The 140,927-nt window shown below is 30.0% G+C and overlaps 16 protein-coding genes and 6 long non-coding RNA genes across 57 annotated transcripts in view; 10 read left to right on the top strand and 12 right to left on the bottom strand.

Annotated features, from left to right (window-relative positions):
* The window catches only part of LOC124957985 (nucleolar complex protein 3 homolog), a 3,615-nt gene extending 2,637 nt beyond the window's left edge, over positions 1-978 (top strand). For both annotated transcript variants that reach the window (XM_047515635.1, XM_047515644.1), the window contains 3 exons: positions 1-344; positions 421-518; positions 610-978. The exon at positions 1-344 is cut by the window's left edge and continues 14 nt beyond it. In XM_047515635.1, the coding sequence (XP_047371591.1) occupies positions 1-344; positions 421-518; positions 610-835 (668 nt within the window). In that variant the 3' untranslated portion in view covers positions 836-978. The remainder of the gene's footprint in view (positions 345-420; positions 519-609) is intronic.
* Positions 979-1,761: 783 nt separating this feature from the next.
* LOC124957943 (exportin-7) lies at positions 1,762-11,023 on the bottom strand. 11 transcript variants are annotated; one of them, XM_047515536.1, is made up of 15 exons: positions 10,897-11,023; positions 8,985-9,225; positions 8,707-8,873; positions 8,368-8,592; positions 7,402-8,272; positions 7,038-7,323; positions 6,816-6,960; positions 6,585-6,732; positions 6,340-6,499; positions 5,837-6,239; positions 5,588-5,750; positions 4,189-4,266; positions 3,929-4,122; positions 3,738-3,865; positions 1,762-3,604 (listed from the first exon to the last, which is right to left on the bottom strand). In XM_047515536.1, exons 1-15 carry the CDS (start codon positions 10,909-10,911, stop codon positions 3,505-3,507), a joined length of 3,324 nt encoding a protein of 1,107 aa, XP_047371492.1. In that variant the 5' UTR covers positions 10,912-11,023; the 3' UTR covers positions 1,762-3,504. The 11 variants fall into 11 exon arrangements, with proteins under 11 accessions (XP_047371492.1, XP_047371502.1, XP_047371483.1 ...); XM_047515546.1 differs by having other exon boundaries at positions 8,985-9,401; positions 10,897-10,994; XM_047515527.1 differs by having other exon boundaries at positions 8,985-9,401; positions 10,083-10,975.
* An 18,671-nt stretch (positions 11,024-29,694) lies between these two features.
* On the bottom strand, positions 29,695-41,899 carry LOC124953161 (beta-TrCP). 4 transcript variants are annotated; one of them, XM_047504132.1, is made up of 9 exons: positions 40,899-41,825; positions 35,121-35,355; positions 34,802-34,988; positions 34,215-34,671; positions 33,755-34,128; positions 33,551-33,629; positions 33,284-33,467; positions 33,146-33,193; positions 29,695-32,902 (listed from the first exon to the last, which is right to left on the bottom strand). In XM_047504132.1, the coding sequence occupies exons 1-8, from the start codon at positions 40,941-40,943 to the stop codon at positions 33,183-33,185; spliced, it is 1,572 nt and encodes a 523-aa protein (XP_047360088.1). In that variant the 5' UTR covers positions 40,944-41,825; the 3' UTR covers positions 29,695-32,902; positions 33,146-33,182. The 4 variants fall into 4 exon arrangements, with proteins under 4 accessions (XP_047360088.1, XP_047360097.1, XP_047360105.1 ...); XM_047504141.1 differs by having other exon boundaries at positions 40,822-41,040; XM_047504149.1 differs by having other exon boundaries at positions 40,826-41,040.
* On the bottom strand, positions 37,574-40,815 carry LOC124953184. The gene is made up of 2 exons (XR_007102142.1): positions 40,539-40,815; positions 37,574-38,185 (listed from the first exon to the last, which is right to left on the bottom strand). It is a non-coding gene; the product is annotated as an uncharacterized LOC124953184 (long non-coding RNA).
* LOC124953140 (KAT8 regulatory NSL complex subunit 3) lies at positions 40,835-51,107 on the top strand. 4 transcript variants are annotated; one of them, XM_047504120.1, is made up of 8 exons: positions 40,835-41,993; positions 44,661-44,913; positions 44,993-45,566; positions 45,801-46,082; positions 46,181-46,870; positions 46,948-47,305; positions 47,424-47,612; positions 48,859-51,107. In XM_047504120.1, exons 2-8 carry the CDS (start codon positions 44,666-44,668, stop codon positions 49,959-49,961), a joined length of 3,444 nt encoding a protein of 1,147 aa, XP_047360076.1. In that variant the 5' UTR covers positions 40,835-41,993; positions 44,661-44,665; the 3' UTR covers positions 49,962-51,107. The 4 variants fall into 4 exon arrangements, with proteins under 4 accessions (XP_047360076.1, XP_047360058.1, XP_047360067.1 ...); XM_047504102.1 differs by having other exon boundaries at positions 44,547-44,913; XM_047504111.1 differs by lacking the exon at positions 40,835-41,993 and adding an exon at positions 43,996-44,208 and having other exon boundaries at positions 44,547-44,913.
* LOC124953177 (phospholipid phosphatase 5) lies at positions 42,031-43,770 on the bottom strand. The gene is made up of 6 exons (XM_047504171.1): positions 43,460-43,770; positions 43,129-43,234; positions 42,903-43,050; positions 42,661-42,789; positions 42,417-42,587; positions 42,031-42,361 (listed from the first exon to the last, which is right to left on the bottom strand). The coding sequence occupies exons 1-6, from the start codon at positions 43,546-43,548 to the stop codon at positions 42,192-42,194; spliced, it is 813 nt and encodes a 270-aa protein (XP_047360127.1). The 5' UTR covers positions 43,549-43,770; the 3' UTR covers positions 42,031-42,191.
* A 58-nt stretch (positions 51,108-51,165) lies between the features above and the next one.
* On the bottom strand, positions 51,166-56,933 carry LOC124953086 (crossover junction endonuclease EME1). Of its 2 annotated transcripts, XM_047503981.1 has the most exons (5): positions 53,719-56,933; positions 53,319-53,490; positions 51,725-53,148; positions 51,598-51,651; positions 51,166-51,481 (listed from the first exon to the last, which is right to left on the bottom strand). In XM_047503981.1, exons 3-5 carry the CDS (start codon positions 53,006-53,008, stop codon positions 51,365-51,367), a joined length of 1,455 nt encoding a protein of 484 aa, XP_047359937.1. In that variant the 5' UTR covers positions 53,009-53,148; positions 53,319-53,490; positions 53,719-56,933; the 3' UTR covers positions 51,166-51,364. The 2 variants fall into 2 exon arrangements, with proteins under 2 accessions (XP_047359937.1, XP_047359947.1); XM_047503991.1 differs by having other exon boundaries at positions 51,725-52,918; positions 53,319-56,933.
* Positions 56,934-57,078: 145 nt separating this feature from the next.
* On the bottom strand, positions 57,079-77,133 carry LOC124953093 (BCL2/adenovirus E1B 19 kDa protein-interacting protein 3). The gene is made up of 6 exons (XM_047504006.1): positions 76,866-77,133; positions 67,542-67,710; positions 66,446-66,533; positions 58,604-58,677; positions 58,121-58,276; positions 57,079-58,032 (listed from the first exon to the last, which is right to left on the bottom strand). Exons 1-6 carry the CDS (start codon positions 76,906-76,908, stop codon positions 57,981-57,983), a joined length of 582 nt encoding a protein of 193 aa, XP_047359962.1. The 5' UTR covers positions 76,909-77,133; the 3' UTR covers positions 57,079-57,980.
* LOC124953130 lies at positions 60,648-61,332 on the bottom strand. The gene is made up of 3 exons (XR_007102126.1): positions 61,156-61,332; positions 60,953-61,074; positions 60,648-60,814 (listed from the first exon to the last, which is right to left on the bottom strand). It is a non-coding gene; the product is annotated as an uncharacterized LOC124953130 (long non-coding RNA).
* LOC124953135 lies at positions 74,368-75,467 on the top strand. Its single transcript, XR_007102127.1, has 3 exons — positions 74,368-74,495; positions 74,573-74,655; positions 75,296-75,467. It is a non-coding gene; the product is annotated as an uncharacterized LOC124953135 (long non-coding RNA).
* Positions 76,445-77,072, top strand: LOC124953125. The gene is made up of 2 exons (XR_007102125.1): positions 76,445-76,584; positions 76,727-77,072. It is a non-coding gene; the product is annotated as an uncharacterized LOC124953125 (long non-coding RNA).
* Positions 77,134-77,735: 602 nt separating the features above from the next.
* Positions 77,736-82,671, top strand: LOC124953102 (polyadenylate-binding protein-interacting protein 2). Of its 6 annotated transcripts, none has more exons than XM_047504058.1 (5): positions 77,736-77,890; positions 78,668-78,877; positions 78,983-79,174; positions 79,272-79,331; positions 81,514-82,671. In XM_047504058.1, exons 2-5 carry the CDS (start codon positions 78,704-78,706, stop codon positions 81,529-81,531), a joined length of 444 nt encoding a protein of 147 aa, XP_047360014.1. In that variant the 5' UTR covers positions 77,736-77,890; positions 78,668-78,703; the 3' UTR covers positions 81,532-82,671. The 6 variants fall into 6 exon arrangements, with proteins under 6 accessions (XP_047360014.1, XP_047359971.1, XP_047359979.1 ...); XM_047504023.1 differs by adding an exon at positions 78,247-78,450 and having other exon boundaries at positions 77,749-77,890; positions 79,272-81,835; XM_047504041.1 differs by lacking the exon at positions 77,736-77,890 and adding exons at positions 77,950-78,135; positions 78,247-78,450 and having other exon boundaries at positions 79,272-81,835.
* Positions 82,672-85,165: 2,494 nt separating this feature from the next.
* LOC124949231 (catenin alpha) lies at positions 85,166-90,314 on the bottom strand. 3 transcript variants are annotated; one of them, XM_047494002.1, is made up of 8 exons: positions 90,126-90,314; positions 89,306-89,643; positions 88,503-89,175; positions 88,289-88,315; positions 87,096-87,329; positions 86,404-87,006; positions 85,655-86,332; positions 85,166-85,567 (listed from the first exon to the last, which is right to left on the bottom strand). In XM_047494002.1, exons 1-8 carry the CDS (start codon positions 90,129-90,131, stop codon positions 85,403-85,405), a joined length of 2,724 nt encoding a protein of 907 aa, XP_047349958.1. In that variant the 5' UTR covers positions 90,132-90,314; the 3' UTR covers positions 85,166-85,402. The 3 variants fall into 3 exon arrangements, with proteins under 3 accessions (XP_047349958.1, XP_047349941.1, XP_047349950.1); XM_047493985.1 differs by having other exon boundaries at positions 88,503-89,235; positions 90,126-90,313; XM_047493994.1 differs by lacking the exon at positions 88,289-88,315 and having other exon boundaries at positions 88,503-89,235; positions 90,126-90,312.
* Positions 90,315-90,840: 526 nt separating this feature from the next.
* On the top strand, positions 90,841-93,982 carry LOC124947402 (kinesin-like protein KIN-14G). Of its 2 annotated transcripts, none has more exons than XM_047489480.1 (10): positions 90,841-91,177; positions 91,341-91,831; positions 91,970-92,155; positions 92,250-92,464; positions 92,606-92,959; positions 93,041-93,131; positions 93,210-93,339; positions 93,426-93,502; positions 93,608-93,730; positions 93,811-93,982. In XM_047489480.1, exons 2-10 carry the CDS (start codon positions 91,667-91,669, stop codon positions 93,862-93,864), a joined length of 1,395 nt encoding a protein of 464 aa, XP_047345436.1. In that variant the 5' UTR covers positions 90,841-91,177; positions 91,341-91,666; the 3' UTR covers positions 93,865-93,982. The 2 variants fall into 2 exon arrangements, with proteins under 2 accessions (XP_047345436.1, XP_047345431.1); XM_047489475.1 differs by having other exon boundaries at positions 91,259-91,831.
* Positions 93,983-101,085: 7,103 nt separating this feature from the next.
* Positions 101,086-103,427, top strand: LOC124946631 (basic helix-loop-helix transcription factor amos). 3 transcript variants are annotated; one of them, XM_047487596.1, is made up of 5 exons: positions 101,086-101,546; positions 101,724-101,881; positions 102,039-102,150; positions 102,657-102,865; positions 103,049-103,427. In XM_047487596.1, exons 1-5 carry the CDS (start codon positions 101,443-101,445, stop codon positions 103,153-103,155), a joined length of 690 nt encoding a protein of 229 aa, XP_047343552.1. In that variant the 5' UTR covers positions 101,086-101,442; the 3' UTR covers positions 103,156-103,427. The 3 variants fall into 3 exon arrangements, with proteins under 3 accessions (XP_047343552.1, XP_047343542.1, XP_047343534.1); XM_047487586.1 differs by having other exon boundaries at positions 102,654-102,865; XM_047487578.1 differs by having other exon boundaries at positions 102,636-102,865.
* A 958-nt stretch (positions 103,428-104,385) lies between these two features.
* LOC124950553 lies at positions 104,386-107,832 on the top strand. The gene is made up of 4 exons (XM_047497458.1): positions 104,386-104,666; positions 105,669-105,972; positions 106,101-106,253; positions 106,324-107,832. Exons 1-4 carry the CDS (start codon positions 104,386-104,388, stop codon positions 107,830-107,832), a joined length of 2,247 nt encoding a protein of 748 aa, XP_047353414.1.
* A 307-nt stretch (positions 107,833-108,139) lies between these two features.
* On the bottom strand, positions 108,140-112,313 carry LOC124953765 (transmembrane protein 26). Its single transcript, XM_047505640.1, has 6 exons — positions 111,166-112,313; positions 110,449-110,626; positions 109,867-110,274; positions 109,107-109,477; positions 108,662-109,012; positions 108,140-108,581 (listed from the first exon to the last, which is right to left on the bottom strand). The coding sequence occupies exons 1-6, from the start codon at positions 111,357-111,359 to the stop codon at positions 108,539-108,541; spliced, it is 1,545 nt and encodes a 514-aa protein (XP_047361596.1). The 5' UTR covers positions 111,360-112,313; the 3' UTR covers positions 108,140-108,538.
* Positions 112,314-112,456: 143 nt separating this feature from the next.
* On the bottom strand, positions 112,457-114,988 carry LOC124953800 (peroxisomal membrane protein PEX13). Of its 4 annotated transcripts, none has more exons than XM_047505730.1 (6): positions 114,970-114,988; positions 114,086-114,237; positions 113,651-113,914; positions 113,309-113,556; positions 113,016-113,195; positions 112,457-112,936 (listed from the first exon to the last, which is right to left on the bottom strand). In XM_047505730.1, exons 2-6 carry the CDS (start codon positions 114,151-114,153, stop codon positions 112,482-112,484), a joined length of 1,215 nt encoding a protein of 404 aa, XP_047361686.1. In that variant the 5' UTR covers positions 114,154-114,237; positions 114,970-114,988; the 3' UTR covers positions 112,457-112,481. The 4 variants fall into 4 exon arrangements, with proteins under 4 accessions (XP_047361686.1, XP_047361695.1, XP_047361675.1 ...); XM_047505739.1 differs by lacking the exon at positions 114,970-114,988 and adding an exon at positions 114,709-114,727; XM_047505719.1 differs by lacking the exon at positions 114,970-114,988 and having other exon boundaries at positions 114,086-114,523.
* A 2-nt stretch (positions 114,989-114,990) lies between these two features.
* Positions 114,991-117,980, top strand: LOC124953786 (CAAX prenyl protease 1 homolog). The gene is made up of 6 exons (XM_047505684.1): positions 114,991-115,269; positions 115,371-115,517; positions 115,599-115,802; positions 115,882-116,397; positions 116,475-116,618; positions 116,746-117,980. Exons 1-6 carry the CDS (start codon positions 115,168-115,170, stop codon positions 116,962-116,964), a joined length of 1,332 nt encoding a protein of 443 aa, XP_047361640.1. The 5' UTR covers positions 114,991-115,167; the 3' UTR covers positions 116,965-117,980.
* Positions 117,981-118,420: 440 nt separating this feature from the next.
* LOC124953872 lies at positions 118,421-120,410 on the bottom strand. 3 transcript variants are annotated; one of them, XR_007102356.1, is made up of 4 exons: positions 120,059-120,410; positions 118,937-119,217; positions 118,762-118,872; positions 118,421-118,519 (listed from the first exon to the last, which is right to left on the bottom strand). It is a non-coding gene; the product is annotated as an uncharacterized LOC124953872 (long non-coding RNA). The 3 variants fall into 3 exon arrangements; XR_007102355.1 differs by lacking the exon at positions 120,059-120,410 and adding an exon at positions 119,317-119,577 and having other exon boundaries at positions 118,937-119,237; XR_007102354.1 differs by lacking the exon at positions 120,059-120,410 and having other exon boundaries at positions 118,937-119,562.
* Positions 120,411-121,839: 1,429 nt separating this feature from the next.
* LOC124953713 (cell division cycle protein 16 homolog) lies at positions 121,840-125,091 on the bottom strand. 3 transcript variants are annotated; one of them, XM_047505523.1, is made up of 11 exons: positions 124,685-125,091; positions 124,462-124,614; positions 124,210-124,374; positions 123,904-124,063; positions 123,567-123,819; positions 123,409-123,488; positions 123,231-123,320; positions 122,832-123,141; positions 122,591-122,753; positions 122,283-122,475; positions 121,840-122,207 (listed from the first exon to the last, which is right to left on the bottom strand). In XM_047505523.1, exons 1-11 carry the CDS (start codon positions 124,796-124,798, stop codon positions 121,918-121,920), a joined length of 1,971 nt encoding a protein of 656 aa, XP_047361479.1. In that variant the 5' UTR covers positions 124,799-125,091; the 3' UTR covers positions 121,840-121,917. The 3 variants fall into 3 exon arrangements, with proteins under 3 accessions (XP_047361479.1, XP_047361493.1, XP_047361488.1); XM_047505537.1 differs by having other exon boundaries at positions 124,210-124,391; positions 124,893-125,090; XM_047505532.1 differs by having other exon boundaries at positions 124,893-125,090.
* Positions 125,092-140,903: 15,812 nt separating this feature from the next.
* The window catches only part of LOC124953896, a 15,534-nt gene continuing 15,510 nt past the window's right edge, over positions 140,904-140,927 (top strand). The window contains exon 1 of the long non-coding RNA XR_007102364.1: positions 140,904-140,927. This exon is cut by the window's right edge and continues 36 nt beyond it. This is a non-coding gene — a long non-coding RNA (uncharacterized LOC124953896).

Below are 140,927 nucleotides of genomic sequence, written 5' to 3'. Positions count from 1 at the left end.
TATATAAAAATCTTTTAAATATTCATTGTGGTAAAACACAAACTGAAATAGAAATTATTTTGAGAACTTTAATACAAGTACTTATTAATAGAAGAAAAAGAATTTCTTCTAAACGTTTAGTAGCTTTTGTAAAAAGAATGATTACTTTAACTTTACAATTACAACATAATGGGGCGCTTGGTTTACTAAGTATTATCAAGCAAATAATGCAACTTGGTAGAGCAGTAGATGTTTTATTAGATACAGATTATACCAGTGGAGATGGATTTTATCAACCTGAAATTGAAGATCCAGAATATTGTAATGCACATTGTTCTGCATTATGGGAGCTTGTTGTCCTTCAGGTATGTAATTCTAAAAATTTAATCTAAAAAATAAATCATGTTTATTCTACATTAACATTTATTTTTTATTACGCAGCGTCATTATCATATTATAGTGCGGAAAGTAGCAAAAAATATAGCATGGAATGTACCTGTAAATGGTGAAGGTAGTTTAAGTTCAGATATTGCTAAACTGTAAGTATATACATACAAATGATATTTAAAAATTTAATAAAATTTGTAATTTTTAACTTATTTTAAAGTTACTTATTTCTGAAATTTTTAGAACACCAGAACAGTTTTATACAGAATTTGATCCAACTGGTGTTGCATTTAAACCTCCTGTGCCTGCACCTAAGAAAATAATTAATAAAGCAAATTCGACAGATAATTACTATAAAAGTAATGAATTTGAAGAATACATTAACACTATCAAGAATCAAGAATTATTTACAGATGGATATGTAGATTTTTATAAAGTATTAAAAAAAGATTTGTCATGTAACATATAATAAAACATATAATAAATTTTTGTATAATAAATGTGTATATTTCATACAATTGGATATGTTTCAATACATTTTGATAAGTTTTTATTTTATATTCTTCATACTTTATTGTGATAATGTTTATTAAAATTTTATATTGAAATCGACGTTTTTCTGTGTTCTTGTTTTTTATTCTTTTTTTTATTTTTTCATTGCAACAATACATTTGTGGCAAAAATACTTTAATTTATTTTCATTACGAATAAAATAAAAGCATTATTACAGCAAATATAATGTTTCTTCTTTGTTCTAAAAATAAACTACAGAAATAATAACGAATATGATTCCGTTTATTCGCTCTACACTTTTTAAATAGTAAATTATTATTTCGGATACTTATATATTCATATATCTAGAATTTATATTGAAAATATATGAGCAAGATCTTTAATATTTCTTTTAATAAGTCTTAGCTAGTAGAACATGAAATAAAAAATCAAAGGAACTAGACTATCTAATTGACTGTATTGTAGGAGAAAAGAACATAAATCCCTAATTTTTCCAATTATCTCTCATATAACTCTTTCATGACTTTACAATGACACAATTTCATCACTTTGTACATCAGTGGATATAAGAAATTGTAATTAATAAGCTTATTGTATTATATGCAATTTTATTCTTAATCCATTATATTAATAAAATGGATATTCTCACATATATATATATATTATATATATATATGCTATCATTCATCCAAATGCTAAAGCTGTACAAAATATGTGTAATGAAAAATGTGATACCATACCAAATGCTATATATGTACAAAAAATTCCTTTTTATACTATACAGTAAAATATGAAATTTGAAAATGAAACATGACATTTAATTTTGTTATCAAAAATGTGTTATAAAATAAAATATTTTATATAAAAAGAAACTCATCAAGCTTAGAGAAATATATATTTTTATTTGTTCTTTTATTTATCCTGTAAACACTCGTAGAACAAGCCCTAAATAAAGATATTATTTAATCAGTTTTTGACCTAGAAAATCCTAGTAACCAATAAGATTTGTAAATTCATTTAAAAAAGTGCATAGCTTTTGCTATCAAATTAGTTAAAAAAAAAAAGAATTATAATGAAAGCATTATATAATTAGATATAATAAACGTCATATACAGGTGTTTATTATAGATATAATTCTAGTTTAGAATATTCACTTTATAATATAATAATCACATTCAATATAAAACAACACATACATATTATTAGATCAACAACTTGAGTATTATCAAAAATGTTGCAAGAAATTAAGTAATGCGTACTTATTACTATAAAAGGGCTCATCCTAACAAAGTTTACAGTTATTTTTTTCTTTTTTATTCTTGAGTACTTCTCAAAATATTTATTGTATTAACAAAGAGTAAGTTCGAATAAATGTAATATTATGTACTATTGTACGATTGTACCATAGACAAATACATCTTGACACTATGAAATTCCAGTCTATACCATTGTTGTACATTCATAGAATATTTTAAAATGTGATGTTTTTTTACGAATTTTCATTAATATATATAATCATTCATTAATGAAAAAAAAATTATTAAAGTGAATATCGATTGTAATGGAATATCCTCAAATGAAATTGTATTGTAAAATTAAATTGTGTCTTTATCTACATAATCAATATTATCTGCTATTAATAATTTGATGAATTTACATTAGAAGTTTATATTAATGACCAATTGATTATCAAGTAATATTGTGCCAATACATTTAACAAGATTATTGCAGCCTTGTATACTGTAATATATATTTAAGAACTGATTATATGGTATTTGAAAATTTTAATTACTTTATATGTTAAAGTAACCGAAATATATACTGTGCATAAAAATAATAAGTAACAACTTGTACCATGTATTTTATAAATAACATCACTTTTGGCTTCCTATTTTAACTAGTACACATAATTGGAAATTAAACTATGTTGTGTGTAATGTAATTTATGAATTGATCAATTAAAAATCAATAATCTTTTATGTATGAAAATAATAGCTTTTCTAATAAAATAAAGAATGTTCATCTTATGTTAATGGAAAGAAATCAGTATTGAATTGAAAGATATCTGTAGTAAGTTTCGCTAAATTCTCAATATTTTGTGTATAGTCATGAACACAAACAGTCTGGAACGATTGTTTCAGCAATATTTTACAAACAAATTCCATGAGTAAAAATAAGAATAAAGTGTTATGCAAGAACGTGCTTAATAATGCTTCTTAAAAAGTTACAGCAAGAATAAGAGATTTTCAATTTAAAGTTTTAGTAATAATAGTAGAGTATAAAGGTAATAAAACAAAGTATATATTAACTTTTATTGGAATGAAGAATAGGATAAGCTAGGTTAAATAACTAAATAAAAAATTTATGAATAATATAAAATTTTTGTAATTATTGTTACAATATTTGGTGCTTGTTCATCTAAGTTACTAGAAATGTAATAATTGAGAATAGGAAGCCAAACAGCAATACAGCAGTAAAATGATATTACTTAATTTATTATCTTTATACTCGTCTAAAATCATAATTGTAATTGCATCATAATTTATAGTTTCACTCGCACACACATTCAAGCATTTGGCAGGCAAGAACCTAATAGACAAATCTAATTAGAAGAGAGCAATATCACTACGATGTCATCATATCACTGACAGAATTTGTAGACATATTAGGTCCTTTTAAAGCATCATTTATATCTCTTCTAAACATTGATAAATTTTGTGTAAACCTAAAATAAAAACAATAATAATCATTATATTTTACAGTTCTTAGATTATTATAATGAATAGAGGAACTAACTTTGGGGAAAAAATATTCTCTATTTAATTATAAATAGAATAATAATATATGTCATTATTTACCTATCTCTATTCTTTGTAAGTAAATTTCTTTCAATGCCATCCATCAAATTTTCAAACCATTGTGCCATCGCAGCTTGTTTATCAACTGGTTGGCTTCTAATAATATTTTCTCGTAACTGATTAAAATACTAAAATATAGGAAATTGTTAATAAAAAATGTATAATGTGTTTTAAGACCATACTTTACTTACCTCTTCATTTAAAAGTATCAGGCCTAATAGAGGACGAGACATGCTCCATTGATTTCTACAATCTTCAAACATTATCACATTTAACACAGTACTTAATATTTGTTGAAGTATTTCAGGATGTTGTTTCAAAACTTCTAAAAATAACTCTCCACCACCAGGAACTACAGCATTTTTTCTTCCTGGATAACCACCCGCTAAGGAAATGTAGTAATCAGATACAATTTAAACAATATTGTTAATATTAAAGATTTGAAACATACCTTTTTGATACAATTGTTTGAATAAATATGTCACTATATGATCAAGGGTTGCACAACAACCGGTACATACCATAGTATCTGAAATAATATTATGTAATCTTAATGTAAATGAAATAAAATATAAAAAGACAAAAAAGTTGTCTTGTTAATAAACAATTATACACTGCAATATTTTTTAAATGCAGTGCTTTATCGCTTATTAAATAACTGTTACATAATATAACACAAATACAAAAAGCAAAAAAACAAAAGACATGAACATGAAAAAAGGGCACATGCATGTAATAATATAATGAATTATATTGCATAACAATCTAAAATTAAAAAATATGGGTTGTATATATAACTAATAAATAACATCATTATTCTATGATATGCTGCACCAATTAATTGCAATGTATTATTATAAAGGCAGAAATAAAAAAAAAAAGCATTGCAATGTAATATACTTTCAATGATAACAATTATTAATTTAATATATCTTAAAAATCTATCTACAAATGTTAATGTACTTAGTAATTATGTCAGCTGTGCGGCTGACTGTTCTAGACCCATTGTTTTGCATTATTCTAATAAAAATATTAAATGCATAAATGTGGGTAGCAAAAAAGGAGGCTTTAAAGATAGTCAATTATACAGAATTATGTATCAAAAATTCTGTTTGTAACATCTAGGGTCTAGATTCTACACACTCCAATCCTCTTATTGCCTCTGTTATTACATAAATATTCTGCGTAATTATTTTTTTCTCATAATTACAGAAGTATTTCATGTGTGTATATCTTTATATTACTCCAAATCTAATATGTGTATAAGGTAGATTTTCATTCCAAGCAATAATGCAAAAAAGCATATAACATAGATCTCAGCAAAAGAACTTCATAATTATGAAGAACTACTATTTAAACTAGAAGCTTGAATAATATTAATAATTTTAAACAATCTGAAATATATGTTACAAAATATGTATTATGAATTCAATTGTGAATATCATATTCAAAGAATATTATCATATATCGCATAATTAACAAAGTTGATAATAAAAAATATTTCAATATACACTATGGCTGCACATAGTTATATTCATTTTTAAAAATATTTATCTTTCATTTTATGATATTAATTTGTACAAAGGCATAAAGAGTATGCAAAGAATTTAGTTATCATAAACTTATTCTCTTTGCCTGTAAAAAAAGCAATCAAAAATAATTATAATAAACAGTATAGAATTTTGTATCATTGAAGAAATATATAAACAAATTTAGAAGAACTAAAAAGACTGAATTAAAAAAAGTAATGTATGTAAGTTTTGATAACCTGAAGTAATTAATATAATAGTTTTAAGACATGGCATAGAGGATATAGAGGGTAGTTGTAGGATAGAATCAGCCGCACAGACCTGTATAGGAGTCTTTTTGCGCACCTAGTGCTGTAAGGCCTTCACTGATACTTGAAAGAATATATAAAAAAACTCTTGGTTCCAATGTTGAAAGGAAGACCATATGGTCCTGTGCCAAATATTCAAGCAATACATAATATGTTGCCGATAGTTTTGGATAATCCTATTAAAAATCAATATAGAAATATAAATGTATTTGGCGTATTTTTAAATATTTTATATTAAGATATAAACACACATAATACATACCAAAAGATCACTTTGTGGTATACTGAGAAGTAATTTCACAAATGTATTAAGTGCATTATCTAATGCTTCATCTCCATATAGCCTAAAGACCCCAAAATTTACATAACTACCACAAAGAGCTGCTTTTAACATACTGAAACATATACTAATCCCCTTGAGCTTCAAAGGATAAATCTGATCCTTGGGAACTTCAATATTCAATATATGATTGCCATAGCTACATATCACTTTACTAGCTTCACGAAATAATAAAATTCCATTTGGAGAAGATGCATCAAATTGCAATCGTTGACTTCTATTTAATACTAATTCAGCAAATAATTTCAGGACGGGTGTAGTTACTTGTGGTTCATGATGCCACAATTCCACAGCATGTAATAAGATGGGTGTATAATTCGGATATCTAAATTAAATTCAGGAACAATATTTTTATATAATATATAATACACGCGCGCGCGAACTCACGCACACACTCACTCTCTAATTAATAGCTATAAGGATACATCCAATCAAAAAGCATCATGTAAGATGTTTTAGTTGTGAATGCATATGCCAAACCCCTGAGATCTCTTGCTACACCAATCAATGCCTTTTTTGCTTCTTCTGCTGCAAACAGTGGAGTATCAGCAGCTCCCATTAGTTGGCCAAGACTTTCTAATGCAGCTATATTTATGGAAATAAATATTACCTCACGTGCAATCTAAATTAATTGTATTACATATTTCATGAAATATAAGTAACTGTATACCTGTGAGGGGTAACATAAATGTATGAAATCTTTCTTCATCTTCGCCTAAATCCACCATTAATAATCTACCCAAAGATGTATAAAACATTGATCTGCAGCGCATTTCTGTTACAGCAACATTATTTCCCAAAAATGGAAAGTGTTCTCTCTATATGTCAATAAAAATGATGAAATTATATTTTTCTAATATAATATCATTTCTTTTTTAATCTTATATAATTCAATACTTACTGTATGATTATTAAGCATAAATTGAACTTCTTCTAATTTAACAAGTTTTCGAACACAACTATATCCAACAGAAAGATCATTCAAAAGTTGTAAAGTTTTTGAAATAATTTGTTCACTTCTTCCCCAATATTTCAAATTTGTTATTCTGCGAATTTTTATACAAATTATAAGTAATATGCTCGAACATGATCAAACTAAAGTATAATATGTATAATGACTCACATTTTACGAATAAATATACTGAGTACCATGGCTTCATCATTGAGGCCTAAAACATCCGACAGTCTTCTGTATACTTTGGAATTTTTCTGTACCTGATCACCTACGTATATTTTACGGAATTGTTCAAAAAAACTTAACATTGCTAACTCCAATTTTTCGCAACCACCTTGTGCAAGTCTAGAATCTGTAAGGTTCATTAATTGAAGAACTCTACAAACAAGTTCACCATCCATTGCATCATATTCCTCATTACTGTTAAATGTAACTCTTCCACCAATAACACCACCTAATGTTACAAAACAACCAAGAAAATATAAATAATTAATTATAGATTTCATATAATATTGATATAAGTGCTCATTACCTATAATATAAACAAGCCATGTTAATTGTCCTTCTTGAATAGTTATATCAATTTGTTGGGTTGGGGATGCAGTTTGGGTCATTAATTCTTGATACGTTGTAGCAGCCTGATCGAACAATTGAACTAATACAGTACATGTTTTTTGATATTCGCATCTTCCTATCACTGAAACTTGTTCTAATTGTTGATGAAGTACACCTAAATCATCAAGTGGATCTTCCAAACGTTCTCTAACAACCACTGCTACAGATTCAAGTCTTGATGTAATATATGCATTTGCAATTTCAGGAGTATATGTGTTCAATAAATGCGGATCCCCTGCTTTTACATAGGGCATGGATGATACCATTCTTTGCCAAAGAGTTAAAAGATAATGTAAACTATTTGGTGCAAACTGCCACATTTGTAAACTTTGAACTGTAAACTTTGCGATTAACTGTATTGCTTCTGGATAACCTTCTACCAAAACTAATTCTCCAAGTTGAAAATTACTTTTCAATCGAGATAATAATCTACAAAATTCATGATAATTTCCAGGATCACTGAGACCTTGTGGATTTTGTAATATATGCTTCACTCCATTAACTAAATGCCTTAAAAACTTTGCTCTTTCGGTATTAGAAAACAAACTTCGTCTAACTGATGCTATCTGAACTAGACAAGACAAAGCTAAAGATGATAATGAGCTTGGCAGACTGTGGTATAAATCAAAGAATAACTTTAATGATGTAAAATCCAAAAATGCAGGTCTCCAACTTGTTGGTATCTGTACTGTACTTAAATCATCAGTGCTTTCATCTGTAGATGTTCCAATAAAGTCAAATGTCAAACAATTTTGTGCAAGCTTTAAGAGTTGTCTAATCAGACCATGCTAGATAAAAGAACATATGAAAATATATAAGCATTAGAAATTGAATTGTGATTTAACTAATTTATATTTCAATTAATAATTACTATTTAACCTACCTGTGCTTCGTCATTAAAATTTAAATTTTTACAATTTTCTCGTGCTGTACTTAATAAAGTACAAGACAGCCTAAATATTTCAAAAAGCTGTGTATCCCTGAAACTACTAGCAATTTTTCTATGCTTTGTAAGTGACCTATTTGCATCAGCTTCTGATATTTGATTCATTTCACATGTTAATTGTGAGAGCAACTGTACACCTATCATGCAGTGCTCTACTGATCCCTGAATTATATAAAAAAAATTATTAAATTTTATTTTACAATACAATGCCAAATACATATACATTTGAATTATTATATTATACATAAAATTCGTTTTATACAAATTTTTTCAAACCTGAAGAAATTTTGCTACATCACCAACAACATTTCTGAAAACATATTCCTCTTTGTCTGAATCAAACCAGCCAAGTTTTGATATCCTAGCAAACAATGCAACCAAAGCTTGTATAACAAAATTTGGAAGTTTTGGTTGTGTTGCTAAATAATTAAGGACGTAATTCCCTATGTGTCAAATATTATATAAAAATATTAGTTTGTAATTCATATATAAAAGTTTTTAATATAAAAAATGTTTTCACAACAAATAATACCGTATAAATATAAAATTCTTACGTATATCCAGCCTTTGTTGTAAACTAAGTCCTTGTGCTGACCGAGAGACCAATTTTGTTAAGGTAGTAGCAGCCAATAATTGAGCATAAGCTGAATCTCCACGATCCAGAAGGAGCTGGCACTTAGTAAGCGTATCTGGTGCATTTTGAAATGCTACAAGAGCTTTTTCAGCCTCAGCACGATGTGCAGAATCTTGTGACTCATATAATTGCTTGCATAGCAATTCCAGCTGCCGTACTTCCTGTATGTGATCCATTCTTAATGTCACTATTTATACTTGTATTTTAATATTTCCATTTAGATATGTCAACTCTCTAAATTGCAAGGTCATTGTATTCACTTTTGAAGAATTTCTGCACTATGTTTACAGTCAATGTTCAAATTTGAAGATTTATTTTAAGAATGTAACTGTTGAATCTGTTTAAAAATTATAATTTCCACTTTACATAGAAAATTAAACTATTTTTTTGTTGTCTTATAAACAAATTTTACAAAGAATTGTCTACAAATATACAAATTAAATATTTCTTTTTCTTTCAGAAATAAACATTTCTTATTAGTATGATCGAAAGAGATTTAAATTTGTTTTTATTCCTGCAATATAAAATTTTGTTTTAAGACTTAATATTTTTTTTCCTTAATGTAATATGTATATAGTATTTCTATCTTATAGATCTCACAGTGATTACAAATCATAAGATTTCATTAATGGAAAAAAAGAAATGACTGAAAAAATATATAATAAATTATTATCATTATCAATATATAATAATATATATGATTATTATTATATTCCTTAAAAATAATAATTATTGATAATTTACTAGACCTAACCCCAATTTATTGTCCAAACATTTATAGCTGAAAATTATTTACTTTATTAGATAAAAACCTGATGCAAACATTATTTTTTCAAGTTAAATTTATATACATTGAGATATTGAGAATTGTAAAATATTTATAAAACATCAAAAATCTTAAATACTTTCAAAATTGGCGTCAACTTTAAAATGTGTACACACAATATTATAGGTTATACCGAAGTTGTAAATAACAAAATTGAAATCGTTGATAAAACTTATGTTTATATCTACTTACTATAAAATTATGTTTTATACAAGTATAATGAAATTATCTTGGATCAGTTTAAAAAGAAATATATCGTATAATTTACGATAAATTCATAATTACAATAAAATATAAAACAAATAAACAACCACCGAACGTAGGAAATTTATAAACTGATCTTACACCTCTCTTTATCTCTCACACTGACATTCTCTCACACACATTCTCTCTCTCTCTCTCTCTCTTTCTCTAGCATACACACATACACACACCAACTAAAATCCGGCATTAAAGAGGTTATGACGATTTTAATGAAGATTACAGGATATTTGTATAAAATAGATGAAAAATAATGAGACGCTTTAAACCTCTTAACAATAATCAAATGTGAATACCATAGAGGAAACAATATATCTTATTCCATTGATTATCTTTGTACATGCGAGTGTTTTTTTCGCACAGAAAATAATATTTATTCACGAACTTGCAACAAAAGAGTTCAACACATCCCTGACAGTTAATCGTTTATTTACGAGATATGCAATGTTAAAACAACACACGAAAGATGAAAAAAATTCAATCGTCCGCCGCAGTGGGTTTTTATTAATAGTGGAGTTATTAATTCGTTAAACACTTTTGATTTCGGTAACAAACGTTGTATAGTTCGAAAGATCGTCTTTTAATTTCACCGCGTTTCAGACACGTTCTGTTTATGCACATTGATAACCGCACAGGTTGCATCGGGTTTACCATTGACTGCTTACCACACGACTTAGGAGCCGCCTTGTCGTAGATAACTTCCTCGCATTTCGAGGTTCGCACGTTATTTTGATCGGCAACTCACCTGTTCATCCGCCATTTTCGTAGCTTCGCATTATCTACAATGAAGGCAGGATCACATGCACGGAGAGTCCTCTACGGCGCAATACGTTATGGGATTATCAGAACTGTGTATCTCGGAGAGAACTCTTCTGCCATCTTTGACTCGATTAGAGAAATAATTTTTATCGAAATAGCTTCATACTTTACTTTCATTTTGTTTTCATCTTTATATCATTATATTATGATCCTCATTTTATTGGTATATATTTATACCTAGGTTACCAATAAAATTTTATACTTTTTTTCATAAACAGATAGAAATCAAAGACTCAATTACTTAGAATATTCTTCACTACAAATTCAATTAAAAAATAACATCTTATAACCAATGACGATGAAGATATAAACACTGACCAATAAAAATATAGTAGAGTATAATTATTATATTAAGACGATATTTGCTTGATTGACACTACTTTAATATTATTTTAAATAAATATTTATATGATTATTGAAATAGACTAATAAATATTATCATAATATTACAGCCTATACTTTACGTACACTTTATATTATATAAATTATTAAAAAATAGTAATATATATAGTAATACATCGTTATATATGAAATTAACAATTGTATGCAAATATAATATAACTAATATATTAACGTCCAAATAAACGTTACTTAAAGTTATTCATCACCTCTCGCTCAAAGTATGTGTAACTGCAGCGACAGCCATGGACAAAATACGAACTACAAGAAGAAACTTCAAATAAGCAAGAAACCTTATAAATTTATAACTTGAAATTTCAATATTTCAGAATGTTTCTACGGGATATGTTGAACTTGTATAATAAAAACATAAACGCGCTTTTTTTTAACATTGTCAATTGCTGAGTTAGATTTCTTTTATACTCCGAACTTTAAACATTATAAATAAAGAAACATGCGAGAAACTTAAAATAATTTTGATATAAGATTCCAGTACTTCAAAATATTAATCTCGCGGTTGGTAAACTTCTGCAATATAAACATAAACGGTCCTTCGATTAACTTTGACGATTCAGGAATTAGTTCTCCTTTGCACTCGGACGTGTGCACACCGATACTATCCATTTCTGATATCGAAAATTTATAAATTAATAATTTCGTTAATTTCTAAAATAATTAAACAATCTTTAACGTACACGGAGTATAATAAAGTAATATTTAAACAATAGTAGATTCGTTTCAATATTATAAATAAAGAAGCGCTCGAGAAATTCAAAATAATGTTAATATAAAACAATAATACCACAAAATTTTAATCTCGAGGTTGGTAACCTTCTGCAATATAAACATAAACGGTTCTTCGGTTAACTTTGACGATTCACGAGTTACTTCTCTTTTGCATTCCGAGCAGTGCACATCGATTCTCTCTATTTCTAATCGGGACAACTTATAAATTAATAATTTCGGTGATATTATAATTATTTAACAATATAAATATACACGGAGTATAGTAAAGCAATATTTAAACAATAGTAGATTCGTTTAAACATTATAAATAATGAAACGCGCGAGAAACTTAAAATAATTTTGATATAAGATTTCAGTACTTCAAAATTTTAATCTCGGGTTTGTTGGCCTTCTGCAATATAAACATAAACGGTCCTTCGATTAACTTTGACGATTCAGGAGTTAGTTCTCCTTTGCACTCGGACATGTGCACACCGATACTATCTATTTCTGATATCGAAAATTTATAAATTAATAATTTCGTTAATTTCTAAAATAATTAAACAATCTTTAACGTACACAGAGTATAATAAAGCAATATTTAAACAATAGTAGATTCGTTTCGATATTTTAAATAAAAAAGCGCTCGAGAAACTCAAAATAATGTTAATATAAAACAATAATACTACAAAATTTTAATCTCGTGTTTGTTGGCCTTCTGCAATATAAACATAAACGGTCCTTCGATTAACTTTGACGATTCGGCAGTTAGTTTTCCTTTGCACTCCGACATGTGCACACCGATACTATCTATTTCTGGTTGCGAAAATTTATAGATTAATAATTTCGTTGATTTCTAAAATAATTAAACAATCTTTAACGTACACGGAGTATAATAAAGCAATATTTAAACAATAGTAGATTCATTTCAATATTATTTATAAAGAAGCGCTCGAGAAACTCAAAATAATGTTAATATATAACAATAATACTACAAAATTTTAATCTCGGGTTTGTTGGCCTTCTGCAATATAAACATAAACGGTCCTTCGATTAACTTTGACGATCCGGCAGTTAGTTCTCCTTTGCACTCCGACATGTGCACACCGATACTATCCATTTCTGATATCGAAAATTTATAAATTAATAATTTCGTTAATTTCTAAAATAATTAAACAATCTTTTTATCGTACACGGAGTATAATAAAGTAATATTTAAACAATAGTAGATTCGTTTAAACATTATAAATAAAGAAACGCGCGAGAAACTTAAAATAATTTTGATATAAGATTCCAGTACTTCAAAATATTAATCTGGCGGTTGGTAACCTTCTGCTATATAAACATAAACGGTCCTTCGATTAACTTTGACGATTCAGGAGTTAGTTCTCCTTTGCACTCGGACATGTGCACACCGATACTATCTATTTCTGATATCGAAAATTTATAAATTAATAATTTCGTTAATTTCTAAAATAATTAAACAATCTTTAACGTACACAGAGTATAATAAAGCAATATTTAAACAATAGTAGATTCGTTTCGATATTATAAATAAAAAAGCGCTCGAGAAACTCAAAATAATGTTAATATAAAACAATAATACTACAAAATTTTAATCTCGTGTTTGTTGGCCTTCTGCAATATAAACATAAACGGTCCTTCGATTAACTTTGACGATTCGGCAGTTAGTTCTCCTTTGCACTCCGACATGTGCACACCGATACTATCTATTTCTGGTTGCGAAAATTTATAGATTAATAATTTCGTTGATTTCTAAAATAATTAAACAATCTTTAACGTACACGGAGTATAATAAAGCAATATTTAAACAATAGTAGATTCGTTTAAACATTATAAATAAAGAAACGCGCGAGAAACTTAAAATAATTTTGATATAAGATTCCAGTACTTCAAAATATTAATCTCGCGGTTGGTAACCTTCTGCTATATAAACATAAACGGTCCTTCGATTAACTTTGACGATTTGGGAGTTAGTTCTCCTTTGCACTCCGATATGTGCACACCGATACTATCAATTTCTGATATCGAAAATTTATAAATTAATAATTTCGTTAATTTCTAAAATAATTAAACAATCTTTAACGTACACGGAGTATAATAAAGCAATATTTAAACAATAGTAGATTCGTTTCAATATTATTTATAAAGAAGCTCTCGAGAAACTCAAAATAATGTTAATATATAACAATAATACTACAAAATTTTAATCTCGGGTTTGTTGGCCTTCTGCAATATAAACATAAACGGTCCTTCGATTAACTTTGACGATTCGGCAGTTAGTTCTCCTTTGCACTCCGACATGTGCACACCGATACTATCTATTTCTGGTTGTGAAAATTTATAGATTAATAATTTCGTTGATTTCTAAAATAATTAAACAATCTTTAACGTACACGGAGTATAATAAAGCAATATTTAAACAATAGTAGATTCGTTTCAATATTATAAATAATGAAACGCGCGAGAAACTTAAAATAATTTTGATATAAGATTCCAGTACTTCAAAATATTAATCTCGCAGTTGGTAACCTTCTGCTATATAAACATAAACGGTCCTTTGATTAACTTTGACGATTCAGGAGGTAGTTCTCCTTTGCACTCCGACATGTGCACATCGATACTATCTATTTCTGGTTGCGAAAATTTATAAATTAATAATTTCGTTGATTTCTAAAATAATTAAACAATCTTTAATGTACACGGAGTATAATAAAGCAATATTTAAACAATAGTATATTCGTTTAAGCATTATAAAGACAATAACGCGCGTGGTTCTTAGAATAATTTTAATTTAAAATTTCGATATTTTTTAATTTTCATCCCGTGATTGTCGGACTTTTTTTTTATTAACATATACGGTTTCTTTATTGACTTGGACGATTACTGGATCAATTCTCCTTTATCCTTTGATGAATAAACATGGAAAGTCTCTCAGGATGTTTTTGCTACAAGTATCAACGCATAGTTAAGGTAAATATATTTTTATATCGCACGTTTCTTCAATAATTTATATAGTTTCTTATTGAAACAGTGATAATAATAATTTTGTTTTTAATTTTTTATTTCAGAATAGCATTGCAGTCGCGCGCAAATCTAAGATGTAATCGATTATTTGCATCGCAGAAATAAGAATATCGCGAAGTAGAAGCGGTGTTTATTCGTTCGGGCTTCGCTATTTAAACAGGAAGTGTATTTGTATCGATTGTGTGCAATGCAATCGTTAGAGTCAGTGCTTGTTTGCAAACCGTTTTGGTTTTTTGACAGTCGCACAGACTGTCATGTTAAAAAAATAACTATCGCGCAATAGAATCAGTGCATCATTGAAGAGATTCTTGATCAACTTCGATGTCGTCCTACCTAATTTTCAACCACATACGAATCGTCCACTCTCAATTTCGATCTGAACGAGTGTTTTGGAGCCATCGCAGAACTTCTTAAGTAGTGAGTGAATTTTGAAGTCCCTCCAATCACTCAATCATGTCGAGGACGAAAGGTCCGAATCGGCACGGGTGATTGGTTGTAATTAATTAGTAGAAGAGCATTGAGTGACCAGGAGTAAATTTCTTCGGAGATTTACTCGTGAATGGTTTTTTATTTTTTCATTTATTTATTAGATCAGGATAGGGTCTACTTGCTCAAACGCGTTTATAATGATTTGAGATTTTGAATATTTTAATACATTTTTAAATATTTTACTCGCGCGGAAATAAGTAAAGAATCGATATTCATAAGTTCTAATAAATAATGAGCAAATAAATAAATAAATAATGAGCAAGAAGACACTCGCGATGGATAGTCTCTTGATTACAAACGAAACTGTGGATGATTTTATTAAAATAATTAAAATATTCGTTTGTAAGAAGGAACGTCCAAGGGTTTGCTTTATATTTTTAAATAATTATTAATTAAATATTTAATCAATTTAAATTGATACAAGAAAAGTCTCGATCGAGTAGAATGATTGCTAAAAAACAAAGAGATGTAATCCGTAAGCCTAGATAATAAATTAATTAATTTTTAGCTCAGGATTTTCAGTAATTAATATACTATTATCTAATTTCTAATTTTTTTTTATAATTAATATCTAATTTCTCCCACGCTGCGAAAAAGTACCTTTCGAAAGGACAATAATAAGTTTTCAGATTCGTTAGGATTGTATTTTAGGGTTTTCTTTCATATCTTAGAATTTGGAATCAAATTTTGTCGTTACAGTTTTAGAGTGATAATCGATTAGGTTGAGGCACGAAGCAAAGAAGAGGCTATATAACGAAGACAACATGTGGCTCAAGAGGACAACTGCTATTGAGTTATTTTCGAAGGTTCACTAGGAACTTTCGAGAATGGCTCTTAGTTTCACTACGTTAGTATTTTAATTTTACCATGTTGTCACTCAAAATGTTCTTATGGTGATGGGTGTAGGGGTGTAAATTTAAAAAACTGAGACGAAGTAACTTTCCGTAAATAATATTCCCACATTGCCACGCGTACGCGAATAGGATTATTTCATATTTTATGCCTTTTTAATATTAAACTTTTTTTAAAACTTAATTGAATTTATGATTCTAGTTTAATAAAATCAAATTTTACGTTAAAGTCGATTGATAAATTTTGCACATTTTTCTTTTCTAAAGTTCAATTCAATTCATAATTTTATTTTAATAAAATCGAGTTCTATATTAAAATCATATATCTATGAAATGTAAAAGTAATATAATATTTCTTTAGATCAGTATTCAGAATTTTTCATTCTTTTTTAATTAATATTTTTTTTCTTAGCTTTTAAGTTTAATTAAATTAAATTCAGAATTTTATCGTTCATATAATTAATATAAATATATACATATTCTTTGGTTTTCCTTATTTCTTTTCAGCTAGCTCTAAGTTGTGAGATCGCGAACATGGGAAGGAATAATTAATAAACAGGATTATTTTAACATTTAAACAATGTACGATAAACGTAAAGTATAATTAATTAATATTTAAACAATAAGATATTCTTAGCAACGTTATAGAGAACGTGTACATATATTATCATATATTATCGATTAATAAATATAATATTTCTTTCAGAGAGAATAATATTTATTTATATCTGTGTTCAGAATATTAAATTTATTTTTAATTAATCTTTTATTTTTCTTAAGTTTAATCAAATTAAATTCAGCATTTTATCATTCGTATAATTACTGTCGTTTCTATTTTTTCTTATTTACTGTCATTAATTATCCTCTATATATATCTCGGGTGGAACCCACGGGAGGGGCTTATGGGTGTGGGCCTCTGTGCGGGTTGCTGTCTCAGCATCTTATAGAGCTGCTTTTCTTTTCTTCTCTTTCTGGGGCTCTCTTTTCTATTTCATATTTTTCATTCTTATTTACTATTATTAATTATGATTTATAAATCTCGGGTGGGCCCCATGGGAGGGGCCCATGGGTGTGGGCCTCTGTGCGGGTTGTTTTCTCAGCATCATGTAGAACTGCTTCTCTTTTCTTCTCTTTTTGGGGCTCTCTTTTCTATTTCATATGTTTCATTCTTATTTATTATTATTAATAATGATTTATTAGTCTCGGGTGGGACCTATGGGATGGGGACATGGGTGTGGGCCTCTGTGCGGGTTGCTGTCTCTGCTTCTATTTTCTTATCTTTCTGCAGCTTTCTTTTCTATCTAATATTCTTTTTCTTTAATTATGTTTTTAATTAAGTTATTAATATGTTATTTCTCTTCATTATGTCTTTTCAGATTTTTATTATGTTATTTCTTTTTAATTATGTTTTTATGTTTTTAGGTTTGTTATTAATATATTTTTATTAATTTTAATTTTTAAGCATTAGGTAGGACCCATGAGATGAAGCGGACTGTTGTTTCAGCAGCGTGCACAGCTATTTCTATTTTCTTATCTTTCAGGAGCTCTCTTTTATTACTCATATTTTTCTTCTTTAATTATGTTTTTAATTAAGTTTTTAATTACGTTATTAATATGTTATTTCTTTTTATTATGTGTTTTCAGAATTTAATTATGTTATTTCCTTTTAATTATGTTTTTTTAATATTTATGTATGTTATTTCTTTTTAATTATGTTTTTATGTTTTTAGTTTTGTTATTAATATATTCTTATTAATTTTAATTTTTAAGCAGTAGGTAGGACCCATGAGATGAAGCGGACTGTTGTTTCAGCAGCGTGCAGAGCTACTTCTATTTTCTTATCTTTCAGCAGCACTCTTTTATTACTCATATTTTTCTTGTTTAATAATGTTTTTAATTATGTTTTTTATTATGGTTTTAATTATGTTTTTTATTATGTTTTTAATTATGTTATTAATATATTTTTATTAATTATGAGTTATGTTTTAGGTAGGAGCCATGTGATGATGCGGGCTGCTGTTTTAACATCGTGCAGAGTTGCTTCTATTTTCTCATCTTTCTGCAACTCTCTTATCTATTTATATATATATACTTTCTATTTTATTTATTTTTTATTTATATTCTATGTACATATTATCTTCTATTTTCATCCTTTTTTCTTTCTCTTGCTTTCTCCTTATCATTTTCTTTTCCAGGATAGATCATCAAGGGATAGGGTCCACCTACGGCCGGATGATACATCGCATAACAGGATCCATCATCGATTTTTACGCGTGAATACGGGAAGGATAGAAAGAACACTGGCGTGCGTGTCGGCGTGCACAAGCGTGGGTGTTCTCGGGCGCGATTAAACTTCGTTTGATTGTTCGAATCGAAAACGCGAATTTAGAGTAGAGTCACCGTTTTTCTAATACTCACGTGAATGTACGCGGGCGCGACTTAAAAGTCCTACCGGGGACTTCGTTTCATTTGCTCGAATATTCGATTAGATTACCCCGCGAACGCGTTTTTTTAGAGTAGAGTCACCGTTTTCCGAACACTTGCGTGGGTGTCCGGGCGCGATTAAAGTCCTATCATGGACTTCCGTTTAGTGTTGAAATTCGGGGTGCGCGAACGGCTTGCCTTGTAGTGCTGTACATGTAGCTAGCCGATGTTACGATGATTCTCTTATTTGTAAGCGGGGGAAAATCCCTCGCCCAAATAACATCGAAAGTCTTAATACCGGTTAACTTATGTCACTTTGGATTTCAACTTAGAGTCACCGTTATTCTAACACTCACGTGAGTGTTCGCGTGCGCGATTAAAAGTCCTACCGGGGACTTCGTTTTGTTTGCTCGAATATTCGATTAGTTTATTTAGAGTAGAGTCACCGTTTTCCGAACACTTGCGTGGGTGTCCGGGCGCGATCAAAAGTCCTATCATGGACTTCCGTTTAGTGTTGAAATTTGGGGTGCGCGAACGGTGTCACCTAGTAGTGCAGTACATGTAGCTGATTGATATTATGACGATCATGTTATTTGTAAGCGGGGGAAAATCCCTCGACCAAATATCATCGAGAGTCATAATACCAGTTAACTCATGTCACTTCGGATTTCAACTTAGAGTCACCGTTATTCTAACACACACGTAAATGTTCGCATGCGCGATTAAAAGTCCTACCGAGGCTTCGTTTTATTTCTTCAACATTTCTATTAGATTACTTCGCGAATTTGGATAGAACAGTAGGATCTACGTAATTATAACACACGTGAGTGTCGCGAACGCGATTAATGCGCTTTGCTTGTTCGAAATTCGGAAGCACAAATTCGAATGTGCTTATTAATCCGTTATGCCCGAGGCGAGTGTGTCGAACGGTAAAGCTCTCTGTAAGTGGGGTCCCTGTAGCTAAGGCTATATACCTCCTGTTAGCTAAGTCGCCCTAGATATCCTAAGCGGTAAGGCATAACGGATCGGTAACGCGGAACGCGGATTTTAGAGTAAAATAGAGTCACCGTTAGCTCGTGGGTTTCCACATGCAGCAACTTCCACGTAGTGAAACCTGGGTCGATAATACTTGCAAAGACTAATTGTAAATTTTTAAATGGAAGTATTATCGAGCGAATGGCTGCATATTATATTACTTTTTCAATATCTTTTCAAACTAATTGCAACTAAACATTAACATATTTTCATTTCATATAGCTAATAATACTTCAAAAGAAAAAATATAGCAGAAATCTATTGTACAATAATTTCTCAGAAAAACGAAAGGGAAAATTTTCTACCACACTTCTACGTTCGCTGTCTTTTCTATTTATTCTTATTTACTCTCACTAATTATCCTCTATATATTTCGGGTGGGACCCATGGGAGGGGCCCATGGGTGAGGGCTTCTGTGCGGGTTGCTGTCTCAGCATCATGTAAAACTGCTTCTCTTGTCTTATCTTTTCGGGGCTTTCTATTCTTCTCTTTCTGGGGCTCTCTTTTCTTTCGCCGGCTCTCGTTTCTATCTCATATTTTTCATTTTTAATTATGTTTTCAATTATGTTATTAATATGTTATTTCCTTTTAATTATGTATTCTTAATATTTATTTATGTTGTTTCCTTCTAATTATGTATTTAATTATGTGTTTAATTATGTTTTTAATTATGTATTTAATTATGTTTTTAATTATGTTTTTAATTATGTTTTTGATTATGTTTTTAATTTTGTTCTTAATTATGTTTTTAATATATTTTTATTAATTATGATTTATAAGTTTTAGGTAGGACTCATGGGATGGTGTATGCTACTTCTCTTTTTCTTTCTTTTTCTAGGTCTCATGTCTATTTATATATATTTATTTTCTATTTGTATTTTTTATGTGTATATATATTATTTTCTTTTTTATATTTTTTTTTTGTACTTTTATTTTCTCCTTAACTTCTTTTTTTCCAGGATAGATCAACGAGGGATAGGTTCATCTGCAGCCGGATGATACATTGCATGGCAGGATTCATCATCGATTTTTACGCGCGAATACGGGAAGGATAGGAAGAACATTGGCGCGCGTGTCGGCGGGCACAGGCGTGGGTGTTCTCGGGCGCGATTATATTACGTTTGATTGTTCGTATCGAAAACGCGAATTGTAGAGTAGAATTACCGTTTTTCTAACACTAGCGTGGGTGTTCGGGCGCGATTAAAGGTCCTACCGTGGACTTCGTTTGATTTCTTCCACATTCCGATGGGGGTACTTCGCGAATTTCGGCCTAATAGTAGATTCAACGTAATTATAACACACACGTGAGTGTCGCGACGCGATTAGTATTTCTAATGAGTACGCCTTGTTTGTTCGAAATTCGGAAAGCACGAATTCGGATGTGCTTAATAAAATCCGTTATGTCTGAAGCAGACGGTGCAAAGGTGGAGCTATCTGTAAGAGGTGTGCTGTAGCTAAGCTACGCATACCCTGTTAGTTAAGAAGCCAGTGCATTGAAGCGGAAAGGTATCGCGGATCGGTATCGCGGAACGCGGATTTTAGAGTAGAGTCAGCGTTAGCTCGTGGGTTTCCACATGCAGCAACTTCCACGTAGTGAAACCTGGGTCGATAATACTTGCAAAGACTAATTGTAAATTTTTAAATGGAAGTATTATCGAGCGAATGGCTGCATATTATATTACTTTTTCAATATCTTTTCAAACTAATTGCAACTAAACATTAACATATTTTCATTTCATATAGCTAATAATACTTCAAAAGAAAAAATATAGCAGAAATCTATTGTACAATAATTTCTCAGAAAAACGAAAGGGAAAATTTTCTACCACACTTCTACGTTCGCTGTCTTTTCTATTTATTCTTATTTACTCTCACTAATTATCCTCTATATATTTCGGGTGGGACCCATGGGAGGGGCCCATGGGTGAGGGCTTCTGTGCGGGTTGCTGTCTCAGCATCATGTAAAACTGCTTCTCTTGTCTTATCTTTTCGGGGCTTTCTATTCTTCTCTTTCTGGGGCTCTCTTTTCTTTCGCCGGCTCTCGTTTCTATCTCATATTTTTCATTTTTAATTATGTTTTCAATTATGTTATTAATATGTTATTTCCTTTTAATTATGTATTCTTAATATTTATTTATGTTGTTTCCTTCTAATTATGTATTTAATTATGTGTTTAATTATGTTTTTATGTTTTTTATTATTTTTCTAATTATGTTTCTAATTATGTTTCTAATTATGTTTTAATTATGTTTTTAATTATGTTTTTAATTATGTTTTTAATTATGTTTTTAATATATTCTTATTAATCATGATTTATAGGTCTTAGGTAGGATCCATGGAATAGTGTTGTCTGCTATTCCAGCATCGTGCAGAGATGCTTTTTTTGTTTCTCTCTTTAGGTTTCTTATTTATTTATATATGTTTATTTTTTATTTATAATTTATGTATATATTATGTTTTATTTTATATATTTTTTTGCTTTCTCTTATTTTCCCCTTAGCTTCTTCTTTTTCAGGATAGATCACCGAGGGATAGGTTCATCTGCGGCCGGATGATACATCGCATGGCAGGATTCATCATCGCATGGCAGGATTCATCATCGATTTTTACGCGCGAATACGGGAAGGATAGGAAGAACATTGGCGCGCGTGTCGGCGGGCACAGGCGTGGGTGTTCTCGGGCGCGATTATATTACGTTTGATTGTTCGTATCGAAAACGCGAATTGTAGAGTAGAATTACCGTTTTTCTAACACTAGCGTGGGTGTTCGGGCGCGATTAAAGGTCCTACCGTGGACTTCGTTTGATTTCTTCCACATTCCGATGGGGGTACTTCGCGAATTTCGGCCTAATAGTAGATTCAACGTAATTATAACACACACGTGAGTGTCGCGACGCGATTAGTATTTCTAATGAGTACGCCTTGTTTGTTCGAAATTCGGAAAGCACGAATTCGGATGTGCTTAATAAAATCCGTTATGTCTGAAGCAGACGGTGCAAAGGTGGAGCTATCTGTAAGAGGTGTGCTGTAGCTAAGCTACGCATACCCTGTTAGTTAAGAAGCCAGTGCATTGAAGCGGAAAGGTATCGCGGATCGGTATCGCGGAACGCGGATTTTAGAGTAGAGTCAGCGTTAGCTCGTGGGTCTCCAAATGCAGCAACTTCCACGTAGTGAGACCTGGGTCGGTATTACTTGCAAACTCTAATTATAAATTCTTTAACGCAAGTACTACTGAGCGAATGGCTGCATATTTTTTTCCTTTTCTAATATCTTTTTAATCTAATTCCAACTGAACATTAATATTTTTCCATTTTATATCGCTAATAATACTTCAAGACAAGAAATGTGGCAAAATTTTATTGCACAATAATTTCTCAGAGAAATGAAAAGAAAATTTTGTTTCACACTTTAATGTCCGATGTAATTTCTATTTTTTCTTATTTTCTATCATTAATTATTCTTTATATATAACGGGTGGGACCCATGGGAGGGGCCCATGGGTGTGGGCCTCTGTGCGGGTTGCTGTCTTAGCATCTTATAGAGTTGCTTCTCTTTTCTTCTCTTTTTGGGGCTCTCTTTCCTATCTCGTATTTTTTATTCTTATTTATTCTTATTAATTATGATTTATTAATCTCGGGTGGGACCCATGGGAGGGGACATGGGTGTGGGCCTCTGTGCGGGTTGCTGTCTCAGCATCGTATAGAGCTGCTTCTATTTTCTTATCTTTCTGCAGCTTTCTTTTCTATCTAATATTTTTCTTCTTTAATTATGTTTTTAATTATGTTATTAATATGTTATTTCTTTTCATTATGTCTTTTCAGATTTTTATTATGTTATTTCTTATTAATTATGTTATTAATGTGTTATTTCTTTTCATTATGTCTTTTCAGGTTTTTATTATGTTACTTCTTTTTAATTATGTTATTAATATGTTATTTCTTTTCATTATGTCTTTTCAGGTTTTTATTATATTATTTCTTTTTAATTATGCCTTCAGATTTTTATTATGTTATTTCTGTTTAATTATGTTATTAATATGTTATTTCTTTTCATTATTATTATGTTATTTCTTTTTAATTATGTTTTTATGTTTTTAGGTTTGTTATTAATATATTCTTATTAATTTTAATTTATAAGCTTTAGGTAGGACTCATGAGATGAAGCGGACTGTTGTTTCAGCAACATGCAGAGCTACTTCTATTTTCTCATCTTTCTGCAGCTCTCTTTTCTATCTCATATTTTTCTTCTTTTATTATTGTTCTAATTATGTTATTAATATATTCTTATTAATTATGATTTATGTTTTAGGTGGGACCCATGCGATGATACGGGCTGCTGTTTCAACATCGTCCAGTGCTGCTTATACTTTCGTTTCTTCTTCCAGTTCTCTTATCTATTTATATATATTTATTTTCTATTTTATTTATTTTCTATTTATATTCTATGTACATATTATCTTCTATTTTCTTTCTTTCTCCTTTCTCTTGCTTTCACCATATCTTTTTCTTTTCCAGGATAGATCATCGAGAGATAGACTCATCTACGTTCGGATGCATCCTCGTAGCATGGTTGGATTCATCATCGATTTTTACGCGAGAATACGGGAAGGATAGGAAGAACACTGGCGTGCGTGTCGGCGTGCACAAGCGTGGGTGTTCTCGGGCGCGATTAAACTTCGTTTGATTGTTCGAATCGAAAACGCGAATTTAGAGTAGAGTCACCGTTTTTCTAATACTCACGTGAATGTACGCGGGCGCGACTTAAAAGTCCTACCGGGGACTTCGTTTCATTTGCTCGAATATTCGATTAGATTACCCCGCGAACGCGTTTTTTTAGAGTAGAGTCACCGTTTTCCGAACACTTGCGTGGGTGTCCGGGCGCGATTAAAGTCCTATCATGGACTTCCGTTTAGTGTTGAAATTCGGGGTGCGCGAACGGCTTGCCTTGTAGTGCTGTACATGTAGCTAGCCGATGTTACGATGATTCTCTTATTTGTAAGCGGGGGAAAATCCCTCGCCCAAATAACATCGAAAGTCTTAATACCGGTTAACTTATGTCACTTTGGATTTCAACTTAGAGTCACCGTTATTCTAACACTCACGTGAGTGTTCGCGTGCGCGATTAAAAGTCCTACCGGGGACTTCGTTTTGTTTGCTCGAATATTCGATTAGTTTATTTAGAGTAGAGTCACCGTTTTCCGAACACTTGCGTGGGTGTCCGGGCGCGATCAAAAGTCCTATCATGGACTTCCGTTTAGTGTTGAAATTTGGGGTGCGCGAACGGTGTCACCTAGTAGTGCAGTACATGTAGCTGATTGATATTATGACGATCATGTTATTTGTAAGCGGGGGAAAATCCCTCGACCAAATATCATCGAGAGTCATAATACCAGTTAACTCATGTCACTTCGGATTTCAACTTAGAGTCACCGTTATTCTAACACACACGTAAATGTTCGCATGCGCGATTAAAAGTCCTACCGAGGCTTCGTTTTATTTCTTCAACATTTCTATTAGATTACTTCGCGAATTTGGATAGAACAGTAGGATCTACGTAATTATAACACACGTGAGTGTCGCGAACGCGATTAATGCGCTTTGATTGTTCGAAATTCGGAAGCACAAATTCGAATGTGCTTATTAATCCGTTATGCCCGAGGCGAGTGTGTCGAACGGTAAAGCTCTCTGTAAGTGGGGTCCCTGTAGCTAAGGCTATATACCTCCTGTTAGCTAAGTCGCCCTAGATATCCTAAGCGGTAAGGCATAACGGATCGGTAACGCGGAACGCGGATTTTAGAGTAAAATAGAGTCACCGTTAGCTCGTGGGTTTCCACATGCAGCAACTTCCACGTAGTGAAACCTGGGTCGATAATACTTGCAAAGACTAATTGTAAATTTTTAAATGGAAGTATTATCGAGCGAATGGCTGCATATTATATTACTTTTTCAATATCTTTTCAAACTAATTGCAACTAAACATTAACATATTTTCATTTCATATAGCTAATAATACTTCAAAAGAAAAAATATAGCAGAAATCTATTGTACAATAATTTCTCAGAAAAACGAAAGGGAAAATTTTCTACCACACTTCTACGTTCGCTGTCTTTTCTATTTATTCTTATTTACTCTCACTAATTATCCTCTATATATTTCGGGTGGGACCCATGGGAGGGGCCCATGGGTGAGGGCTTCTGTGCGGGTTGCTGTCTCAGCATCATGTAAAACTGCTTCTCTTGTCTTATCTTTTCGGGGCTTTCTATTCTTCTCTTTCTGGGGCTCTCTTTTCTTTCGCCGGCTCTCGTTTCTATCTCATATTTTTCATTTTTAATTATGTTTTCAATTATGTTATTAATATGTTATTTATGTATTTTTAATATTTATTTATGTTGTTTCTTTCTAATTATATATTTAATTATGTGTTTAATTATATTTTTGATTATGTTTTTGATTATGATTTATAATGCTGCATCTCTAGTTTCTTTTTCTAGGTCTCATCTATTTATATATATTTATTTTCTATTTGTATTTTATATATGTACATATATATTATTCTGTTTTATATATTTTTTTGTTCTTTTATTTCCTCTTTATCTTTTTCTTTTACAGTATAGATCACCGAGGGATAGGTTCATCTGCGGCCGGATGATACATCGCATGGCAGGATTCATCATCGATTTTTACGCGCGAATACGGGAAGGATAGGAAGAACATTGGCGCGCGTGTCGGCGGGCACAGGCGTGGGTGTTCTCGGGCGCGATTATATTACGTTTGATTGTTCGTATCGAAAACGCGAATTGTAGAGTAGAGTCACCATTTTTCTAACACTCGCGTGGGTGTTCGGGCGCGATTAAAGGTCCTACCGTGGACTTCGTTTGATTTCTTCGACATTCCGATGGGGGTACTTCGCGAATTTCGGTTTAACAGTAGAATCTACGTAATTATAACACACACGTGAGTGTCGCGACGCGATTAGTATTTTTAAGGAGTGCGCTTTGATTGTTCGAAATTCGGAAAGCACGAATCGAATGTGCTTAATAAAATCCGTTATGTCTGAAGCAGACGGTGCAAATGGTGGAGCTATCTGTAAGAGGTGTGCTGTAGTTAAAGCTACGCATACCCTGTTAGTTAAGAAGCCAGTGCATTGAAGCGGAAAGGTATCGCGGATCGGTATCGCGGAACGCGGATTTTAGAGTAGAGTCACCGTCAGTCCGTGGGTCTCCACATGCAGCAACTTCCACGTAGTGAGACCTGGGTCGTTAATACTTGCAAAGTTTAATTGTAAATCTTATAACGCAAGTATTACCGAGCAAATGGCTGCATATTGTAAATTCAACTAAACATTAACATATTTTCATTTTATATAGCTAATAATATTTCAAAAGAAGAAATATAGCAGAAATCTATTGTACAATAATTTCTCAGAGAAACTAAAAGGTAATTTTTCTATCTCTCTTTTATGTCCGCTATCATTTCTATTTATTCTTATTTACTCTCATTAATTATCTTTTATATATGTCGGGTGGGACCCACAGGTGGGGCCTGTGGGCGAGGGTTTTTGTGTGGGCTACTGTCTCAGTATCATGTAGAGCTGCTTCTGTTTTCTTTTCTATCTACGGCTCTATTTTCTTTTCTTTCCCTACTTTCTCCTACTTGCTGTTCTATCTCATATTTCTTCTCATTCTCTTTTTCATATTCATTTGTGTCGAGTGGAACGATATTCAATATATCTTTTTCTGAATTCCATCGTTGTCACGTTCGTGTACATTCCGACTTTCTTTTCTTCTCTTACTTTTATTTCCTCCTTTTCTTCTTCTTCTCCAGGCTGGATCGTCGATGTATATATTCTTCTGTGGTCGGATAAGTTCGATGTATAATCGAATGGCTCAATTCATAATCGATTTTTACGCGAAAATAAGAGAAGTATAGGAGAACACTAGTGCGCATGTCGACGGTCACAGCCGCGGATGTTCGGCCGCGATTAAAGACCCTACCGTGGATTTAGTTTTATTTGTTCGAAAATTTGATTAGATTATTTCGCAAACGCGGATTTTAGAGTAGAATCAGCGTTATTTTAACACACACGTGAGTGTCGCAGGAGCGATTATAAATTCCAAGGATTACGCTTTTATTATTCGTAATTTGAAAAGCACGAACGGTCGTGTTTAATAATCCATTATGTCTGAAGCTGATGCAATGGACGGAAACTATCTGTAAGAGGGGTCTCATACATCTCTTGTTAGCTGAGAATCCTGAAGCTTCGAAGCAGAAAGGCATCGTCGATCGGTATCGTAAAATGTTGTTTTTTAGAGGAAAGTATCAGCGTTAGTCTGTGGGTCTCCATATGCAGCAATCTCCACGTGGTGAGACCTGGATCGATAGTACTTGCGATATATCGAAATCTTATGTAAGTACTAACGATCGAATAGCTGCATAGATCAAGATTTTGAAAAAATCTTTTCATTTTAATTCTGATTGAACATTAAAGTATTAACACTTTATATTGCTAATAATACTTCCACAAATAAATAAATAGGATATACTAGAATTCTAAAATAATTTCTTAGAGAAACTCATTGAAAACTTTTCCATCATACTTATGTACCCATTCGTCTTTATTTTTATTTATTAATTATTAATTATTAAATCTCGAGTGGCACCCATGATTAGAGCCCATGGGTGTGAGCTCTAATTTGTATGGGCTGCTATCTCAGTATCGCGTAAATCTGCGTCTTTTCTTTTCTTCCTCCTGCTTTCTCTTTTTTTCCTTCTTCGGCTCTTTTTTTTTCTTTCACCACTTCTCTTTTCTGTCACATTTGTTCTCTTTCTCTTCTTCTTTTCTAGCTATTATCGAGGGATCATTGAGGCATCGAGCATAATTCTGACTAAACAAAAATATTTATACTTTATATTGCTTCTTATATCTTCTGTATATTCAGTAATAAATAAACATTAATTCCTATTTATTGAATCGCATAGCTATATAATAGTTGAAAGAATTATTCTATATTAATTATTTTATTAATTATTATATATATCAATTATTTGGCTCGGATGAGACTCTTAAGTGTAGGCCCTTAGGATGGGACCTTAGACGAATTTCCTTCTTTCAGTAAGATAAAATCGAGCTTGATTTTGGTGCTTTGGTTTTGATCGAGTGGAGCAATCATCGAAAGATAGATTCATCTTCGGTCGGATGAATCCGATATATCTTCGAATGACTCGGTTCATCATTGATTTTTACACGAGAATACACGAAGAATAGGGAGAACTTTAACTTACATGAAACCGATTGTTATTTAAGCGTAGAAGGGTATACTAAACAAACTTATATACCGATAAACGCGTGGTGGGAACAACATTCCCCGCTTGCGGTTGTAGTTCATATTTTGTCCATACCTGTCGCTGAAGTCATACACGCTTCGAACAAAAGGTGATGAACATCCTATAAAATGTATATATATAATGTACATATAATTTATTAATTATATGTGTGCGATTATATATATATATATATATATATATATATATATATATATATATATATAATCAATAAATCATCAATTTTTGTTCGTGAATAAATAATTTTTCGTTTTATTGCAAAACATACCTGTTTCCATACGATTCTGAAGTAGCAAGCATAAGCCTCATGTTAATGAAATGTCATCAGATTGGGGCCTTAATAAAATGAATTTGTATCATATTTTTTCAGACAACTCTGATTGTTGTAGACAATATCATGAATATCCAAATATATGTTACACGAAAACTTTAGTAATAATATACAAATCAATATGAGTAATATAGCCTAAAAAAAATATGTTTTTTATATTAAGAATATCCTCTATTTGTTTTATATATATCTTATTGACGAATAGCCATCTCATAATTATCTTGATCCTTACATGAAACAGTATCAGCAAGGTAAAATATTTTCTTATATATCAAGGAGTATAGCTATTCCATTCACAATTAACGTTTATTGTACATACACATAAATCTTGGCAAAAAGACGAAACATAAATGGTAATAGTTTAAAAAAATCGACGAGAGAGGAACTGTACCGTGCAGCATGTTGACTAGTTCTAATTTAAAACAATCCATTTTGCACAGTATTTGTAGCAGTGCTTGTACTTTATACAATTGTATAAATTTTTTGTTTTTTTTTTTTTTTCTATGATTTTTTAAGCATGCAGAATAATTACAAATAATACAGATCAATCTGTATTAAATGTTATAGCGACATGCTACATTTAAATTACTTTTTCAGAAAATGTGTATAGCCATTTTTCAAATATGATTATTACAAACATCATATGTTGTAAATACTATAATTTTGTTACTTTAAATGTATAGTTATTCATTTGTATCTTGTTATGCACATATATCATTATCTCATCGATAATAATAGTTCAAGCTATATGTAATTTTATTATATATATATATATTTTTTTTTTTTTTTTTTTAAGAAGAAAGGTTGAACATTTTTATTAAATATTAATTTTTTTATCTTTTTAGGTATTCTTCCATCTTTTAAATTTCTTTAACTTTGTAGAATATTTTAATACTTATTAAATATTTCATAAGTTTGTTGTTATAATTTATATATCTCTGATATGTTTTAATACTTGTCTTTTCCAAAGGGATGACAATAATGGAAACTACTTCTTATTAAAATTGCCTCATCCAGTTGTGTAGGTATTATATTTTGAATATAGCTTTTGCACAGCCTTCATTTCATTTTCACTTAATTAAATCTGCATACATGAAATTTCATGTTAATATTAATAGTAAGCATCACAATGTTTTTTCTTATAGATATTTCAACATCTTTACCTCCATTGCCTATAAATATGTAAGTTATGATCAAGCCATATTACTAAGTGCAATGATTTTAAAGAGTAAATAAAAAAAAATGTAATGCCTTATATTACTACTACAATGCCTTATATATTGTCTAAGTAATATTTGGCTCTATATGAAGAATCCTTAATAATATTGCTTAATAAGTTTCATCTGAAAACAATTTATTAAAGGACTTTATATTCTTAGTTAATAATAATGACTTTATTCATTGAATGGTTTAAGACCCCAATCTAAGTAAAAGATACACTTGTACCACTTAGCAGGAAAACGTAGTTTATGGTTTTTCATAAAATCTACATATGTGCATTCATAGACAGCAAAACTGTAATATAATTGGGTATGTGCACACGAAGAATATGTTAATAATTTATAAGAATTTCGTTCTATAATATCTCTACAATTTACATTTCACAAAAATTTTGAATGCATTAAATACTTATAAAAGTATAATTTTACACTGTTACCCCCGTATATACATATCCCCGTATATACTTACGGTTATATATAGAAAGTTTCTCATATTATCATTCCTAGCTTTAACATCACAATTTTTTGTACCCAATTTGGCTACATGCTGTTACTTTTGCACGGTAAGAACTATTATTCGCGAAAATATCGTATGTATCCGTTTAATATTTTTCATTAATACTTGATGAGTGTGTGTGTATGTTTGTGTGCGCGCGCGTCTATATATATACACATACATACGTACACACACACACACACTTGTAATATACGATGCAAAATCCAAAATCATGTATTGAGTTAATATCAGAAATTACATACGTATAATAAGCTTCGGTTATTTTTTTGGAACATTATAAAAATTACAACAGGATCAAAATATCTCATCTCTGCTGTGTGGAATTACATACTAAAATACATTATTACATTTTATGACAACCTGGAAAACAAATAATTTTCTTTTTATGGCTTAATAAGATCATATGTAAATGTCTATACGCAATATTGTATTTCTATTGATCATTATAACAAAAATCATCTATTCGACATTGGACATAAACATAAAATTTCATTTAAGAGCGATACTGCTTTAGAGAAATTTTTAAATTGATAAAATAACCTCAATGTTTAATCCAAAGAAATATCATTAGTACACATTAAACACACAACATAAAAATTATGCTCTATCCGAGATCAATAATCAAGTTACAGTAACTTTTTATAGCAACTACAATTGTTTTAGAGATACTACATTGTCTGCATGAATATTTACATCTCTCTGTGTATATATCGAACGTAATATTTTAAATGCAAATAACATTTTGCCATGTGGCAACGCGGAAATAGTTGACTTTTACCCATTTTTACGTAAAATGAATATTGCAAAATAATAGTATCAAAAAAAAAAAAAAAAAAAGAAAAAAAAAGAAAAAAAAAGAAAAAAACAGAAAAAAAGAAAGAAAAAAAAGAATAATCTCTCTATACATTTAATTCTTGATTTTATATCAATGCTACTTAACATGATATAGCGATCCACCTTAGCTACCTTTGAAAGTGATGAAACATGATAATTGTCATAATTGTTTTATGAAGTTGCATTTTCACATTCACACAAAATAAGTATCCCGATCAGACAACAGTTTACAATTTTCTTAGCATAAATTAATTATATAAAAAAATCATTAATTTACTATAATACATCTAATATCTTATTAAGTGTATCCAGCCTCCCTAAAACGTTTTCATTTTGTTGCGTGTTTCAAGTCTTTTTCATAGTAGTAAAATGGTCAACTTCTATCGTATCATAGAGCGTAGAAGAAATCCAGATATGGCCATAGCAGACGGCAAATCCATGGGATGTATTTATATGGTTTTAATATATTGTTCATTACTAAACGCAGTGTGAGTGCCTCAAGCGCATATAAATTAATTAATATTTTTATATAAGTCAGTACATATCTCCTATCTCAAGGGAATTTCTTTCGCGTTTCACTGCAAATAACAAACCAAAGTCCATGATTAAGAGTTTTAGGATGTTTATGTCTGTTTAGGCGCTGTTCACACTGGACACTTATTCTTCATGTTTGTGTACACTATCGTGAACACAATCAATTCACTCACTAACCACTTGTCTGAAACAAAATAGTGCTATTATTTTATAGATTTCTTTACTAAATGAGATTAGGAAACACGTATAAAATTATTAAAAGAAATTTATCATTAAAATCTATGAAATTATTATATTATTATATTTCCTCTTTTTTAAATTTTACAAATAAGGTAGACAGACGATAAGTCAAAAATATTATTTTCTAAATGAATATATATATGACCACAAAATTTATTATAATGATATCAATTAAACGTACACTTACAATTATATCACAATAAAGGAATCTTCCTGTTGATGAGTCACTCAAATGCTGTAAAAAAACAAAAAGAAAAAATGTTAATATTTAAAAATAAAAATATATTTACATTTGCATATAAAAATTGAATCTAATTATACATACGAGAAGGAGATCTGGTACCAGATTGATTGGCAGCTAAAGCATTGATTGGTGCTGGACCGCTAGATACAGATCCATTTGATGGATTAAAATTAAGGAAATCCCAAATTAGTATCGTGTCATCATGTGATGATGATACTATTTGGAATTCGTCGAATTGAAGACGAAATACACGCCCAGTATGTTCCTACATTCGTATAAAATTCGTACAAAAATATATAAGACGAATTTGATTATACCAGGATAATAAAATTATTATAAAGATCTTACCACTAATGTACGCAGACATAAAGTGTTTGCAAGTGCACGCGGATCTAATGCAGCTACCAAATCCCATACTTTAATTTTTCTACAACATAAACGAGACAAACGTAATGTGAGCATCATGAGTGGTCAGTAATCTTTTCTGTTACTATGTATTAAATTTATAGAAAAAATATTAAAATTTATCATTATTATAGAGATAATACATACCCATCATATGCTCCACTGACAATATGTTTACTGTCAAATCGTATACATCTGACCAGTTCTTCATGACCTTCTAAAACACGTAAACATGCTCCACATTCAATGTCCCACAGTCTAATAGTGTTGTCACTGCTGCCACTCACGACTAAGCGATCCCTATATTGCAAACACGCTATACCCCGTTTATGTCCATTTAACGTTCGTACAAACTCGCAGGTGGACGTATTCCATACTTTAATAGTCCTATCACCACTAGCAGAAACGATATATTTTTCATCAAAATCAACTACATTCACTGCTGCTCTATGACCCACAAGTACTCTTCTCAATGCTATTTCCTTCTGTGATGTCATATCCCAAACTGCTATCGAACGATCCTATACGATAATAAATATTCATGTAATATTTATTAATTAAAAATATGTATTTTGAAATATATTAAGAAAACAACATCTGTACTAACCTTCGAGCAAGTGACCATCATACCATTATTAAATCTGAGATGTAATACAGCTTCGCAATGATGTATCAACGTACTAACCATCTCACCTGTTGTCGCATCCCATACTCTTACTGTACTATCCGAAGAGCCTGATATTATGGCTTTGTCATCATATTGTAAACATAAGACAGAACCTGTATGACCAGTCAACACCTTAATGCATTGTAATGTATTTCTGTCCCAAATTTTAATTGTATTATCTCTTAATCCAGAGACTATTTTTTGGTCATCATATTGTAGACAATAAACACCCTTTGAATTTTCACTTCTGCAGTTTATTCTTTGAAGGTTAAATCTACCCATTCTCCAATTATTATCTATACTATCAATATCTTTAACAATCTTGGGATAAAGATTTCTGTAAAAGTTATGATTCGGATGACTCTCTCCTGGTCGAGGTTTAAACAGATATTGTATCCTATGGAAAAAAAAGGAAAGTATATGTTAATATCATAATTGTTTAAAAATAATAAACTATCAACATGCATACTCTACTTCTTTGAAAAGTGGCTGATAAATTTCATAGTTCTTAATAAGGAAATATTCACCATCCTCTCCTTTCTGCTAGGCCTCTCCAAACCGAATCCGTCCTGACTTTACGTTCAATTAATTTCTTCCAAAGCATTCCTTCGCTGATAACTCTATACCATTCTTTGCAAACTAATTCTGCAGCTGTCAATGATTCGGCGTCCAAATATGAAAGAATACTCTCTGCCACATGATCTAATCCTTTTTCTGATTAAAGTATTTCAATTATTTCATATAGGTCGCAACAAATATATATATATATATATATATATATATATATATATATATATATATATATTAATATTAAATACAACAGCTCAATAAATAAAGTGTACATACTTGGTAAAAGAGAAATAAAATCTCTCTGAAGCATTGGCTTCAAATACGCATTGATGTGTCCATGTTGATAATGACACATACGTGCTAATAATTGTTCAACAAAGTGAACTTGTTCTGGTTCACTCCACTTCTCAAATAATTTCATACAAATTTCTCTTTCTTGCCCATACTGTGGCGATACACCCATAGAAGGTTCTTTCTTACGAGTGGGATCATAGAGAATCGTCATTGGAAACTGTAATCACAAATATACATAAAGAATGAAAATTAACAAAATAGTTCCGAAATAAATATTCAAGATTGACAATTAAATAACATTTTTTTGTACACAAACTCGTTTATATTTTCAAAAGACTTGCTCGTGATTCGTTGAGAGAAACATACTTATCACATTGTCGCATATATATTTATATAAGAGATTAAGTTAATATACATACGTTGTAAAATCGCTAATTGATATGTAAAATCGTATTTATTAAAGAGTATTTAAGATAATATTTTCATTATTATTATATTAAAAATGGTTTTAATAAAAACACGTTCCTCACGTTGCCAACAATTTACCTTGAGAACAATTTTTTACCTTCCACATTATCATCCAAGCGTATTGAAAAATTCAAATAATACGTACACATATAAATGCACATAAATCATAAAAATCGTGAAAGAAAAATATCGTCGATCGTCTAATAATACAATAAAGTACAACGAAACGGAAAATGCAAATATATTGATCACAAGTCAGTGAGATAATATTATTGCGCGAATAAATAATTATTATAGCAGAGTTCCCGATAACGCGTATATCTAAAATAGATGAGAGAAACAACCTCGACGTTCGCATTAATAATATTAATTCTATTTATTTCCCAAGACGTTCGATTAATGGTCAAACAATGAATAATAATAAAAAAAAGTACAAATAAATTCATATTTATATAACATCATAAAAATAAAAATTTTTTTTTTTATTTTATTTTTTTTTTTTTTTTTTTTTTTTTTTTTTTTTTTTTTTTTTGCATAAGAATATTGAGAAGAAATAAAATAAAGGCTAAGTTACACAAAGAATAGCTTGTGCAGCACGGCACACTGAGAAACTCGACCGTTTCATCCATACTTTCACCGCACATACACGCGCACTCACATATATAAAACCTTTTGTACTTACGAGGAACATACAGCACCGTTTCATATTTACTTAAGACATAAATATGACATATTTCTTTTTCTTTCTTTGCGATAAGTAGAATTGACTTTCGTCAACTTTCATTATCTATAAGTCTAAATCTTATCTCTTTAGTTGATACGGATTTCAATACATCAGTAATGTGTGAATCATTAATGTATATTTTTAATATACATTATATTAAAAATATACATTACACGAATAATATATATTCGTGTAATAATATTAAGTATTAATACAATCATAGTAAAATTAATGCACAAAGTATAGAAAAAAGAAGTATTCGAAATGATTTAATTATGGATAATTATCCATATCTTTGATACTAAGAGATCATTGATAAATAATGTTAAAAAAGAAAAAGAAAAAAGAAGAAAAAAATATAACAGGTAAAAAATATAAGAATCTTTCTCGTCAAATAATATAAGTATCGATTTGAAATCACGTTAGGTCAGCAGGTCGTATGTATGAAAGTGCACGAGGGATCGTCGACCTTTTAAAAATCATACTACCTTCCCGCGCCTTGCACGTTTACTTTGCGTATAATCTGATTGGTGGATTATGAAAAATAATCATCATATATAATAGGATTAATGCTTCGTAATTCCAAATTAATCTTTACTACTGAATTGTTTAAAAAAATAAATTAAAAAAATAAATTTTTAACAACAGAAAAATTATCTATTAATTATTAGCTAAATTTTCAAATGAATATACATAAATACTTTCGAATATTTTTATTTAATCCTTTTCTTACTAAAGGTTACTATAGTCAGTTGATAAAATTCTCTATGAATTAAGAACTCTAGGTGAACGTAGTATATATCTTGATATCTTCATGGCAATCAACCGTTCGTTATGTTGACATATATTCATTTATGATTCGTTTTATATTAATTTAATATGACTTGTATAAAAAATCAGTAATTTCCATAATATTGACAGTTACATTTTGAGCAATTTCGCCCTAACAAAAAAGCTAATAAAAATAAACGAACATTCAATAACAGAAAAATCATAGCGTTAAGTCTTTGTTAATTTTTCACTTATTTAAAACAAATAAAGATTTACAAAATTACTTTTATTTATTTCTTCAGAATTTTTATCAATAAAAACATTTTGTAAAATAAATGACCTATATATATATATATAGGTCAGTATAAATGCTTAAGTGTTAGGGTTATATTAGTATATTATAAATACTAATCATCAAATCATCAAGATATTAGTATATTAAAAATACTGATTCAATAAATAACAACAAATATTGATGCTTTGTAATTCCAACTTATTTATCTTTATTTTCAAATAATTTAACAAAATCAATCTAAATTATCAATTTTCAACGACAGGACAATGATTGATAGATCTTTATTATTCATATACCCATACCATATATATCGTCGCATGTCTATCTATATTAAACGAATTTGAACGAATAAAACTCAAGAAAAAATATTTGCATTATTTCTTCAATTATATCGTTCATGTTGATCGTTTCTAAGTTGATGCTGCCGGGCGGTCTGTGTCTACCATAATAATAAAGAAGAAGGTCTAGCCACAGAGGAGCGTAGAGCTCTCAATTGCCTGAAAATGCTACAAGTGCTCCCAAGCTAACGGTACTGCGAACTCGTGTCGAATCTACACGTTCCTCGGCTCTTTTGTCTTCGCGCGCACCTTTGCAAGAATTCTGAAGTACCGCCTCACAAAACAATATACGTATATAATAGGCATGACACACATACATACATACATATATATATATATATATATATATATATATATATATATACGCTATGTCCTACTTAGAGGAACCAATATGCACGATTATTTCCTTTATAGCTTATCCGTTATATTTCGGATGGGTCAGTTATGCAATCTAAACAAAACAAAAAAAAATACTATGAGAGTACACCGTGATTTAAATATTATTAGTTCCTAATCAATATTTTCTTGATTTTTCTTTTTAACAAATAATAGGAGAATTTTATTGTATTATCTCAACTGTGATCATTTTTTTATCGCGCGTACGCTCATACTTTGTATACGAAGGAGCAGATAAATTGGGAAATTAGAATTCGCGGTATTAATTGAGCAAATTATAGCACAATTGGATAAATCAAGTCAATTAAGAAATAATCTACAGTTGGAATCATTTTTTGGAATTGACTGCGATTTGTTTCATTTGTGTATTTTTATTTTATTTCTAACACATTTGACTACAATAATATTTCATCAAATAAGATTAATTATATCGAAGTTTTAAATCTGCTCCCTTAAACTTTTTAGTGAATTTATAAAAAATTAAAAAAAAAAAAAAAAAAAAAAAAAGAAGAAAGAAATAATTCCGACTAATCAAGATCAACTACGCTAACGAAATAACGTATCATTTCTTTCATATGTATATATGATACTTTTGATTAGCACACTTATTCTTTTTATTTAAATGAATTATGACGAAATCACTACGTTCATTTCCAAATATAAAAAGTGTTAAATATTTTTCTTCTATAATTTTATTCATTGCGACGAAAAAGTTACATTTTCATGGTGCGAAAAGAAAAAGTATTGTTTCTGGAAAAATGAAATGTCATCCTTTTTTAATTTTATTCATTACGAAGCAAAAATTATATTTTCGTGACGAAATAAATATCGAATTTCATCAGATTTCATTGATGTATAAAGAAATATCAATATATCATTTTATATAGCCTTTAATAGCTGATATACAATATCCTTTTAAAAGTTCCAATTATCGGATATATTCGAAGATAGTTCGTTCATAATGTGAAGGTAAAAAAAGAAAAAAAAAAACAAAATAATATTAATAATAATAATAATAAAAGAAACAGCAAGAATGAGGAAAAAAGGCATTGAAAAGTTACGGTATTAAATATTATAAGGGAAAATGTGACGAAGGAGAAATAATATGACACAGAAAGGAAGCTGAAACATTGATTATGTAGTGTGTAAGTTATTCACAGATTCGAGAAATCACAGTGGAAGATAAAAACAGAAAGAGAGGGGAAGAGAGAGAGAGAGAGAGAGAGAGAGAGAGAGAGAGAGAGAGAGAGAGAGAGAGAGAGAGAAAGGAAGAAAAAGAAAGAAAGAGAGAGAAATAAGTCAAAAAGAATTATCTCACTTATATACGAATTATTCATTTACGTGGCAAAATTTCAATTCATCAAAGTTATTATTTCAAATATTTAAAACAACTTCCGTTTGATTAGTTGTATTATTTACTGATTTACAAAGCGTGTATATCTATGAAAAAAAAAATCTCGAACTTTAATCATACAAATAATAAAAATGAACAAAACCATCGAGATAAAGATTTGCTAGTATTTTATATCGATTTAATTTCCCAAAGAGGATTATAACGATTTGTGTGTTCCCGCCAAGATGCGCGTACAGAAGCACGAATTAATTTACTATTGCAATTGATTATGCAATATGACAAATAAAATGCTAAGACTACTAAAAAATATAAACTGGGGTTCCGTGAAAAGAAAATTCAACGTTTAAAATGTGGAACACATTTGATTGTTAGTAAACAAAATATTTGGAATAAATAATTTGAAAATAATTCATTTCTTTGTTGGATATACAGTTTGTACTTATTTATTTTCAACAGATATATTTCTATTCATAAAGATAAACATGATAAGAAAATATCGTATTAATCCGTATCGTGGGTCTTATTAGAAAAATATAAAATAAAACATAATTCATAATGATCAATAAAGATAAATAATAAATATTGAACAATAGCTTTCCCCATTTCAGAACTGTAGCACTAATAATTAGAATAAGCAATATAAGAGAAACGAAGTTATATAAAATAAACCAATGGGATGAAGTTCGACGAAGAGAGAAAGGGGGGGGGGGGGGGGAGAGAGAGAGAGGAAAGGAGAGAGAGAGAGAGAGGAGAGAGAGAGATTATTGATCGTATCAGTCCATAAAAAATATTCCAACGTTGACATAACACCATAATGATATATATATCGATAAACGATTAAATGTTCTTTTTCCGACTTTTGATAAATGTAGCTTAATCAATCACGTGACTCATCTTATATATATATATATATATATATATATATATATATATATATATATATATAAGTACCAAATAACCCCTGTGAATGATATACACTGACCATTTCTCAAAGTTCCCGTACGAATGTTAGGAGAGAAAAAAAGGGAAGATAATACTTTAAACGACGTTTAACCTCATTTTGACTCTCGTAGTTATGGATTTATCGAAAGTTCGACATATCCATTTCCGAATATCCAGGTGTTATATGAAAAAGCACGTGCAATAAACACGAGCCCGTATTTCGCAAATGAAAAATCATGATATCCTTCTTCCTGCCTTCATTTTTCGTTCTCACGTTCTCACATTTATATACTCGTCGTTCGTTCTATCCATCTCTTTCTCTCTTTTTCTCTCTCTCTCTCTCTTTCTCATCGTCCGCACACATATATAGATAGGGTGTGTATATATATACTAACGCACTCAGCTCCTTTCGTCACAAGGAAACATAAGATGGCGGTGGGTTTCGGGTGAAAAATAGTGATACACTGCGCACCTGAAGATTTGTATTTTCGTCGTCGATGATCTTATCCGTTTCCATGTTGAGATCACGTTTTACACGCACCACGCACCGGTCGCACCTCCGTAAACAACGTCGTTCCGAATTTAAAAAGGGATCGATCCGAGTAAAATCACGCGGAAATGTTACAAGAGAACGAACGAACGAACGAACGAACGAACGAACGAATAAACGAACGAACGAATGATCGAACGAACGACGAACGAACGAACGAACGGGCGAGTGAACAAACACAAATGATTGAAAGGAAACTCAAGCGATACGAATCGAGCGATTCGATACTGCTGTCTCCGGCGCTGGCGTTGTCGTTGTCGTCGCTACCTTTGCTTCAACACGATCAACGACGACATTCGCGTTCCCTCGCCATATACAGCTAACTCAAGACAACATTTTACTAATATCCGAAGAAAAATATCACCGTGTAGTAAGATATACACACAAGAGACTACGCGTCACGACAAGCTTTAAAAAAGCACCCCGTGTACGATGATATTCCGAGTTGATACGATGATACATATAAGGGGGGGGGGTGGAAAGAGAAACGCCACGGGAGTCGCCGTCGTCGCGTAGGCAGGGCGAACGGCCGCACGATACGATTCGATGCCAGTCTACTTCACCCCCACCCCTCTTTCTCTATACTAACGCCTTTACAAGAGTAACTCCCTCCTTCATCTATCTTTCTTTTACCGAAGTTTGAGATCGCGCGTATATTTTAGGCAGATCAGAGCGTATGCGAATGACTGATGTTATCGACTTGCACAGCATCAGAAGTGCTGAACAGTAGAGTGGGAACAGCGAATCTAGAGACAGAGAAGAAAGAGAGAAAAACAAAGATATGCCGTGAACTGTCCTATAACCGTATAATTTTCATTTAGTGGCGCCACTATCACATGTCTTTCAAAATGGCTTCCACTTGCGACAACTCGTTGCGCATGACCAAGAGAACAATGATAAAATACTTATTTTTTTTATGTGATATCGCGTATTTCAATGTGAACATTGACTAACGTCATTGTCTAGATTTTGAACTCTACAAGATACGATGCCAATTGGATGTAGGATCAACCAATCGTATGTATGAAAGTAATCGATCATAAAGTAAACAAAATGATAGATCATTCATCGAATGTATTTTCATAGGTTATCTTATTATTCATAGAGGGTTCTTATTTATAAAGGATTGGAAACAATTTATAGGATTAAAGTATTTAACTTAATGCATTATTGTTCTTTCATTAAATGGCAACAATCAATGTTAAATTGTTTATATTATATCCATTTGATTTGTTCATTTTTGTTATTTTTGGTATTCTCTAGTTGCAATTGCATAGTGAATGCTGCATATGGTTTATGACACATTTGAGAATCTAATGGTGGATAGTAATGTCTATAACATATGTATGTTAAGCAAGATCCTATAAGTCCACCAGCCACAATATCTAAAATTATAAATAGTAAATATTTATTGTAATATTTCTTAGTATATAAATTTACCTTGCCAATGATGATGATAATCACAAGTACGACTTAATGCAATAATAAGAGCAATACAAATTGGAAGAATAAATGAACACAGCTTCCAAGATTGAGCTTTGCCTGTTAAGCTAAATGTGTGAAGTTTTCCTGCTAAATATAGTGCCACAAAGCCAAAGCTTGCGAACGCAACTAAAAATAGAATACATTGATATATGTAAACTTCTATGTAGATTACATGCATATAAAAATATCAGATACATACACGAGGAATGTCCACTTGGGAATGATTTTTTACCATCTCTAATAGTAATTGGATTTCCTGTACATTTAAATTCAGAATTCATTTGCCCATCTGGAAAACACCGCCAAAAGAAATCTGGCCTTGGTCGTCCTAACAGTAAAAAATAGATATATATTAAGATATCTATTCGAGATAAATGTACTAATGCACAAGTACTAAATCATAAAATAAATTAACTGTTAATAAAAATTTCTAATGCTTACCAACTATAAGCTTTATAATATCTGTAATTAAACCATTAAATCCCAAAGCTAACGTTACACATAACAAAGCTTGAGAAAAATCAATCTTATCTTTATTGATTATAAATGAAAATAATATCACAACAACTGGCATCAAGAATACAAGAGGCTGAAAAATTACAAAATATGTATCATTATATATTTCAATGTCATGTATTAATTTAAGAAATAATAATTAGAAGAATACCCATAATACTGTAGTTGGAACATAGGAATCTGTTTGTGGATTTTTATATAACCATAATTCATCTTCATGTATTTTTCTAGTAAATGGCTCTGCTTGTTCCAGTTTTCTATAATTTAAATAATAATAGAATTACTATATGTAAACAATATTAAAAATACTATATTTAATTATATAATTTATTTGTATACAAAAAGTTTTATCAATTTAAAGGTAACTCACAATATAATACTACTGCAAAGCATTTTATCAAAATACGATATATTATATCCATGCAAATTCGAAAAATATATTTATACAGTATATAATTTTTTTAAACTAAATATATACTCACAGAAACAATAATGCCAGAATGATTCGTAACAAAACGTCAAAGCAAAATCTCGCTGAAAATTCTATGCCGAAAAGACGTACAATAAGCATCTTAACTACAAACTTTAATAGATTGTATCAATTATCTGTTTAACATCTTTCACGTATAAACCGCATAGATAACATAATATATAATAAATACAAATACTACCAGAATTTTAATACAAATAATACATTACGGTTAATAGTGCACACATTGTTGTGCTTTAGAGACTTAAAAACAAGAAATCGACACGCCATGATAAGTGTCAATCATGGCTGGTAACCTTAGTAAATGTATTGTGTACCAACTGTGTTAAAGTTATTTTATTACATATTCTTTTGCAACTGTAAGTTACAAGAACGGCATTTTAATTGGTTGAATGGTTCGTGCAAAATATCATTTCTATTGGACGAATTATTATAATGTCAATTTTCTAATTGGCCTAAATAAAAAAAATATTAATGACCGTATAGAAAATGATAATATATAGCAAATCTATAATAATTACTTTGATTTAACATAATAGAAATAAAGTTTTAATGAAAAATTTAATTACTTTTCTAAATTATATTTCAATTCTTTCTAAATTGTAATAACATCTTAATGAAAATATATGTGAAAGAGAATGAGAATCTAAAAAGAACTATGTCTAGTCTTATATATGCAAATGCACATAAACGGATAGCCATTGTAACTGAGCTGATTTTTTCCTGTTCTTCGAAATTGAGGTCATAAATCTTTTACTTTTACTATGATAAAATATGTTGAATTGATTAAAAAATTTTCAGTTAATACATAATATCTCATAGAAGGAATGTTAATATATTGAACAATATATTTATTTTAGTAAGTGTACATACCAATATAGCTTTCGACTCTAATCGTGTTTATACGATGTCTAATATTATATATGATGATATATATTTTTGATTCAATAATTTCATTCTTTGATTAATTGTTTATTCTAATATTTATTATATTAGTCAAATGAAAGAGATATTAATTTTGTAGTAATCAAAATGTTCGCAGCCTGTATTATAATTGGTATTTTTCTTTTGAATTTTAGATAAAGAAAAGAGAATCTAAACAAATTATTTATGTAAAAGAAAATTTGTCAAAGGAACTGTTTAAGATTATGAAGGTCTCCTATATTCATATTCATATTATTTGTTTATGACAGTAAAAATGTCATCTGGATTGGTTTCTTCTACTTCACTAGGTAGCTATGAGCTACCAAGTCCGATAGGAGATACAGTGGAAGATAATTCTAATAAATTTACAACATATCTGCATCAACTTGCTGGTATCAATGAAATGGAGGTTGATGTGATACTTAAAGATCATTCTTATGCTCGTCCATGGAATTGGAAACCAGAAAATATTTATGTTAAACCAATAAAAAAATTATTTTTTCCAAAAATTAATTCAGTTATGTAAGTTAATATTTAATTAAATTAATATTTAATTAAATTTTGTCCAAGTAAAAAAAATTATTTCTTATTTAACTTATAGACAAGATGAAGAGATTGATGTAGAGAAAACTGATGATGAGCAGCCAGTTCCACCTTTAGATTTAACAAGAACGCGACATGTTATGGATGAATTCCAGCGATTAGCAAATTTTGCAAGACCAGATGATAATGACGACTGGGAAGAAAAAATAGACAAGTCGATGTGGACATCTTTACAAAGTCGAATATTTACTAAAGTCATTAGAATATTGAATTCTGAGCGACTTGCAAGATTAGCAAAGTCAAATGCTATAGTAGAGCCAATTTTTCGTCGTACATCAATAAATACTACAGCAAGACGATTTAGAGAAACTTTAGCATCAGCTGGTTGGGATTGGAGATTAACTCAATGGTTACATGGTTTATTATTTGATCATCTTTCTCAAGAGTACTTAGCTATTTATCTTGATATCTTACAAACATTGAGATTAAAAATTCCACAACTTGTGGATAAAATGATAACAGTACAACCAAATATTAATGCAAAAAATGGTTCAATAACATGGGAAACTCTAGGTTCTCTGTTAAAACGAACGTGGGATCCAATTGCTCCTACATTAAATAATAACAGGCTTGTAAATATACTATGATAATTATATCATATTTCTTTAAGACATTCGCTGCGGATGGCGAAATTATTTACGTTGCTATGGTACGTGTGACGCCGTTTGGCGTTATCACCTATATCAAATGAATAAAAAAAAAATATGAACTACACCTAGCGAAGGTATTTGATTTTGGAGACGCAGCGAATGTGTTAATCATGTAGAAAATATTTTATGATAATATACCAATATGTTTTATTACAGAAGAAACTCCCAGGAAATCCCATTTTAATAATAGCTCCATCCAGTATTGGGTCCAGTATTTCTTCTCGTCAACATAAATGGATTACACAGTTAGGAGCATTAGGAATGGTTGTTAATGTGCATACACATATAGGATTAGCCGCTAACAGAATGACAATGATGGTATGCATTGATCAACTAATTCAAGCTATGCGAGCTAAAATACAGGATATTAAAAGTGATTGTCCTGGCAGACCAATAATTCTTGTTGGTTTCAATACTGGAGCAGCTTTGGCTTGTCAGGTATAATTATTTTCTATACAAATTATTAACTTATTTGTAAAATAATTAAAATGCAAAGTAAGGTACTTATTTTGTTTAAAAATTTATTTAATTTATAGGTGGCACAAATGGAACACGTAACTGCAGTAATTTGCCTTGGTTTTCCTTTTTCTACTGTCGAAGGAAAACGAGGTTCACCCGATGATACGTTACTAGATATTCGTTGTCCTGTTATGTTTATTATAGGACAAAATGCTTCTTTAGTAAGACCTGATGATTTAGAAGATCTTCGTGAAAAAATGTTAGTTGAAACAAGTTTGGTAGTGATTGGAACTGCAGATGATTATCTACGAATATCGACTGCTAAGAAAATATCAGAGGGTATTACACAAAGCATGGTAGATAGATGTATTTTAGAAGAAATAGGTGATTTTGTGGGAAGTATTCTTTTGCAGCCACATCCTTTACCGTTGAGGTCTGTATCAGTAACAAATTGTGAAAACAAAAACAACAAAAAGGAAAGTCGTAAAAGAAGAAATTCAACCAGTAGCTCTGTTGAGAGCGAACCAAATTCTCCTACTTTGAAAATATCTCGACCAAATACACCAGTTTCTACAGTATCTGTTGGATCTAGTACATCTTTGGCTCAAGTTACAAGAGCTGGTTCTTTTAGTACACAACCAACTCTAGTCACAGTGACTGGTCAACATATTAATCAAAATTCAACAATAAGACGTAAATCGCGAGTTATTAGTAATCCAAAAGCACAATTTGTAGAACATTTGATAACTTCTAGAGTACCTGCACAAGTAATAATAATTTTATAATAACATTTAATTTTGCTAAATTTTGCATACGTGTAATTATACAGTTTTGTCTTTTGCAGAAAATTACCAACTCAACAAGTGGTGGTATAACTTTAAACATTGGTTCTTTAGCAAGTCTAGCACCAATTGGACCAATACGTTTAGGTTCATCTGTTGATCAAACTAATACAGTTAAGACAATTAATACATCCAAATCTTCAATTGCATCAAATAAAATTCCTAAAATTATATCATCGAATATACCACTTCAGAATGTTCCTAAAATGAAAGCTATTGTTTCGACAAATAAAACTTTTTCAAAAGTAATATCAAGCAATTATAGACACACTAATATCATCGATAAAAATGGTGATACAAAACTGATTAATGTTTTGACAACAGGAAATCAGTCAAGAATAAATCCTTTAAGTGCTGCAGGTATAAAAATATATCTCTTTTCAAATCCATTTTCTCCATTTAATTCAGAGATTAAATTCATTAATAGTATAATAATTATACAAACGTATTTTGTTCAATAATTGGTCTTTATGCATAGGACATAGTAAATCTACAAATGGAGAAATAAACGGAGCCTTGTCGACATTGTTACACAATGGAAAAAGTTCTACTGCAACAATAAATGGTTCTCCTTCTTCCCGTATATCTTTAAGTTCAAGTATATTGTTAACACCTAACATCTCTTCGACAACTAACACAGCAGCTACCACTTCAACTGTTACAAAAGGTAAAATATTATTATCTAATCAATTAATAAGAAATTTACAATGATCATAAAATTTATTTATTTTTCTATAGTATCAATTGATTAATTAAATTAAAATATTGGAAGTTAGTTTATTTATTATCTGAAAATGTGTTTTATTTTGTAATAAAGTTAATTATTCTATGATGTTTTTAACAATATAATATAATTATTCTCTTTCTTATCCTTTATTTTTTTTTTATTTCTTTTTTTTTTAGTACATTTTTGGATTATAAAGGCAAATCTATTCCATTTATTATAAATTACTGTATAAATTTTAATGGTGTTACGTAGTATTTAGAAAATCTTTTAAAATTTTTTTGAATTTATGAGGAAATAAATTAAAAGTTTTGTTAACAAGAGAATTTTAATAATATTTATTTGTTATATTTTTATCCAACTCTATAACAATATTATATAACATACACATGTCAATATATAACATACACATGTCAATATATATATTATTGGTTTTACATTGTAATTTCATTAGTAATTTTTCTTTAAAATATCATGCATTTGTACTTTTTTTCAGAGTGTAATTAACATGTGTACATAAAATCTCTGGGTATTCTTTGTAAAATATTATAATCTATTATATAAGAAAAACTAAGGGGATTTTTTATCTATTAGCAAACCGTAAATACTTATACAAACATACTTTTGTATGTATTTATATTCTTTTATAATTGTAAAGTTATTTATGAAATTTTCATAAAATGCATTCAAAGAATTGCATTGTAAATATATGCTAATTTTTATTTTATGTTAAATAAATATTTTTTCACATAATTTGGATTTGTTTGATACCTGTCCCAATCCTCTACGATATACAAGATGAATAGAATAGTTCATAACTTATTAATAATAAAATTTTAATTTATTAGTGCAAAAATGGAATAAGTCATTGTAAGTATGGATAACAATGAATGGCAATGTTCAAAATTCATACTACTTCATTTTATAAGTAAAATTAATTTTAATATATTAATAGTAAAATTTAAGTAAATAATGTATTGTACCATTTTATTTTTATATTATTTCAAAATATAATTCTCACGTTACGGTCGTGCCTAAAAAAGTGAAATCCTCTTAGTTTCTTTAATAATAAAATCATAATTTATTGAAGTCGTATGTGTGTGTGTCTATATATATATATATATATGTATATATATATATTTGAATGTTTTACAATATAATATCTATAAGCTACGTCTGTATTTTATAGCAATGGAAAACAGAGAACCCTCCAATAGTTCTCAACATGTGGCACTTAATCCTACTCATATATGGGACATACCTAAGATCTCACAGTTATCATCACAAACAGTTTCTACGAACAAAGATTCTATAAGTACAATAGCTGGAAATACTACTGCAATTAATGAAAATATCCAAAGTACCAGAACTACATCTTCATCTGTAACAGTTCCATTCACTTTTCATAAAACTGGGACTAATGTAGCTATGTCTAATCAATTGAAATTGTCTCATAATGTTACAAAAACAATGCCAAAAATTACACTAAATACAAATAACTTACAAAGAATCCAGAAAGGAAGATCACAAACAGCACTAAAGAAAAATATTGTTAATGATATAGATGATGATTTGGGAAATATATTAGACATACCAATAATATTTGCAAAAGATGATGATAGTTTAAATAATGTTGAGAAAGTATACACATCTCAAGCTGCAGATTCTAAAGAAAAATATGTACCAAAATTTAGTAATACTACAAAAGTTGTTCTTATAAGTAACAAGCACGACAAACTTCAACATACTTCTAATAAATTCGTAACTCCTACGACACAAACTATTATATGTCCCAATGTTCCTGTGCAAAATATGAACCACGTAATATTACAAACGCAATCACAAAGTTCAGTAATAAAGACAAAAACTAGACTTGGATTACCTGCACAGAGTCGTTCGAATCAACCTACTATTAAGTACACTAAAATTATTTTAGCAAAAAGAAATAATACACAATCTTCTCAAGTTGATAAAAATGAACAAGTTCTACTATCGAAAACTTCTCAGAGATTAAATAAACCAAAAGTATGTATTTTTGAAAAAAATGATCATAAATATGCTCCACCTCAAATAAAATATCAAGAAAATAGTTCCAATGATGTAATTGAAATTGAAGATGCAATAAAAACAAATATTATAGAGAGGAAATACGTTACAATACCTGAAATCGATCTCACATCTCCGACTAAATGCAATGAAAGAGAAATTTCGAATGAACGTGAAGTAAAATTTGAAAATAAAGAACATACCGAACATGCTACATTTAATAGCATTACAGGACTGGAAACATAAGGTACCTTACTATATCTTCATATTGTTATGTACTTTAAGAAGATTATTGCTGTCTTTAAAGTATGTTAATAAAACAAATGCCTGCCTCAAAAAATGCTAATAAGAGATATACATTTCAGTGGATATTGAATAAATAAATAAGAATATATATATAGTTTAACTAATTACTATTGCATTAAAAAATTCATTCATTTTTTACTTGTAAATATGTACACTGAACAGACTAAAACAGACATTACAGCAAATTTTGCGTGATTATTTTTATGCTAGTTATATTAAAAGAATGTGATATATATTATTGTTTAAAGCAAAAATATTAATTCTATACACATGCAATTATATTGAACAAACATGCAGTTAATATTTAAAAAAGACAAAAAAGATGTATACTTAAAATCGATATCAAAGCTTTTACTGCAGTGATATAAAAGATTATCATTATAAATAATTTAATTTTTTCTATTTATATATTGACTGATATATCAAAGTTTAAATATATATTATTTGTTTGAATATCAATTTTTATTGTGTTCTTATATACAAAGTAGAATTATTTTCTTCTCAAAGAATATTTTTGATCTTAGAATTATTTACAATGTAGATTATAAAATGTACAAACTAATAGGCTTCACCGTAAAGTAATTATACTATTTCCACTGGTGATATTTAAAAAACACGAAACTATTTTCTTAGAAATTCCATAATAAATATCTTTCACAATTATTTATTAACTTATAAAATAATTTTTTATCATCATTTATGTGTTATTTTATTTCATATAACATTTATGTATAGTTCTTGACTTATAAAGTTTTTCAACGCACTTATATATTATCTCAAAGTTACTATGAACCATTATTTTATCTAGTCTTATTATAATTATGGTTATGCAAAGTTGTTTCCTGTGACGTTTATACAATATATTATTGTATTTGTATACAACTTAACATATTGTACACATTTATACTGAAAATTGAATCAATGTCATACAAATTATTGTGTTCTTATATATCTCTACATTCTTATGTTTTTTTGTTTCTTATATTCAATATGAAATAATTTAAGTTAAAGATCTGTTCATTATAATTATATATTTTCATCGTTTTTTTATATGTAGTATAATTAATAAAATTTAGGTGTGTTTTCTGACTTGGTTTTATTAAAATATAATAATATTAAATAAATTATTTTGTGTAAAATAAAGTAAGTGTTATAAAATTTATTAATAAATATATACACATTATAAATTTATAAAAATGTTTTGTGTAGTCATATATTGAAAATTTGTACAATGTATTGCATGGATACACAAATTAAAAATCTTATAATGTAATAAACATTCATCATATTTCACTATAACTTCTTCATAGTAAATGATAATGCAGATAAAAAATATATCTTTATTAATCATTACCAAGCAAAATATCACCATTTTCAGAAGTAAACATGATATGAACTTTTTTACTTAATTCAGGACCAACTCGTCTGGTTGTTGAAAGGGGTCTTACTGCTCTTCTAATCTACAAATATAATAAATATTATTATATTGTATATATAATTATTTTCATTATGATCTATATTATGACTTAAAATATTTTATATTTTTTAATTCCAATCAGAATTTTTTATTACTTACAGGAAGATCTTTTAATAATTTGCTACCATCTGTAGACGTACAATTCATATAAGCCTAAAATACAATATTGAATATTAAAAATATAGTTAATATATATCCATTATATATTGTAATAAAAGAATCATACCTCAACTAACTGCGCTGGACTTTTATATACAGAACAAATAGCTTCTGCAATTTCCAGGCTACTCAAATTAAATTGACAAAGTTGTTGTTGCCATAATCTTTTCAATCCATTTCCATCTTTATCTACCCGTACTGTGTCTCTATTATCTCCTGCTATGTACCAATTATATTCTTTGTCAAAATGTTGTTTCTTTTCTAATTTATATGGTATTTCTGCAATAGCTTTAGTATATTGATAAATCATTAATGCTAAGTCTGCTGCATTTTCAACAAGTCTATTATTACACTTATTAATTATTTGAATTTCAGCAAGACACATTTCTAGTTGTTGTTTTGAAATTTCTGGAGATTCCCTATATACTTTAAAGTCTTCAATCTTATTACATGACTTACTTCCTGAACCCTTATTGTTTTTTAATTTATTCTTTTTCTTATAATATAGAAAATATCCTTGTATACCAAAAATAACTAAGGTCATATTATAATCTGGCAATAAAGTCCTTATATAAGAAATACTTGTACAAAAACTATCGTCCGTTAATTTTTCTACTACCTCATTCCAATTCCAAATAACAATTATATGTTTCTCAGTTTGTTTAATAGTTTTCGTGTATATTTTATTATTTTCATTTACGCTATCTTTTTCTATACTTCTCTCCCAAGTTATACTCTTAGGAATTAAATGTGAGATAAAATTATATGATACATTTGTATCATTTAATGTTACTAGAATTTCTGGATGAAAGTTATATTCTTCTATACGTTTATCCAAAATAACTTTCATAAATTTTATACATTCACCTGGTTTAATATTCTTTAATTTTTTAGCTGTTATTGCTTTTAATGCTTTTTCTTTTATTAAGTTCTCTTGTCTTTTACGACGTTCTTCTTTCAATTTATATTTACTCTTTTTTATTGGTTCTTTAAACAATTGTTGATTTGTGCAAATATTTTCTTCATATCGATCAGATTCAAAAGAATCAGACATATCATGCGTAAAAGATCTCTTTCTAGAAAGCGTACTTGTAAACATTTCATTATTAGTTTCAACATTTGAAATAACATTCAATGATTTAGAATTATCATTTATGGCGCATTGTCTTTGACATGGTTTGTTCGTATCAGTAATATTATTTTTATTAGTAATATAATCAAACTGAACTTCAGGAAAATCAAAATCATCAGATGAAGAATGCTGTTGAGAATTTTCTATTTCTGGATTAATTTGATTAATTATCGATGAATCAGATTCGTTGGAATCACTTAATACAATTACTTCTGACATTTTTATTTCTTTTAAAAAAGTGTAATTTTTAAATGCATCAGGATTTTATACAAATTTTTTCATTACAGTTAAAATTCTTTATCCGTTTTCATAATTGTATAGAAAAGGCAGTTTTAAAGCATTTTTCCAACAATACATAACTATAAATATAAATGTATATTCGAATATTGTTTCTTATTATAAGTCACATATATATATATATATGATTTATAATATTATTAAGTTATTTGTTAGTATTATACTTATTTAAAAATTAAAGTTATTTATTTTCATACACATGACACTATACGATACTTTTTGTTTTACTAACCTCAATTCAGCACTTTTATCGTTAATTATACTACATGCTAATGTATCTTGTTATATTCTACTTTTTTCTTTTTTCTTCCTTTTATATTTATATTTTCTAGTTGCCGAGAAATGATAAATATAACATTTCATATAATAAAAAATGAATTTTCCTCAAATAAAGTGAATTCATCCTGTGAAAGTTCATGCAAACATTGCACATAATAAACATTGATAAAATGCACGCAAATTGAATTAAAGAATATGAATTTACAAAATGTTTTATTAGTACTTACAATATTTTTTAATTACTTTAATATCCATGTATTATTATTTTTAATAATTTGAAACAATGGACTTATTAAAAAAAAAAAGAATTTTTTTTATTGAAATCTAGAATAATTCTAGCAAAACATTTTTACCTTTACGGTCAGATGTTGATATATTCCTGGCATAAGCAACTTATCTGTATTGTACTGTACATATTCTTCTGAACAAAACATGAATCTCAGATCCTTAATCGATAGGATTAGTATTTTCAGATAATAATTGATCATACGGTAGCCTTTGTAAATAAAAATAATTCTAACCAATACATATACTTTACCAGGGAACAACAGAAATGACCTTATATTAGGAAGTTTTAATTCTTGTATTACATCGTTCTATAATTGAGTTTTCATTATTAATACATATTTTTGTTTTAATATTTTGCAAATAATTATTTTTAAACAGCACATAAAAAAGTTGATAATGAATTTGAGAACCTTTAAAGTAGTAATGATGAATTTTATTTGGGATAATATAAGATCTTATAATAATAGTAATTCTAATAGTAATTCTGATAATGGTAGTAATATAGTTTATAAAAGAAAACTATAATCGAAGAATATATAAATATATAACTGATGTAAAAGAAACTACTGTCTGATATTAACTTATAAGAAGATATAAATTTTCAAAAAATAAATTTCTCAACAGGATTCAAAAATATCATACACAAATTTTTACAGACACAGATCAATTACTTGAACATATTGTAAAAGAATGAATAAATATATCAAGGTAAAAATTACAAAGAAAAATTTGTCAAAATTTGTTCTATCTGGAAAAAAGGGGTGATCATTATCAAATATTTGCATTTACAGGAATTATATTGAAAATTGGTTATTACAAAAATGCCTAATGTAGAGGACTACTGGTCATCACTATATTATTTTTTTCTAGCATATTTAAAATATAAAGATTTCAACCAATTTTCTTTGGATGTTACATCTACAGAGTAATATTATAGGAATTAAAGTATTATATTATTGAAACAATTCATTCAAATCATCAATTCAATCAAAAAAGTATGTTAGAAATAAGTAAAAAACTTAAATTAAAAAGTAGTAATATTGTTGCTTGTCGATCTATTGAAATACTAGTATAAAAACATGGAAAGATAAAAGAATAATTACAATGAGAACTAGAAATAACTGTTTAAATAGTTATATATTGTATAGATTCATTTTTTAGGAAAAGAAGCTAAAAATCCTGACATATTTAGAATTTGTACAATGATTAATAGAGCAATTGGTAATTTTCGCGATTTACTTACATCATGCAGTGGACCCTATAATTTTTATTCTAAAATTTTATTCAAAAATGCTTAGTGTTTTCTAATAAAGCAAATGATCAAATTCAAGAATCAAGTTACTATTATGATATTTGTATCCAAAAATCATTACTTCAATGTCAGTGACTATTTCAAAAAATATCAAACCAAGATATATTTAAAATTTTATGTTCCAAATATATATGAAGCTATCGTATTTTATTAAAATACGAAAATTCATTTCAGTAAAATTAATTTAATATATTTTGTAGAGCCATATTTGGATGAGCCTATACGTCTTTTTTATATGAGAGGAAATAATTCTTAATAAACAGGATACTCATACTACAAAGTATTATAACCGTGATTTGTCAGTACAAGAGTCGAAATATGATAGATTTTTTGATTTTGTGAAAGCTGATATAAAACAAAATTATTATAATAATCATTATTATTACTACTGTTATTATGTTTGCTTACATACAGAAAAATACAAAGTAATCATTCAGTAAAAATACATATTAATAATTATTGAAAAACATTATTATGAATTAAATAAGATAACTTATATACGAAAATAGTAAAAGAAAGTACTTTCAATGAAAACAAATCCAATGCAAATACAATTTAACAATTACGACATATCTCCATCATATTATTACTTTTAATTATTATTATTTAAAAACTTATATATCAATTTTTGCATCGGTTCATCATAGTTTAATTTTCATTGTTTATTATTTGCTAAGATAATTTATTGAAGTTTTCTATTATCATAGATCCATACTGATAGTTAAATACAAAAAATATTAAAGGGACATTTATGCCATTTTTTAATATGCATAACTTAAAAAATCGAATTGTTTAGTTATTTGTATATCAATACTCTGTTTTTTTTTTTTTTCCATATGAATAGAAGTCCAGCTCTTTCTTTCATTTTGTTTTTTGTTTTTTACAAATGTTACAAAGTTCAGTTTAATATTACTATAAGAGAAATATCACACGCGCGCGTTATTGAATCATTCAGAATTACAAACACTCGTATGTATGTGCAATTTTTGTTTTCATCTTACACTTACCCGTACAAGGAAAAATATGCATTGACCATCATTTTGTTTAAAAATAATGGATATAGCTAGGCACTCAATTATATTTACTTTTTATTTGCCTAGCATATATTATGTAATTCTCAAGTCGTGCCACGTATACTCGTGAAAAATGTGCTTTATATATTTTCATAAATTTATAAAATTCTTGAACCCCTTCACACAATTGTACAATTTGGTAATAATCTACTATATTGTCTGCATTACTTTTCTTGCGCTTTTCTTTTTTATTAATGCTATTACAAATATATCACAAATATATATAAAGTATATGTGATATACAGTAATTTAAAGATTTTATTTTTTATCAATTGCAAGATCATATTTTTTTGATAGATTAAATCAAAAGAAATTTAATACGGTGGCCGGACGAGGGTTTTCAACTGTATATATTAGTTGATGTATTAATATCGTTATCAATATTGTGTTGTCTACTGTAATATATTTTTCATAAGAAAAAAAATTGTAAAAAGAATTAAAAATCACTAGATATACACAACGTGCGTTCATATATATAATTTTCTAATATTACCAAATAATTTGCTATATCTTTTAAGTCGTAATGAAATAGAATGAGTATGTAAGCTATATGTATAAACAGAGTACATATAACAAAAATTATTATATATTGTTTTTTTAGGATTATTATATATGTGCATTTTTAGAATAAATGACTTGTAATTATATTCGAACGATATATAACGGACAAAACTTTACCCTATATAATCAATATAATTTAAAACAAAGTTTTTTAAATACTTGGCAGTAAAAAAAATCTACATCTGGTCCCTTCTTCCGGCTGCCGTGAGATTTTCCGTACAGACATTTTTTCACTACCAAAAGTGAAAATCAATATAATATTTTCTTTGTGAAAATTATTTCACGATCGATTACTGCCGTTTCACTGATATATATATGTATTAAATAAAGTCCGGCAACACTTTAAATGGTAATTACCATTACCATGTTGTTATTCTAATTATCATTTAAAATATCACTGAACTTTATGTAAACTCTGTATTTTAAACATGATATGATAATAGCATTAAAAAAAAAAAAAGTATAAATTTTGTGTCTTCGTTCGACCATCAAAGTCTCCTTTGTGAATAATTTTTTCTGTGTATAACATTGTGTGTATCCGTTTAGTTTTCCTTTTACTTTTTTTTTTGTTTTTGTTCTTTTTTTATTATACAAATCATCGTGCAGTTCGAATAATAAATATAATGTGTCAAGATTATTCCAAAATGAAGGGAATGAAGTCGTAATTGTTTATAGTATGATGAGAATTCTCGCATTTTATTTCCTTATCTGTGCACTTCTATACTTAAAACACAATCAATCTAAGTCTTACTTTCGTTCTCTCTCATTCGTTACTGATGCTGCTCTTTCATTCCAGCTCGTTTCTTCCAATCTAACAGGCAATAATCAGTTACTGATAAATATTATTCAAGCTATGTCTATTGACTATCGCAAATAGAAACGCATTAGAAATGGTATAAAATGGACACATTTTTTTCCCGCACAAATCTAGACTACTGTAAATAATTTTTTATCTTCTTTTTGTTTTTTCTTATATATATATATTTTTTTCATTTTTTTTTATTTTTTTTTTTATTTTTTTTTTTTTAATATTTTCATTATATAGTATAATCTTTTTCTTTTCCTCTTCTTTTTTCTATTAATTTATTTTAACTTTTTTTTTTTTTTAAATGTTTTCCTTAAACATATGACGCGCATTAATTAAGTGATACAAATTACTCAAGAAGTATCGTATAATCGAAGAGGAGCAGGATTTAGAGGAGAAGGTGCTAACATTGACCTTCAAAAATTTATGCGCTTTTTTCTGTATCTTTTTTAGGCTTTATCGCCTCCCAATCTGCTTTTCAGTCTTTCATGCTTTCCAATTATCAGTTTATATTCCCCTCCCCTTTTCTTGCAAATCTAGAATGCGACAATCCTAATTAAGATCACTTTGTTATCTTCACTCAATGGCAACGCGGGACAACAGCAGACCTCGCCTGGTAAGCCAAACCCTAATGAAAATGTTAAAAACATCTATTAATCTCGAATAAAAATAGAAGAAAAAATGAATAATTATAAAGGTATATAAATATTATTTACCCAAGACCAGTTCCAATTAATAAGGACAAAACATTCGTGAGGATTAAAGTATAAAGTACTTCTTTAGAAAACAATCCATTTTTACCAACTTTTGCAGTACGAATGCTGTAAGTTTTTTTCTTATTTATACCAAGAGGATGCTTAAATTTCCAGTCCCTGAAAAATAAAGAACAAAGCGTTAGCAATAGATATTATGAAAAGATTAATTTTATTTTATATCATAGATACTATATATTAAAACTACAGGATGAGGACCAAAAGTTCCTAAGTGATTTAAAAATTAATTATTCTTTTTAGAGACTTTCAGATTAACTTTTTTTTCAGATTGTAAAACTATAAATCTAATTTTAAACATAAAAGGTTCTAAAAAAGAAACAATTTTTAAAATTACTTAACAACTTTTGGTCTATAAATAATATTTTTTTTGAGGCTCTATTTATTGACTGTAATGTTTCTATAAAGACGATATAATATTTATCTTACTTCGGTGGTGCCTGATCAGGACGTGAGCTCCACTCGTAAATCCAATCCATACTTTTGTCTAATAGTTCGCCTTCCTACAAAGAGGCAAAAAATTATAATCATTCATGTTTAAAATGTATATATGATGAGTAATGGGTAGAAAAAAAAGATTTTATTTTAATAGCGAATTTTTACGAGAGGATATAAAGAAACATAATCGTTACTTTCAAAAAAATATTATCAAGTAGGATATATTATTACGTCTATATTAATAGCGACCTATAAACATACTATTTCTGTGTGTTAGAGTGATAAGTTTACTTAACCAAGATATAACAGAATGTTGAGATCTTTATACATATGAATAAATATAGAAACAGAAATATTAAGTAAAACTGTACAAAAATTAAGCAAATAATACGAAACAAAAAATATGACCTAAATCTTATTTTTTTTTCGGTTTTAAACCATTTGTAAAACAAAAAAAGTCGAAACAAAAATTTCTAGAAATGGACAGTTTTAATGATTTCTCTATGTTCAGAAAGAAATTTAATTATTTCTATTTAAGGATAACCTCTGACGTTCGGGCAACCATGTAATTGACCCATTGCTTAATACGTCTTTTATATTGCAATTCAATGTCGTTTCTATGCTCGCGTAAACATCATCTTTATGTTATCAAAGGTCCCATTTTTGGAACATGTGTGACACAAAAAAAATTATTCTAATCTCCATTGAAAAATATAAAATTTGTACGAATGATTTATTGTCGGTTTACTTGTCTTGATTTTCTTTAGATATCCAGAAAAGTAAATAAAAATCTAAGCATGTCGAAAACTTTGCCAAGTTTAATAAATACGACTAAACAAATTCTTAAAATAGTCAACGCATAGCCGATCTTAGATAAACGCGCAGCAGTTAATGTCAAAGAGAAATCTACTAAAACAAAATTGACATCTTTTTTATTATTTATATGACGCAGCAATAAAACTATATTTTTGATATAATTATGATTCAACATCATGAGAAATAAATGTAATTGAGATTTACTTATTAAAACGATTAAATGATTTAAAAAAGAGTAAATAAAAAAACTTTCTTTAAAGAAAACGTTAAGGTTAAGTATAATAATCTTGACGACATATATGTTTTAAATCTCCCAACAATAAATATTATCTCATAAATGTTCTTTACTTCGATAACATTAAACAGCAAATTAATACAATTCATAAAAATTGTTTTTAAGTATCAAGTACGATTTTGTAACGAATAACTAAATCATTTTCTAATGAACATTTTTTTTATTCACTTTGTTTACATCTTCAAGTATATTATGCGTAATATAAATATTTTAATTAATTTTTCGGTAAAGGAAAGAAAAAAGAAACCAAAAGAAAAGAAAAAATGATTAAAGATTTACATAAATTTGATGATAAAAAAGAAATAATTATGAAGAAAATTTATAAAGAATTGAAGAAGATTAATCAAAAGTGAAATTTGAAGAATATGTAGTTTGTTTTTTTTTTCTAATGTATCAATTTCATTTTTAAAGTGAAAAAAGCCGCGAAGTTTTCAAACGGCTCTAATAACGGTTCACATAGCTTGCAAGCAAATGTGTGGTTTTACTATTCATCGTTTAAATATACAAGCTTTGAATAATGGAAATCGTTACGTCGAGATAATGTATATGTACATACATACATATATCTTCTTATTGTGTGAATGAACAAATAGAAAAATAGTGTAATATTGCTCGAAATATTTCGAAATTTTTTTTAATATCATTTTGATTTTTAATATCAATTTTATGATTTATATTACGTGCTATATTAAAATACACAAATAAACTTAATTCTTAAGTTAATTATATCAATTAATTTATTATTACTATATTCTTAACCAACATTAAGATTAAATTAGATGAAAGGTAAATTTTTAGGTTAAAAAACGGTACTTTTTTTGCTATATTGTCGAGTTCTTTCCTACCTTTTTTTCTCTACTTTCGTACTTTGAAGATAAAACATATATATGACGAAGAAAAAATAAAGAAATATATTTACATACATTTGTTGACTCTCGTTATGCATAACTAATGACGCACATTTTCGTATGTCATTGTAATTACGACATAAATACAGATAAGATGTATTGTAATTTCTATGTAATTTATATATACATATATGCACAATTATATATCCTATCCATAGAAGAGTTCGTGATGTGTAAATAACTCTATGTAAAAAAAATCCAAAATAACAAAATAATAAATAAATAAATGAATGAATGACGTAAAAGGGTGAAAAAGATATTTAGCGATTGCAATTATATATATATATATATATACATATATATATATACATATACACACACATAAATACAGCACAAAAAGAATAATGCGCTGTTCCGTCCACGTGACCTATCCAGTAATAATAGTAATTACAGCTGATATAAAAGAAAAGGATAGTGACGTTTGAGATTCGTTCGTCGACAATCTATGGTAAAAAAGAACATGTGACTATCCATGTAAATGAATATATTATTTTCAAAATCAATGAATATATTTATATTCGTACATATCTTTTATATGTGACATTCTTTTGTTCTAAACGACGATAAATCGTCGATATGACTAAAAATTGATCCGTATATATATATATGTATATATATGTGGACGTATACATATATGTATGCAATACTATATGGAGAAAGATCGATTTGTTTGGTGCGATGCGCGACAATGTTAGAAACGTTGCGTGCCCTCACTTTAAGAACGGAGTCACCATTACTGCGCATGGCGTGACCGTGTTATGTCCTCTGATTGGTCGAGAGATACTAAACGTCAACATTATAGACTCTCTCTCTCTCTCTCTCTCTCTCTCTCTTTCTCTTTCTCTCTCTCCCTCTCTCTCTCTCTCTCTCTCTCTTTCTCTCTCTCCCTCTCTCCCTCTATCTCTCTCTCTCTCTCTTGTTGTTTTTTATAACATGTAGCAATGACAAAGTTAGCAGATGCGAGGAAGCCACTCATCGAACAGTGACAGAAACTGCATCGTCGCTCATCTTTCTTTTCATTGACTAAATTCTCTTGAGACGCAGTGCGACGCGCAATCTATACATAATCGCAATAGAACTTCTCTATATTGTACTTCAATGACAATGGAACAATGAACGTATCGTTCTTCCCTCTAGTGGGAATATTTTTCTTCTCTCCCCCAGAGCGCGCCAAAATCAAATATTTTTAATACACCCGTGTATACATGCAATTACGTAGTGTATATCATATTCTTAAAAAAAAAAAAAAAAAATACATTTTGTTATTATCTTACTATCTTACTTTTCTCTTTATCTTTCTAACTTTTTTTTTACGATTTCTATAAATTATCTTTAAGTAAGATTTTTTTTTAATTAATTGAAATAATACAATTTCTCGAATTATTATTAACCAAGTAATAAAAATGAAGAAACGAATTGCAGATTACAGGTAACCATGAATCACGTGAGATCGAGCACGTATGTACGAACAGAGACGCAAAGTTCAACACTATATATATAGGAAGATACAATGCATGTACACACGTACGCGCAGGTTACACAATCTGTACACCTCTATTTTTTTTTTGTTTTTTGCTTGCTATTTTTTTTCCTTAGTCTGATAATCTTCTTATAAAAGATTATTTTAATCAAACAATTGTAGGTCGCATTTACTATACGTACGAACATCCGTATCTTATACTTCAGCTTTTACGTTGCTATTTTATTCCTAGCTTATAGATTTATAGATAGATTAAGCTTATCTTTTATGACTTACATATATACATGCAAATAAACACGCAAAACGCGAGGGAGAGATTCTCCGATGTGTAATTATACCTCAGACAATTTCCATTTACGCAAAATAATAACGACAATCTATATGGATCATTTGAAACTAATAACTTTCCAAATTAAATGGACAATATTTATTTTTTAATGTGTGATAACCAAAAGAAAATAAATTATAAGTAATTATTGACTTGGATCTATATTATGTGTTGTTGTTTTAAATATTATTATATTAATTAATAATAATAATTAAAAAAAAAAATAAATAAATAAATAAAGCATCCTTTTCGAGATGCGAATACTTTATCTAAAGTTTGCATTCTCTTTTATGGAGTAATTGTTACTTCATCTTCCTCTTCGAAATAAAACAGTAGCATTTTAGCGTATTAGCACACATTCGAAGTGCATTTATTCGCGTGCACTTGCACACATTTACAAAAGTCGTAACGCGGCTTTGGTACGATTTAAACAGTGGTGCAAGCAGTTCAACCGGTTTGTTGCATCGAACGAGAGGAAGAGTAGATAGAAACAAGAATCGTCGAGATTTCTTTTAAAGATCATATGATATGCCTTTTAATTTTTCTTTTATTTTCTTTTTATGTGTACTGTAATACATGCGTATTAATTTCAAAGTAAATCCGAGATCACTGTCTTACGAAATTATGTTTTTCTTTCTTTTACATCACGTTTTCATAGAAAATTATTTGATGTTTTTAAAAATAAATAGTTCAATTTTCATTCGAATAAATATGCATTTCAAATATATTTCAATTCTTTCTTAAAAGTTTGTAAATAAACAGTTCAAACGTCTTAATTTTGTTTATAAAATATATTCAATCATATTATTCATTTTGCAATTTTCTCCCTACAAACTTTTATTAATTATTTATAAAGTATCAGGAGCAAAAATTGAAATAGTAACGATAAAAATTGTATATGACAATGTCCTTGATGATAATACATCTTACATTAGACTCTATAAACGTCTCTCTCTTTCTCTTTCTCTCTTTCTCTCTCTCTCTCTCTCTCTCTCTCTCTCTCTCTCTCTCTCTCTCTCTCTCTCTCTCTCTCTCTCTCTCTCTCTCATCAGTAAAAAACGAACGTGAGCATTCAATTACAGGTAATGTAGTGTTAGCTACGTAAAGCTTGAACGTATATATATAATATAAGAAATACAATTCCCAAGGATTAGCGATGCGTGTAACGAGATATACATTTTTCTATGTAATAGAAAGGATAAAGTAAGGCATATAATATGGGAATAGTATAGAAAAAGTATATAAAAAGTAATATAATATCAAACTTTAGAAATATCTACTATTCATTTCAAGAATTAGAAAGCTTTCAATCTTTTTTATCCTTCGACTAGATATGATGAAATTAATTTGAACAATATTTTAACTAATAAACAACTCTACAAAATTATAAGAGACAATTCGAAAAAGAATAATTAGTGTTTAAGCCAATGAAATTAATTTGAACATTTCCATTAATAGAGATAACTCTGTAAATAATTTGGAGAGAGTATCAAAAAGAAATAATTAGTATAAAAAGATCTTAGTTTGATTAAATCAATGATGATTATTGAAACATGTCTATGACAGTTGTTTATTAAATGAATGGGCAAACACATAGCTAACGGCAGCTGCGAAAGGATTATTAAAAGGACAGCTTGTTTGAGCAAATGCTTCAACAATCCAGCTTGGCAACGCTGTTGCGAATCATAGTAGAGGTAGGGATTATAGTAACTTTCACATCACCTTTTGCGCCCCAAGTCTAGTTTTACATGTAGGGGAAGATCAGAAAGGGAATAGTTTGTCGATATTCCATTTATAGTAAAACTTAATTTTAAGCGATTTTTTTTTTTTTTTTTTTTTTTTTTTTTTTTTTTTTTAACAAAAAGAAAATCAATCGAAAACAAAAACTTGAAAGAACTATATAAATTTTAATTTTCTTTTTAAATATCTAAAAATTTTAGATGATCATTTCGTAATTCCTTGGGAAGAAAAAAAACTATAGGAACTATAAAAGTTTTAATCTTCTTACAATTTTCTTTTTCTTAGTAAGGGAGAAAAAGAAAAAGAAACTAAGAAATATTTATGATAAAGTTTTTATCTTCACGAAAAGATTATAACGAATAATATTTTGGTATCAATGACTTACGAAGAAAAAAAGAAAGGGGGGAAAATAAAAACAGAAAAAAAAGAAAGAAAGAAAAATTCTACGAAATCAAGAAGTTTCACCTCATTATCATTATTACTCACTTTGAAGATAAATGTTTCTTTGTTACTATTTTCGCCTTATAATATTTTTCTGTCCCCCCCCCCCCCCCCCCAGAAGATAAACTTGCCGGACAACTTAAGCCTTCTTATTATCAACACTACGAGTAATCAATACATACATATGTACGCGTGTGGCAGAAGAGACAAACATTTCACATGGACATGATTTGAGATACAGGTATATGTAGTCTTTTCCGAGAAATATGTCTTATGAATAGGTAATTATTATTTATGTTTGAGAACTTTGTTTGTTTTTTTCTACGTAAAATAATAATGCGAAAAATATTCGATAAGAATTGAATCGAATACAGTATTTTTTATATATGTAGATCTACAGGAACATGTTGTATAATATTAAAATTATAAATTATTATGATACAAGAATCGGTGTCAGAATCTTTCATAATACATAATAACGTATCGGGAAAGTATAAATGGACACATGACCCTGGTAAACCAGAATGGTCTCTTACTAAAAGCGAAGATCAGAATGAATCGTTGAAATGAATTGGAAAATGACGGCGACGTTAATTCGATTACAATGATCATACGATCTTCTTGTCCTACTTCTTGTCACTAGGTTGTACGTATAAGTAACGAGAAAGATGCGAGAACGGTAGATGTAAACCAATTAAAGTAAACGATACCATCTTGGTAAATCTTATCACGAAATTCCTTCTCGATGGACGTACGAGAAAATTGAAACCGTGAGAGAGAAACTCTAGTAATAATATTATAAGAGAAACAGTTAGTGATTTTATAAAGTAAACTAATAAACTATTTTGATTACATTTCGATATTATATACAATAATAAGTAAGTTTACATACTTGTATATATTATTATCATACAACGCAACACTTCAATTTCAATAGTACGAAAGTACTTGAGAAAGTGAATTCATCGAAAGAATTTTCATTGAAATTGGTTGATATTTTTGTTAAGTATTCTGAGCTACGAAGAGATGTATATTAAGAGATTATAATTAAGTATATACTTCATATTTTCTTTTTTCTTATTATATTGCAAATTTTGAATAATTTAATAATCATCATTAATTAATCGAATACACGTTTTGCGTTTATATTACATTTAATATTTTAAATAAATTTTGTTAAATGCTTTCGCATAATTTATGTAAAATTAATGGAATGTAAAAAAAAATCTTGACTGTACATACATATAGTTAAATAAAAAAACATCTGCTCGATATACATATAACTTTTTTCTTCAAAGCAATTCCAAAGCCGTATTCGGTAAATTACCGCACCTATTGACGGTAGAGGTGTATACACACAGTCGCAGAGTTGATAGAGTCACTGATCCGAGGACCTTGTAAAGAAGGTAAAGCTCGTTCGATAAAACCAGTTGCATATTATATATATATATATATATATATATATATATATATATATATATATATATATATATATATATAACCTCTCTGTTAGTTTGTCGATTGCATACGAAACAATGTTAACAATCCGGAAGAATAAACAGAATGACTTCGATGATTACTTTCAAATGAAATGTTCGAATGATTTTGATCTTTTGCGAGATCTTTTACAACGACTAGAGTCCTACTTCCGTTTGGATCGAATGGATCAGGCTTGTGGTTTTTCTAAAGACTTTGGTGATCGACCACAAAAGTTAACCATATGTTCGTGTGTGCGCGCGCGTAGGTAGGTACTTCGCTTCATTCTGAGATTTATGCGACACACCTCACACAATACGGGTTATTACAATCGATTTTCTAAACTGACCTTGTTGCAGTTGTAATTTATGTAGACCCCTTTGAGCTCATCTTCAGTAGAAAGTTCCGTATTCGGGCTGTTAGGTGGACTCTTCGGGCTAAAATAGAAAAAAATAAATTTCTCTTATGATCTATGGATATTACACATTTTTCGATTATATCATTTATTTTAATTATTTACATAAATCGGAATTTTTAGCTTTACTTTAGCATTAGCAAAGTTCGTTTGGTTTCCAATATCAAAGTCGTACTAAAATTAAATTTTAAGAAAAGACAGTCATCACTTTTTCTTCCCTCTCTTTATTTCTTTTTTAAAAAGGTAAAAAACGGTCATTAATTCGTTTTTTTCACAAAAAAATTTCTTTTAGAACGAATCCAAGTAGCGCACAAAGAAACGCTCGCTCCAAAAAAAGATTCTTTCTTCTTCGTTCGTGAGTCATAAAGACGGCTTATTTCTTTCGTCCCCTTACCCCGCCGTCATGAGAAGAACGAAAAGTGTTGAGAGAAAATAGAAGCTGTTTTTTCTCTACCCATAAAAGACACTGTCATGTAGAACGTTGTGATGATTATACTATTGAATATCTTTACCTCAACAATATTTTCTATCTTTACGGATTATGTCAATAATCCAATAATGGTCTCATTTATAAAAAATAGAAAATAAAAAAAAGAAAAAATAATAAAAAAATAAAAAATACAAAAAAAAAGAAGAAAATTATGATTAATCGTCTTTTTGGAGTCACGAGTTTGTAAGCCATAAAATCAATATTAAAGATAACATTTTAACTTTTCTTGACAGTGCTCTTTTTTTATCGTAAATATATGCTTCAATATATTTGTGTAATCACAACAAACAAACAAATAAACAAATAAATAAATAAACAAATAAATAAATAAATAAACAAATAAATAAATAAACATCCACCCGCACGCGTGTACGCACACACACAAAGAACGATTTCCATCTGCTGTGTATTCAGAACGATTTCCATCTGCTGTGCATTCAGAACGATTTCCATCTGCTGTTTATTCAGAACGATTTCCATCTGCTATGTATTCAGAATTATTTGCGAGACGGAAACTATTGAAAAGAGAACAATTTTTACCTGTCTCTAGGAGTATCTCGACGTGAGGATGCTAAAGAATGCCTGGCAGACGATTGCGTTGAATCTCTCTGTGCTTCCCTCAGAAGTCTTAGATATTCTTCGCCACCACTGTTGAATGGCAAGGGTGTTCGTCTTTCAGCAGATATCGGATTCACTTCCACCCATGATTCTGTAAATTTTTTAATATAAATTGTTTACGATTACGATAAAAAGATGTCGATTTTTTTCCAATAAAAATCTTTTATGATCTTTTTTACGAATTAAATTGCAATTTAGACAATTGTGGATTTTGGAATTTATTTCATTGAAATTTAGCAAATCTTTTAGGATAGTGTTTTAAATTTAATATCAGCATTTGTTACTCTTATCTAGACTACGATAGATTACAGTTTCTCATGAGAACGAACGAACGAACGAACGAACGAACGAACGAACGAACGAACGAACGAACGAACGAACGAACGAACGAACGAACGAACGAACGAACGAACGAACGAACAAACGAACGAACGAACGCGGACCACGTGGATTAAATCAGATTTCGTGAAAATCGAAAAGTTATAGTAATTAAAGATAATAACGTGATTAAATTATAAGTCAGAACGTTATCGAACGATAGAGAAATTGATGACAAAGCGAGATCACGGTCAAGGCTCCTCAGTTTAAATAACGTAAGTAATCAAGACGATCGTTGCGTCATATTTGGGTCTATATTGAGTCTATACACTGACGTACAAAGGAAGTTGTTTTATCGATTATTGTATGAATAACAATAAATGAATCTAATATTTATAAAGCGTTTTCAATTCAAGAATCATCTTTGTATTAATAAAAATGTGTAATATGTATGAAAATTAGATTATAAAACTAAAAATAGTGTTGAAAAATAATCTTGAAAATTGTTGTATTGTCATTAAGAGAAGTTCAACAGTTAAAAATATTGACATTACTTATCGGCCAATCCAAAATATTATTTTTAGGATATATATTACATATACTTATATATACACATGTACATTTTTGTATTTATTTGAATAAAAATGATACAAACATATATGATCATGCAATCTGTTGCTATCATAATCTATCGTCGATATCACGTACACAACGTAATAGGAGACCTTCATCTCAGCTTACAATATTCTCACGAAGTTCTCGTTGTTTATTCCTCGTTCTGTACTTATTATAATTTAAATGTCCATGAAACTTCTTTATAAGCGTAGTTTGATTCTTCGATCTCATTCTCGATTATATGAAAACGCAAACATTATTATTACGTGAAAACGAATAATTTCGTATACTTGAGAGTTCGATTTACTAATAAGAAGTGATGGATGTATTTACACACACACACACACACACACACACACACACACACACACACACCTAGTTGCGATATATTTCACTTTTTCTTCATTTTCATAATATTCGATAGACCTTTCGATTGTCGTTAAAAAGAGAAGAACCTGTATGTATGTATGTATGTATGTATATGTGGTCGATATTAATCAGTTCATGTCACCATCTTTTCTAATTATCACAGAATTACGTAAATATGTTTACACTACATACAAGTATGACGCGTAATTAAAAGCGTATAACTTTCGATGACTAACGGCTAACACGATGAAATGAACTTTTTGATTTTTTCAACCCGAGCATTTTTTTTTTTTTTTTTTTTTTTTTTTTTTTTTTTAAACAAACAGTAATGGTTTTAGATGTTAAAAAAAATTTTTTATTTAAATTGAATATATATACGTATCTATGCAATATATATATTGCATATGTTAATATTTTTTAATATTATTTTTACAAAATGCACATATATTAAAATTTAAATAGACATACACAAACAAATTTATAGAAATGTTATATATTATAATTTTGTTTAAATCTTTGTAAAGAATTTTTTAAAAATTTCGCTTAGATTAGAAAATAATTTGTATTTTTTGTATATGTATATGTTCAACGAGAATCTATATAAAGAAAAGAAAAGAAAAAGCAATAAAAAACTAACAATAATCAATCAATCAAAAAGAATATGTACGTAATCGATTAATTGTCTTCTTTCTAAGAAATAGAAATGAAGTAAGAAGCACTGAATGTAACGAAACGAAATATATCTATTATCTTCATATATAATGTTCATTACATGCATACAAATGCTCAAAGAACGCTTATCAACACTACGTTCTTTTTAGTATCGTACATACACGTGCACATACACATACGCATACATATGTGTGTACATATATATATATATATATATATATATATATATATCTCGATCGGTGAAGGATTAGAGATATACACAATTGCTTCTGCAGTTATTCGATTGCACTGTAGAAGTCCTTGTTGGGTTAACGACCGCTCAAAAAAAATCTGAAGTAAAAATCAAATTGATCCCAAATGCATTTGAAGAGAATTCACAATTATAGCAATTTTCATTACTTAAAATCGTTTTTATTAATTCACATTATTTTTCAAAATATAAGTTGGCCCGCAAGTTCCTAGCTGAGCCAAAATTTTCCAGGTAATTTTAAAAATAAATTGTTCTTTTTCGAATTTTTTTTCAGATTTGTCATTCCATAATATAAAAAAAAGAAAATTAGCCTGAAAGTTTTAGTAAAAAATAATCGATTTTTTAAATTATCTAGAATCTTTTGATCTATCCTATAGATAATGACCCAATCCAGACACCCTATATATGAAAAATGCATGAATGGGAAAATTGCTTTTATTTCCCACAAGAATCTAGTCTGCTTACAAATAGAGCTTGAAGATACGATCATCCTGTTTCTATTAGATACATAATCATCTCATCGCGCACTTGTTCGTTTTTTTTATTTCTAATTTTCAAGTAAATGAAAAGGAAAAAAAATTGAAGAAAGAAAGGACGATTTTCTTTTTTCTTAACCTTTTTTTTTTGTTTCTTTTTTTGACGTTTCATTTACATTCCGGCATCTCTTTGATCTATTCCACGAAAATTTATGGTATAATTCGTGCAAGCACGAAGAGCTTTTCTAATTATTCAAAATGTTTACGCAAAGAGATGATTATTATAACATCGAAAGTTTCCCTAATTCCTCTAACGTTTCGATAAAAAAGAGCACCAAAAAAGGAATGATATCCGAGAAATTTGAAAGTACATTCGATTTGGATAAAATTGACAACTGTGATTATGTAATTACTGAAGATCTGGTAAAGATCGATATGAAGGAGTTACGTCGATTGATGAAACTTATGCAACCGATTATGAATCCTCGAAAAGAAGATTATTGCAAATGTTTTAGCAATAGTAATTTTAAAAAAGCTAAGTAAAATTGGCCAACCATGAGATATACTACGATATCAAGACTTATATACAATGTTAATATATTATTCAATTATACTAGGATAATATATTATCATACTATTCTATAAAATGTTATATATTATATTCTTATATAATGTTAATAAATAATAAATAACACATTTATGAGCGTTCTCAATTAAAGTATACTCCGGTAAATTATGGTAATATAAATTCATTCGTAATCAATTATAAATCTTATAAATGCATATATTCTCGTACATAAACACTTATTAATAGAAAAAGAAGTACAAGCTCCATAAGTTTTACTTTTCTAATCCAATAATATATAAAGTGGATTCAGTGTTAACGCATCATTTTAAATGGTATTACCATTAATATTTATATCCATTTAAAACTAAAAAGTATTTTCGATCAGCTAAAGGCCGGACGTTGAGTCGAAAATCGAAACAGCAGCTATCACGCATGCTGTTTACCAAGCCAAGGCCACACGTGTTGATTCTACACAAGTGTTGTTACGATGCATATTGTCGTATATATATATATGCATACATCCTCTTTCGATATGTGTCCAATGCCTCCACGGTCTTTGAAAACTTTTATACCAATTTATCTATGCCAAGATTATCTGACCGATATGATACGAGCATATGATAATAATCCAATTACAATGTTATTTCACACAATAAATAACAAATAAATTATAATCGGTTATAATACTTTATTTTTCATTCCTATAATTTTCTAATTCTCTTTCGTTTCTAAAATTTAAATTAAATCACATTTTTCTTATATACGATAGGAAGTTATTTCTCTCAGTTAATTGAAAAATCTTCGCAAATGAAAAAATTAAAATTCCTTACCGCGAAAACTTTCACCAAATTATTATATAAGAAAAATTATTATAAGAGAGAGTGAGAGAGAGAGAGAGAGAGATCGATAAAGAAAGAATTTGCGGTCATGTAACTTATCCAACTTTCTTACAAGGAACTGAAAAATTCTTTTCTTTTCATGAAAATTTATTCTTTTTCCGGAAAGTATCGAAAGGATAACCTCGCGTGATCAAGTATTTTAAGTTAATCACATATATAAGAAAAAAATAATTATATATATTCCTTGGCAAGGCTCTCTCATTTGTGATATACTGAAAAAAGAAAACTGATATTGCAAATTATCTGTATGATTTAAACCTATAGTTTCGCAATAATTATAATATGAACCGGAAACTTGCGATTATATTGCACTTCGAAGTTGAATAGAAGTTGCAAGTTATATTCGTTCTAGGTTCATAACCAGGCGTATTATTAGAAAGTCAAATAGATAAGACTCTCTTAACGAGTTTTTTTTTATATGTATAAGGGAATGATAATAAAATTTTTGTTTCGATATATTGATGGAGAAGATCTCCAATTCTTTTTGAGATTTCACTGTAAAAAAAAAAAAAAAAAAAAAAAAAAAAAAAAGAAAAAAGATATCACAATCAAAATAATTTTAAATATGCTGTGAATTTTAAACATGTGTTGAAATGATTGAAATAAAGGGTCGTAGACAAAAAAAGAATGACATTTAGTGCGTAAGTCACAATTTTAAATCACAGTACACGGAAGAATTTAAATGAGTCGACAACAGTATTTAAAAATAGAAATCAACTGAATGGCCTCTTTCGCCAGTCTGTCGCCTCAAATACTATTTAATTATTACACATTGTCTCTCTCTCTCTCTCTCTCTCTCTCTCTCTCTCTCTCTCTCTCTCTCTCTCTCTCTCTCTCTCTCTCTCTCTCTCTCTCCCTCCCCTCCTCTCTCTAATCGATGTTTTTTTGTCCGTCAAACAAAACAATCAATTTAATTCGTAAAGAAGTTACTTTAATTACTTTTTGCTTTTGTTTTATCACACATAAATCGGAGATTTCAAAACTGTGAGAGTCACGTTAAATATTAATATATATTCATTATAAAAGAGTTTTATATATTGGGAATCGTCGAATGGTATTTTATTTATAAATTTATATATCAATTAAATATTAAAATTTTATATCAATGAAAAAGGCAATAAAACAAATGTGAAAAGTAGTAAATTAATATTTTGTATTCAATCCGATCTTTCTTTTTAAAATATAAATTGCAACTAAGTAGATCGTAAAAAATTACTGTTTCCGAAATGACTTTCGGTCCGTAAAAGTTTGGAAATCTCTGACACTGTAAATAAATGTATATTTAAACTATATTAAAATGTACATTTTCTGCATATGTAAATATAACATATTAAACTGTATTAAATGCAAATGTAACATTTTAGAGATTATGTAAATAATAAATAACACGAATGATAAAATAATTAGTAAAATAATCCTATTAACATAATCTACATACATAACATATGTTAATATAATCTACCAAATTCAATATACATTTACTATAATGGATTTATTTCTGGTGCAATCGAAATCATTTCGGGGAAAAATTTCTTTCTTTCTTTCTTTTTTCTTCTATATTTTTTTTTCTATTTTTGTAAAAACTGAAAGTATTACTAAGAATCCAAGGATGAAGAATCTGTTTCCTTCGAAAGGTTTCCTCCGGTTAAACCTGGACATTCTTCACAATTTTTCTGACCTGAAAATCGATGGGTTTTCTGATGGATTCAAAGTATTTGGACAAAAGAAGAAATGAAAAAAGAAAAAAAAAGAAAGAAAGAAAGAGAGAAAAGAAAATAGAGAAAAGGAAAAAAGTTTCCTGAAGATGACTCATCATTTGGTCGGTCGAAAAATACACGTTCGGTCAAGCTTGCTGTTAATGATATATCTCTGACGTCAGCTTTGTTCTTATACACACACACACACATACACACAAACACTGAAACGTATTTTAGTAAGCGTCCTGCAGCTTCCTAAGAAAAATGAGATCGATAGTCGATGATAATAGAATTGTATATAAAAAGTATATAGATAAAATCGCGAAAGAAATTGTACAAAGAGATAAAAACGATGCTTAAAGAATCATTTTTCGTAAATCATTATCATTTACTAGAATATTTTTAAAAAGTTCAAGATAATAATTATCTTGTATTATATTTTATATATGTAATAGACCATATTATTAGAATACATTAATAAATAAATAAATAAATATATATATAATTATTTCTATTCAAATTATAATACATTGTATTGCGTAAAAATAACTTGTATATATTAGTTATTTAAATTTTTGATATATTATTTAATATATATATAAATTTCATTATTATTATTATTTAATAAATATAATTTTTATATATTTCATACACACACACATTAAAATTTTAATATATAAGTAGTTTGCGAAAAATAAAATCAGGAAAAAAAAAAAAAGAAAAAAAGAAGGAATTTATATGGTGCAACAGATCTTCGAATGATGTTTGTGTCTTCTCATTAAAAATTTCTTAAATAAGAATTAATACTCGAGTGATATCTTAGGAAATGATTAGGAAAGATATGGTTATTGATCGCCTGACCGTCGTCACGTTTTCAGTTTTCCACGAAATGACGCCGCCACATGTACGCTAAAGCAAAGCACGTAGACCAAAGCAGACTCCGCATCGTCATTGGCCAACAAAAACATTGGCCATGATCTTGGATACGAAAAACACGTTCTCAAAATTTGAGGTATATATAAATATATATATCTATATATTTATATATAAAACGCTATATATATATATATAGCAGTTCATTTTAAATAGACGGGAGGAGATCGATACGAGTTGAGCCGAAAGGACACTGACCTAATTGTCGACTTTGTGTGCTATTTTATGAGTATAAGCAAGTACGAACATTCTCTATCTTTTTTTTGATTTGATGATAATGATGATATATGAGTCAGATATGAAAATAGTAAACCCTTTGTCTTACTACTCAAACAAAGAGTGTATATATATATATATATACGAACTTAATAAAAGAAATATATTTTCATATAAGTTCTTATGCTTTTAATTTTATAATCCGACAAAAAAAAAGAAAAAGAAAGAAAGAAAGAAATTAACTTGAAAAGCCTGAAAAAAAGAATAATTGATATAAAATATCACATTTGGCTCACCCTGTATAAACCATTAAAAAATCTGCCAAACGTTCTGTTAATAATTTTTATCACGTCGTATGGGCGTATATAGGTTATATTTAACATTCGTTTTGTTTCGTAAAAAACAGATACAGACATTTACATATGTGTATACACATATGTGTGTGTGTGTGTGTGTGTGTGTGTGTGTACACATTTGTAGTCAAAGAGATAAAATGTCTTGATTTTATTGGTTGTAACAATATTATTTTCGTATGATTGTCAAATGATTTTTTTTATTTTTCTTTTAATTTTTTTTATTTTATCGATATCGTCAATACACCAACAACCTGATGCTCTTGCATATTACAAAAAGTTTCCTATGTACTTTGTATATTGTTCACAGATGTTACTCTTTGATCACTGATAATTCCGTAGTGTCTAATCGATGGATACATCTTCAAAATATACTCTAGATAATCTAACCACTTCGTTTATTTTTATCTTTATGTTATATCTGTATGCTATATATATATATATAAATGTAATTATAAAATTTATTGAACTTGAAAAGAACAAATCACAAAAAATTAAAATGATAAATATTCCACCGAAATAAAAAAGAATTAAAAAAATTATCTTAATTTTAAACAAAGACAAATATTGATGACAACATATTTGAAAATTTTGCATTTCATGTTTGTCAAGCGTCTAATATTAAGTATAAATAGAATAGAATTTAAAAAAAAAAAAAGGAAAAAAAAAATATATATATAATCGATATGAGAAATTGCATTTTTTTTAGAGATTATATACCAAGATAGGAAGCTCCGTAATAAAACTGATCGTGAGTCGTTATTACGTGAACGTTGCTTGAAACGACGAGACAATCGCACAAACCGTTTTATCGCTCGATTTAAAGAAAAATATTTACGAGTATATTTTTTTTTTTTTTTTTTTTTTTTTTTTTCATATATACATTTATATATATATATATATATATATATATATATATATATATGTATACATGTTTGTATTAAATTATGTACAAATCCGTTCTACGTAGGTATAAATTAACGAGATACGGATGACTGTCGAGAATTCATTTCTTTATTAATTTCCATCTCACATGATTCTACTCTTTCTTTTTCTCTCTCTCTCTTCTCTATATAATATTTTATCTCTATATAATATATAATATTTTATTTGCAAGCATTATAGATTTGCATGCTATAAAAATTTTATAAAATTATATAAAATCTTTAGCGATCAAAAGTTGTTTGGTATTGAAAGGACGAGAAAGTCGAATTGAGTTGAATCTACTAACAAAATATAATTGCGTCAAAAATCATTTTTTTTTATTTTCTTCTACTATAATAAAGAAAGTTCTATTCTATTCTATTTTATAATTCTTTTGAAGGAAATATGGAATCGATTGAACATTTGTTCATAAATGTGGCTATATATATATATATATATATATATATATATATATATATATAATATATAAACACTTAATAATATATATATACACGCGCGACACGTTTATCGACGACGCAAAAAGAAACGGCGTTTGTTTACGCTATGAAAGCAAAGAAACGCGGCGCAATGGCCGCGTTGTGTCGGCAATGACAGCTGCTAGCGTCCTGCATTTACGTAGGATCTGGATAACATCCATTTGATTCAACATCAAAGGTAGACGATAATTTTTCGAAACAAACGAAAGAACAAGTATCATACTTCGTAGCAAAAATAATGCAATATCTATTTATTTCCTTAAATCCTATTCGAAAGAGATACATACATACATTGAATTAGTGGTAACGCTTTATTTTAGTGGATGCCAACTTCGCAAGAAATTTTCCCAGAGGATGACTAATCCAAATATTTAAATATCCGTGAAATGGCCAAATTTCGTGTGATGATAATATATTTTTAAACGTGGGATGATGGGCGTTGATTTGATCATTACTTACCTCCTAAGAGCTCATCCAAAGTAAATTTCATCGAGGATGACATATCTAATGCACAAGGAAAAAAAAAACTAGGCTTTCGTTAAACAACAATCACGAATAGTACAACGATCCGAAAAAGCGTGTACAACCGAGCGACTTACTTCGTGCGCGTACACGTATGACTAACGTAGAAACGTGACGTACTCGCTACGAATTATCACGATAAAATGCCAGCCCGGGCCTCTCGCGTAGTTGCTGTGCCTTTGTTTTGATGAAACGTCAACACATACAGCTCGCCCGCGCTAACCAATCATGTAGCCGCGCGCGCCTCACCGGGTAATACTATGTAAGTCAAGCACGATGAGAAAGACTACGTTATTCAAAGGAACGTCTATCTCTCTTTTCCTTCCTTCCTTTCTTTCTTTCTTTCTTTCTTTCTTTCTTTCTTTCTTTTAGCGAGATGATATTTCTTATATTTATTCAAAACATAAAATATCCAAATAAATCAAATTATTACTATTATTAGACAATCTTTTATCTTACTATCTGTGCGAGGTTACATATATTTTATCGATTAGAATTATGAAATATTATTTTTGGAAAATTATTATTAAAATAAAATAATTGATGTTACTTTAATATGTAAATATATCGTAAATAAAAATAGATATGATACTGGGCATTTTCAATATTTTTCTTAAATTCGCAGGCGTATAATCGTTTCGAATAATAACGTTATCGATGAAACATATCTATTTCTAATTTCTAATTATTATATTGCAAATCTATTTATTTTAGAAACAACTATATTATTCCCAAAGGAGAGGAAGAATTAAATAGAATATGTTATTATTTGAAATAGTTACATTGACATATTGACGTATATATTTATGATCGCGGCCGCTGCTCCCTTGCTAAACGTGATGGCAGCACCGTGCAACGTATTAGTCGAAGCGTTAATTTGTGTTGCGCGACACGTATTTTACTCATGTGCTGCGTAAATCGTGTTTCCTACGTCAAGTCAACTCAATTCTCGTTATCAAAAGGTATGTTTACACTTCAGTACATAGCGAGAGGGAATTTTTATCGTCAATAACAAGAGACGTTCGGTACAAGCCACGAATAGGCACCAGAAAACTTCCTCCGGAATCGTTCTGCGTAGATTGTTAAAAATGGTCGCCCCGTAGGTGATCTGTCAAGCAATCTTGTTCCATTTTGTAATTATTATGAACCGGTAGATAAAAGTATTCCAAATTTTTAGTGTATAACGCATTTCAAGTTTAAATTCGAGGTAAATGTGAGTTAGATCGTTCTAGGAGCGTATTATATAGCATTAATCTTCCCATATGCGTAAACGAAGCAGCAGTTGCATTCTTAAACGTTCCGTTTGTTGTCTCTCAAGGTGTCTCGAAGAGTTCAAGGTTCTATTTCGTCAGGCACTTTCCAAACTTTCAGTTTTTATGTACACATCCGATTGTCTATAAGAATACCGAGAAGAAAAACGATCCATATGGTTTTTTATGTTTAATTACATGAGATTGTTAATTGATCAATGCAACTAAGAATAACAAAACTATATGCACAAGATAGAGTGTATTGACATTGGGTTTGTAAAACTCAATTTTTTTTCTTCCGATCACAGAAGATAATATGGTTATAAGAAAGTAAAGAGAAAGATTATTCTTTGTCTTTCATGCTTTATATAGTATTTCATATGTAAATTATAAATATATGAGGAAAAAAAATACTTCGTTTTTTTTACCCAAAAAAAATATTAGTATTATTTACCAGCAAAAAATATAAAATAAACTTTTAAATTATAGATTATCCTTTAGTAAAGGATCATTTATAAAGGTGGTATGAAAATGAAGATTCCAAGCAGTGGCTCTGGCAACGGATACTACGGCCACGAGAATAGTGTGATAACATACTTTGATACTACCCTTGACACGGAAACTGATGTGCAAGGGGCTAGTGATGGAGATTTTTCTGAATATCTTTGGATGGAAAATGAAGAAGAATTTGATAAACAGGTCTTTTTGTGACATTTGTGTCTTTAATATAACAATTAATTGAAGATTTTTTTTTTTTAAGTTCCAGTATATATCAGAATTTATAGGTTAAAGATTTTACCGTAGGTATTACAACAATTAGAAGAGGAAGAACTAATGGAAGAATGTCTTGAGGCGATGTTAGAAGAAGAAAGACAACATGAAAGAAACATAAATTCAACTGCCTGGTCAACTGCCACTAGTATTCCATACAATAATGGTGCTGAACTTTGTCAACAACTTAGTGACTTGAGAATGCATGATGATCTTGCAAAACAGGTATCATTTTTTCTTGTTTTTTCTTCTTTTTTTATTTAAAAATATGAAATAAGTTAACTTGGATACAAAAATTTTGGTTGGCAATTTTATATTTTAGAGTACATTAAATCCAGATGCAGCTGAATTTATACCAGCATTCAAGGCAACAGTGACGTCTGTAAGTACACCACCAGAAGTCACTGCTGAATCATCGTAGAGGGCCTACTTCTTTTTGTTTAAAACACTTAAAATGAAGCTACTATCGTAGCTAAATTTTGCCATCCTTGGTCAGGCAGTCGTATTAACAAAATCTAATTAGGAACTAAATGATTGTGGCTATACTTAAAACAGTATGAAATAATATGACAGTGGGTAGTATGCGACATTGTTATTTAATGTCGAAAATTAGTAAGATCAGTTGTATAATTACTGATAGATGCTGTACATTACTCACATCTTTATGGACAAAATAATATTATACTATATTATGGCCATTTAATTTTGTGCCGGATCTGTGTTGACAGAATTAATAGCTACATACATAAGTTACTGATTGCATAAATTTATGTAGGTTACATCCCTTTCATTATATTTCTTCTCGAATATCATTTCTTGCATTCTTTACTGACATTTTATTGAATATATTGCAATGATATATTAAATCTGCTTCAAACTTATAAGTGATAATTATTTGAGTGCATGGAAGATACATTAAACATATAAGATTTTATTAATACCTTTAAAAACAAAAAAAATAAAAAAAAAAAAAAATAAAAATAAAAAAAAATAAAAAAATTAATGTGTTAATGCAATATTACAAGTTACATTTATATTTTATGTATGTATACACTGAAACAAAGAATACAAAGAAAACTCAAATTGTTTGTTCTCTAAAATGAGTTTTTTACAATGTAGTACTTTTAAAGCTTTACATATCTCATTAGCAATTGAGATATTTATGCAGAGTTCCTTTTATTGAACTTAATTTATGATTGATATATTTTGCAGAATCATTGGTAAAAATATTGTACTTGCTTGTAAAAAAGATTATGTAAAATATTAACCATGTGTCAATATACAAGAGAATTTTTTAATAGTTTATAATATATCACATTAATATTAATAATACTATTTATATTTCTCGATGTATCCAATGATGCATAATATTCTGTTTAAAATTATATTGTTGCATTGAAAAACTTATTTTTGAAAATCATACTAACTGTTTTTAATTCTTTGTCAGCAATCATTTAACAAACTGAAGATCTCAAGTGAAAGTCTTACTCAGGCTGTGAGGGACTCTCTTTGACTCTCCTTAGTTTTACTGAGAGAGTCAGTACATTACATACTTATTTTCTAGAAGAATTTCTATAAGATGATGTAACAAAATTTCGTAGGTTATAAATCGTAAAATGTATCCTTATTGAAATTTAATGAAACATATATAGTATAAATCATGAATGTACTTGCAGTAATTTGTTTGAATTGCAAGAAAGATAATGTTTATAATTTCTATTAAATTTAATTTGGAAGTTTATTAAAGATTTATTCAAAAATTTTCCCATAAATTCAATTACGTAGAGTATCAATTAGAAATGTACCTATATAGTATGCTATATGTTTTTTGTCTCCTATTGTTTTACTTATTTTCTTTTTTAATTTTTTGTTCACTTAAATTATAGCATATTTCAATTCAATATAATGTTTATTTTCATTATCATTTTTGCAATTCAAGATCACACTGGTGATGAAAGCAAATTTGTCACATACATGTAATATATATATATGGAACTATTAAATATGAATATAGAAATTTTGTTAGTAATCTCTCAATAAAAATTCTAATGTCATGATATCATAAAAATGCATAAAATAGTATGTGGTAAATATGTTTTATCGCAACCTTATATAGCCTGAATGAGTGCTGTGATTATGAAAATGAAGTAAACAGATTTCATTTAGTACAATATTGTTTGCATTAAGACATCACATTATATTTGTTATATATTATGCTAGTATGTTACCATTCCTGCGCTACACGACTCATTAAGTGATTTTTTGCATTAAATCTTTTATTAACCACTTTTTTATCATTGTTTAAATTATAAACCATTAAGTGACTTTTTTCAACTTGAATTCCTTTTGCATAATTATTGCATCTATTTATTGGATGTACGTACATTAGCCTTTATCAAAAAATATGAGAGCAAGATTTGAAAATAATTATTTTTTATTCTTCTCAAATATTATGGTTCAACAAAAGAAATTCAAGAAAATTTAATGATCTCATTGCACATACCTTATAATTTGAATTAATGTGCGATTGTATAGAGACTGATTTTTTGTCTGTAACATTTTAGGTTCAGATCTTCAGCTAAATCTCATATGGATATTCAATTCTACTTTGAAATTGCCAATCTAATCTCTATATGGAAACCAATGGGCAACTGAAAATATTACTCACTCTCTCTCTCTCTCTCTCTCTGTCTCTTTCTGCATAGTATAAAACTGAGCAAGCATGGAATGACTCTAATTCTTAGAGAATTTTATACTGTCAAGTAAAAAATTGCTATTTGTAAAAGAATTGGAAGTAGAATTCATTCATGATATATAAGAAACAAAAAAAAAAAATAAAAAATAAAAAAAATAAATAAAATAAATAATAAAAAAAAAAAAAAAAAATAAAAAAGAACATGTACAGTAAATGTACATGACGAAGTAACTAAAAAAAAGTTTCTGAATGTAAAAAATATATATCACTGTTGTATTCATATAACACCTCTTAATCTTTTAATCTGTGTCAATTTACACAATATTTTTAAATATGAAAGTTTTGATAGCACGTCTATATATATTGCATTCAACTTATTGTATTGCACCTTTCACACATCAAAGCTTTTACAAAAGTACAATATCTCAATATTTGTGCAAACTATTCTTTCAATATTTTGTTATGTGTCCTTTAAGAACAATTTGGTAGTCAAGATAAGGTTTACTACTTTTAACTCATTATATATATAATAATTTAGATTTGGAAAACACATTTAAAAGGTTTTTTAATAGTATGGAACAGTGTTTGTGCAAAATATTTAGTTTTATTAATGAAGTAGTTTTAATTTGTTACATCCTGCTGATAAAAATTTGAGATAAAAATTGTAATATAGAAACAAATTTTAATCTTTTTTTATTGCTGGTATTCATTACTTTTATTGTTCTGTTATATATAAACATAAACTAAAGTAATGGGTATATAAGTAAGTTCATTAATTGAATATATTCTTAAAATACAAGTAACATTATCTTTTGGATTTTGTAACAAAGCAGCATATAACAAATTAATGTGAAAATAGTATATGAATGTAGAATACATATTATATATAACACCGTATGGTTTTATATCCTATAATAATTAGTAAATAATATCGCATTTATAAGTTTTCCATCTGGTTCTTGTTCAAACCTTTTTTGTAGCATTTATGTAGCATATAAATAAAGTATATATATATATGTATTGATAATGTTCAATGTAATTCTTTTTTAACGCAGATCTGATTTACTAAATTATACATACCCTATTATTTTAAACCTCTTATATGTAGTAGGGTATATGTAAATACAGAAGTCCCATTGATAAGAGATAAAAATAATATATAAATGTATATATATCGTATTGGGTTAAAACTGAAATATATAAATTGAATAGACTAACAATAATAGTATCTAAAAAGCATCACCTCTCTTATATTTGGCAGCATATTAGTATTACATTTTTTTTTATGTGTAATTTTTACATATATTATTGTTGTTTACAGTAGTAGAAAATTGTTGCCACTGTATTTTTGGCATATTCACTGCATGCATATTCAATGCATTCAATTTTTTTTTTTATTATCTTCTTTTTAGGTGTTTTAAATTATGTGTCAACATCAAATATTAAGTAATACATGCTTAAGTGAATAAATTAATCAAAAATAAGTCGTATTATAAATCCCAAAAGGAATCAAAAGAAATTGCATTATCAGCTAAGAAATTAACATATATTTACAATATCAATTAAATTTGTTTATACTTTCTAATTTACTTCCAATATTTATATCATTTCTGTAAAAACGTTAGTAAAATAATGATTAATTGGCAAATGTTCTACAAATATATTGAAATTTTCAGTAAGCTGTGTTTTTAATGAAACTATGCTGATAAATTAATTATGTATATTGATATAAATTCAAATTACATATAATTGCAGATCACTAATTGTATTGAATATCATTAAAATAATTAAAAATAATAGACATTGAAAGTAATTGCAATATTTTTTTATATACTATTGTAACATCAATATAGTTTCTTTTTATGATCCAGATTATGTTCTTTTATTTTTTTTATTATAAATACATTTCTTACATAAATCAATTAAAGATTTGTATATCTTTAGTTAATTTTTATTCGTGTTTATAGTATAAAAATTTTAAATAATATTCACTCATAAGTATATAATTATATTTATTTATATACACATATTTTTTTGCTTGAAATACTTTGTTGACAGTCTCTTTATTTCAATTCAATACTGAATTTTTATTAATATTGTATTGTAAACAACATAAAAATAAAATAAAGTTAAAGCATTAGTTAAACAATTGTTTTTTTATCTATGTGTTATTATGTTTATTATGGTTCAATGATTGTTTCAAGTAATTTTTATATATATTTATTATATAGAAATATATATATATTTATACTCAAAACACAGCTATACTTCAAATAAAGGAATGTCAAAAGCAATAGACACATAGTAATACATATTAAAAAATTGTAAAGAATTCATCAAAATGTAATGTTGCGTCAACAAGAACATGATAGGTCTAGTACATAGTAGGCATTGCTTATCTATTCAGAAACTAATATGTATATATAATAAAACTTTTATTAAAATATACCTTGTAAAATCAAGCATACTGAAGTTAAAGTATGCCATTAAGGCACAAGAAATAATTCCTTGTCAGTCGTTTCTATTTCTGCAATTAAGGTGTTATTATTATAATTGATATAATAAAAATATAAATACTTTAGTGAAATACATATATCATAAACAATTTATCTAACACCTGTAAATCTAAAATTTATAAATAATGTTATTAAGAAAATAAAAGATTCAATAATCAAATAAAATACAAATTCTGAAGTAACAAATATTGTATCTCAAGAGAAAAAAATTGTTAAGTTCCTTTAAGTCTTATTATTATCATTCATCATCATGTGTTTACTGAATCGTTTTACTTTGTCAAAATGACAGATTAATGAATTATATTTCAAGTATAAAAATCTTGAGGAGAAATAGTTTGTATTCTTATAAATCTTGCCTATGGAAATATTACGTTTTGAACATAAAACTGATATACATATGTATATATCATATGTGTGTGTGTATATATATATACACTTATCATGCAGTTGTAAATACATCTTGAATAAATGTTAAAAATCATTTTTTACCAGATATACTTGCGAAAGATATATCCCCGAAAGTTAAGAGATACCATTGATGATATCATAATGGTACGAATTCTTAAATAACTTACCATATAAATTGTTTATACAACTGCCAAAATGTTACTAGTTGTAACTAGTACTTACTGGTTTCATTCAGCATCAGACTATTCTGAGTAAGCATTGTCAGTATATTAAATGTATTCTATTTAATAAAGTAGATTCATTTGCTGCATCTATAATATTAACTAAACATAAAATCTTTTTAAATTTGTTTCTGTGACTTTCATGTAATAGAAAAACCTAAATTATATATATACTTGTTTTATGTATTTTAAAAATCATTTTACCGTACTAATCAGGTTCTCTTTAAAGTAATTCGATTGTTTATAGTTTTCTTTGACAATTACAATTTGATAACTAAAAGAAAGTCTTTAGAAAATATAATAACGCAAGATATTTTATTTTTGAGTAATCTAATTGGTTTAAATTACATTAGATATAAAATCTTAAAAATGTAAATAAGTTTAATAAGGGTATCATTTATTTTTATTACACACATATAAATTCATATTAATCGGCCATTTACCAAACAAATTTGATAAGAATTATATCGTTACAAGTTTATTAATAACGATGAAGTATACTGTTCAACCAATCAATAATTACGAAAAAAAAAATATCTTACGTTAATATTTCGTAAAGGTGATGCCATTCATACAGTTCTACTTTTTATTTGAGTTACTTAAATTGGAAAACTTAAACGCTTTCAGTAGGACTTTGAAACTCTGAAAGAGCATGTATTGGATTTTGCACTTTTTTCTGCGAACCTTTACGTACTTTTGCTCTTACTTCTTCTGGTCTTTCAGGGCGAACAAGTGGTTTCTTTTCTGGTGCTTTCATTTTCCATACTACTATGGGAGACTGTTAGAAAATTTTACACGAATGTTAATATTCTAAATCTTATCTATTAAGGAAAAAAAGTTTTAAAACTTTAAAAGTAGCACTTACTGTAACGGTAGATTGTCGTGGATATTTCGTTGATGCTACATACGAAGCCTTTACAGTAAGCACAACTGCATTCATCAAATTTTTAGCAGCTTGGATAAGTGAAGTTGCGCTATCAAGTCCTGATACGATTAACTCACCACTGATATTTTGTACATCAGCTTTAACTTTACTTGTAATATTCATTTGATGACAATAAAGAGCTATGCGATGTAAATATGCTATTAAATCCTTTTTAGTCGAACTTTCAGGGCACTGATCTGCTATTTGTCTTGTCAATTTGTCTAACTTAGTACCAGCTTCTGATATCTTTTTAGCAGCATTAATAACGTCCATTGTCGTTTTCAAAGGACCACGACCACGAGTAAAATCTGTCATTTCCATCATGATCATACACATATGTTTTGCAAGAACTATGATGTCGTTTCCAGCATCATCCCATTTTGCAACTTCTTTGTCAAACTTGAGCTTTTCACTCTTAAAATATTCTACTTGTTGTAGAATCTTTTGTTTATCTTCTTCAGGCATTTTACGCATAGCTTCACGGGCCGTGGTTATGCCACTAATTTCTGGATATTCATCAACTCCATGCTCACCAGTTTGAGCGCTTGATTTGCTACGAGTTTCTAATGTATAATGTTCATCTAATTCTACATCTTCTGGATCTAAATCTTCATCCGCCTAAAATATAAGAAATGTTAATGCGGAATCTCTAAAATCCAAATAATGAAAGCATATTAAAGGCTTCTTACTCTATTCATTAATACAGCACGTCTGATTTCACGGACTCCATCATATACTAATCTAGATGCATCTATAAAATCATTCTCATCCACATCTTTTGCAGGATTACTACCTAAAGCATCTACTGCAACTTCTACCCTTTGTGCAAATTTTGGCATTACTTGCTCTCTTAAAACTTTCACTGCTTCTAAGACTCTCTTAGTATAAATACATGGTTCATAGTTGTCCATTTCTGCTTGAACAACGTTACAAACTCTAGCAGAACGTCCTCTGATTGCTCCTGCTGTTCTATCTAAAGTATCAGCGTCTCCTTCTTGTAAAGCCAGTACACACTTATTTACATCTTCAAGAATATGGTTTTCAGATACTGCCAAGAAATCATCAATGGTTGTTATATCATCAACAGCCTCTGTAAGTACTCTCACTTGATTTTCCCATGCTTGACGAAAAACTTCCATGTTATCAAGCGCTACTTTTGATCGATTACGAGCAGCCAAAACACGAGCTGCATTTATAACTTGTGGACACAAATTTTCAATTTGTGCTGCTGCATATCTTACCATTTTTACACCATCTTCATTACCTGACATGCTGCATACTAAATTAGCAACCTAAAATAAAGTACACATATGACTGTAAACGTTACAAGAAAATATTATTGATAATTATATATCATTCATTATAAAATTCTAATGATTACCTCAACTAATTTATTTGCATGTTCAGTAAATACTAATGCATATTCTTCAACTTCTTTATCTCTGCCATTTCTTGCAGCTTCAATAAGGACCAATAAAGGTACACTTGTTTCCAAGAAACTATCAGAAACATGATCTACAACAGCTTTTCGTAATTGTCTGCGAAGATCACGTGTTTTTCTGCACATATGATCTATTGCTCTTTCTAGGCCTTCTGTTTGTTCCTTAACACCCATCTGTCAGAATATTCGTGAGAATGTACTACAATATAAATTTATATATCAAATTATATTTCTAAGAATTATATGAATACTATGTGCTATACAGCTTTTGTGAACCTTCCGATAAAACTATGTACAAGATATAATAGTATACACATAGCAATGTTATATTAATATCTTTTTTTTATATAATTTGTACACTGAAGAATTAAAGTTATTTTTGATTAGAAATATTGTTTCTTTTAAATATATAAGTTAAGTAACAAACTGTAATTAGTATAGTTAGCTATTAATTAATACATAAAATTGATATTATATAGTAACGAATAGATTATAATTATCACTTATTTTTATAATTTTATAAAATAAATTTATATATGAGAATATATTTCTTTTAAATAAATAATTTGATAATTAATGAGGTAGATAAATGTTATTTAAAAAAAATTACAAATTATTTGTAAATATAAATAAATTTATGGACAAAAATACTTTCAATAAATCAAATTAGAATACATTTTTAATTTCTTTCCCTGTTTAAAAATGTTAATAATTTTATATGTTTATAATTACAAATTGTTATTTCTAAATACAAAGATAGAGAACAAACTACAGTACTTGTGAGCTACAATTCTCTATATACCTACAATTATTAATTTAAATTATAATTGTAAATTAAATTATATATTGTGTCATACGTAATTGATAGCCTGCTATGGCTATAAAGTTATTAATTTCCAATATATAAAATTGTGCAGAAAATTAAACATAAAAAGAATATATATATATATATATATAAGTACGCGGTTATTAAAAAATTATTTAGCGCTTGTTAGATAAATAAAATGCAAAAATAATGCATGATGCTAGTACTTTATAAAGACAAGAGTTTCAAAAACCAATGAAATAGTGTATATTACAAATGATATGCAACAGGAGTGCAAGATATTTGTAACGATGTTTTGTATATTTACCCGTTTCCCACCCCGTGCGAGCTGTAACTGCCACCACCAGTAGAAATAAATAAATCAATAAAATGAATGTAACATGAATTATATAAATCAATGCAATAAAGTAGTCTAAAATTTACAATTTCGTTGACATAACACATAAGACTGTAGAAACATCATAAAAAACATAATAATAATTTTTGCAGAAAGGAATATATAGAGGAAATAATTTACTTACGTTATTCATATATTCACTTAATAAATCTTGAAGTGCTTGCCTAACTGCATTACATTCGGCAACAATACGTTCCCTACGTTCATCTCGAGTACATGAAGAATCAGCCATTAATGCTGCACCACTAATAATACTTTCTAATCTTTCTTCAAGACTGGGTCTTGTGCGTACTTCATTATATGCAAGTGGAGACATCACCATTCTTTCATCAAAATCATCTAAAGCAGCTGCTAATTCTCCTGGTCCATCATAAGGATGTTGGCTATCAGTTGGAGTCTTTCCTTGTGCCACATCATTAATTGTATTCACAGCTTCACAAACTTGTTTTAATACATAATCACGATTGGCTTTAGCTGCAGCTAATTCTGGATGTCGCACAAAAACCTTAGAAGCAGTTAGAAGCATAGTAGAATGTTTTTTAAGAACAGCCCTAGCTGCCGCTAAATCATCTCTTAATTGAGGATCTTTAAGTTCTTGCTGACGTTTAGCTGCCTGATTCATAAGCTCTGATGCATTTCTTCCAAATTGCCTAATGTTTTCTAATAATTCACCTTGTGAAGAAGCATTTTTTAATTTTTTTAAATCATCTTCAACAACATGCAGTGACTTTAACAAAAGATGCACGTCTACCATATCTGCTAGGATTAATAAACGTGTGACAGCTGACAAAAGATTTCTAGCCGCACGAACCATATTACCACGTTTAAGAGAGGAACAAGGATCCTCTGAGAATTCTCTAAAAAATATTTATTATATCAGAGATATTTATTATGAACATGAAGAATAAATAAAATAATAAATCATACCTAGCAGCAATGCTCATTGCATCACCTGTTTTCCTGACTTCTTCTACTGCACTCAACATTTCTGCAGTAATGTCAGGATTTTCATATGCAATTTGTTCTCCTTTTTCAATAAAATTAGCAGTTGCTTTTTCAACTGTTCCAACTAAAGCACTAGCTCTTTTAGATTTTCCTTTCTTTTTCTTACTAGGTCCCTTTGTGTTTACTAATGTAGTTACTTGCAACACTAATGGCTCCAAAGTTTTTTCTACGGACATAGTGCGTATTTCCAAATTTTTGGGATCCCATTTTAAAGTTATTGGTCCAAAATGGTCAGACATTGTTACGTTTGCAATATTATCCTACAATAAAAAATGATAGATGTAAGCATTCAAAAACTGTTTTCATATAAAATAATTTTTTTATTTCTTTATCAAAAATAATAAACTGATACTATAAAATTAATCAGACAGCACAGATATCAATAATGTCTGATATTAAAAAATAATATAATATAAAAATAATGTAAAACTTCTGACTCTAGAGAGAGACTAATTAATAGTCACATATACGAAACAAATATTTTTAAATACTAACAAACAAATTAGTATACGAAGTATCTAATATTTTATTCATTTGTATCTTTAATTATAATCCATATTTTAAATAATATACGAAAAAATATTTTAACAGCGTAAGATAAAAGAATGACTAATAATATAAAGTATATTAGAGATACAATGTATACATATTAAATTACTTTCACTATAAAAAAAAGGAACTAAAGCTCAGTCTGTAAAGTTGATGATCAGTACAATGAATATATCATGGAAGACATTCTTACCTTCATGAAAAAAGCAGTTATGTATCACTCTCAGAAATATTAATTAATTAATGTTTTCACTGAACGTATTTCTTACTAATCCAACAAAATCAAATATTGGAACAGCACACAGTACTGATAGATGCATCATTCGTTTGTCATCTAATTTTCGCTTATGACGTCATTACTTCCGGCGTAGTTAAAAAGTTCCCCATAACTGAAGGAGCCGGTCTACGCCCGAAAGGAATATTCTGATTGGACAGTGACTATTGCGTTACCTCATTTACGCGCATGCGCAACAATAATACTAATGTTATAATATGGTTAAATTTATAATTATATATTTCATTAGATGATAAAATTTAATGAAATAAGCCTAAAATATTATTTATTTATATTTTATTTTAAACAATGTTCATAGTGGTGTAAAATGTTATATGATATATATTATGAAATAAAATTCGATAACAAATTTACTTTTATGATTTATAGTATCAAATAAATGCATCTAATTAAACGATTAAAATGAGATACGACATATTAGATTTTTATAATTTCATTTTTGAATAGATTCCTTTTATCTTTGTTAAATGTAACTTCTTATTAGTTACACTAAATTTAGGCTTGGACGAATCAGTTTTGAGAATCAGAGCTACTTCGCGCCATGGAAATGGACGAGTAATATGCTGATGTAAATATTGCTGCTGCCTATTCTGAATGCGCACAGTCAAAAAATTGAAATAACCTTACACATATTTTAATACATTATAATATTTAGAAAAAAAAAAAAAAAAAAAATAAAAAAAATAAAAAATTTGTGAATTTACAATATGAACACACTTAATAAGAAATTTTACATCCTCCGAGATTTCACATAAATATAATAGAAAAATAAAATATTTATTATATACGGTAAACACTTGTAACCAATTAAAATTAAATAAATTAATTTTCATTTGAGTATGACAGATGATGAATTAGAGTCCAATGAAAAAAATATAAAGGTTTTTGTGAGAATTTTACCACTTGAAAAGATATGTGAAACGTGCGCAAAAATTGATACTGAACATAAGGTAGTTGATTAGATCTTTGTAATGTTCATGCTATTATATTTATTTACAAGTCAATTTTTCAATATATCGAATCATACTTAGACAATATGCATAAGATGTTTACAAGATTTGTATATGAGGAGATCTGCTATAAACAATCATATTTATTGGTGCTTTCAAACAGATGGAATTTTTTATAATGCATCTCAAGAAGAAGTTTATTACGCTGCAACGAAAAATCTTATAGAGAAGTACTAAGTACATGCTTAAAATGCAATAATAAATTAATTAACATTTAAAGTAAAATAATTTAAGGGTTTTAGATGGCGTAAACTGTATAATATATAGTTATGGCCAAATTGGCTCTGGAAAAAGTTTTACGATTGGTGGTTTCAGAAATAACTGGGAAGTACGATTTTTAAACATTGATACGTTAAAATTGAAAATTGTATTATATATGAACAATAAATGTAGTAGTTAAATTCATTTTCTCAGCACAGAGGATTGGTTATGCGGCTTCTGTCTGATATGTTTGTAGAAAAAGCAAAACGAAGGAAATTTAATAAGATACAGTATCAGTTAAGTTTTGTTGAATTACGGGGTAAGGAAGTAAAAGACCTTTTACTTGGTAAAACAGAAAACAGAATTAAAATAAATAATACAGATGCATTTAAGGTATCTAAATTAATAATTTATTTCAATTTTTCAACATATTGTTCTTTTTTCAATATTAATTTTATAAACAATATATATGTTGGTAGTATAAATATTTAATTTTCATTAGTTAACTCTTAGAGAAATACATTATTATAGAATGTAACAATAATAAATATAAAGAATCAAGAGATAGCATTGAAAAAACTTTTTGAGGGAGAGACTAGAAGATCTATGATTACTGGCTCTATGTATCCAGCTTCCCATTTGGGTACTGCAGTAATAACTTTTCATGTTTCGAGTACGAGTTTAATCACCTCGTGGGCCGTTGTGGCGACAGCCAAAGTAAATTAAAGAAATTATTTTTTATATTCATAGGTTCTATAATTCTTCATGAATTTCAATAATTTTTAAATAGATCATTTTTACATTACGATAGATACATATTGTAGAAATGGCAGGAACAGGAACGGTAGGAAAACGAAATTGCATGAAGTCGCCGATCGACGTGGGTACAGCGAATTTAGGTCAAACTCAAGTCGAACAATTTTTCTTATATTTGAGAGGCTTTGAAATATCTACAAAGTGTATATTACGTTCTAATAATCTTTTCAAGTTTTTGGGTCAAGCTCTTTCCGTTACGTCAATTCTTCGGTAATACAATGGCATTGTAATTTATTTATTCCAAAGAATTTTCTTCATTTTATCACAAATTATTCATATTTTTCAAAAATCTTTTATTTTTTTTTTGCTACAGCTTATAATGTTCCATTTCCAATTATTATTATTTTTTAGATTTATTGCACACGTATGCATTACGAAAGAAGATTTAGATTCGACATTGTCTACTTTGCGATTTGCTTCTACAGTTTCGAAATTACGACCGGTTAAAATTACATACAACGTTAGACCACAGACTGAAACAATCATATTGGAACTTAAGAAAGAAATTACAATTTTGAAAAGAGAATTGGAATTAAATGAAATATTTTTTAATCAGGAAACAACAATGAATATATCAAAGTTAAGATATGAACAAATACATCGCGATGTAATGAATTTTTTAAATGGTACATTATCAGATCTGACGTTATATAGTGTTTCGCAGATGGAAATATTATTAGAAATTATTAAAAATTTATATCACGAGTTGGTATATTTTATTTTCGTTCGTCAAAATTAAATCTTATTATATTTTTTTAATTTTGTATTTTATTAATTAAAATACAGATTGACTTTGAAACAAGACGAGATTGATAACGCTTTGAAAAATATAAATCAAATAACTTCTTCAATGAATTTATCGGAATCTAATAATAAGGTATTTTGCTAATAGAATTTTCTCGATATTAGAATTTTTTGTTTATAATTTATACAAATAAATTACATAATTCAATAGATTGTTTTACCACCCAAGAATAACTCAATTATGAATAAAACTCAAAATACTGGAGCAAATTTTTCACAAATAAGTAACAATATTATTCAAAGTTCAAAAACGGAGCAAGTTGGTGTTTTAAATGATACAGGTGAACATAGAATGAAAAATAGTATAAGTTATCTATTTTGTAATATCCGTTGAAATTGGATTAATGATTAATATAAATTTTATTAGGTATCACATTAGGAAATTTTAACAAAGAAGAATTTGAAAAAATTATAAAAATACATAAACACGAAAACCCTTCAAAAGTAAATTCGCTAAATTTCAACGTAATAGAAATACGTGGTTCGACTTAATAATTATGTATAAATACTTTTTATTACGTTAAAACAATCTTACGAATTTATTTAAAGGTCCATGAACAATGCAAAGAAAATAATGAACTTTCGGTTCACTCTATCGATGGAGAGAAAGCGGTAGAAGATTTGAAAGATAAATTCTATCAGTTACAAAATATGATGCTACGTATTATCGAGGTAAAAAAGTGAAAAAATGTTGATTACTTCTTTATATTTTTGTAGTTCGGATATCCTAAATATTCTATCTCTTTCTTTAGACTAAACATCAACCGAAGAAGCCTATGATAGCGCGGAAAATATGTAAAAATTGAAGAGTGTTCAGTGATATTAAGTAATGTAATAAGATAATTTAATGGATAGTAGACGATACGTATAATGGAATATAAGTTTATATTAATCTAGATCAAATGGAGACTCATGAGATGTTGATAAAACTTGGAATAAAAAAGCTTTTTTAAATTGATATTTTAATCTTACTCAACATATGACATATGAATTAATCATACTTTAAGAGTACAAAATTTTATACATTACCATTTTTATATATCACTATTTATCTATTAAGTAAATTATTTTTCCTTTTTTTATTCTCCTTGAAAATAAAGAATGTCTCTTGCTGGAGGGTTCGCAAAAGGAAACTCACTTTAGTGTCATAATAAACTCTTTTCTATTTAAAGTTCCGACAGAGTTCCGTCAACGCATCGAAATCTGGATCAGCACCCTACCTGTCCAATGCAGAAGGCTCGGAGTATTGATCACTCTCTAGGAGGAAGCTACGTTGGGGAGGTGAATAGTGAGTACGTATTGGAGACGAGAGAAATGCAAAGAGATTTCGGTAATTTCCTTTTTTCTTTTTCTAAAATTTTGAAGATATGGATAATCGACAAATTAAGATAAAGTATGCAAAAATGAAAAGAATTAAAATTCATGCTTTTTTATTTTTCATCAATTAAAAATCACAGAAATATTAAGATAATATACAGAATATTTTATTTATTATATAGATATTTTATATATCTTCATTGTTTTGGAAAATAGACAAAAATATGGTTTTGAAAAACTGATTTTTTTCTCTGTCATTTTAATTCAACATTTGAATCATGTAATTTTACATTGCAATATTTTTATCTATTTTCAAAAACAACAAAAGTATTTGGGATGTACCTATTAGATGAGACATTTTGCATATAATAAAATTAGAAATATATATCACACTTTGATTATTAATTGTAGTTTTAAGTAATTATAAATTATATAAAATTTGTTGAAATTTTTTATCAGTTAGCCTACATAAAAAGAAGAAGGTTTTTTTTTTTATTGTGATTAAGGACGATAATCGACCTAAGGGAGTTGTCGTGATGGTTCTGGATGAAGAGAAACGAATAGAACTTGAAGAAGAAGAGATTGAGGAGGAGAGAAGGAAGCAGAAGAGGAGTAGGAGGGAGAAGAGAGTATAAACTATGGAGGGTTGGTGAATCTGTATACCAAGCCGATAGAACCGAGAGGAGAGTAATGGTGTTGGTATATAAGGCACGAGCAGCCAACGTCTGCTTCTGACAGCCCATTACCACTGTACAAACGCGAGTGCGGTGCTTTGGTAGGATTGCGATGGCGCTTGTGCCTCGACCCTCTCTCGCATTCGTTCCCTCTCTTTCTCTAAAGAGACAGAAAGAGAAAGAGAGAGAGGAGAGAGAGAGAGAAAGAGAGAGAGAGAGAGAGAGAGAGAGAGAGAGAGAAAGAGAAAGCTAGCACTCTTTTACTCCCTCGTAAAGAAGAATATCAAAGTAAAGTTAAAGTTATTATATTATTCTTTGTTTATCAACTTGTAAATAAGATCAAGCATTAAAGGCAACTTAGAGAGAGAGAAAGAGATCTTCGTTAGATTGTATCAACTTAACTTTTTTAAATACTCAAGATTTTATCAAATAAGATTAAAAGATTTCTTGATATTATCTTGAGTAAGTATCACTTATGAAACTTGAAAATTTTTCTATTAAATTATGTATTTTCTTTTTACATTATAATCTTTGAAAAAGATTTATTGAACTAATAATTTTTTTCTTTTATTTCAAGCAAGCAGACATTCGTCTATATCCAAAAGTAAATGATCTATTTATGTTAAAACATAAAATGTTTTATGAAGGGATTGATTTTAAAGACATCTATTGTTTTTCTTAGGACATAAAGTTATCCTAGTAGTACTGAGTTCATGTGAAATTACTTGACGGTGTATCCTTGGTCGCCTTGCTGGTAGGAAAGACTTCTCTTTCCAGAGATTTAGTTTGGAGCCACGCCTGCCATCCCCCATGAAAGCAGTTTCGTAAGCCACGCCTACAATGTGAACCTCTATTCGACTCTTCTCTCCCCGTTTCTGCTGCCGCCCACTAACCCGGAGGCAGTAACGGGAGAGGAAGAGGGAGAAAGAGAGAATGCTAAAATAAGAGAAAGAGAAAGAGAGAGGGAGGGAGGGGGGGGGGAGGGAGAGAGAAAGAGAGAGAGAGAGGAAGCCCAAGGGCTAATAATTCATGTCACGAGCACACCCCACCATAAAGAGTCAACTACAGGCACCTCGAGCGTATTCCATATCAGCGACCACTCTGCCGCATAACGTTATTCAGTTGCAGTTACTGTTAATTACCGATCACCTTTTATAATTTATTGCTACACCTCGAACCGAGCTAGCTGTAATGACGCCAGAAACGTTGGAAAATTCGCAATGCCGTTATCGAACGACTGATCACCGACAATTATGTAACACCAAAAGGATTGATTCGACTTTGTATCGTATTACCGTAGAGAATGTTCTAACCGTTTAGGTTGAATCGTTCGATCTTTTTTACAACGGTTCTCCTTATTTTTCTGATCTAATAGAATTACGTTACTATTATCTAAATTGTTTAAATGCGTGTGTACTTTCATATTGTAGCGACAAATTTTGTTAGCATTTGGAATTTACTAAAAAATAAATTATTGCAATAGCGAATGATTTGTATGATAAAGTTTCTATTAGAAATTAAAAGTAAACTGAAGCATCGCGTAAGTTTATCTCCAATATTTATATCATTCAATATCTTTAATTCTAAACGTTCTCACACGTAATAGTTCATAGAATGATGTTTATCTTTTGATATGTACAAAATTATAGGAATTGACGGAACTGTATTATATGCATAATCATCGTAATCGTGTGAAGGGATCAAACGAGTAGTACGTATCCAAGATCGGAATGGCGATTAGCGGGTTGTTAAATTAGTTGCGAGGCTCTACGACTTTCTCGATGATTCCTAGTTGACCCCTAAAATTAGCCACAGTGACATATTGAAGAGCATGCGACGAGAGAAAAAGAGAGAAAGAGAATATGTACTTTGTAAAGGCCTCCCTCTCTTCCACCAGTGCTTCCCCTATTATTTAGATACAAAAGAGATGCCCTGGGAAAATCAAGTGACGCGTAACTAAATGCTGTATCATTAATTCCGACATGTATGTTTATATCGTTTCTCGGTTAAAGAGGGATATACAAGTACATACATATATATATATATATATATATATATATATGAATATGTATATGTATATATGAATGTACGCAGTAAGGCCAATTTTCCTTGACAGAAAGCTCTTGCCTACGCGTAACACGTTTCTCCTCCTTTTTTGGCGACACTTATAGCGTCCTCGATACCTTTACTACTGCCAATCAGACTGCGATTTGCCGACAAAAGAATGTTCTGTCGATGCTTCGGTAAACCTGGAAATCGACACGAACGTCCAATAAATTCGATAACTCTCTTTTTCTCTATCTTCCTTTTTCTATGAGTGGTGAACTGCGAACATGTTGTTTTTACAAGATCAAAAGATTTAATATACTTTCAGAAATAATTTCTAACGAAATAGTAATGTGAAACTATATAATTATTATAATTGATTCAAATTAAAATCATTTTATATTTAATTATGAATATTATAGTTTTTTTAAGTTTGATAAGATAATAAACAGCATTATTATAGTAACAGTATAATATGAAAGTCATAGGAAACAGTATAGTATAAAACTATAATTACAATTATTGCAATTTGAAATAATTTTATGAATGTTATAATTTTTAATTTAAAGAGATAATAAACAGCATCATCATGGGAGCAGTATAGTCTGAAACTATAAAAATAACTTTATATTTCATTATGAATGTTAGAACTTTAAATTTGATAATGAGATAATCAGCAATATTCTCCAATCATGATCAAGATATAATCAAAAGAATGTGCACCTACCTATAAAAAATTATTATTATGTCATAATTAATAAAATTCTATTTATTATTATTTTTTTACCAAATTAGACAAAGAGTAGAAATACTTTTTGCACTGATGGACGGTAGCTAAGACCGCTCAGCGGTGGTCTTTGCCTCGCAAACAGGCTTTCGGGTAGCAAGCCTATTTGGTACACGTGTCCTTGGACGTTGAATCGCGGTGATCCACCCATTCGTCGGGAAAGAGAGAAAAGAGATCGAGGATCGCGACAAAGAGGGATCCACGGCACGTTTTGCCACGTGACCAACGATGCCGGCTAGTTCACGTAAGTGCCAGAAAGTATAAGGGTGTACAAAGCCAACTACAGCTTTCTTTTTTTTCTCTTTCTATCTATCTCTTGGTTTTTCAATTGGCCGCAATTTAGTATCGCGTCGTTGCACGCGATTGCTTTCATGTCAACAGCATTACTTTGCATATTTTATTCGAATTTTTCTATCGTTTCTTTTACTAAGAATTTAACAAAAAAAAGTGATCTATTAATATAGAATTAACACTTTCATTATTTATGGCTTCATTGGCTAAACTTTGCTCAAAATTTAAATTAGAAATATGCAAGGCATAAGTTTTCAAATAAAAATTATTCCAATCTGTATGTACGCCATCGGATCTATGTAAATCAATTACTCATTGTCCAATAGTATATATGTAGAGAAGAAAGATTTTTTTTTTAAATTATATATATAAGTTATATATATAGTATATAAAAATTATGAAATGCTGATTATGATCTAATTCGTTATCTTTGCTGTTCCAGAGTTTCATCTGAATAACGGATAATAGAAATATATTTTTCAAATAGAAAATTCGATGAATCCAATAATCAAGAAACTACCTCGATGAAAGCTAACGAAAGCTAACAATGAACGATATACAGGATCATTATGCATTGCGGTTGGTACATTTACTTTTCCCAACCGCGACCTATCCGCAAATCAAAGAAACATGCTTCTCCACGTCCGAGTGTAACTTCGTCGTAAGCATATTTGAGCAATAAATAATTTAGCAAACAAATTGATCCCTCGGGACTATAAACAGATACTTAGAGGCACGCGCTAGTTCGATGAAACGAGAATGGAAATGTCTGGACCATGGTGGTATTAGAGAACAGTCGAGACTTATTCGCGGTTTGGAAGACAATAGTTTAGCTGTAAAGTTTGGTAGACCCCTACTGTGAGAACCGAAGTGGGGCCTGCGGCGTGAAATCTCTATTATAGAGGAGGGGAGTCTTTCGAATCCTAGTACCCTCTCTTCTTGTGCGTGTGCATACACTCCTTAGATACGCGCGTGCTTCTGTACTGGTTATGTGTTAGTCTACCTACGTTTGCTAGGACTGTTGCTGACAAGGGGTCCGCCTGGTTCTAGCCCCCTTCAAAATATTGTAATCGCGAATTAAATGTTTGCTCAAATCGTCACATCGTATTATTCCTGATAAATCCGGGAATCCAATAATTCGTATCTTTCTAATTTTTTAAAAAGTATAAAAGTAGTGTAACAGTTAGTACATTGACCACATATATATTTGTCTTTTAGTCTATATTTTTTAATAAATTATAATATTACTAATTGTTTTTTTTTACTATGCCTTTTCATTCTTCCTCCTCGTCATATCAATCTTTATCGAAGCGATTGACCTCGTTTAAAAAATCACGGCTTGTGAGAGTGACAGAGTTCAGGGATGTTGGATCGAAAGATAAAAAAGGTATCGCGAATATTGAAACGCTGAATCCCGGACTCTCAACGGTTTCCCCTCGATCGTGACAAATTGAGATAAATAATCGTTTGTGGGGACACAATACTCGTTTGAAATTTGTCATGGCGATACTCGAAACGCCACGCTTCGAGTATTCACAGACGAATACTCGAGTGGATGCTTCAGTTACATCTGGCTATGATCCGAGAGCAACAGTATCGGTTATCGTTGTTTTTGATTTTTCATTTCTACCGTATAGATTTTTCATTTGTCATTTCTGATAGTTGCGTTGAAGATCTATCAGTTATTAAAAAAAAAAAAAAAAAAAAAGGAAACAAAAAGAAAGAAAAAAATGAACTAGAAAAAATATTAGAAAGATAAAAAATTGTCGAGTTAGTTAATTCATCAATTTCTCAATTTGATAATAATGAATAGATCAATCGCTTCGTGACACGATAATATCGAAATATGTAAATGAAGTATATAAAAGAAGAAAACGAAATCAGAAGGGTATATAAGAACGACAGAGTTCTCATGCACTCGAAGGCTAATCCCAATTATATCGTACATTGATCGTTTATCCTGACAATACTAGTCCTTCCTTCTCTCCCACTCGATTTACTCCAGTTTCTATTACGAGAGAAAGAGAGAGAGAGAGAGAGACTCCTTTTTCACTTATCGAATGGACTAAACTTTATCAAGCGCTACCCGCAATCCCACCGAATCACTATTGTCGTCGCATTAACACCTTGCATAATTGCACCAACTCACCAACGTCGTCGTTCTCCATTGTGCGTCAGCTAAACATACCTCATTTGAATATTGGCCTATTCATATAGCTAGGAAGACTAATTTTCGCACCCTTTAACAGGGAGAGCATCGGTGTTCTTGCTTGTTCTCCCTTTCTGTCTGTTAGTTCCGATTTTGATGAATTTTCTATCTCACAGACTGTCACATCGTTAAAGATGTAGATCGATTTATATAACTTTAATTTTATATCGATCAGATTAATGGAAGAATTTATTGAGATATGATATTTATCAAGATTAAAATAGAAAAAGATAAAAATCAGAAATAATAGTAAAAGCTGTCAAATATTTCGCATTAATGGAAAAGAAAAAAGATTTTAAACAATCTCGTTCATTCATTCTTCATTAAATAAAAAAATAATTCTCGATGGTATAATTCTTCGTCATATATCCTCCAACTTCTCTCGCCTCATTCTGCTCGGGGTTTATCATCGAACTGGAATCGTATATGTATGTGTGTCTGTAAAAGAAAGAGAGGGTGAAAAAAGAAGTTAAAATAAAATTTCGACGGCAGTAACAATGAACCGCAGGTACGCTCGGTAGACAAACGTTCGCTATTAAGCCTTGACCAATCGGAAAAGATCGTGATAATCATTTTGGAGAAGAACGAAGCTGATTGGACGAAGTCCACGCCCAGGGGTTGGTATCGATCATCCCCCAACAGGGGGATTTCTTATATAAACCAGTCTCCCTAGGGACACAGACGATAGTCGAAATTCATCCGATGTTCGAGAATGAATTAATTCGCGAGTGATCTTTTAAAAAAGTGATCTTTAGAATGATCTTTTGAAACATCTTTTGAAAAAGATCGATAATTTAACAAAATTATCTGAGAGTGGTTAAAAAAGAGTCGAAGTGTTACTTTGATTCGAAAATCGAGTTTCTTAATTCCTAAAGTGCAATACAAAAAAAAAAGGATTATTTCTTCGTAAAAAAATTCATTGAACTATTCATCTAAGAAATTTTGAAACGCGAAGATTCTCTCGTGGAAACGTTCTCTCGTGGAGATCGAAGAGTTTTGTAAGAAGAAGAAGGAACAACGAATGCTTTCGTGAGATCGAGTCAAAGAAGTAAGAAAAAGTATGACGAGCCATCCAGGATACGATTACGAGGACAGAGGTCAGAGAATCCGCCATCGTGTCGGTACTGCTTCGAGACCAGCCGATTCTACCGTCGCTTGTACCAGGTTCTTTATACTTTTCTTTCCCTTTTTAATCTCTCTCTTTCTTTATCTTCATCATTCTCATTTATCATTCTATATTTAATATTCTACTTCCTTTGAGATACACGCTAATAATTACTATTAATTTTAATGATAACGATGATGATGATGACGATGATGAACACGCGATTATTTTTTCAGTTCTCAATATTACGTCGGTCCGAATAGCGACATCAGTGAAGAGGATATTGCGGAATTACCTTCTTGCGTTTATGCGAGTAGATCCTCCCAACACGTTGCACATGCTTCATCGCACACGCATTCACCATTGCACTATCATATGCCAGTTGCTACTCCAGGTAGTAGTGGATTCCTAATTTGACTTTTTGTTTTTATATTTATTAATTTTTGTCAATTCTAACAAACAGATAGAAATTATTATTCGTTTCACTTCCCCTTCATTTTTTCCATAATCTCATTAGATATTATTTTTTTTTTATTCACTTTCATCTATAGATCACAATGATGCTGATATGAACGGAGTGGAAGAAGGTTATTATCCAAATGGCAGTCCATATAGAATTCAACGACATGCCGCGAATATACGCGAAAGAAAACGTATGCTGAGGTGAGAAATTACTCTTGATAGAGATTTTTCTTTCTTTTCTATAGAAATTTAAAGTATGAATTGTGTTAAATATTAAAATATGAGAACAGTTAATTGCCGTCGGTTAAATGTCGGATGAACTATTCAAAGTCAATTAAAGATCACATGAGAATTACTATTTCTGTCTAGTTTATTTCAGCTCGCTGATCTATATCAAATTAATTCTTAATTACTTATCAGTCAATTCCTAATATCAATTACGCGTTCGAGTGGGTCGCAGAAAATTATCGTTATCGAAAGTGAGTCTCGGACCATTAAAGTTTAGGAAATCCTAATTGGATTAGATCACCTCCGTAACGGCGCGAGTTGTGTGTCCGTATTTTGTAATCATTTTGTAAGTGTATCTAAATGTATTAAATCCGTACGTATTCGTTTTGTTTCTTTTTTTTCCGTGAAATTAAAATAGTTATATATTTATGCCTTAATAGCAATAAATAGATTGTCAGTGTGATTGCGATTTTTAGCAGCATCAACTCGGCTTTCGACGAGCTTAGGGTTCATGTACCAACATTCCCGTATGAGAAGAGACTTTCAAAAATTGATACTCTTCGTTTAGCAATAGCTTATATTGCTCTTCTTCGAGAAGTATTAGCAGCGAGACTCGATCCTTTGACTTATGTTGAGAGGTGCCTTAGAGGTGAAATTAATGGTGAACGTGCTGAATGGAACACCAGTGGTAAGTCAATAAAATTTATTTTTTATTTTTTGTAACATTTGCTTGTTCAACAAATGATAATTAAAAGCAAATTCAATTATTTATGAATCACAATTAAAAATTAAAAATGTTATAAAATTTTTCTAGAGAATGACAAGAATGCTATATAGCGTTGTAACAAAACGAGAATGATTTTAATTACAGATCTGACCGCACGTTTGTCGTGGATTAATTGGGAAAATTTAGGAGTCAATCCTAATCGACGTTCAGTCCTTACAACTCTCGCATTAACTACAGACAATATGAATTAAAAAATGCAACTACGAAATTGGAAAAAAAGAAACACAGAGGTCCTGCTTTTCTTCTTTGTAAATACTATTTTGAAGTTCTTAAGCCGAGATAGAGTGCCAAAGACATTTATTCTATTTTAATTTATAATTTATATAACGTGCAATAAGATCAACGTTACTGTACCCATCGTCTCTCCTCGTCATGTATTACATTACATGTGTGTATGGCAGTAATGAATTTAAGAGCATTAACTAGTATATAGTTTAGTATTTTTTGGGGGAAATAAAATTGGTATCCATGAGAGAAAATTATGAGTTTTTCATTTTTAAATTTCCCTCCAATTAAAAGATTATGTATACCAGAGAAAAGGCGCTTATTTTATTTTCTTTTATTGTTTTTGTTTTTGAATAACTGACGATAAGCAAAAAAAATTTTTTTACGTACAAATAATTTTAAGATTCTATAGAATTCAGTTAAAAATCATTCTAATGTACTTATTTAAAAAAAAATGATTCCATTTTCAAAGATGGCGCAACGTACTAATGTGAGAAAAAAAATAAAACATTTGAAAGTAGCATGATGCATTTCATCGATCGAAGTTCGTTGACAACGTAGTTGACTTGTTGCAACGTTCTTAACTTCTTGATGGATTATTATTGTGTTCGATCTAAGGAGCCTTGTTTTTTATTATACGAAAATTCTTTTATGACTTGTAATTCATTGAGTGTTCAACTTGTAATTCATTAGTTTAAACGAAATTAACAGGACGAAAATTTATATAAACTAGCAAAAATAATCTTTAGATTTTGATTTTTATAGTAACGTTATACGGTCCAAGTGTTTTCGTTTAAATTATTTAACCGGTTCATTTTTTCTTTTATTAAATGGACGAACAAATAAGCTCAATTTTAAGTACAAAAGAAGAGAATATTACGTATGGTACAATTGTGAATGATAAATTTGAATATGAGAGTGACACGAAGTTGATAAATTTGAAGAAAAAAGATGCCGAAGTTTTTCGAAATTCTAAATTTTTTCATTGTATACTCGTTGATTCTTCGACGAGCAAGTGTCTAAAGAAGATAGAATGTGATGAAGAAAAGGCTGGAATGTTCGTGTCTTTGTGTAAAGCATCGTCAAGAAAAAATGATATAAAAGAGAGAGAAGGAAAATCTGTTGATGAGGGAAAGAAAGAGGAGGGGAATAACAGAAATCGGTATGTCTTAGAACAAAAGGAGGAAAGATCCCAGATGGCGTTGGAGAAAGATTTCATGGCGGTCGCGATGTCATCGGATACTTCGACCAATCATCGATTAGCTTCTAATATAAGCGGCGATTTTAAAAAGGGAAACATGGAGACGTCGACATTTTCTCGCGAAATTATAATCAATCAAGAAAGAAGATCTTGCAGAAATGATAATGATGAGAGACGTGATTCGATCGAAACGAATAGTAGCAATGGAAATAGTTGTAATTCTGGTTTTTTGGTCGAAAAAATAAAACGAATTAATCGGACGATGAGAAATAGAAAGTGAGTCTTGATTTAAGAGGTTGATTTAAGAGGTTTCTCGTTTAACTTTTCTTTTTTTTTTTTTTAATTATATAATTTATCTTTTCATCTCTCATCTCTTTTTAAATTTTTCGGTTTTAAATATTATTAAAACAAATAACTTTAAATGATTGACAACATTTCGTTATCGAGAATCGGTTGTTTTTTTTTTAAATAATAGTAAGTCCTTTTATGGGAGAGTAATTAGGATTAGATGAATGAGAAGTATAAAAGAATAATATTAACGTAACTGTTTTTCATATTCTTTTTATTTTTGGTTTAATTATTTCTCTTTTTGGGTAGCTAGAATTTAAAAAAGATAAAAAAGTATATAAACTTAACTGTTTTTTACATTTTTATATTTTTGTCCGAATTGTCTTTCTCTTCTTTTCTCGAATTTATTTGGAATTATCTTTTAAAATTTGAAAAGAAAATAAAGTAAAAAAAACGCGCGCGTGCGCGCACACACACACACGTAACACATACATCATTAATCACTTAGCAATGCATTTATAATTTTTCGCAGAGAAGTTGTTCGCTATCGGACGGGGAGCAACATTTAACTAATACTGTTTTTCTTTTTTTTTTTTTTTGTTTTTTTTTTTTTTACAAAACATACAGATTGTCTCGAATTACTGTGAGAACATACGAACATTTTAACAAAACTCCGAACAAAACATAATCGGTAAATGGCGAACGATAGCGATAGATACTGCTGGTTAATCATTTTTAATATCATTATTAATTAAAATCATTCATTGTGAACGTGCGAAAATTTTCGACGAATCGTTTATTTATCGTTTTTTTTTTTTTTTTTCAAAATGATCCATATATTAATAAATCAAATAATTCGATCTAGGGTCATTTATCGTAATCACGTGTATATCTTTCAAGTTTGAAATTTGAACGGCGCTGAAAAAAAAAAGAAACGTAATTTGATGCTGTAAGTGATAAATCATTATTTAACGTAAAACTTACTTTTAGTCGTGGGTCTTTTGAAGTTCGACGGAATCCAATGCGAGTTAGTAAGAAAGACATGGATAAAAATTTTCGACGTCCAAGACAGTGTCTCTTGTCGACTAAAAGGAAAGATCGCTTTGAAAATTCGTTATCTATGATCTCTAATCGAACTAAATCATCACCTACACCGTATATGAACACGAGATCAGTGACTCGTAAAATGTGTAATGTTGGAGCTACTTATCAAGCGCCAACGATAAAAGACGAGACTCAATGGAAGGAATGGCCTGTTCATGGAATGCATGAAAGACCAATTTTTCATCCTCAGGTAAGAAATATTTTCGATTCTTTTTTTTTTTATTTATTTTTTCTTTTTATTTATATTTATATTTATTTACTGATTTTTTTTTTCTTTAATAAATTCGTAAATAAAAATAAATATAATAATTATTTCAGGTTGGGCTTGCAGCTGAATATTTGGGACGTTATTTCGTTAGCTTGGATGGACTTTCTTATCGAGAAATCGTTGATCAATCTGAGATAGAAGTGGTCTCGGTAGATCCCCATGGCGAATGGTCATCATCCAGCGAAAAGAAACGAGGTAGAAAGGTGAGATGAATATAATCAAAATGTTAAAGAATAATTAAATTTTCAATATTATCTCGTTTATCTTTTATAGATGATAACTACGGTCTATCGAAAGAATACCGAAGAAAAGAGAAAACGACATCAGCAAGAACATACTTTTTCTGATACATCGAAAGATAAACAAGAATTTTCAGGAAACTTTCGAAACTGCAGCAGAAAATCATTAGACACGATCACCCACAGTTCAAGAAAATCTGCTGAGGAAGAAAATTTTTTAGAAGGATACGCGATTGCTATGTCTCAAAGCATTCAGAGCTCTGCCAATTTTGTTAAAACTAATTCTTGGTCCGCAACGACACCAACAATGTTCATCACTGAACGACAAAAACCATCTAATAGTTTCTACAATGTTCAAACTTTACACAGCAATCAATTGAAATTTGCCAATATACTTCCTAGACCATCACCAAAGAGTTCCTTAATATTTGTAAGAACTACAGACACTAAAACTTCTAATTGTTACTCGACACCTTCTAATCAAATATTTAAACCATTTTCCAATGAAATCGGTACGACAAAATTAACAGATACTCTAAACGACGAGGCATTGATGGAAATGAATACAATTTATAAAAATCTGATACCAAAAGAAGATTCTTTTTTGAGTTGCGAGAATTCTTCGATCAATGCCAGTAATTTTTGTAAAAAAGGGATGATGAATTATGTTAATAAGCCACAGAATATTGTAATGACGAAGTGCCTTTTTACCGCGAGACAAGAGAAACGAGAAAATATACACGATAGTCAAAATATAAAAACTGTGAGAAAGAATTTGAACGATAGATCCACATTAGAAATAGCGTTGAGAGAAAATAAAGATAAGTCTTCTACGACTAGTAACATTGAAAATTGGTCTACAAACGAAACATCCGAAATTGCAAAAATTCTTTCAGAATACAATAGAAGTATAGCAAGGAAGTCTACTATGCAGACAGAAAACTATACTATACCTTTGAAAACCCAAAAACCAAATATATTACGTAACAATTCAAAAGATTTGAAAGAGACGATATGGAGCAAAGAGGAAAGAAGAATAAACATTAATTCTAGAGGAGATTTTACAGAAAGAAAAGCTAGTATTAGATTGCCTCATGGAAAATGGAGAAGATTTCACTTTACGGTGGAAAAGATAAAAGATTCGTTGGATGTTACGGATCGTACGCAATCCTCGTTTATCGAGCATCAACAGGCAAAATTAAAAAATAACAGAATTAGCACGAATAGTATCAGTACTACTAATTCTACTCCTCGTCGCGAAAACAGAAGGAAATCTCAGCTTCCTTATAGAAGTTATGAGATGTTGCCTCACGAAGAAACTTCAAATATAGTGAATTCTATAAAAAAGGAATGTACAACGACAAAAATGGAGAATTCTACGAGAACGCAATCTTTGCAAGAATTGTTAGAAAGCACAGCTGTTTTATACTGTACCACAGCTGGTGGTACTCGTCAAGAAGATTTAGCTAATTACGTTGATACGATGGATACCACCGATAAATCTTTGCAATGGTTGGATTCGTGGAATAATCAAATTGTTTAAAAATTTATATTTTTTTCATTAAGTGAATGGTCTTGTTATGATCATGTTTTTCATTATTTTACGTTTACTATGTTAACTACTATATGTAGGTACTTTTTAGTTATACAATTAAGTTTAATATTGTTTTAGATCCGTTTCAATATCATCCGATCAAACATTTAAAAATACATACATTATACATATGAAATAATAGTTTTTTAACATATGTCGATGTTAAGTTATCAAGGTTATTAAATAAAAATAAGAGTATTTTTGTATTACATATTTTAAATATGAAGACATAATTCACAAAAAAAAGTTATTGGTATTACAGAAATATTAATAAATTTTATTGATTTACGTTTATTTCGATCGAAATAAAGAAGATTAGAACTTAATGAAGAACTCGACGATTACATGCAAAAACATATATGTACGTAATTATTAATGATAATTATTACCTTAGAATGTTTTATTACTAGATTAGAAATATGATTCTTCAAAAAGGCATACCCAAATATTTTATCTCTAATCATATATTTATCCAAGTCGTTTAATAGACTTTCTTCTCTTGTAAAAACTATGATTGATTAAGGTATAAAATATTTGCTTTTGTTCTTGAGACTAATATCAAACCGTCGTTGATCCCGGTATGTATAATAAGTACAAAAACGATTAAAATTATTGAATAGAGAAAGAACAAAGCAACAATGCCAAGATTTTTTTGTCAGTCCTTGTTTTGTCGTCGTTTACGTTGAACTCGTTTGCTACTGTTTCATTGGAAAAATATATCGTTTAATAGAATTGATATTAATAATCATTTTAATCGATTAGAATTGGATGAAATTACCTTCTTTTTTCAGACTCAGAATCGCTACTCTGGCTAGGAGTTTTATTACCATTGAGATCTTGGGTCGAGAAATCACTTTCAGTTTCACATTTTTCTTTTTTACCAGAACTCTTGCTAGAATCTTCGCTTCTACTTTTCGTTCTACCATCTTCAAATATCCTTCTTTCATGTCTTTCATTAGATTTGTTGGTTTTTCTTTTACGTGTCTCATTATCACTTGAATCTTCACGATTTTTAGATTCGCTTTTACGCGAAGCTTTGTTCCTTCTACTTTCTTGTCTCTGCGATTTTATGTGTTTTGACGAATTGCGAGAACTCGATGTCGAGTAACCAGTATCCTGACGAGTTTTTCTGTAATTATAAAATTTTTTCTAAGTAATCTTATCAAAAGATAGAAATCATGAAGTGAAATGATTGATCGAATAATGGTAAGAAAATATCCTACCGTTTAGGACGAATCGTTTGCTTTGGTGACGAATCAAATTTATCAATTTCTTCGGTAGAATCCTCCGAATCAGATAAATTTTCTTCTACGTCTCTTTCCCGTCTCCTTTTCCTCTTTCTATCATCTTGAGATCTTCTACATCTCGTTTCTTTAGACATATCCGCTCGAGAAATAATACTGATGTTAGGTACTTCGTATTTCTCGTATTTCTCTTTCTTTCGTTTACTATTACTTTCACTGTGAACGACGTATAGTCTGTACAGTTGTAAGAGTATTACCAAAGTGTTCTTGCATGTAAAAAATATATTCATGTAACTGACTATTTGATAATGTATTATTAGGATCAACCTAAATGCCAGAAAAGGTCCATCCTGTAAAAATAAAAACAAAATAAAATAGAAAGAAAGATACTGTATGTATTTTTATATTGATTGTGAAAGTGGTCCAAGCCATTTAAGATATTAAAAGACAAATTTTGTTTCACGCGCTATTCTTAGAATTTTTTAATTAGAAGAATTTTTTAAAAGAATTATTTTTCGAGAATAAATATATTTACTTTTTCGTTTCTCTCATTATAGAAAAATAATTTGTGTTAATAATTCAAACTCAAATATCAAAATATCTGAAAACGAAAAGTATATAATTTATACCATTTTTACGATCACCATTTCATACAAGTTATGTAATTTTTTTATATAATGTAATAAGAAGTTCATGTAAAAATCGTTTTTGCTATAAAAATAAATAATGATTTATATACCTGAAGGATCATGTTAAGAGCAATGCCCCAAATATCGATGCTACAACAACCTGTTTCCGTTTGCACCCTCTTTTTCATAGCACTTCCGGAAGATAATCGCGATTTTCTCGATTTAGTAGCAGTGAGGACGACCGTGAATTGCATCAACGACCAAGCCCAAATTCCCAAAGTTAAATATACAAGGACTGGTTCACGAGCTATTCTATCCTCCTTGAAAGAATCGAAGAATTCGATAATGTCGGCAGCAGTTCCGATATAAACCAACAGTAACTGACTCAACTGATCTCTCGTAAGATCTCCCTTGGGTAACATCCATCGGCCGATTATTAAGATGAGCATTAAAAATTGTTCTATTAAAGTTACCCAGGTTTCAGTAGATATTTGGATGTCTGGTAAATTAATGTTTACCTTAACAGTTAAATTATAATAATTAAAAATTTTTTCATATATACATATGAATGTATATATGATATATGTGTTAAATACATATGAATAGAAAAAAAGAAAAATTAATTGATTTTTTTTATTGCTTTTTCATTTTCTTCTTCTTCTTTTTTTTTTTTTTTTTTTGTTTATACGTACACCCAAAGCTTTTTCTAAATGTTTCAAATCTTCGGCTGCCAAATTGGATAAATCAAAATTTTCGGATATGTTGATATTAGATTCGCGAGATTTCAATCTCTTATCAACTTTGTCGAGCTCCAAGAGCCAAATTGCTGGCACTACGCTACTTAAATATAAAAATACTGAAGGACAGAACCTGAAATGAAAACGAATGCTATTTAAAGGCTTAGTTCGAAATGATGAAAGGAAACGATACATCGAATCCAGGTTAATGGTTTGCAATATTTTTACGGAGTCAATCATTTTCGACCCTATCCAACTATCATACAAAGTAGACTCCAATTCGGCTCCTCGAGTTACTAATGCTTCAATTTCCGTCTGTCAAACGGAGACGGTCCCACAAAAACACGCCCTTCCTATTACAGGATATCAGAAAAGCACTATCCGTTTAGTTTTATGTAAAAATAAAAAAAAGATTTTTAGTTTGCTTCTGATATTCCATAAAATGTTTCATGTAATTTTACGATCATTTATAACAAGAAAAAATAAAGATATGAAAGATAAAAGAAATTAAAAATTATTTATTATATGTTATCCAATAATGTGCATAATTATATATTTTTAACATTATTAAGATTATAACTTTCATAAAGTTTTTCATATTATATAAAAAAACAATGTGCTCGCATAAAAATCGCTCTTAAAGAGAAATAAAATTTAATTGTTAAAACTCACCATTTCCATTCTTGATTTTCTTTTATAGTTAGAGTGAAAACACCCTCAAAAAAGAGAAGCAAAATTGGACAACTAAGGTACCAGAAAAGTGGATTCTTCTTAAACGTTGTTACCTGCCAGATAGCAATAAAACCATGCGACGCGAATACCAAACGTGTTATTATAGCTTTTATAGTGGCTAAAAATTTAGCCATTTTTGAAAATATATTTACACGCTTATTATTTCTTTTTTACTTTTTGTATTAGAATGAAGCACTTTTTAATTCACCTTCTATATTTATATGCAAATAATTATAAATGGTCGTACTATAATAGAGTATTTTTTTGTAAATATATTGATTTATATCTTTGTACTAGGATAAAATTATCACTTGATATGTACGAAGAGAGTATTATAAAAAAGAAATTACTTTTATTCGTCGCATAGGTTGTTCTATCAGACCTGATGCGTTCGAACTGAAAGTAAGGACAAAATTCTAGATTCATTCTTTAGCTGACTTTTTAAATCCACGCGCGCACGCGCTATCATCGATACGTACACCCGTTTTTAGTAAGAGAAAATATCGATACTTTGCTATTAAAGATTATTATTTTGACAAAATTTGAATGGAATTTCTTTTTAATTTGTTTTATTTTATGTTACTAACAATAACCGAAAAATAAAATAACAATTTAATATTAAAAACTAACATTTTTATCGTTATCAAAATATTACCCTTAAAATATTAATAAAGTACTCTGTATTACCGACAGTACAGTGGTAGATGTATTATTAAACGTCATATTTAGATAAATTAGACTAAATACTAGAAGTGGAATAACAGAGATTATGATTAAACAATTGGTAAGAAATATTATTTTTAATAAATTATTAATGTCATTTGAATGTATTTGTGACTGTAACTAATACTTAACTAATGTATCTTTTATTAATTTTCTTCAGATTAAATCTTATAAAATATTAAAATGTATGTTTATTCATACGATATTTTTAAACATAATTATAAAAGATACACATTTTCATTTTTGATCTCATTTATTAAAGTTGTTTTTCAAAAGTTAATTAAAAAACAAAAAATTTATCTTTTCTATCCTTATGACGTTAAAGTCCTTATATTCAAATACTTCTAATATTTTATAAATACGCGCTAACGTTTACATATAATTATCTAATAATATAGTCTTTTATTTAAAATGTCCCCTTTAACATCTTATAACATTAAACGCATTCAATATTTTATTAAATAAAATAAAATTTTAGAAAAACAAAAATACATTTTCTATACCTATATCGACAATATTTAAGATTTTATTTATTATGCCAATTGTTTTTCATAATAATCAGTCTTATTAGATGTTTCAGGAGATTCAATTTTTTGACTTTCTTTATCACATGCTTTATGTAATTCAACATTTTGATTACTACTTTTACAATTGCCATGTTCATTATTTAACAAAGAATCTTGTTGAAGTTCATTTACATTTTGTATAGATACATTTGAAGGTGAACTCTCGGATGTTTTTACTTCTGGTCTTTTTTTAAGTTGTGCTACAATAGTAACATAATTGGATGGTATTAATCCGACATTTTTGCTATCTGTTGCTATCCACCAACCAGGTATATTTTTAGGTTGTAAAGGTTGGGGAGCCAACCAAATTTTTTGTCCTGCTTTCAAATTCAATTCATCATTACATGTAGCTGTAAAATCGTACAAGGCATTTGCTGCATAGACTGGTTCTTTAAAACTCGTCCATTCTTTAGGATCAGTACCTACAATATTTCAAATTAAAATTGTACATTAATATAACAAATTTATATACTACATCATTTCAATTCAAATTAAACTTACATTTTACTTTAAGCTCTTTAACATTACTCGATATTTTATGAATCAAATATGGAATGACAACAAATATGCCAAGAAATAGAAAATTAGACCATAAAGAAGTAGAGCTCCTTTCCCCTTTTACTGCTTGAATTAATGATCTTTGCCATAATTCTTCCTCAACAAGATTTCCTTTACGTAAACCTTTATAATGATATTATATATATTTTATGTAACATGTTATATAAAAACAATATTAATAATATACTTGAACACTTATAGATATTTAATTAATTTAGAAAACTATTTCAACTTACCAATTGTATAACTAATTTTTCTATATATCCACTTTAAGAAACGAATTAAAGCAAATGTGCTCAAAAGCTGACTTATAGTAGAACGCAATCTTCCCACACTATCTGCAACGCTTAAAATAGCCTTAAAACAATTTGTTATCGCAAAGTATGTAGATTCCAATAACATTGTAACAGACGAGAAAGTTTGCAAGATAGTTTCTAACATTTGAAAAGTAGATCTCGTGCTGTCTTCTGCATACTGTGTAAATCTGTAATGTAGATTAATTTTATTTATTTAAATACTATCAATATATCTTTCTATTATTTAAAATATTATTTAATTTTTATGAACATTTAACATACCTACTTTCTATATCTCCACTAGGTCCACCCATAAACCCATAATTATTATAATTAGAGTTATTTGGATATCCCACATATCCACCAAAAGAACCATAACTATTGTATCCTCTATAATAATTATTCATACTACCGTAACTGCCATAATTGTTTAAATAACCTGGCCTGTATTCATTATATCCCATAGATTGTCTTGGTGGTAAAGGAGGAGGAACGCCCGTTGCTGGAGGATTATATGCATTAAAGGGTGATTGTATACCTGATGTACTGTAGGACAATATCTTTGATTAGTTTCCTGTTTCTAAACAATTTTCAAATATATTACTCTTCTATAAATGTCAATGACTTTTTATTCTAACCTTCACGTATACATATTTAACTGCTTTATTTTAATTTATATTAAATATAAATATTTCTATTTCATTAATATGCAAATACCTTGTGAAAACAGAGGATGCATTTCTCAACTGATTTGTAGTAGACATATTCGATCTTTCCGGAGCCATTTCGAGGGTAAAAATTTATTTTGTTTGAATTTGCTTGAAGGATTTTAATAGTTGAAATGATAAAACTGTAATGTCGCAGTATACCTGCAAAATATCTTGGGTCAAAGTTCATGCTCTTTTAATATTCATAGATAAGCGCTAGTTCAGTTTCAAACGTTGTTTATGCAAATCACAGTTATAGTATGTAAATATTATATGCTGTACTCAATTATTGAAATATTATGTTTTTATTGCTGTTTACTAAGAAATAAATGTGTAATTATTTAATTAATTCTTTGATTAATAGTTTAAGACTAACACTTTTATTAAAAATTTTTAACAAACAAAATAAAAAAAAAACTTGATTTGTATCACTACATTAATATATTGAAAACAGCCTTAAAAGGAGAAACGTCACAAAACTTCGAACGAAAATTCGACAATTGAATGTTTTCATATCATCGAAAAAATTAGGTAGTACTATATAAGTTGTAATTTAAATTAATAAAAGAAAATCACACTGAATTGCATTTTTTTGTTATATATTTTTTTGTTAATATATGATAAAAGCGCTACCTATTACTAAATTTCACAATTTTGTCAATTATGTTTAAATCCTGTCAATGAAAAGTCTAACTGTTAATAAAAATACAAAAAATAAACAAGATTTATATACATCGACATAAATTATATATTTGTTTGAATATTCATATTGATTTCTTCTTATAATATTCTATTAAAAATGCTATTTATATCGAATTATTTTCAACATTGAATGATCAGCTAAAATTTGTTAACAAATTGTCTATTACCAATCTATCGTTCATGAGGCTTTACCTTAAGGATTGAGTATAGTTCCTTTTCCACCACCATTTTATATCAAACAACGTGATCGTATATATGTAATTGTTTCCGGTAATTTCTTATGTATCAACACGATGTTTCTGGACTCATTAATCTTTATATAATTTATTCTCATTAATCTTTATATATATATTTATATATATTATATATATATATATAAATATATAAACAATGTCTGGTCTCATGGCTTTTCTCGAAGAAAATATTCGTTATGAGTTATTAGTTTTAATATGGGCTTTATACTTTTGGGATCTTTATCTGAATTTGCGTCAGGTAAGTTACCCTTATTTTCTAACCCAGAATGTTTTTATTATACTTATAATATAATATCGTATTTTCAATTAATTGAATAATTATTATGATGAATATTACAGAGAAAGTTGTTGCAACGGTTGACTGATATACCTAACAATGTAAAAGATATTATGACCAAAGATGTGTATAATAAAGCACGTCTTTATGCTTTGGATAAAAATAGTTATAGTTTAGTTCAAAACTTATATTCCCAATGTTTTAATACCGTAAGTAACAAAACTTTGATATATGTATAATATATTATTTTTTATTTTAATAATTATCTTGAAGGTTTAAAACTTTTACAGATACTTTTATTGTTCTTTGCATTTTATTATTATTGGGAATGGAGCATTCAGTTAGCAAAATGTCTTGGTTTAAATCACGAAAATGAAATTATTGTCAGCGCTGTGTGCGTATTCATCAAAGTTATCATTTCTGATGTTATTGATTTACCTTTGAATATATACGATACATTTGTATTGGAAGAAAAACATGGATTTAACAAACAGGTAAGTGCTTATAGTTTCTTGAATTTCTTAATGTTTTGTTTATTAAATACTCATGTGTACATTATGTTATTTATTGTAGAAACCATTATTCTTTATAAAAGATCAATTGCTAAAATTGATTGTATTAGAAGTAATCGTAGTACCTCTTATGTCTGGAGTGATATGGATTGTAATGAATGGCGGTGATTTCTTCTTCTTTTATCTTTGGGCATTTTCTGTTATCGTAACATTATTTATGATGATTATATATCCAGAAGTAATAGCACCGCTTTTCGATAAGTATACTCCATTACCAGAAGGAGATTTAAAGCAAAAGATCGAAGCACTTGCTGCTTCTCTGAAGTTCCCTTTGTATAAGTTATATCTAGTTGAGGGATCTAAAAGGTCTTCGCATAGTAATGCTTATATGTATGGTTTTTATAAACACAAAAGAATTGTTTTATTTGATACTCTTGTAAAAGAATATTACAAACCAGATAAGGATGATGTTAAGAAAGATATTGGTTGTGAGACAAATGAGGTATTGGGTGTACTTGCTCATGAGTTGGCTCATTGGAAGTTTAATCATACTTTAAAAGGATTCTTTTTATCACAGGTATAGTTTTAATTATTACTATTATTCATATATATTATATTAAATGCAATTAAATGTTTTATAAATTTTGTTTACAGATCAATTTTGTTATAACTTTTGTTGCATTTGCCAAACTAATGAATTATACACCAATGTACGTTGGATTTGGTTTTGAGAATTCACAACCAATCCTTATTGGATTTATCATTGTGACCAAATATATTTTGTTCCCTCTCAATACAGTAAGTATTTTAAAAATCAATATTTTTATTTAATTATATTCTTACAATCTATCTTTCAAAATAAATTTCAATAATTTCTATATCTACATTTTTAACACAATATATAAAATTTGGTTTTTCTCTTTAGATAATGCAATTTATATCAGTGGTTATCATGAGAAGATTTGAATTTCAAGCAGATAAACTTGCTGTAGAATTGGGATATAGTGAACCATTGAAGAAAGCATTGATTAAATTACAAAAAGATAATCTACAATATCCTTTATATGATAAATTGTATTCTGCTTGGAATCATAGTCATCCACCTATTCTTGAGCGACTTAGTGCTATAGATAAGGAAGATTGATATTATTAAGATAAAGTTTAACACATGAAAAGTAGAAGTGATCAATAATATGTATCTTATACTATATATGATTATAAATGCTACTACAAATGCTTCCTTTTGATTAAGAAGTAAATGGAAAGTATGTAGTGAAATAATTTTCTGTTAAAGAAAATTTTTCAAAAAATCATTATTGTCGTACAAAGCCTATAAATTAAGAATATACATTTCAAAACATCTTTAACAAATTATTGTGGCTAACTAAAGATATACATCTCTATTGTATATTTTATACCTAATCTTAGATTTTTTCATACAGCATATATATTATAGCATATATATTATATACATTTTGTAAGTTTATCACACAAATAATTTTTGTTTCTACAACATTTCTGTATGCATAGGTGTACTTCTATAGATAGGTACTTATGTTTTTCATGTATTTCATCATTTTTTAAATTTATATACTTAATGATATGACTTATAATATTATAATAAAATGTCAAATATAAACGAACTTAAAATAATAAATATAACTTAAACAAATTTAGTATGTTAATGATTCTATAATTATGATTGATATAAAATTTAAATAATTTTCTGGTGGCTAGACAAAAGATCATAAGTTAAATTTTAGTAAAAATAGAATAAGTATGCTACTATATTTTACATTACTTTTTCTTACGTATAGTTCTATGTTACAATACAAATAAATTTTACTTCTTTTTTGATCTTTTATGATATTCTAACAGTATATATAAAAAATTAGTATAAGTCGAGTTATACTATTTTGTCCCTACTTTTAATATTTAATCATATAGTAAAAATACATTTATACTGTTTAAAAATTATTTATTTATTTTGTATTTTGAAATTATTTTTATATAGTTTTGACTTACGCTGTAAAAAAAAAAGCAACGCACGTGTAAGTTAGTGTACGTGGAAAGATTTATTTGAATTAGCAAATAAGAAAATACTTATCTAATTTTATGTTACTGAATAAAAAAACTTCTAATGGCTTTTTGATTCTTAAATTTTATATGAAGTTTTTAATTATAAATCAAAACTAATAAATAAATTCATATATATATAGTACCGTAATGTACGTAAGATGACGCATGAGTGATGCATATAGATATTTTCTTTACAACTTTTTTTTATATTTTTTAACTTTATTTCCATAAGTATCACATTGTAATGATTAATTTTCATAGTTTCAACTAACAAAGTGTCTATTTAGATAGCTATTAAGTTTGTATACCATTTTTTTTTAATGTTTTTATATTTTTATATAATAGATCAAAAATTATAAGCTTCGTAGGGGGCAATTACACAAATGGCGTATTGTGTATGCGCATAATACTCACTTAATTTCCTTGCTGTTGGTGCCCCTGTCATTTTGAATTATTTTGTGGTATCGGTTGTAATGAAGCTTTGTCGTCTCGTCAATTACGTATAATCAGTATGTTTTTTCTAACATGCACACCAATTTTATATACCAATCGATTGTCGGAAATACGATTTCCACACGTAAGTGTTAGCAAATTATGGCATCGTCTTGTTTAAAAGATATCTGTAAAAATAAATTCAGCGTCTCGTCGTCCTCTAGGGACGTTTTCTATTTTTTTGCTTATATTTTCATGATATCTAATTTATTTTTAATATATTCTTCTAATATATTTTCGTGATAATTAATAATTATACATTAATTAGTCGCGTTCGAATGTATTTTGTCGTATATACATGTCTTATCTATATATGTGAATATACATATATGTGTATACATATACATGTAGATATTTCTCTTATACATACCTTCTCTACACATATCGATACATCCTATTACTCTATTAATTTCGATCTATATTTTTATTAATTTTCAACTCTACTAATATAGATCTAATATTTTTTAGCTATCCAAGTAACCTACGAATAAAGAAAACTATGAAGTACCCTAGAAATAACATTAACGTAACCGCTCTATACGTACAAGTAAGTCTATCTTCTTTTAAATACATATAGCTTGTCTCTTAAGAGCTATTCGATGCTTTTCGAAATGTAATACTGTTTAATTATTACCTCATCGTACTTTGAGTACATTGTGCATTATTTAAATAATTATGAAATTATCATATCTATAATATGATTGAATCTAGTGGTATGGAAAGAGTACATTTCGATGTGTTGTGCTCGGAGTACGAGAGGAAACTGACATGGTAACACGTATCCTTCCAATGGTCATTCTTGTTGATATTAAACGAATGACGCAACCTGAAAGAAAAATATTTTATCTAAAGCTATGTTTAAAATTTAATTCTATTTAAATATTCATTTATATTTTTTTTATATTTAACGCTTGTTCCGACCTACAAAATGTTTAAATGAATATGCTATTGTTTAAATATTAATTAGTTATTAGAATATATTATATAGAAATTATGATTTATTTAAGGTTAAGAGAGAATTTCGATGGTTACTCTTCGAAAGGCAAAAGATAACCGTTTCGATATTCGTCAAAGTCAGTCTATCGTTCGTTTTTATCGATATTACGTATAGCCAATAATTCCTAGATTATTTTATGTATATATGATTATGTATATATGATATGATTATTTTAGAGAAAATTAAGGTGAATTTAATTTTAGGTTAAAATTATATGTTTTACGTGTGTTACGAGCAATATAATGTTTAGGCGAATTTACTATCGTTAATAATCTATTGTGCTCCATATTCATTATACGTCGTTAAAATAATTATACAATTATCGAAAGTATAAATTATTTAAACTTTTTTTTCGTGTTTTTGAGCTATATTTCTATAGCTATTAAATTTTAATAATTAATTTTTTTAGTTTGAACTAATATAGTATCCGTTTAGATAGTTTTTAAATTCTTATATTATATTTTTAATATTTTCATATTTTCGTATAATAGATCGAAAAATTATATTCTTCGCGGCCATAGTACAGGTGGCATATCGCGCGTGCGCGTGAATCAATTTAGTCCCTTGCTGTTGGTAATACCACCATTTTGAATTATTTTATCGTATCAATTGAAGCATACTTTGTCGTCTCGTTAATTACAGGTTATTAGTATATTGTTTTTTAACGTACATCTTTATTTTATGTATTAATCGATTTCCCAAAATGCGATTTCCACGTATGTACGTTCAGAAGTCCTGACATCATCTTGTTTAAAAAATATCCACGAAAATAAAATCGGCTTTTTTTGGCTTCTTTTGTGAGGCTATAACGTCATATTTATTTCTCGGATTTTCCAGCATTATTTTCGCGATATCGATACTTCCCTGATCTTTTAACAATGCTCTAATTAACTAGTTCTTCGTTAATTAGTCGTGTTCGATTGTATATCGATCACGTATCAATATAAATATTGTATATCGTATATACATATCGTAATACTTTGTTGCTTTTAATAGAGAGCGAAAGAGAGACAGAGAGAGAGAGAGAGAGAGAGAGAGAGAGAGAGAGAGAGAGAGAGAGAGAGAGAGAGAGAAAGAAAGAAAGGAAGGAGGGGGAAGGAGAGCGAGAAAGAGAAAGATAATATTAAGATATAAATAGTAGTTTGAAAGTTTTCCCACTAATGTCTGCGAATTTCTGGCAAGTATAAAAATGAAAAACAATCGCCATGCATGTGTTTGTATATATATATATATATATATATATATATATATATATATATATATATATATATTCCGAGAATTTTGGAAGTAAATTCATATTGGCAAAAGTAGATATAAACAATCAAAGAACGATAAGGAGACTTGACACGACTTTCTTTTTCATTCTTAATAAAGTGTTACCCAGTTATCGTTCACACAAGCAGCTTTTTACAGACGTGTTCAGATCTGTTCTCGTTTCATTAATTCCAATTCGTCTCACTTCTTATTTATATTATATATAATGTTTTATAAACTTGATTTAATCGTAGTATTTTTTTTCGAGAATAGTTTATGGATAAATAAGAAGTTTTTTTAAAAATTTGATAAAGATTTACGATAGATTAAACAAATCTTCGTCTTTAAAATGAGATCTTGTTTATCATAATTGGTCAAGAATTATGCCTGTTTTCATTGTGGCGTAAACAATTTAAAAAACAAAGGGTAAAGAATAGCCTTAACTCATTTGCGTTATGACTCTACGTATGATAAATGAAAGTTTGCAGCTCGCAGAATAGTTCGCACTTGGTGATAGGTGACGATTGTCATATGTGGAATATTCCGTTTACGGATGCAAATGGATAATAGAGACAGAAAAAGAAAGAAAGAAAGAGAGAGAGAGAGAGAGAGAGAGAGAGAGAGAGAGAGAGAGAGAGAGAGAGAAAGAGAGAGAGAGAGAGAGAGAGAGAGAGAAATAATATTAAATAATAGGTTAAAAGTTCATCGATCAATTGTCTACAACGAGCAATTAAATAAAAAATATCTCTATATAAATATATATAAATATGTATATATATATAATATATATATATATATATGTTTGTACATATTATATTATTTGGAGAATTTAGGTCGTACTAACAAAAGTACGTATAAACAATCAAAGAACGAACGAGAGCTCCGCCTTAGTACGAATATCTCCTCCATTCGTTCGTACTGATGTATTACGTAGTTCCTCATTCTATAAGCAGCTTTCGAGATGTGTTCAGACCTGTTTCACTTCGTTAATTTCAATTTTAGTTAGTTTACATATTTATGTTTTATAAGTTTGATTTAATTAAATTAATTATGGTTTATTAATCTTACTTTATGTCTATTTTGAAATTATGCAATAAAATATTTTATTATAAAATTTTATATATAAAATATTAAATATATGCAATATAATATTTTTATATATATATATATATATATATATATATATATATAATTTTAAAACTGTAATAATATAAAAGGATGAAGTGATTTATTATCTAATAAATTTATTCCTTTTACGAGACATTTAATTATAATTTAATTATATTCTATATGAGCTGTTGATGAATCTAACATTTCAACTTCAGAACTCATATCACCGGTTGAATAGTTTACAACAGCATCTCTGGAATCAGTAATTCTATTAGATGTATTTGTTTCTGCTTTACTCGAATCTTCACCCCATCCAGAAAATAAATTTACTCTTAATTTGCCAATGTCTTGATCTTGTGAATTAACTGTGCTACTAGAAGTTTTTGCAGATTCTATTATTTCTGGTTCTACTCTAGAATCAGAATTTGTGTATTTTGGAATATCAATAGGTGCATCTGAAATATGTGAATACAAATTTTAGTTTTTTAATTCATGAAAAATTATTTGTGGATAATAAAGTTTATATATACCAGGATATGGTGGAGCTTCATCAATAAGTTGTTCCATAACATAAGTTAGCATAGTAGTTGTAAATGTATCATCTCTTCTAAGTCCTAAAGCTCTATGAAAAGCATCAACTGCTTCTTGTATATTTCCCATTAAAGCATTAATAAAACCCATTGCTGAATATGTTGATGGATTTAGAGGATTTAGTACTAATGCCTATAATACAATAATACATATTACTTACGTATCTTTATAATAAAATTTCCAATTTTTATATACAAGAAAAAAAAGAGCGATTTAAGAATTATAATGTATGTATATTTTCTTCTACCTGTTGGTGATAATTTAAAGCTTCTTCATATTTTTTCATTTTTCTACATGTGTGACCCAAGTTATTCAAGAGTGCTTCCCATTTACTAGGTAAAATTACATCCTTAAGTCCACATTGAACTCTTCTCATAGCTTCCTTAAATTGCCTTTCTGCAGTTTTGTAACTGTATTAGATGAAATTACAACTCTTGATAAATTAGATAGATTCCGAAATATTATTTAAATATGTAATAAAAGCTTACTCCATATTATAGAAAGATATTACTCCCATTTCATGTATAACAAATGGATCATTTGGTGCTATTTCTTGAGCCTGTTGAAAAAACTTGTCAGCCAGTTTAAGATTATTTGTTAATCCACATTCCAGTCCTATGTATAAAAGTGGAAGATGACAACCTTTCATTAATTGTGACGCGTTGAAATAAGCAGCCATTGCTTGATCATGTTCATTTTCTACTGCAAACGAATGTCCATACACTAACCAAGTTGGTGCAAATAAACTGTTCAATGTGGTAGCTTTTACTAAATATCTTCTGGCTGGATCACTTTTGCCTGTGCAATATAAATGTATTATTTAAAATGTATTATCCATTAAGAAAAAGAAATTATGAACGATATTTCAAGCAGTAGATATATTTTACCTATGCTGTAGTAATAACATCCTACAGCAAACCATGCTAAAGCCATATCTGGATATAGATCAACCAATTTGTGTGCCAAATAAAATAATGCTGAAAAATAAATATATTATCTAACAAAGAATTTATTATAAGTGAATAATATTATGTATAAATATTCTAACTAAAAAATAATATTTACCATTAGTCTTTTTTAATTCAACTAAGCAGGCAATATGTACTGGCAGACATGCGGTATGATATGGATCCTTGTTTAAAATTCTATGTAATTCATTAAGATAATATTTTATAATATATTAAAGAATTAAATATTGGAAAGAGAGAATGTTCTATAATCACCTTTCTGTAAGCGAAAAACATTTATGATAATCACAATTGTAATATAGTCTTTCAGCTTCAGAAACTTCTAAATCTAAATTATCAGACAATCTATCAATAACAGGGACTCCCATCACACTGCAAGTGGCCAATGATTGTTTTTTGTATGGTTCCTGATATTTTTTTAGTTTACTTTCATATAATAAACGTAATAGATCAGCTTCAGCTTCTGTGCATTGTTCTCCAAAAGGAAGAGATTCCAAAAGTTCTCTTTCTAATAAAATTAAACAATTCCATTATGATAGGTTTTGTTATTTCATGTATATGTACATATATAAGAAATAATTTCCATATAAACCTTCTGTTGCTGAAAGCATTTGATTTTGTACAAGAGATTCAAATGCTTGATATGAATAAACATCACAATGTAGAGCTTGCTTGTAACAATCTGTTGCCATTGCTCTATTATCCATAGCTTGATAGACTTTACCTTTTACGTATAATATAGCACTTTGCACCTAATAGAATAATAAATAAAAATTGATGAAAAATAAAATATATAACTTGACATATTTGTTGAATACATAAAGTAAAAATTGATTGAATAAATAAATAAATTAAATAAATTAATATTAATATTAATATTTTCTACAAATAGACTCACATTTTTTGAGGTATCTTCAAGAATATCAGGACGATCATTAAAACTAATTCCCGATTGATTTATATTTGTACAAATTTCAGATTCATTAATGACTTGTAGAGCTTCATTATATTCTCTAGCTTCGTAAAGACTTTTTACTGCTAAATAATGACACATTACATAAGTCTGAAAAATGTACAAAACTATAATAATCATATAATAATTTATGATAAACATTGCTTAGTATTAATAATTTATAATTTCATATTTTACCTTTTCAAGTCCACGACTTCTAATAAGATGTGCAGCTCGATGGTATTGTTTCATAAGATACATACAATGAGCTAAAGTGCATATATCTTTTGGATCTTCGTTACTCAATGAAACCACTTTATCGGCCCAAAACAAAGCGGCACTATATAAATGCTGTAAATACATCAAATATAAATATATAATATAATATTTACCTTAACGTTACAAAATAAAAACGTATTACCAAATCGATGTACGATTTGATGAGTTTCCTGCAATTTTTTAAGTCTATATCTTTGTTATCCATAGAACTTTGCATTTTTTCGCAATTTGCTGTATTAGCCGCTTGACAAGCCATATTCAACGTTTATTTTAAAATTATATAGCAGCTGATAAGAACTACTATGACAGATTGTAGGAATAGGTTAAGTAACTTTGTAATAAATATTTACGTTGAAAATCGTATTTCTTCAAGACGTTACATATATATTACAGGTTACAGTTTTGCACTAAATTTTTTGAAGTTAAAGTAATACCATTAAACAGGGCATAATATAATACAATATCAGTTCACTTTTTTGATTATTTAGAGATTCTTACAAGTGTTTATAAAAATTCAGAAATAATTTAAATTTTGTACTCGCGAGGTTAGATGGCGTTGTAAGTATACCAACTGTGGCGACCTCGTTGCGACTGTTACGCCTTCTATGGCAAGACATATAATTAACACGTCTCGACGCCACCAAAAACACACGTGGGAAATCAACCAAAATGAAAAACAACAAAGACGCCGGGAACAAAAAAGAAATCATTCATTTTTTCTTTGATTCTTTTTGAGACCGTAGCCATACCTACTGGAAGTGATTAGTTAGATTAAACTATTGTATACCTGACAAAGTTAAATAAGTACATTACAATTATTGCTTGATGTGCAAAGTTTCTTTCTACATAGTGAGTTGTCCACGAAAAATTGACACAACAATGGAGGAAAGACTGCTATCATTAAATAAATACATATGTTGGACGCATTTCGAAAAGGTCAAATTTAGCTCGATATTACTTCTGATAGAATGAATATCATGTAAAACATTATATATATTTATGTTACATCGAAAGTAATACTGATTGCCGGTATCTTATCATTAATTTATATAACCTAAATGTGTTTTTTATTACTAAAACGTAACAAAAAATATTTCTTTTTATTAAAGTATTTAAATATTTAAATATTACATAAAATGTTATATTTAATAATTATTTAGTATTCTAAGATTTAATACATATATTTTTTTTTTCATTTATATTTATACTTAGATTAAATTTGTACATTTATCGCTTTTTAAACTGAATTTAAACATTTTTATTGTTTTTATTTTTGACATTGTTATTATACTTTGCTAGTGATTGTTTTATCATCAAATGAAGAATATTCCATGATGTATATTCAATTTCATTATTTTCACGAGAGATGGTGGTACTGGTATGCTTTGATAAAAGGAAAATTCCTTTTTGTTTGAATCTACATTATCGTTCAGAAATGATGAAAAAATAAACGAATTATTACTAAACATTATTTTTGATTTCTAATCATATTCATGAAATTAAAGATAAACTCTTATTAACAATTCGTTTTTCTTAACTTTACGAAGTGAAACAATATTTAAATTTAAATTTAATTATTACAAACATACGTATTGAAATTATACAGCGAACTTCTTAAACTTGTTTAAGAATAAATGTATAATAAAATATAGCACTGAATGAAAGTATAAAATATAAAGAAAATGTTCAAGTGTAGAGAAGCATTTAAAAGGATCAAAGAATGAGTACGGATTGGAGAAATAAACGAAACACATGGCATTCCTCATCGTTTGAATCATTGTGCTCTGCGATGTGCAACAGGTCCATTACGTGTTTTTAGAAAAACGATTCAAATATGATTCTTTTTTTTTTTTATTTATAAGTATCTCCGGAAACAGTTATTTTTATTTTGTATCTTTACAAATTGTTCCTTTTTATTTCTTATAATTTAATCTTTTTTTTTTTTTTGCAAGAGAATTTATACGATCTCAGTATACACAGATTAATTTGTTCCATAGATATTTATATTGCACGTTTACGGAATTTAATTTCCGAGAAAAATGATCGTATCTTCACGCATTCCATTTTAATTTCTTTACGTGATTCTCATTTAATAGATCGCACGTGCGAGGTAGTATCTTTAAAAATGTACGACTTTAAATCGTAAATGTGAATCGTAGATTCACGACTTTAAATCGTAGACGAAGAGTAACATTTAAAAATAAAAGTGGAAACCAATTTATTCGTAAATATTATCTTATATTTAATATACACAATTCGACGACATGCGTTTACTCGCATTCTTGTATTAGTCAGGTTTGTTAACGCGTCTTTCTAAGTAGTGTGTTTTTACGTTGACAGAAGGTACGATCGTGACCATGGTCGAGGTCGTGACCACAGTCTCTTTCATGCTACAAGTCTATACGTATATACATATCTTCTGTATCTTTCCGAGTGTGCTTTTTCAACGATGGAAGTTCAATGAAAAGAAAGAATTGTAAATCTACCGGCATGGTAGTGGTAACACTGTACTAGCTTAGTTGGGGTACCTTTCAAGCTCCGAAACAAAGCCGTGCACGGCTATCGGAGAGAACGGGACGTAAATTTTCTCCTGTCCGGCCAATGCCAGCTTGTCCTACTTTGTGTTACCATATCGTTTCGAGTGCACAATACCCCGTGTATCGTGTATAAAACAGGCCTCTCTCTCTCTCTCACACACACACACACACACACATACTCTTTCGCTCTCTATAGAGTTTCGATATCATGTAAAACGCGTATCCCACGTAGAAATAAGGATGCGATCAGCGAAACGTGCACGTTCGACTGACTCTACTTCCTTCTATTTTATCGAAAGGATACAAAAGTCGAGCGATTTTCAGACACGCAACCTTATCAATGATAATATCTTTGAACATAGCTAGTTCAAAGGTCCGAAAACGTGGTTACAATATGATTACGCGCTCTGATTCGTAGAGAACAATCTACAAAGAACTTGCTATCGTTAACAGTTATCTTTTGCGCATTTCTCTTTTCGACCTCGTCTCATAGTACTCCCCGTAGCTTTATGACTTCAATTTCAAAAGTGATGTAACATTCAACCAGGCGATATAACATTTTCTGGTTTCCGGAGCAGCCAATTCGCCGTTGAGCTGCTGAAAAGTGCCTTGGGAGACTATAGAAATGGTAGCGAACGAAAATATTTTTCCTAATTTACGAGAGAAAGGTACAACCTACTATGGAAGATCGTAGCTTGGTATAACGCCTTCCAGAAACAGTTTGAGCAACCGCATGTATATACATATCCACATACATACGTAGCATGTATACCTGATACATAAGGACTATCAGAGTTGGAAGTTGTGGCATATACGCTTCGGTTGGTCGCATTTGCACTACTACAAGTTGGCTGTTACGACATACGTTGTACTTAAAGTGGCTAACCCATCGTCCGATTTCAAGGGACATATTTCGCGTGCGTTTAGGGAACGGAATTAGAATTATTTCCAAATTTTTGGACCTCTTCCAAGAATTTTCTGTGTTTTCTTGAAACGAGGAAAAAGATTTCGGACAAGAACGTTAAGAAAGTTCAAGTAGCAGTTCTATTTGAAATAAATTTGTTTAATTTAGTATGCCTTTTATTCTCGTAGGGTGGTAATTCGAATATAGAAAGGGATGCATCACGGTGCGAATGTAAATGGAAAGGGTGGAACGGCGAAAGGTCGGCGCAGTGGATTGTCCACACTCTCTAATTGCTTAGACGCATTCCGTCCCATCCTCTCTTCTCCCTTTCGAGCACTCACGTACTTCCGACTACCATTATTTTCGTAAGAGCGAGGTTGCATCTGACGTTCAGTGGATTTACCAACGTGTAGATACACATTTTGTCTGTGTGAGACGTGCGTGGTGGTGAGATGAACGTGCACCGGCCAGTAAGTGTTCCACGCTCCGCCTGCAAATACGGCAACTGTGACGTCGCTGTGAGGTCTAAGGGTACGTTCCTGCGCGCGCCAGTCTCTATGATGTAGCTAGAGTAGTAGTACAAGGAGAGATGCGCGAGAGGTATGTGGAACGTCGATAACCGCGAGTCCATGGTTCCAAGTATGGACCTAGCCACGTTGCTTTCTCTGCACCTACGAAGAATCCATTTTCCAAGACTTACCGTCATCCTTTTACATTCTTTTCTTTCTTCGATATATATATGTATGTATGTGTAGCTATGCCATAAATTTATCGATTTCTTACACAGTTCTAGGTGTTTTCTTAATTAACCGAATGCAGCTTCTACTTACCATCCGAAATCTCACCGAATAATTAACGAGGATGGAAAGTTTGGACTACGTGCTTACTTGAAAAGTGTTACGAGCTACTGCGAGCAAACGCATTAGGAGAAGTCTTATAGGATTTATTGTTGGTACATCATTCTCGTTTCTCTTTCTCCTTTTTTTCCTCTTCATTCTTTTTTCTTTCATTTTCTCTTCAGCTTTTTCTTTCATCCTTTTACCTTGTTTTTTTACACCTACCGTTCCTCTTATGTATGTATACGCGCTGTTTACATCTCGTTACCCGCATATTTGTTTATGATTTCATGCAGTTCTCCTGAAACGTCGCAAATAGGATAGGTCGTAGGCGAGTTCTTTCTCTTTCTTTTTCATTTTTCTCTCTCTCTCTCTCTCTCTCTCTCTCTCTCTCTCTCCAGAATTACATGTAGGAACAAGCTGATGATAACAAAAGAAAAAAGAGTTAAACGAATTCCCATGATCCCCGTTAAAGTGATACAAATTTTCACACGAAATCGCGTACGTGCGAAACGTAATTTTATAGCGTCGCTTTCGGTTAGAGCGCGCTATGGACGATTAATGTCGGACCGTAATATCGTAAAAGTTAACCGGCGTTAACTATGTGCGCGCAAACTCGGTGATAGCAGAGATAAGGTGATTATTTTCATGATGATCAACAAGTCGACGAACGAACGGAGAGAGAGAGAGAGAGAGAGAGAGAGAGAGAGAGAGAGAGAGAGAGAGAGAGAGAGAGAGAGAGAGTAGGATAGAGATACTATATAAGAGAGAGGGAAAAGCTATCGAAGAGAAATTTTCAGGCTCCAACTTTATCCCGTATCTACAGCCAGCCAATCATTCATGTCAAGCTTTCAGTACGTCATGGGAAAATATAGTCACTCCGAAATCATGCGAACGTACACGGAAAGCTTATATCACGACACGATATATCACTCGATGTATCACATTTAGCGGACGTCTAGATCATACTTCGAAAGATCTGATCTTTCAAATCTCAAACTGTAAGCTTATAGTATAGATGCGACACTATCACCCATATTATTGTGATCAGTTATCTGAGCGTTCTAATAAATATACTGTTCTTTTTTTATTTTTCTTATATTTTTTTTATTTATTTTTATTTTTATTTTTATTTTTTTTTTTTTTTTTTTTTTTTTTTTTTTAAGAAAGAAGTTCTCCCAATCGTGACGCTCGGTCGTGTCCCGTGATTTTTATTAATACATTATCTTTGTGATCTTGAAGCTTTTAATAGAGAGTACGAAGGGACAGAGGATGGAAGTTGAAAATGATGGCAATAGAAAATTGCTATGAGGGAACAAACGAGAAAAGGATGGACGGAAATGGAGAGGGATGGTCGGGGATAGCAGAAAGGATCGGCTCGATTTTCCTTAGGCACTTTCAATTAGGCAAAATTACCAGGAGTATTAATAATGTCGGTTGATATTTACATTGTTCGCTCCCGCCGTTGCCGACACCCACCCTGTTTTGCACCGTTGCACCGTAAATAAAGTAATACGGCGCACGAGTCGGAAGGGATTGGGAGGGAGAAGGGAGACAAATAAAGCTTATTAGGTGGTCGCGTGCTTCGATGGTACGCGTAGTATACTGCAAACGGGTCTGTTCGTACATAGATAAGCGAGATGTGCGAGCTTCCGGGTTATAAAATTGGAATGTACCTAAAAAATGGGGAAAGAAAAAAAAAAGAAAGAAAGAAGGAAGAAGAAAAAGAAGAAGAAGAGAAAAAAAGAACATTTTCATAATGTTTTGAGGATATCGTCGAATATTTCTTAAATTTTATTATACAAAAAGAAAGAAAGAAAGAAAAAAAAAACAAAAGAAAACAAAACAAAACACAAGAAAAACACAAGTCCAAATCAAAATGAACAGAGGAAAAATTGTTCAGGTTTGTTTAAGAATATTTTATAAATTTTAGATATCTTCCGGCAGGACTAGCGAGAAATAATGTAAATTTATAATTAGTACGAACTAAAAAGGAAAATGTTGTATTCGTAATGGAAAGTAAGAATAAGTAATTATTAAAGAGGGACGGTTTTTATACGGTTCTCGACGGCAGGTAGTTACACGGTCGTTCTCTGCAGCTTGGCAGTTTGGAGGTGAAACTTCCTTCTCGAAAGGAAACGGGGATAGTTGCGAAGTAGATCGAAGTAAGGAGAGGAGGAGATCCCTCGCCTTGGCGGTTTAATTACATTTTTCGCTGCTCCTTGTATATCAATATCAGTTTAGACTTTGGCGATTAGCAAGAGAGAAGCCGCGTACCTTACTCGTGGCACGGCTCGAGACCGGCAAGAGTTCGTCGGTGTGGTAAAGAGGTCGAGAATGGTGGGGTAGGTTGATCGTGTAACTCTAATGCCATCTATCACGCCTTCATTCCCCATCCTCGTACCCGCAGCAGAATTGGCGGCGAAGAAGAAGAAGAGGAGGAGGAGGAGGAGGTCGCGCGAGAAAGCGAGGAGAAGAAGAAGAAGAAGAAGCCCCTCGAAGATGAATGGTACGGCTATCGATGACGCCGACCGAACCTTGCCAAGAACGTCGAAAAGTTTTTCGACAAAAAGACTCGTGGCCGTCACTTCGAATAACCATTAATGAACTACTATTCCTTTCTATGTCGATTTTATTATTACCTATCTTACTTATATCCTCTTCAATAAGTTGGTTAGAATTTGGCGTTATTATCTTTACTGTGAGCGAATGGTACTCACATAAAGGGACATCATACTGAACCCGAAAGGGCGCTTCGAAAAGTTTTCTGATAACATACCGGTCTAATCGCCGCTCATATTTAGAGGAGACAAGATATCTGCATGTATGCTTGGCATAATATCCAAGAGAATTTGGCAGCAGTGCCAGAGTGGCCACGTTCCACCTATATTTTCCACAACGAAGGACGTAGAGGATGCGAATCGTGCCTCTAGAACGGAATAACATGGTGGAAAATGCCGTGGATGATGCATGCGCCAACTGCTACTGCTCTACGTGTAAGAGAGTGTCTTATGTTCGAATCTTTCCTTTTTTTGTGATCGTAGCACGTATGCGATGCCGAAACTATTCCTTTCGTCTTTTCTTTCATCCTTCGACACTACCCTCTTCTCCCCTGTTCTTTATCCCCCACCCTCCATCGTTCTCGATGTACGAGCGTATGTGACTATCGTTTTGATATCGGTTCGTGATCTTATCGTCGCGCGTTTTCACATAGAACGATTCGATTTGCCCGCAGAATTCTCAGGAAGAAGGCGTTAAGAACGAACGAGGATATTTGCTTAATCGATAATCATGATTCCGATGTTCCCAGCAGTATGTGTACTCTTTGAGCACGGTGTAAATACGAGCACTTCTCTACGGTAAGAATAGGTTGCCAGAAGGCAAGCCACTCTTTGTCGTTACGACAGGAACATTAGAGCTGTTGCGGAGGTTGGGATAAGGAGTACTTTGGAGTAGACTCGACGTTATGGGATCCCATAACCGGCACCACGTAGGTATATAGAGGTATAAGTAACAACGGTCTTTCTCTTTCACTTTGCTTCTCCCTCTCCCTCTCCCTCTCTCTCTCTCTCTCTCTCTCTCTCTCTCTCTCTCTCTTTCTCTCTTTCTTACTGTTTTTGTCTTTCTCTTTATACTGACTGTTGGCCTCCTCATTTCTTTCGAATGGCATTATCCTTGGTACTCGCTAAAAATGAAAGTAATAATTACCAAGCGTTCTAGTACACCTCTCGTCTCTGTCCTCCGCTCTTATTTCTCCTTCTACCTTCTCAACCTTCTTAACGCTCGACCAAAATTATAGTACGCTGAGTCGACCTCTTTCTTTTCTTTTTTTACACGAGCTTTATGCCATGCTTTTAAAAATTTCTCTCTATTTCTAAGCGATTCAAAAATATTCCATCAAAGAGAATGTTTTCTGACGGTTTTTTATCCAGGTGACTATCGGAAATTTAACAATTCGAATATGTATTCACTTTAGTAATTTGAAATCGAAGATGTAGCATTGGAGTATTTGTTACGGAATCTTCATGGATTACGAAGAAACGTCGTGTATGGCTACGATGGCTACGAGAAGACCGAGATATGGAAGCGAGAAGAGCGAGTGCTATGGATCCTTCTAACGCGATCCTCTCTACTTTGGACGGCTTAGGAATTCGCAGCGGAATGCGACGCGCATCGATCTGCCTGCAGTCGAATTCTAACGGCTCTGAAATACGTCTGGTAGATAGGAACTAGGGAGAAGCGTTCTTCGACCTTACGACTACGTTTTGAAACGTGAGCATGCATGGCATAAATGTCTTCCTATTCGATATTCCAGATATTCCTTGATACACATTCAATTCGTACTACGATAAATACGTTCCGCTTGAATTATTTTTATGTTCAACGTTATAGTATTTTTGAATTTACTTAAAAAATCTTTTCTTCTCCTAGTAAATCTTTATCTTCAAACACCTATTTCACGGGATAGTACATTTTGAATTAACACAGATTACTCGTAATTAAAAATCATTATATCAGTTTATATGTTATATCTTTTAAACGATTCTATAGGAGTATTTAGATATAAAAATGTAACTTGTAAATTTCATCGTTATAGGGAATAATACGACAATAATGACCGAATGACAAGAGCAATCAAACAATTGAATTTGAGAGAGAAAAAAACAGAGTTGGTGAAATAAATACGGTATAATATATATATATATATATATATATATATATATATATATATTATAATATGATATATATAAATAATATATAAACGTTCCATTGTGTTTTCTTTGATCGTGAAGGACTAATCGAGTCGTGATAAATGAGAAAATACCCTTCGATTCGAGTCTTACCAGCTTTCTGCTATAAAAACATTTCTTGGCCGACATAAAACATAAAAAGAGACTGCGCTTGATCAATTCTTTGCTTCCTATCTTTCCTCGCAAAACTCGGCGAGTTCCTTTCATTGCGAAAAAAAAGTCGCTTTCTCTTTCCCTATATTCTATTATCTATCCAGAGATATATAAAAACGTATTTCGTTCGGGAAAATTAATTTCAACGTTAAATCCTCATAACGTAAGAACGTAACGAGGACTTCTTATTTACCTTGTGATATATTTAAAGATAAACTAGTTATAATATAAGAATTATGTCGATGCCAAGAGAGAAAATATTCTCAGCTTATGGGTTCACGCATAACAGCGAAAGAAAAATAGTATAAACTTGAGATCGTCTTCCATATATGCTCTTTGCGAGACCATAACGTTATCTTATTATTTATTAAAGAGCAATGCTAATGCTCTTTTGACTTTGTGAATAAGTAATTACCATTAAGGCAGGACGTGCAGGTGATACGTTCGTGAAACGCGTTGAAGTAACTTCATATCCTGTAGTATACGGTGCTCGTGAGACCATTGTAAAAATATTGTTCCGTTCTCTTTTTTTTTGGTTTATTTTCTCTTTGCTTCAGTTTTTCTATTCTCTCTCTCTCTCTCTCTCTCTCTCTCTCTCTCTCTCTCTCTCTCTCTCTCTTTTTTCCCTTGTGCACTTTTTTCTTCCCTCTTACATCTCAGTAAAGTGCTTCATTAATCGGTAAAGAACGTCTTCTTATCTCTCGGCATATGACAGGGCACAATGTCTTACCATCTACGGAATATCAAAACGTGGGTGCTTTCTACTGGTCTAATGTTCAGAATTATTGGTCTATAAAGTGAAAGGAGGTGTTTAGATAAATAGACGAGATCCAAAAAGGCAAAGATAAAAGCATCACGAGAGCGATTCGACGTTCGGACGATGAAAAAGAATATCGTCCGAGTAACATGAAGTCTCAATAATTCGTTTCCCTACAAGCCAGGAAGGTAACGTTTGCCTGTATTTTCGAAGATAGCTAAGTATAATCGACGTTACAGAGCGGAATACTACGAAGAATAGAGAGAAAGAGAGAGAGAGAGAGAGAGAGAGAGAGAGAGGCGGGGGTGGGAGGGAGAGAAGAAAGTGAGAGAGTAAATGCGGAGGAGGAGAAAAGTGATTTTCGTCATAACGCTCTGGATAGCTTTTCCTAACGGCTCGCAATTCTGAATGCAGTATGGCAGGTATAGAAGTTCTTACCGAAATTCCCGCGAGAGACGCGAGGTAGTCGAGTCTAAGACGTTAGGAGTTAAGCAAATAGATCGATATCCTCTTAAGATTACTTTGGGAAGCTTCTAAAGCTGATAATCTTTTCGACCGTGAATGACATTTTTTCTTACTTCATAGGTAATATCAAGTTTCGATTTTTCCTTGTAAATTAGTTTTTGGTAGATACACCTTAGCAATTCCCATGATCGTCAAATCTACTGAGGTAGCGATATCTCTTTCAGTAAAATGTATTAAGGGTGTTCCTTACGATTTCCTATAATCCTGAATTTCGTTGAGATGCACCGAATAGTAGTAGATCCATCTTCAAAAGTAAAGTCGGGCGAGGTTCTCGTAATCGCTGAGAAAACGAGAGAAATTTTCTTCCCTTTCTTCGATCCGCATGCTAATCAAACTCCTTCTTGCTCTTAGTCTTTTCTTCGATCTTTCTGTAAGCGAAGCGGCAATGCAACTGGATTTATCAAACTGCTTTCTCTGCCATCGTCAGCTTTAATCGGAACAAATTACGTTCTGTACGTGAACCTTGAACGAAAGAAGAAATCTGATGGCCATGGATAGGACATAATATCCGAGTTATTTTAAAGAAAATTTTGTCGACTTCGATTAATATACCCAAAGAATTTCTTTTTTTTGTCTGGATTCTCTTTTAATTTTTATCCCATTTAATCTATTCCCACAAGTTGATTATAAATTCAATATATGTCCGTAATTAATAAATAAATAATATGTAAAAAACAGTGGCAAGTTAAAACTATGGAATTTAACTCGAAAGCAGATTTATTTTATTTACAATCTGTATTTTATGAATTAATACGTCAGGATAAAAACTCGATCGAATAATAATATTATAAAATGCAACGATCCTTTATATAGCTGACATATCCTCGATTTTATTTTATTTTTACGTCATAATTATATCGTATTATGGTGTAATCTCCGGGTAGGATTAATTTCTTTCTTTATCGGTAAAGAGAAAGAGGAAACGCGAAGGATCGGACGGATTTGTTGGCTTGAGATACAAAATCCATAGATTGTTTTTCAGAAAGGGATGATCGATCAGCGTAATCATTGTAAGATAAAGAAGGATGATATAGTTAGACTTTATGTTATAAAGTAGACAGCGCTCTCCATTAAAAGATATGAGATCAATAGCTTTTCTTTCAGGAGCTTATATTCTTTTGTTGGTAGCTAACGAAGCAAAAGGTCGTTTACCGTATAGATATCTGGATCAACGTAGCTTATATATCTATACTTTGAACGATTAGGAAAGTCGATTTTAGATCGGTGCTTTTAGCTTTTGCTTTTCAACGTTTCTCCATCGTTCGTCATTTATCCTACGTTAACAAGAGATTCATATCGTTTCTACCATTCCCCATCGATTTCTTTTTTTTCGCCAATATCACATTACGAATCATAGCGGGGAAAAAAAAAAAAGAAAAGAAAAAAGAGGAAACAATTACAAAGTAGAAATAAAAGTAGAAATTGTTTCGATTAAAAATAAAATGGTGGGAGTAGTCGATGCTTGAATATCTAGATTGTACATAGAGAAATCGTATTGGTAAAAATCTTAAAATGAAATGGTTTCTCATTTTATATAGAACATTATAGATTTGTCGCGATCATTTGCACATTAAAAGCTATCAAAATCCGATAGAATAGGAGAGAAGTTCAAACGTTTCCCGTGTCGCGGTTATGTTCGGTGCCTAGACGCATTAATTCGATGGCGGTTGTCGATTACGAATTCATACCGATGTCGCATTCAATGATAATTATTGTATTATTGGAATGCTTAATTGTTGTTTGCACCTACACGGTACTGTTCGAGTATAGCACGTAGACCGCACCTCACTGTTCAATGTAATTTCGGATGTCGATTCCGTATGTAAGCGTATGCTTCACGGATGTCTGGACGTGCTCTCGTGTACTTATCGTATAAAACGCTTGATGTAACGGGATCGTTACTTCCATCTCTCTCTCTCTCTCTCTCTCTCTCTCTCTCTCTCTCTCTCTCTTTCTTTCTCTCTCTCTCTCTCTCTCTCTCTTTTTGTTTCTTCAGTTTCCTCTGTACAAATCAGATTTGATTCGTTTTGCAGAGTTATTAAGAGCTAATTAAGATTATTTTTCGGTCTTCGAATTAAAGGTGATGTATTCGCTTATTATAGTCACTTTCATAAGCGATAAAAAAATGCATTTCTCTAACTACCCCGTAAATTCTGTAAGTAGAATGAGACCGCGCTTGGCCAGTGTAACTTCGTAATTTACTTTCTTTATTTTTCGACGTTACCTTTGCTAGAACGCGTTATTGCAAGCGTTAATCTAGGCACACAGTATTTTTAGGAGGACCACAATGGACGAGTTTGCCCTCGGTATAGCGCGGAGAACGCACATTTATAAGGAAAATGAAGTTTCGTAATTAATGGTATAGTAGCCTCGCGCAACTGCTAATAATATGTGGTATTACGTTGTTATCAATTCATGTGGTAGTTGAAAGGTCGAGAACAATGCTCTCCGGCGAGCATGCTCGGGTCATTGCAAGCGGTAAGTGCGTTGACTGTACGCATTGTGAAAGGTTTTATGGAGTCATAACGCATTCTCAGAGCGAGGATTGGCATCGACGCTCGATACCCACCTTTAAAAATGCTTTTCCTTTTCATTAACCGATTAATTGCATTGGTATATACGATAACGACCGTGTGAATAATGAGGGACCGGTAACAAAGCGGTTCATTCGAGAACGCATTTGGTCATTGACGTTGTTGTCGTTGGTGGCGCCCGCTGCGAACGAATTGTTGCCCGTGTAAACGATGAATTAATGGAGGGAGACCGTATCATTATCGAATCGTGGCCCGTACGATATATTTCGAATCGATTCGAATCGGCAAACTCGGTAGATTATGGAACGTCTTGCTTTAGTAAGGGAACGAACGGAAAAGAAGGAAACCAACGTCGACAGGTAAGAACTTGATTGCTCGCCATCGTGGCGCACCGCGACGCTCGTTATACGGTACAACTAACAGCTCGTTCTGGAAATGCCTACTCGCATGCTCGAGGAGTTATTCGCATGAGAGGCGAGGGCCAGTCTACGAGACCGAATCTCACCTCACCGCACCGCACTGCACCGCACCGCACTGCACCGCACCGCATCGCACGACATTGCACCGCATCTCACTGCACCGCATCGCATTGCACCGCACAGCACAGCACCGCACTTCGTCGCACAACGTGTTTCGTTCGCGGAGACACGCGTTGGAAAAGTGGGGAAGGGTTACGAGTAAAGGGCCAGGGTGAATTAAAAAAGAGCTGAAAAATTACCAACAGAGGCGACCCGCGTGTTTCTCCCGCTGCTGCTCCAACAAACGAGGGATAAAGGGTGTAGGAGTGGGGTAGGATTCGGGGTGCCGAGGGCTGACTCGAAGTTCGCTGCCGTTCTCTCGCCACATTTTTTCCCGTTTAAAGCAATTTTTCCGCTTGTTCTTTCCTCTCTTACCCTCTCTTTCCCTCTCTCTCTCTCTCTCTCTCTCTCTCTCTCTTCCTTCTCTATTTCCTCTTTTCTTCCTTTTTTTCTTTCTCTTCCTCTCTCTCTCGTTACATCTCCGACTAGACGTTTTCGTCCTTGTCTTCGTCGTTGACGAGGTTGCTGCTTTCTAGCTAAGATCTAGCAATAATCGTATAAGATCTCGTTTCTCTCTTCTCCTATTTCTTTCCTTTTTTTCGCTACTTAAAATCCTATGGACTCAAGATGTCGATAATTGGCTGTACGTAAACGTCTCCTTGACCTTTTCATCAATCCGATTTCTCAAATATTCTTTCTTTTTTTTTTTTTTTTTGATGCTTCAGCAAAAAATTTTTATATTATTTCTCATATGTCTCTTTCTCTTTATCTTTTTCTATGCTTCGTACGTCGGCAATAATCGGGGATACCGATCGTCAGGTATCTCGCGTATCCGCTTTAAACCTAAACGTTTCTCTCAAATCCCCTATTTGTTACCAGCGATATCCATCGTCTATCATCGGAGGCCGGTGTTTTATCTTCGGGCTCTTTGCTATTCGGTATACGAGTCGCGGTAAGTGCAAGTGGATCGACCGCACGAAGATAATACGAACTCGCGTACGAGCCCTTTATTCTCCTTCTCCCCCTCCCCCCCCCTCTCTATCTATCTATCTATCTATCTATCTATCTATCTTTCTGTTACTTTTCTTTTTCGAAGAGTTCGTTATCTGTGATTCGCAAGAATCATACGCGCGAGGATATTGGTAATGCCTTCCAAATGATAAAGGGTTCAGCGAACCAATTCTCCAATCTAACGAGAGAAGCCCTTTCGTAAAGAGGAAAGAAATAAAGGGAAAATAAGAGAAAGAGAAAGCGAAACGAAAGAAGAAGAGGAGGCGCGTGACTCGCATCGATGGTTGTGGTGTTAGTAGGTAGAGTATGTAGTAGATCGTTAGCGTTAATGAATAAGTAAGGTTAATTTGCGAATGGGCTTCGCACCATGCATTGCCCTGGAATAGAACGGTAGAACGTCGTAAGAGGGTAGCTCGAAGCGGTAGCGAGGAAGCGAATGAGCGAGCTCATACTCGAGGGCATCCATTTCATTATCGAGGCTCGAACGACGGGGCCCTTCTATATCTACCTACGAGCGTCCGTCTCCCTCTTTCGACGGCTCTCGAGATTTCTCTCGTAGTAAAGTTCCGGCCGACCCTTATCCTGAAAAGCAAGAGACGTCGCGAAGCCCTCCGCTTGTCTCTTCACTTCTCTGTCCTTAAGCCTCAAGCGTAAGCTCAGACGTACGATAGACGGAGGAGGATGATAAAGAGAAAAAAGAAGAAGAAGAAGAAGAAGAAGAAGAAGAAGAAGAAGAAGGAGAAGGAGAAAGAAAGAAGTGGAGGTGGCTCGAAGAATGGCACGGTAAAACGAGCGCGCCTATCTTTTATCGAAAAACTCGTCGCAATCTCTTAGCCGACAGCCGCACTTTGTGACATTACGCTTCTCCACGGCGGGAAAGGGGCTTTTTAAATGAAAGAAATCGTAGGAAAGAGAAAGAAAAGAGATCGTTCTCTTTTCTTTCTCTTAGTATTCGATTAGCTTTTAAAGGAGCATTGGTGGGAGGATCGAACGGTCAAGAGCGATCATTCGCGTGGATATTGGCAAGTCGAGTAACGGGTAGTATCTAGTAGCCATGGAAGAGCAACGTTAGGAGTCAAGTTGTGTGCGGCACAGTACGGTTTCAGATATACGAAGGGCCGCACGTGCGAATCTCTCGACCGCCTCCGTTACGCGTCAGCGCGCACTCCCTTACCGCAATATGCGCTCTCGCGCCTCTCGCATAAATCACTTCTCGCAATATCCATCCTCCTGTTCCTTCTTGTCCCTCGCTCCTCCTTGCTTCACGTTCCTCGGGTCACCGCCGAAATCCGCCTCCATCCTTCGATCGACTTGGCGGCTCCCTTGGCGTTTCACATTCGAGCCTGCCAAGATCGTTTTTCTAAGAAATGATTCTACTTCTTATATTAAAAAATCGTTTCGAGTAAAAAGTCGACTCGATGAGATATCTCAACCCTAGGTCCTTCGTAATATCTTTGATATCTAATAAATCGCGTTAAAGACGAATTGAACATGCTTCTATCAACAATGAGCTTATTTACAATGAATGTATATATATATATATATATATATATATATATATATATATATGCGTATTACAAAAGTCGATATTTACAGAAGTAGGTATCGTTTATATCCGTTCACTCTACGTTACTTCGTTCACGCTCTAGCAGCTTCTCGAATTTCGTGGTTACCACAGGATACGTGTAATCTTGCGACGATGGTGAATCAAGCTCTGCGGCTCCGTCGGTGAAGTAGAGAGGTAGAAAGGGGACGGACGAAGAGGTCTGAGTGGGGATAGCGACGGAGGCAGAAAGCGAGCACTAGAATAGAGCGAGGAGGAGATGGGAATGGAGTTGGAGGAGTACTATGCCACTGAT

The sequence above is a fragment of the Vespa velutina genome, chromosome 1 (genome assembly GCF_912470025.1).
Source record: "Vespa velutina chromosome 1, iVesVel2.1, whole genome shotgun sequence".
Taxonomy (NCBI): domain Eukaryota; kingdom Metazoa; phylum Arthropoda; class Insecta; order Hymenoptera; family Vespidae; genus Vespa; species Vespa velutina.
Note: the sequence above shows the minus strand (reverse complement) of the source record. Positions and strands in the feature narration are given on the sequence as shown.

What these genes read in the sequence shown, in the direction of transcription:
- LOC124957943 (XM_047515536.1), bottom strand. An exon ending in TACCACAAAGTGATCTTTTG is followed by an intron (nt 5,751 to 5,836) that starts GTATGTATTATG and finishes GATTTTTAATAG; the next exon opens with GATTATCCAAAACTATCGGC. An exon ending in CAAACAATTGTATCAAAAAG is followed by an intron (nt 4,123 to 4,188) that starts GTATGTTTCAAA and finishes ACATTTCCTTAG; the next exon opens with CGGGTGGTTATCCAGGAAGA.
- LOC124953161 (XM_047504132.1), bottom strand. Translation starts at nt 40,943, where the DNA reads ATGGAAACGGATAAGATCATCGACGACGAAAATACAAATCTTCAG. An exon ending in ACGAAAATACAAATCTTCAG is followed by an intron (nt 35,356 to 40,898) that starts GTGCGCAGTGTA and finishes TTGTGATTACAG; the next exon opens with TTTCCAATGACGATTCTCTA. An exon ending in TTTTATTTCTCTTTTACCAA is followed by an intron (nt 34,989 to 35,120) that starts GTATGTACACTT and finishes TACTTTAATCAG; the next exon opens with AAAAAGGATTAGATCATGTG.
- LOC124953177 (XM_047504171.1), bottom strand. Translation starts at nt 43,548, where the DNA reads ATGCTTATTGTACGTCTTTTCGGCATAGAATTTTCAGCGAGATTTTGC. An exon ending in ATTCTGGCATTATTGTTTCT is followed by an intron (nt 43,235 to 43,459) that starts GTGAGTATATAT and finishes TTTAAATTATAG; the next exon opens with AAAACTGGAACAAGCAGAGC. An exon ending in TTATCATCATCATTGGCAAG is followed by an intron (nt 42,362 to 42,416) that starts GTAAATTTATAT and finishes TTATAATTTTAG; the next exon opens with ATATTGTGGCTGGTGGACTT.
- LOC124953140 (XM_047504102.1), top strand. Translation starts at nt 44,654, where the DNA reads ATGACAGTAAAAATGTCATCTGGATTGGTTTCTTCTACTTCACTAGGT. An exon ending in GAGCAGCTTTGGCTTGTCAG is followed by an intron (nt 46,083 to 46,180) that starts GTATAATTATTT and finishes TTTAATTTATAG; the next exon opens with GTGGCACAAATGGAACACGT. An exon ending in AAATCCTTTAAGTGCTGCAG is followed by an intron (nt 47,306 to 47,423) that starts GTATAAAAATAT and finishes CTTTATGCATAG; the next exon opens with GACATAGTAAATCTACAAAT.
- LOC124953086 (XM_047503981.1), bottom strand. Translation starts at nt 53,008, where the DNA reads ATGTCAGAAGTAATTGTATTAAGTGATTCCAACGAATCTGATTCATCG. An exon ending in GTCCAGCGCAGTTAGTTGAG is followed by an intron (nt 51,652 to 51,724) that starts GTATGATTCTTT and finishes ATTGTATTTTAG; the next exon opens with GCTTATATGAATTGTACGTC. An exon ending in AATTATTAAAAGATCTTCCT is followed by an intron (nt 51,482 to 51,597) that starts GTAAGTAATAAA and finishes TTATATTTGTAG; the next exon opens with ATTAGAAGAGCAGTAAGACC.
- LOC124953093 (XM_047504006.1), bottom strand. Translation starts at nt 76,908, where the DNA reads ATGTCATCCTCGATGAAATTTACTTTGGATGAGCTCTTAGGAG. An exon ending in CGAGATACTCCTAGAGACAG is followed by an intron (nt 66,534 to 67,541) that starts GTAAAAATTGTT and finishes TTTCTATTTTAG; the next exon opens with CCCGAAGAGTCCACCTAACA. An exon ending in TAAATTACAACTGCAACAAG is followed by an intron (nt 58,678 to 66,445) that starts GTCAGTTTAGAA and finishes GCCTCTTTGTAG; the next exon opens with GAAGGCGAACTATTAGACAA.
- LOC124953102 (XM_047504015.1), top strand. Translation starts at nt 78,704, where the DNA reads ATGAAAATGAAGATTCCAAGCAGTGGCTCTGGCAACGGATACTACGGC. An exon ending in AAGAAGAATTTGATAAACAG is followed by an intron (nt 78,878 to 78,982) that starts GTCTTTTTGTGA and finishes ATTTTACCGTAG; the next exon opens with GTATTACAACAATTAGAAGA. An exon ending in ATGATGATCTTGCAAAACAG is followed by an intron (nt 79,175 to 79,271) that starts GTATCATTTTTT and finishes TTTATATTTTAG; the next exon opens with AGTACATTAAATCCAGATGC.
- LOC124949231 (XM_047493985.1), bottom strand. An exon ending in GCAATGAGCATTGCTGCTAG is followed by an intron (nt 89,236 to 89,305) that starts GTATGATTTATT and finishes AATATTTTTTAG; the next exon opens with AGAATTCTCAGAGGATCCTT. An exon ending in TAAGTGAATATATGAATAAC is followed by an intron (nt 88,316 to 88,502) that starts GTAAGTAAATTA and finishes TGGTGGTGGCAG; the next exon opens with TTACAGCTCGCACGGGGTGG.
- LOC124947402 (XM_047489480.1), top strand. Translation starts at nt 91,667, where the DNA reads ATGCGGCTTCTGTCTGATATGTTTGTAGAAAAAGCAAAACGAAGGAAA. An exon ending in CCGTTGTGGCGACAGCCAAA is followed by an intron (nt 92,156 to 92,249) that starts GTAAATTAAAGA and finishes ACATTACGATAG; the next exon opens with ATACATATTGTAGAAATGGC. An exon ending in TATCGGAATCTAATAATAAG is followed by an intron (nt 93,132 to 93,209) that starts GTATTTTGCTAA and finishes ATAATTCAATAG; the next exon opens with ATTGTTTTACCACCCAAGAA.
- LOC124946631 (XM_047487578.1), top strand. Translation starts at nt 101,443, where the DNA reads ATGACGAGCCATCCAGGATACGATTACGAGGACAGAGGTCAGAGAATC. An exon ending in GAAAGAAAACGTATGCTGAG is followed by an intron (nt 102,151 to 102,635) that starts GTGAGAAATTAC and finishes ATAGATTGTCAG; the next exon opens with TGTGATTGCGATTTTTAGCA. An exon ending in TGCTGAATGGAACACCAGTG is followed by an intron (nt 102,866 to 103,048) that starts GTAAGTCAATAA and finishes TTTTAATTACAG; the next exon opens with ATCTGACCGCACGTTTGTCG.
- LOC124950553 (XM_047497458.1), top strand. Translation starts at nt 104,386, where the DNA reads ATGGCGTTGGAGAAAGATTTCATGGCGGTCGCGATGTCATCGGATACT. An exon ending in CGGACGATGAGAAATAGAAA is followed by an intron (nt 104,667 to 105,668) that starts GTGAGTCTTGAT and finishes ACTTACTTTTAG; the next exon opens with TCGTGGGTCTTTTGAAGTTC. An exon ending in AAAAGAAACGAGGTAGAAAG is followed by an intron (nt 106,254 to 106,323) that starts GTGAGATGAATA and finishes TATCTTTTATAG; the next exon opens with ATGATAACTACGGTCTATCG.
- LOC124953765 (XM_047505640.1), bottom strand. Translation starts at nt 111,359, where the DNA reads ATGGCTAAATTTTTAGCCACTATAAAAGCTATAATAACACGTTTGGTA. An exon ending in GAAAATCAAGAATGGAAATG is followed by an intron (nt 110,627 to 111,165) that starts GTGAGTTTTAAC and finishes TTTTCATTTCAG; the next exon opens with GTTCTGTCCTTCAGTATTTT. An exon ending in ATTTAGAAAAAGCTTTGGGT is followed by an intron (nt 110,275 to 110,448) that starts GTACGTATAAAC and finishes TTAACTGTTAAG; the next exon opens with GTAAACATTAATTTACCAGA.
- LOC124953800 (XM_047505730.1), bottom strand. Translation starts at nt 114,153, where the DNA reads ATGGCTCCGGAAAGATCGAATATGTCTACTACAAATCAGTTGAGAAAT. An exon ending in GCATCCTCTGTTTTCACAAG is followed by an intron (nt 113,915 to 114,085) that starts GTATTTGCATAT and finishes ATTGTCCTACAG; the next exon opens with TACATCAGGTATACAATCAC. An exon ending in TAAAGAGCTTAAAGTAAAAT is followed by an intron (nt 112,937 to 113,015) that starts GTAAGTTTAATT and finishes GAAATATTGTAG; the next exon opens with GTACTGATCCTAAAGAATGG.
- LOC124953786 (XM_047505684.1), top strand. Translation starts at nt 115,168, where the DNA reads ATGTCTGGTCTCATGGCTTTTCTCGAAGAAAATATTCGTTATGAGTTA. An exon ending in AACATGGATTTAACAAACAG is followed by an intron (nt 115,803 to 115,881) that starts GTAAGTGCTTAT and finishes TATTTATTGTAG; the next exon opens with AAACCATTATTCTTTATAAA. An exon ending in TTTTGTTCCCTCTCAATACA is followed by an intron (nt 116,619 to 116,745) that starts GTAAGTATTTTA and finishes TTTTCTCTTTAG; the next exon opens with ATAATGCAATTTATATCAGT.
- LOC124953713 (XM_047505523.1), bottom strand. Translation starts at nt 124,798, where the DNA reads ATGGCTTGTCAAGCGGCTAATACAGCAAATTGCGAAAAAATGCAAAGT. An exon ending in GAAGTCGTGGACTTGAAAAG is followed by an intron (nt 124,375 to 124,461) that starts GTAAAATATGAA and finishes TACATTTTTCAG; the next exon opens with ACTTATGTAATGTGTCATTA. An exon ending in TGAATTAAAAAAGACTAATG is followed by an intron (nt 123,321 to 123,408) that starts GTAAATATTATT and finishes TTTATTTTTCAG; the next exon opens with CATTATTTTATTTGGCACAC.